Source organism: Hippichthys cyanospilos, chromosome 2 (genome assembly GCF_059441005.1).
Source record: "Hippichthys cyanospilos isolate Australia breed blue-spotted pipefish chromosome 2, RoL_Hcya_1.0, whole genome shotgun sequence".
NCBI lineage: Eukaryota > Metazoa > Chordata > Actinopteri > Syngnathiformes > Syngnathidae > Hippichthys > Hippichthys cyanospilos.
In genome coordinates, this window is record NC_142370.1 from 33,592,904 (window position 1) to 33,737,082 (window position 144,179).

The 144,179-nt window shown below is 39.1% G+C and overlaps 6 protein-coding genes across 8 annotated transcripts in view; 1 reads left to right on the forward strand and 5 right to left on the reverse strand.

Moving 5' to 3' along the window:
* zgpat (zinc finger, CCCH-type with G patch domain) overlaps positions 1–7,168 on the forward strand; it is a 9,582-nt gene extending 2,414 nt beyond the window's left edge. The window contains exons 2-7 of the mRNA XM_088435814.1: positions 1–155; positions 895–1,028; positions 2,273–2,431; positions 3,463–3,582; positions 4,813–5,230; positions 6,879–7,168. The exon at positions 1–155 is cut by the window's left edge and continues 496 nt beyond it. Of these exons, the coding sequence (XP_088291940.1) occupies positions 1–155; positions 895–1,028; positions 2,273–2,431; positions 3,463–3,582; positions 4,813–5,230; positions 6,879–7,017 (1,125 nt within the window). The 3' untranslated portion in view covers positions 7,018–7,168. The remainder of the gene's footprint in view (positions 156–894; positions 1,029–2,272; positions 2,432–3,462; positions 3,583–4,812; positions 5,231–6,878) is intronic.
* Positions 7,169–20,893: 13,725 nt separating this feature from the next.
* On the reverse strand, positions 20,894–36,803 carry chrna4b (cholinergic receptor, nicotinic, alpha 4b). The gene is made up of 6 exons (XM_088407613.1): positions 36,561–36,803; positions 28,993–29,144; positions 27,472–27,516; positions 27,284–27,393; positions 22,701–24,114; positions 20,894–21,866 (listed from the first exon to the last, which is right to left on the reverse strand). The coding sequence occupies exons 1-6, from the start codon at positions 36,640–36,642 to the stop codon at positions 21,741–21,743; spliced, it is 1,929 nt and encodes a 642-aa protein (XP_088263739.1). The 5' UTR covers positions 36,643–36,803; the 3' UTR covers positions 20,894–21,740.
* Positions 36,804–63,927: 27,124 nt separating this feature from the next.
* Positions 63,928–72,584, reverse strand: tm9sf4 (transmembrane 9 superfamily protein member 4). Its single transcript, XM_088406863.1, has 18 exons — positions 72,539–72,584; positions 70,403–70,513; positions 69,714–69,813; positions 69,475–69,631; positions 69,117–69,261; positions 68,519–68,642; positions 68,338–68,453; positions 67,346–67,457; positions 67,132–67,202; positions 66,903–67,035; positions 66,707–66,788; positions 66,533–66,608; positions 65,859–65,942; positions 65,581–65,756; positions 65,432–65,495; positions 65,184–65,303; positions 64,916–65,005; positions 63,928–64,290 (listed from the first exon to the last, which is right to left on the reverse strand). The coding sequence occupies exons 1-18, from the start codon at positions 72,554–72,556 to the stop codon at positions 64,141–64,143; spliced, it is 1,929 nt and encodes a 642-aa protein (XP_088262989.1). The 5' UTR covers positions 72,557–72,584; the 3' UTR covers positions 63,928–64,140.
* Positions 72,585–73,028: 444 nt separating this feature from the next.
* On the reverse strand, positions 73,029–87,193 carry hck (HCK proto-oncogene, Src family tyrosine kinase). Its single transcript, XM_088407390.1, has 13 exons — positions 86,977–87,193; positions 84,962–85,094; positions 82,307–82,340; positions 81,420–81,513; positions 81,246–81,341; positions 79,017–79,120; positions 77,424–77,573; positions 76,873–77,025; positions 76,620–76,802; positions 75,966–76,042; positions 74,862–75,015; positions 74,571–74,702; positions 73,029–74,233 (listed from the first exon to the last, which is right to left on the reverse strand). The coding sequence occupies exons 2-13, from the start codon at positions 85,076–85,078 to the stop codon at positions 74,031–74,033; spliced, it is 1,497 nt and encodes a 498-aa protein (XP_088263516.1). The 5' UTR covers positions 85,079–85,094; positions 86,977–87,193; the 3' UTR covers positions 73,029–74,030.
* Positions 87,194–91,431: 4,238 nt separating this feature from the next.
* rbbp8nl (RBBP8 N-terminal like) lies at positions 91,432–102,902 on the reverse strand. Of its 3 annotated transcripts, none has more exons than XM_088407931.1 (14): positions 102,788–102,902; positions 98,489–98,578; positions 98,353–98,395; positions 97,556–97,651; positions 97,198–97,310; positions 96,739–96,814; positions 96,513–96,670; positions 96,392–96,441; positions 95,724–95,788; positions 94,582–95,320; positions 94,408–94,507; positions 94,253–94,317; positions 92,760–92,952; positions 91,432–91,983 (listed from the first exon to the last, which is right to left on the reverse strand). In XM_088407931.1, exons 2-14 carry the CDS (start codon positions 98,565–98,567, stop codon positions 91,922–91,924), a joined length of 1,839 nt encoding a protein of 612 aa, XP_088264057.1. In that variant the 5' UTR covers positions 98,568–98,578; positions 102,788–102,902; the 3' UTR covers positions 91,432–91,921. The 3 variants fall into 3 exon arrangements, with proteins under 3 accessions (XP_088264057.1, XP_088264058.1, XP_088264056.1); XM_088407932.1 differs by having other exon boundaries at positions 94,253–94,314; positions 94,408–94,510; XM_088407930.1 differs by having other exon boundaries at positions 94,408–94,510.
* A 29,628-nt stretch (positions 102,903–132,530) lies between these two features.
* The window catches only part of gata5 (GATA binding protein 5), an 11,767-nt gene continuing 118 nt past the window's right edge, over positions 132,531–144,179 (reverse strand). Inside the window, exons 1-7 of the mRNA XM_088407803.1 lie at positions 144,082–144,179; positions 142,421–143,080; positions 139,701–139,870; positions 137,888–138,016; positions 135,965–136,049; positions 134,959–135,089; positions 132,531–133,442 (exon numbers count right to left, since the gene is read on the reverse strand). The exon at positions 144,082–144,179 is cut by the window's right edge and continues 118 nt beyond it. Coding sequence (XP_088263929.1) covers positions 133,320–133,442; positions 134,959–135,089; positions 135,965–136,049; positions 137,888–138,016; positions 139,701–139,870; positions 142,421–142,958 — 1,176 coding nt within the window. The 5' untranslated portion in view covers positions 142,959–143,080; positions 144,082–144,179 and the 3' untranslated portion in view covers positions 132,531–133,319. The remainder of the gene's footprint in view (positions 133,443–134,958; positions 135,090–135,964; positions 136,050–137,887; positions 138,017–139,700; positions 139,871–142,420; positions 143,081–144,081) is intronic.

Below are 144,179 nucleotides of genomic sequence, written 5' to 3' on the forward strand. Positions count from 1 at the left end.
ACCCTGGAGTATCACAATGCCATGGTGGTCGGGGCAGAGGAACCGGACGGAGAAGAGCCGCAAGTTCGAGTTTTGTACATTTACCCCACGCAGAAGTCCATGAAACCGTGTCCGTTCTATCTTGAGGACAAATGTCGCTTCCGGGATAACTGCAGGTGATGTTTTCTTTTATTGTCGTCACTGTGTTTTCGTGGATTTGAAAGCCACATTTATAGTGTGCTGAGGAAGCACTGAAAGGTCCAGATCCTGGTTTTATTTTATTTATTTTTTTTATCATTTGTTTCCTAATTTTTGTGCCGTATATATATATATATATATATATATATATATATATATATATATATATATATTCATTCATTCATTTATTTTTATTATTATTATTATTATTATTATTGAAGTCAGATTTTTGACATTTATGGTTCGAAATATGGCCCAGCAGGTGGCAGTAAAGCTATTTTGGCATAAAACTAGTTTGAGTGGCTGTACTATAATTTCAACTGTGGTTATTAATATTATTATGAAAAAATGAGAATAACAATTGGCCAAATAAGAAAATATTACAATGTTGGTATAATTTTATAGAAGTTAGGTTTCTATGAGCTCAAAATGTTAAATTATTACCCCAGAATCATGTTTATTTTGAATTGTATTTAACAGTGATTTATCTTTACAAAATTCTTTTCTATTTGCGTTTTTTCTATATGTGTTGTGTGTTTTGTCCTTAGTTTAACTTACCAAACATGGCTTCTTGCACGAGCTTTACTGTCATCCATCAAAATTGCATTTTTTTTTTTTTCTGAACAAGCATACATGGCGGTGAATTGAGCATTCTGCCCGCTTTATTTTTGACTGCGTTTATAGAATTTCTGCCTTGTTTGCTCACCTCTTGCAAAGGTTTTCCCACGGTCAAGTGGTGCACGTGTCGGAGCTCAGGGACTTCCTGGACTGCGACCTCAGCAACCTGGAGGAAGGCTCATCCTGCTTGACTCGCCACGAGGATGGCATCTGGTACCCAGCCAGAATCACAGGTGCTGGCCTCATTTGAGTGAAAACAAGTTCAACGTAAAGATGCACAAACCGTATGACGTCGGGAAAATCATGTTCGTTTTAGGTTGTCCGTACGGCACAATCGGCAAGATTCAGGTCGCTGTCAATCAATCAATCAAATTTTATTTGTATAGCCCTAAATCACCGAAGTCTCAAAGGGCTTCACAGATGAAAAGAAGTCATGTGGAGACTTCTTTCGAAAAAAAGAAGTCATACAGAGACATTTTTTTGGTGTAAGGTACACAACAGCATCTCCTGCCAAAGCTCCCAGAAGGGGAAGTAAAAACTCCAAAACCCCAATTTGGGGAAAATCAGAAACCTTCAGAAGGGACCACGGGTGGGAGGAGCCCCCTTCCAGGCCCACAGCTTGAAGTGGATGCTGCATGTGTAAGGTACGCAACAGCATCCCCTGTCAAAGCTCCCAGAAGGGCAAGGAAAAACTCCAAAACCCCATTTTGGGGAAAATCAGAAACCTTCAGAAGGGACCACAGGTGGGAGGAGCCCCCTTCCAGGCCCACAGCTTGAAGTGGATGCTGCATGTGTAAGGTATGCAACAACATCCCCTGTCAAAGCTCCCAGAAAGGCAAGGAAAAACTCAAAAACCCCAATTTGGGGAAAATCACAAACCTTCAGAAGGGACCAGGGGTGGGAGGAGTCCCCTTCCAGGCCCACAGCTTGAAGTGGATGCTGCATGTACCAAATACACACAAATAGATTCACATTACAGACAAATACAGGTAAACAATATCGATTTACTATGTTGCATGTCAAGCGCCACAGCAGCAAAACATAACATACCATCAACACGCTACAAGCCAACTTCAAAATTTACAAAGCAAATAATGCGACATAAGGATGATACGTACGGTGTATTCGTATGTTGCCGGACATTTCAAACTCATACGGAATAAATAATCGATGTACTATGCATGAACTATAATGATAATATTAACAATAATAACGTCCTTTTATTGTTGACCAAAAAACGCTGCCTCGGGTTCCTGAGATAAACCTATTCAAAATGCCCCTCAAAATTCGAAAATGTAAATAGGATGTAAATACAAAATATTGTCGTAAATGGAAAATATTGCTTGTTCAAGTTGAGTACCCGACGGAACAATCGATTTAAAAATATTCAATCGTGACGGCTTTGGAAGAAATGTAATGTTGTGCTTACAAAATAGAGAATTGATTTGAACGGATTTTTTTTCCACCTTCCATTTAGATGTGGACAACGGTTTCTACACGGTGAAGTTTGACTCCCTGCTGCTAAAAGATGCCGTCGTTGAGGCCGATTGCATCATCCCACCGCTGAGAGAAGAAGACCCGCTCTCCTCCGACTCGGACACGGGCGACGCTGACGATGATGCGGCTTACGCTAAAGGTAGTTTTCCATTTAGATTTTTACAACTGTTTTGCAAGTATAATTGAAATAGAAAAAAGGAATATTTACCGTATTTCACAGAGTACAACCGTTTTTTTACTTGAATTTGGGTGAAATTGACAAAAACGCGATTATAAGTCTACCCGACTTTAGTGGTTACATAGATCACGGCTGTCCAATTTTAACACAAGGTGTGTGTTATTAAAATGATGAAATTATGGTATTTTTAGACACATTTGATCATTGTATGTCAATAACATGCGGTTATGGGAAAACTGCGAAATGCTGAAACTAATGTTGCTATAAACTGATAATTTGAAGTTTCAATGCTTTATTTTTTGACACAGCTGAATATTATTTTTGTCAAAGTCGTAAAAGACATCATCGCTATCCGACATGCCAAATTTAACTCGCTGAGGTTCTTATCTTCCTCCTCTTTATTCGTTCAAACGTCCACGCTGCTGTTCCACGGGGAGTCATATTTGGACCCGTCCAATTTTTTGGAAATTGGAGGTCTTCGGAAATGACTTGCTGATCATCTTACTTGGGATGTTCTTTACCCAAGTGACGATTGTTGTGAGATCAGTGGAAGGTTGCCCTTCGCTGCTCCTCCCGCCCACCTGCCGACGTCCATGCCGGCTTGTTCAAACACACGTCAACGGTTAAAGGAGACAAAGTCAAGCCGTCTTTTCCTTTTCATAATGAGTCTAAGTCCGTTGAAAAAAAAGAGGCAATAAGGCGGCACTTGGCAAAAGTGTATTTTTATGACACTGTGCAAACACTCTAAAATGGATGCATAATATATTGATTTAGAGGGATATATAATAGTTTTAAGCCTTCGAATGTAATATTACTTATTTTGCATTTGAATAAAGGTTATTCAAACAAAGAAATGTGGAAAAAAAAAAGGTCTGTTTTGACTTCAGTCGATCGGCTTAATACGGAGGTTGAAATTGAAGGGGAAAAAAAAACTCAAACAACTAAAACCAACAATGAAACCTCAATGTCATATTTTGTGTCTTTTCTAACAGTTATGGAGTCTACTGGTGAATCGTCGGCAAACGATACTTCCGTTTTTGGAGGTTGGGAGGTTCACACCCGAGGCATCGGATCCAAGCTCATGCTTAAGATGGGCTACGAATACGGCAAAGGTAGGTGAAAATCAACCGTGGCTTTGTCTTCCCATAACCACGGCTATTTAAAACCGCATATGCTCCCTCCTTTCGTGTGAAAAAAAAAAATATATAGCTTCAGTTATTGAAAAATATCACTGCTACATAAATCTGCATAATACAGTTTTACAAGCATGCCAAGCCACTAGGGGGCAGTAGTCTCACCACCGTCTGGCTAATCAGAAAGAAATTGCATCTCCTAACATCACCGGCGTCATTGTCTTTGACAGGAAATAAAGTAGAGTGATGACGCCTACCTCACAAGCAGAGTTCATGGTTCAATTCCGGTTCTGTGTGGAGTTTGCATGTCCTCCCCGTACCCATGTGGGTTTTCTCCGGGTAGTCTGGTTTCCACCCACATTCTCCAAAACATGAGAAGTATTTTGGCCACTCAAAATTGCCCTTAGATGTGTTTAGGCGTTTGAATGGTTGTTTGTCTCTTTGTGCCCTGCGATTGGCTGGCAACCCGTTTAGATTGTGCCCCGCCTACTGCCTGAAGATTGCTGGGTTTCAGAGACCCGTGTGAGGATGAGTGACGAAGTAAATGGATGGATGGATGGATACTGATCCTTCCTGTGTAAAGTTTGCATGTTCTCCCCATGCCCATGTTTTTTTTTTCCCGAGTATTCTGGTTTCCTCCGGCATTCTCCAAAACATGAGTATTTTTTCCACTCCAAATTGCCCTTAGGTGTGTTTGGGAGTTTGGATGAACGTTTATGTGTGGTCCCTGCGATTGGCTGGGAACCAATTGCAGTTGTGCCCTGCCTACTGCCTGATTATAAGTAGGTTTGGGATCCCTGTGAGGATGAGTGACTGAGAAAACTGATGTATGGATACAGATCCAAATTGTTAGGTAACATTAGCAAGTACGCCATTCGAATGGGAAACGTGAATTACATGCCGCCGTTTGCGCAGGATGTTTCCACCTTGACGCTTCCATCGGGGCGAGCGATCAATTTGAAAGTGAAAAGAGAACATGACAGGGTCGGAGGTTTTGCGACGAGAGCCGGCTCTCTGTGATTTCTCTGTTCCCGGTGCCATTGTTATGCATTACCGCGTCGACCGGGGTTGCAACATATCAATCAAGGAGCCACGCCTAAAACCGTAGCCCGCTTTATCATCTAGCTCACTCCAAATGGAAACGCGATTTATGTTTGGGTGAATCCGGGGAGACGTGATTACAGAAGTCTGCACCTTGCGTTTTCTCAGGCTTAGGAAAAACGCAGGAGGGCCGAGTGGAGCCCGTCATGGCGGTGCTGTTGCCCAAAGGCAAATCGCTGGACCAGTGCGCCGAGTTAACCCTGAGAAGAGCTCGGGGCAAGCCGAACGACGGCGTGAAAGCCGGCCGTCCCAAGCGCCGGCGGAAGCCCAAGGCGGCCGCCGGAGAGCGCCCGACCGTCTTTGACTTTCTCAACCGCAAGCTCGGCGCCGAGGAGCGCCGCGCCGCCGAGGAGGGGGCGCTGACGGCCGCCGCCTCCTCCGCGCCCACCGGGGTGGAGGCCTACAAGGGGGGCAAGGGCACCAAGAGGAGCCTGAACGTGAAATTGTTCCAGGTCGCCGAGAAGGTGTCGCAAACGGAGCGGGAGATCCAGAACCTCACTCAGACGCTCAGCAGGCAAACGGGCAGGTCAGTAGCTAGTCATTTTCGAACCTTTATCCCATCGAGGGGCAATGGCAGTTCAGTTGAACGCATCTGAGGTTCGTTTGAGGTCGCCATAACTTCAACTCGTAATGGGAAAATGAGGCTTCACGAAGCACTTGTCTTTTTTGTTGTTTTTTTGCCTTTTTTAATTTATCTCCTCTAGATGGTAGTCCTCAGGTAAAGATGCAATGACAATTTAACGTCTTTCCATTGCACGAGCCTCAATTTTAAACCAATAGCACCATCTACAGGAGTAAAACATATCACACGTGGTTCCTCCACTCCTTAAGTGTTTTAACTTAAACTTGTGATAGGAAAACGAAGCCTCACGAGGCACTTGTGATTTTTTTTTTATAATTCCTCTAGATCGTACTAGTAGATTGTAACGTCTTTCCATTGCACGAGCCTCAATTTTAAACCAATAGCACCATCTAGCGTAAAAAAAAAAATACCACAAGTGCTTCACGAAGCTTCATTTGTCCATCACAGGGCTTGGTTCCCCGACTCCTTATATCGAGTAAGTATTGATATGATTGATAGGAAAATGAAGGCTCATGAAGCACTACTGATTTTTTTAATTTCCCCTAGATGGTATTTAAAAATGCTGTGGAAATGTATTGCATTTCCATTGCACTAGCCTTTATTTGTGATTTTTTTTTTCTCTCTTTTTGCTCCTCTCGATGAAATGGTACTCTTGGTTTAAAGCAGTGTTTCTCAACTATATTCTGCCAGGCCACCTCTAGAAAAGAGAAAACTTTTTGCGTCCCCCCCATTTGATGCACTGACTACAAATAAGATTATTATTGATGAAAATTGTTTCAGTATACCTACACATGTATCCTTTTTAATATTAACAGAAAAAACGCAATATAAATCAACTTTCAACAACTGTTAATTATCTTTATTGCCTTTACACACCTTACAGCTTAGTCTAAAACGGAAAAAAAAAGTGCACCAAAGTGCCTGAAACTAAAAGAAAATGAGGAAAATTATTACTTTATTGAAATTACATTCCGCATGACAAAAACAAAGCCTTTTTCCTGGGATCATCCATTGCCCCCCCCAGGGGGGGGCTGCCCCACTTTTTGAGAAGCACTGGTTTAAACCAATATCACCATATAGAGGAGTAAAAAAAACAAACAAACAAGTGCTTCATGAGGCTTCATTTTCCTATCACTAAAACAAGTCGATTATCCTAGCGGTTACCCTACCAAAAACAACAGGTGTTGTCGCCTGAACCTTGCGCAACCGTGATGTCATTTTCAGGCGACAACCAGTGCCAAAATGGCCGCCCCCAGAGTTGGTTCAAAACTGGGGGATTTTTCCGCTTTATTCATCCCTCGCAAATGCACAAATGAATCAGATTGCCCTGTTTAGACGAGTGGAACATATCACTGTAACGATAACGTTTGGGTCCACCGGCGCTTTCATTTAACGCATCGCACTTGCTATTTTGAAGCGATGATTCATTGGAATTCAGGGCTGCGGTAAACGTGAAAATGAGATGCGGAGATTCAAGGTGAGACTTGAAGTCTGCGGCCAAACTCATTGGGGAGAGTGCAGCCCGAAAAAACAGCGCGTCTCTCCCTACCTCCTAATTTGTTTGTTGTCTGTGTCATTAAAAAAAAAAAAGGGACGCATCAAGAGTGAAGCAGCTGGAACAGAAGCTGTCAGCGGCTCGTCACTTGCTGGCTCAGCAAAAGGCCCAGGAGCTGTCCATCCAGAGACAACAAAACAAGGCCGACACGCACAAGAAGATGACAGAGTTCTAAGCTGTCTTTAACCGATAGATTTTTTTTTTTTTTTTTTAAGTTCCAGTATTTGTATTTTAAATCCTCACACAGGAAACGTCAACAGGAGCGCTAGCTTGTTCGGAAATTCATTTTTGTTGACTTTCTCCAATAAAAACACAATTTGGGAGAATTTTTCTGCACGTGCGTTTTTCTCCACGCAAAGCAGTTGCTTTTCCTCTGGAATTTGACGAAAATGAAATGCTGTTGGCATGAAATCTAAATGTTTCATGCCTTATGCCTCCCAAGGTCAATTTGACAGTACGAGCGCAACGCAAGCTTTTATAAATAATTCCTTACAAAATGGAGCCTCCCTCACAAGCATCTGCTGTAGCTGTAACTCACATCTCCACAAAAAGTCATACATTTCTAAAAACGTAGAAAGATTTACCCATTTTGTTTTATAGCGTTCTCATTAGCATTAACTGTCAGGCTAATGTTATTTTGCAATAACCTACACTGACCCCACCCCCACAAAAGACGTGTGGCTGAGTGTATCTTAAACCAATTAAATTTTGTATGCAGTTTTTACACCGCCGCTGGATCTTTAAGTGCACAAAATCTGGACAATTATTAGACATTATGTTATTTAAAAGGTCATTTCGCGTCCGCTCGGCTCGGCTTGCACACCGAGCTACTTAATGAATCACCGGGGGATGAAAATGATCTGACATCTACGGGAACTTCACACTTGCCTCTAAAAAAAAGCCACTGTATCGTCACGGAAATAACAAACTGACAAAACTGATAATAGAACGAATAATTAATAATTAGTGTGGTCCAACAATAAAAGAATATACTTAGGGCTGAGTACCAACACTTTTTCGAAATTGATTCAACTCACCGATATATATATATATATATATATATATATATATATATATATATATATATATATATATATATTTTTTTTTTTTTTTTTTTTTTTAATTATATAATATTTTCAAGTGTTGGATTTTGGATGAATGACTAAATAATAACTTCTCTTCAAATGCCACAATAAAGTAAGTAATACCCACCGATTGTTTTTTTTTAATTGTTTTTCAGCCTTCTGCCACTTGCAAAGTCTCAATTTCACGACTGAGCTCATTATTAAATATCGTATTTTTGAAATGACCAATTCATCAAATTGATTCTATTTACTGGCCAGCCAAGTTGTCAGCCTATTTCTTTCTGAGGCTTGCATTTCTATTTCATAAAACCGGGTCGCAAACGAAGGCCATAGAACGGGATCTCGCCGGTTGCTGGTGAGTAATTAACAAGGAAATCGATCGAATTTATAACATCCAACTCACCCGTTTCAGAGAGCACCTGTCCCCTCTGCAGCCGAGGAAACGTCGATATCATGGATATGAGGCGGCAGCCAATTAGTTTCTCTATCTGGGGCCACATGGACAGCTGGGATTAAATCGCCACCCTTTTATGATCTGAGAACATACCTGTGGATAGGAACAAAAAATCCAAACTCAAACATAGTATTTTTGTAGTTAGCAATCCCTGCGGAACTAGGCGGAACTAGGGAGAGATCTTAGAAAAAAAAAGTACGCCAAAACAGTCTTTCTCTGCTCCCACATTAGCAGCGCACCGTCTGTCTGTGCACAGACAACCTGAGTCCTTGAAAAGTTTCAAAAGTTCGTTCAGGACCTAGTTTAATTCGTCCAAGGAAATCAGAGGCGAGTTCTTCGTCAACTGTAAAGTGACAACGAAAGAATTTCCTTCACGAAAACGATGCGCAGCCCAGACAGCCAGTAAAAAAAATGTCAACCCTCAATCAGACACACCTGTTTTGTCTGCTATCTGAGGACATGAGCGGCAAATCTTGCACTACTTTTAAATGTGCTTCAAGTCATGGCACATCTTAGAGCCACTTTCCAGGAAACAAAATGTTCAGCTCAGGCTCGGTTGTTGTCGTGGGTGAATGTTAGATTGGCAAGCAGATGCGCAAAGGGAAACATGCGACGTTATGTATCAGTGATTTCTGTCGCGCATCGTACCTGCGTACCATTTATGTGCATTAACAAAAGCAAAAAAAAATATTATATATATAAAAAAAATATATATAATTATATATTATATTATATATATTTCCTTTAAACAACTGATATCTACTTTTTTTTCTTTACAGCTTTTAAAGGTTGGTCTAAAACTGAAAAAAAAAAACAGTACATTAAACTGCCTAGGGGTAAAAAAAAAAGTAGAAAGTAAAAAAGTAAAAAATTCAAGGATTTGGTAAGCAAGTACTTGAGTAAATACACTCTAAAAACACCTGGTTAAAAATAACAATTTTGGGTTGGATCCAATGTTCCGGATTGCACAAAATGCCTCTCAAAATAAAGCTTTTTTTTAAGACAACCTAAAAAAACATGAGCCAAATATTGGGTCGGTTCTTTTTTGACCCATAATTGTTTTTTTTGTTTTTGCCCCTACTGATTTTCAAGTGTAACTACTAAAGTAAGTACTTTAGGTAATAAATAACTAAGGTCATCAATTCCGTATGTTTACATGCTAAAGTAATTTATTACTTTAGGTACTAAGGTTATCAATTACTTTAGTACTTATTTGATTAAGTACCATCCCATTTTTAGACCTTTCTTTAGCCAAATATTAAAAAGGAAAAAAAAAAAAAAAAGCTATTCGCTCATTATGTGATGAACGGGAAGCTACTTATTTTGGGATTTCTTGAAGACGGCTCATTTTGACCCCGGGGACACGGGGCGGACGGAAAATGAGGACGACAGGAGGGTTACCGAGGAGAGCAATATTTGGGATGTGGAAAGACTTTTCCAGACCACGCAAGGTGCGGCACAGTCCCCCTGATACAGTATCTAATGATACCCCAAGGGGGGCGGGCTCAGTGCACCATCAGCATGCTTTGAGTCATTCATGAGCCTCGTCTCTCCGAGGATTTGGCTTCCAAGCCGGATCGGCCCATCCGCGCGCGTCTGTATGCTCCGCACACCTGCTGCAGACATGCGGCCGGCATACGGATGGAGAGCGGCCCATTAGGTAAGGCTCGGCCGCCAATCAGCGTTTACGGACGCCCGGATTATGCGATTAAGGAGGTGTGATGGAGCGATCGATTTGGGGGCCACCTTGACAGATGTTTTACTTGGGAATTCACCAGAAGCTGTTGAGCCGAAAGGCGCCGGCGCCAAAAGGTTAGAATATGAACGCGTGCGACCGATTGAGCTATTTGTGTTATAAACCGGTGTGAATTACCCCCAGTGAAATTTTTCAGCTATGTACCCCATAACCAGTGCAAGGCATAAAAAAAGGCTTAAAACATGCCATCAGTGTTTGATTTATTACAATTTAAAACCCTTTAAATTTCATTCGTATTAGTCCATAAAAAAATAATCGACATAAACTGTGGTCTTTTGGATCATGGAAGAGATCCCTTATCAAAAAGAAATAACTCAATTATTCATAAATAGTTGCCCACAAAAAATAATCCACATAAAGTGGCAGGCCTGTTCTCAAAAAGAAAAAAAAATGAGAAATATTTGTCCAAAGAAAAATATTAAACATAAGGCATCATCTTTTGGGATTACGGTAGAAATCAGTTCACAGAAATAAATAAACTTAATTATGAACAAATATTTGTCCACAAAAAATAATCAACATAAAGTGTCAAACTTGTTCTTAATTAGAAATCATAATAAATAAATATTTGTCCGGAAAGATATTCGACGAGGTGTCCTCTATGAATGATTCAATTGACAGGTAACGAGAGGTGGCACGAAACAAGTTGGGCCCAACCATTCTAGTACGGTGGAGAATCTGGCTTTTAAAAATAAGGAAATAGAGTAACCTACTAAACATAAATTCCTTTATGAATTTATATTTTTTGAAACCTTTAATTAACTCAATAAATATTTTAAAAGAATTTTGTTTTATGTAAAATCTTGAATTGGAGGGTCACTTTACAGGGGCTGAAATCGCTGGCAATTTTTTTTGAAATGCAAAACAACAAAGCTATCTTTTTTTCATCTAAAAATATCAACAAAAGCCTTCAGAAAATAGGAATAAAGAAAGAATTGGGCTTATAATTTAGATGAACAAATTCTTTCTACTTTGTTACTTTCCAATTTTTTTTAATTATATTTTTTTTAGTTAATTGTTTTTGTAATTTGCAGTTGACACTAAAATACGATCATGCTTTTTTTTAATTTTTAAAGATGTCCTCCCTATTAGCTTCCAAGCGGCCTTGAAGCATGGGCTTGCCTGCTCGGGAAAAAAAAAAAATCTCTCTTTTGAGGTGAGAAATGATGCTCTACACTCCATCTTTCTCTTTAAATGATGATTAAAAAAAAAATTATTCACTGAGAATTTTTTGTGTCACCGCACCATAACATTGCCACATATTGCAATCAATAATTCATGGACACATGCATTTCTGCAGGGATACTCATATCCAAGCATAAACATGAACATTTATGACCAATCATACAATATTTACTGTTTTTCAGCAAAGAGAGGGGAAAAAAAAAGTTATGGAGGGTCTTCCCAAAGTTTTAATGCATGTGTAAAAAAAAAAAGCCTAACAAGGCACTTTCGCTTTATTCATTCAGTTAATTTGGTACTCTGATTTAAAAAAAAAAAAGATGCTGTTTAATAGTTTCACAGGCTATCATTAAGCATACTATAAATTATAGGGCAAAATCAATTAGGTAGGTGATGAAATCAATGAGGAAGTTTGCAGTGCTGCAAGTATCTCACCTTGTTAAGTGCTGTGTTTCCATATTTTTGCTTAATTGCCATTGTCGCCCGTCTGGATTTTCTCAAAAAAGAATCAATAGGTTCTCTGCTGAGCCGGCGGAAATACAATAGGACGGTTTGGCGGCCGAGGACGGCGGGAAGGTCACCGCGGCGGGCGTTCAAGTGTAAACGCCACATGCCGTTAAATAGAATCTGTTTCGGGGAGGCTTTCAAGTGAGCGGGAAATTAGCATGCTGCTGTGCGCGCTGGGAATTTCAACTATTTAAAGAGTTATTACCTGTAGTGTTTTCTTCATAACAGAGCCGGTCTTTGAACGGCTCATTCAATCCCAAAAGGCGCACCGTATTTTTCGGACTATAAGGCGCGACGTTTTCATCATGATTTGAGCCCTGCGGCTTATAGTCCAGTGCGAACTATCTGCTGGTTTTTCCCAGCGGTCAAGCAAATGTGTATTCAAGGAGTCAGTTTATGGAACAACTATGAAATAGATGATAGATATATAGAATCAATGGCTGAGTTTTACACACATATTATTAAAAATATTTTTAAAAAAAAGGTCTAAATTGAATATCTTGTATAAAAGTTTGTGACATGTAAATTTGATATACGGTATGCTGTATATATGATTGTATTTATAAATTTATGATTGCCTAAATTATTTAGGCTATTTGCAGTGTGTGCAATGCTCACTAAAATAATGTATCAATTGAACAACGGGAGACAGGATGCTATCCAAGTATTGATTTTGAGTTTCAACTATTTCACAGCAGTATTGTGAACTGCAGAGATCACCCTAGCTACATGGACAGAGATCACGCCAGCTAGATGGACAGAGATCATGCTAGCTAGATAGCTCGATGGACAGAGATCACGGCTAGCTAGATAGATAGAGATCACGCTAGCTGGATAGACAGAGATCACGCTAGCTGGATGGAGAGAGCTCACGCTAGCTAGATTGACAGAGATCATGCTAGCTAGATAGCTCAATGGACAGAGATCACGGCTAGCTAGATAGATAGAGATCACGCTAGCTGGATAGAGAGAGATCACGCGAGCTGGATGGCGAGAGCTCACGCTAGCTAGATTGACAGAGATCACGCTAGCTAGGTGGACAGAGATCACCTTAGCGACATAGACAAGAGATCAAGATAGCTAGATACTGTAGATAGCGATCCAGCTAGCTTGATAGATAGCAATATAGCTAGCTGGAGCGACGGACGGACGGACGGACGGACGGACGGACGGACGGACGGACGGACGGACGGACAGACAGACAGACAGACAGACAGACAGATAGATGGATAGATAGCAATCAAGCTAGTTATAGGGACATGGATAGATAGCAATCAAGCTAATTATATACAGCAATCAAGCTAGCAATAGATAGATAGATAGATAGATAGATAGATAGATAGATAGATAGATAGATAGATAGATAGATAGATAGATAGTTATAGGGACATGAATAGATAGCAATCAAGCTAATTACATACAGCAATCAAGCTAGCGACAGATATAGATAGATAGATAGAGATAGATAGATAGATAGATAGATAGATAGATAGATAGATAGATGGATGGATGGATGGATGGATGGATGGATGGATGGATGGATGGATGGATGGATGGATGGATGGATGGATGGATGGATGGATGGATGGATAGATAGATAGATAGATAGATAGATAGATAGATAGATAGATAGATAGATAGATAGATAGATAGATAGATAGATAGATAGATAGATAGATAGATAGATAGATAGATAGATAGATAGATAGATAGATAGATGGATGGATGGATGGATGGATGGATGGATGGATGGATGGATGGATGGATGGATAGAAATCAAGCTAATTATATACAGCAATCAAGCTAGCAATAGATAGATAGATAGATAGATAGATAGATAGATAGATAGATAGATAGATAGATAGATAGATAGATAGATAGATAGATAGATAGATAGATAGATAGATAGCAATCAAGCTAATTATATACAGCAATCAAGCTAGCAATAGATAGATAGATAGATAGATAGATAGATAGATAGATAGATAGATAGATAGATAGATAGATAGATAGATAGATAGATAGATAGATAGATAGATAGATAGATAGATAGATAGATAGATAGAAAGCTAATTATATACAGCAATCAAGCTAGCAATAGATAGATAGATAGATAGATAGATAGATAGATAGATAGATAGATAGATAGATAGATAGATAGATAGATAGATAGATAGATAGATAGATAGATAGATAGATAGATAGATAGATAGATAGCAATCAAGCTAATTATATACAGCAATCAAGCTAGCAATAGATAGATAGATAGATAGATAGATAGATAGATAGATAGATAGATAGATAGATAGATAGATAGATAGATAGATAGATAGATAGATAGATAGATAGATAGATAGATAGCAAGCTAATTATATACAGCAATCAAGCTAGCAATAGATAGATAGATAGATAGATAGATAGATAGATAGATAGATAGATAGATAGATAGATAGATAGATAGATAGATAGATAGATAGATAGATAGATAGATAGATAGATAGATAGATAGATAGAGAAAATATGTACTTACCTTTACTGTGACATCTGTCACAGGGGAGGTTAAGCGCGCGTGTCTTTTTTTTCCGGCCGTCCATCTACTTGTGCTCAGCAGCTAGCGATTGCGCTTCCCCACACCTGTGTCTTGTCACTCCTGATTACCTCATGCACATAACCTCATGTCTCCTTCCGTCTCGTCACCGGTTCATTGTACCTTTCACATTGTCGCATTTGCGTTCACGCTGTGGATGGGGCCCAGCTCTGAACCTGATTGTTTATTGACCTTGCCTTTTTGCCTCACTTATTTGATACGCTTGCAGTTGCCGACCCTCGTATTGAAAGCCAGCCGCTGATGAAACTGTGTTTTTGGAGCTCGAGTCTTGCATTTGTGCTCTTATACTTTCAAGTGTTCATGACGGAAAGTGCCGCTGTATTTATGCACAAATGCATCGACCTGAACAGAATTTTACTGACGCGAGTGACTCAAGTGAACCGTATCACTTTAGTGAGCGACCCCAGTCGATAAAATGAAGTGACTTCACCTCCGCAGAAAGCTTGACTGGATTCATTACATTGAGGAGGCAATTCATAAATACTGTTGTCATTTTTAAGTACTTTTTTTTAGGTCTTTTTGAGTCCATTTGTCAACCCTTGTGCAGTATTTTGATCATTTTATTTGTCATTCTTTTCCACATCATTGTCACAGTATTTTAGCTCGGGATGACACACTCCTACGAGTGTAATAAATAAGTGAGTGTGCCATGTTGAACTTTGACATGTTGTCACAACCTGGGTGAAATTTCAGCTCCCTGGTGTCTTCTTTCAAAGCTTTCCATTTGAGGTGAAATTACTTTGATGTAACGATCAAAGGATTGGACAAAATACCTCACAAGATCAAATAAAAATAAAATAGCACAGGTGTCAAACTCAAGGCCCGGGGGCCATTTCTGGCCCGCCACATCATTTTATGTGGCCAGCGAAATGCTGATTTGACTTCATGTTTTTGGCAAAAATACCAAACTTGCTAGTTGCCTTCAACTTTTACAACTTTTAGAGGAAGAAACAACAATTTTTTCCCCCAATTTCTATTTTGAACAGTTTTTACTGACCTCTGGTATGTTTTCTGGCATGTAAATGAAAAAAAAAATTAATTGGTCTTAATAGAAGTGTATTATACAGTAGAGAGTTTGATAAAATGTCTCATGAAATCAAGTGAAGAAATGATCCTGTGCCTCATCATCCCACACTTGATCTAAACGAGTTCTTGTGTTCAATTATATCGCTTTACTCAAAAGTAAAAATCATTCAAATAGCGGAATAATGTGATCAAAAAGGAAGTTAACTGACTGTGATCTTATCGTCAGAGTTGTGGAGCTTTCAATTATAAGAGCGCCCCAAAATTAATCAGTTTTCTGATAATACCTATAATAGCAGGTGGCCTTCTGACTAATGCATAATGCAATACTTTCAGCAGTCGCGCATTCATTCTTTTTTTTTTTTTTTTTAATTAGTATTTTCCATTTAAACCTGACATCTCGTGCAAAGCTAAAAAGCACCTGCGAAATTTCAATTGGGGTGAATTAGATCAGGGGCCACATGAGGAAAATCTACTCAAACTTTCCTTATTTTTCTTTCCAGTCAAAACTTAATAAAAGAAAAAAAATATCTTTTAATGTCCCCGTTTGACATTCTTACTTGCAAATCAAACTGGCGTAGATCGTGACTTTTTTTTTTTTTTGAAACTGACATTGAAAATACCAAAAGGTGCCATTCCGCGTGTGTGAAAGCGTGTAAAACTGAAGAGGGTTGAAGTGTGACTTGAGCCAGCACAACATTTGCAAGTATCTCCTTGACAAGACATTCATGTTCTGTCAAATTTTTGCGCATAGAACATTTCAATCAGTGAACACTCCATCGAGACTTCAGCATAATAGAAGCAACACTCCGGTCACGAGCCTGAGCTTTACTTCAGCGTTTCCCGCATTTTAGTGAGCCTTCTTAAGATAAATAAGAACATATTTTGTCCTTGGCTCTTCGCTAGACAGTTTTACAGTATTTTCCGCACTATATGGCGCTATAAAAGCCTTTTTAAAAAAAAAAAAAAAAAATCTGAGGGTGCGCCTTATAATCAGGTGCGCCTTATATATGGATCAATATTGAGATTGGGATTCGTAGACTCGGAATGAAGTGATGAAGTAAGCTTTACCTGTGTTTACAGTTGAACAAGGTTGCTCATATTGAGTTATTATCCTATTGAGAGTTTGGAGCTATTATTTGAGTTATTATTGTTATTACTTTGAGTATTACTAGATTGTGATTGAAAAAGTTCCAAAATATGTCATTAATTGAGGGTGCGCCTTATAATCTGGTGCCCCTTATACATGGAAAAAGTTGAAAAAAAATGTCATTAATTGAGGGTGCGCTTTATAATCTGGTGCGCCTTATATATGGAAAAAGTTTTCAAATATGAATAATCCTTATAATCCAGTGCGCCTTATAGTGCGGAAAATATGATATATTTGAAACAATCTTGACAAACTGTCAGCCCATGTTGAGTTATTAAAGCTGATATTTTTCATTTAGAGCAAACATGAAATCTCAGAACTGTTCTTCACACACAACGTTCTCATCCGGCGTAGCTTCAGACTGAAAAGAAAACGGCGTGATTGTTGTAAAGTCAGCAATCATCACAAGTGGAAGAACAAGTCATTCACATTTTTATTTCATCACATCTATAGTGCACTAGCGCGACATTCTTTCTTATTTACTGCAAGGTCTCAAATCAATTGAGAACGATCGAAACAAATCTTACAGACGTGTTAAGTCAACTGCGAACAATGCGGACCTGCGTCAATCTCACAAACACACACACACACACACACCGCCGTTCTAAATAAGACTTGTGCGAAACATTTTTGAGTAATCGGGGTACAAAGAAATAAGATGATTACATGAGTACAGGGTTGCTCAATGTGTCGACCGCGGTGGATCGGTGGACTTCCAAGGTCGTGGTGGTCGACCTCATGACATTCATCATTTTGAAGCGTTGACTGGTATTTTCACAGGATTTGGCTGTTTTACCATAATGGAGTGGATGAACGGATAGCGCTTTCTTCGTGTGAATTTAATTGTATTTTTGAGGTTATTAGCTTGCCATAGGTCATAAGGTCAACGGTAGATCGGGGGAGGAAGTAGATCTCAGGTCAAAAAGGTTTGTATTTTCTTAATTTTCCATTCACTTTTTTTTTTTTTTATAAAAGTGATTGGTTAGCGTAATGTTGCAGACTCGGGGTTATTTTAGTTTGCTTTTTGTTAGCTTTGCAAGTAGGGATGGGCATTAAAGTCCGTTTCCTTGAGCTAGCAAAATTGGCAAATAAATGAACATATCTCATAGTTTTTCACTCATTCAATGCCATGGATGAAAATTCTTGTCTTTTGAAATAGTAATAACAATAATAAATCAAAAAATCCTGGTCAAATACGTTTTTTTTATGTAGAAGAGCTGACACCCTTGATTAATGCTTACCTCATATAAGCCAATTGAATACTGTAGTAATAACTGTGACCTTTGGATGGCATTGTTTCCACACTTACAACACAGCTATTACCTACATCGATTCTAACTGAAGAATGGAAGTCAACCTTTCTGATCTGATATCACACGAGTTTACATAGACATCGCACACAATTTTCTGTTGGCCTTGAAAGGTGAGTGAAAACGCTAAATATAACCGCCGTCGAGAGGTTTCCTTTTCCTTGGAGTTAATAAGATGGTAAGTCCTTTTCTGAATGTTCTGAACAACGTTTTCCAATGCTGGTCTTGTATTTAGCAGAATTGGGGATAGAGGAGCTAGCATGTTCTTCTTCATGTTCTTCTCCACACTAGTTGAAGAACAGCGCCTCTTCTGGCAGCAGTCACGTAATGCACTCAGTTTGCCTCAACAGGCAAGTTGCACCTCTCAGGTGTGTGGTCCACCGTGGGTCAAGTCATTTTTTGGGTGCTACCAAAACGGATTCGAATAAATAAAGCTGTGTTCGGCCCATGTCAACCCCTGGAGAGGTAGCTTTTTTTTCTCACGTAGCTTATTTAAGTGTTTAATAATATTTGGCTGATGTGTGCACTGAGCGGAACAGAGGAGCGACACCAGGATGGAAAAAAGAGACTTCAATGCAGGATCTAAATGATGCGGTGCGGTGCGTCCTGTGTGAGTCAAAGCACATTTGAAGCAAGAGCTGTGCTTGCTTGGGAGATGTTGTGCTGACAGTACACACTGTGATCTAGTAGTTTCATGTTGCAATAATTATGAGGTATACTATGTGGACTAGCTAACCTTCTATTACAAAGTAGCTCAATTTGATATTTCAAAGGTGAGAGAGATGGTGCGCATTCCGAGGTGTAATTTAACATTTGTGTGGATTTCCTCGGGTCAGCTCGGGATAGGGCTGCACAATTATGTCCAGAAAAAAAAAAAAATCATGATAATTTTGGTCAAGATTGAAATCATGATTATTCATCGTGTTTGGTCAAACATGTCTATTTATTGCACTTTTTTTTAAACAAGCAGTATCTAAACAAGGCTTCCAGGATTGATAATAACAAATAATAATGAATAAATATAAATAAAGTAAATAATAATTATGGCAAAAACTTGGCACACAGGGCGACACATCTAACTTGCTTGCTGAAAAAATAGCCTACTTAGAACCAAGCACATATCACAACAACAGGCCTGCAACAACACCGGCAACAGTTTTTTGCAAGAAAAAAAAAAAACAGTACAAAAGTACCAGAATCACTCAAAGTGAGCATGGACTTAGCAGTCAAAAGGATATTTCAAACACAATTTATTTCAATTTTTGTCGGATTTTCCAAAACGGGTCTCATTTGATAGCTAGCAAGGTATATATTAGGAATGAGGTGAGAAACTCAAAGTCATTTCACTCTGGTGCTGATGGGAGTCTAATTGTAACAAAATGACTCCAAGTGAGTGTGGATTAAGCAGTTTAAATGTCATTTTTGGTCATTTCAACCCCTATTTATTCAATTTTTTTTTCGGATTTTCCAAAACGGGTCTCATTTGACAGCTAGCAAGGTATGTAATAGGAATGAGGTGAGAAACTCAAAGTTATTTCACTCTAGTGCTGATGGGAGTCTAATTGTAACAAAATGACTCCAAGTGAGTGTGGATTAAGCAGTTTAAATGTCATTTTTGGTCATTTCAACCCCTATTTATTCAATTTTTTTTTCGGGTTTTCTAAAACGGGTCTCATTTGACAGCTAGCAAGGTATATATTAGGAATGAGGTGAGAAACTCAAAGTCATTTCACTCTGGTGCTGATGGGAGTCTAATTGTAACAAAATAACTCCAAGTGAGTATGGACTTTGCAGTTTAAATGTCATTTTTGGTCATTTCAAGCCCTATTTATTCCAATTTTTTTCGGATTTTTCAAAACGGGTCTCATTTGACAGCTAGCAAGGTATATAATAGATTTCTGGTGCTGATGGGAGTCTAATAGTACCAAAATGACTCCAAGTGAGTATGGACTTTACAGTTTAAATGTCATTTTTGGTCATTTCAACCCCTAATTATTCAAAATTTTTTCGGATTTTTCAAAACGGGTCTCATTTGACAGCTGGCACATCATATTAAGGGGTGAGAGAAGCAGAGGCTTTTGTCATGTAAACATGAGGAAAACATTGCCATCTAAAGGACTTTAAGGTGGAATTGAAAGCTGAAATCTCAAAAGCGCGCCGGCGAAGCCAACTTCAGCGTCGTCATCGTTTCCCACTTTCTCAGTTGAGGCTACTGCTAATGCTGCTGCAGGATGGGCTCCATCGTTACTTCCCAAGCTTAATGAAGTGTTAACCTTAACTTTGCCCCCTGGTGGTAGGATGACTGAAAGTGTTTAATTTGACATGTACGGTAGCCGGCTTTTTCAATGTTAATATGGTAGAACATCAGCTTAGTTAATCGTGATTGTGATTCAAATTCGATTAATTGTGCAGCCCTAGCGCAGGACAAGGGGTCTTTTTCTAAAGCAATGTGGAACAGCCATCTGTAGGCTGGGAGTGATTGAACCACAAGGTCTGAGAGATAATTTGAGTATTCATGTGCATGAATTTCATTACAGGGGTTAAACATGGCACAAACCGCACCCGTCATTTTGTCACTTAAATCGTAATCCGTCATGGGCATTGTCGGCCTTGAAAGATGCCACAAAAAGCTCCAAAACAGCTGGCATTTTGGAGTAATTTTTTTTTTTTAAAACATACCATCAGTGTCGGATTTATTAAACTTTAGACCCTTTCAAGTGTCCTCTTTTGGATCATAGAAAAAACCTGTTATCAAAAAGAAATAACTTAATTCTTAGTAAATATTTTTACACAATAAATAATCAATATAAATTGTTGGACATGTTAAAAAAAATCTTAATTCTTAATTATAATTCTTAAAAAAATAATAAATAAATAAATAAATAAATAAATAAATATATATATATATATATATATATATATATATATATATATATATATATATATATATATATATATATATTGTCCTTAGGATAATATTAAACATAAAATGTCCTGTTTTGGGGTTACAGTAGAGATCCAAAAATAAATCATTAACTTAATTAAAAATAAATATTTGTACACAAAGAATTAATCACCATAAAGTGCCAGACCTGTTCTCAAAATGAAATAATTCTGAATAAATATTTGTCCGCAGAAAAATATTCAACTCAAATTGTACTCTTTTGGGATCAGAGTCGAGATGTGTTCACAAAAACGAATCATTAACTCGACAGGTAACGAGAGGCGGCACGAGACAAGCCAAGTCCAACCGTTCTAGTATGGGGGAGAATCTGGCTTTTTACAATAACGAAATTGAATAATCTACTGAACATAAAATTCGTTTTATGAACTTGCATTTTAATGAAACAATTAATTCAATAATTATTTTGGATTTTTGTTGTATTTAAAATCTCGAGTACCCCCTGAAGTTCCTCCATTTGAGAACCTCTGCTCTAAGGTGTTGCCTTTTCACATAACGCTTGGCACTGACAGAGTAAAGAGACCTGAAAGACAAATTTAGACATAAGGAGGAGTACGTCCATATTGTTGCGCAAATTTAGGGTTAGCTGTTCAAGTTTGGAGAAGAACCGCCCCCTACCGAGTCCCATTCAGGTTACAGAGGCAGTCATTACAGATCCAAAGCCCAATGTCAAAACGGAGACACACAAAGGGAAGTTTTCACTGGCCCCTAAAATATTTATGCGCTCCCAGGAATTGATTATATACTTCCCATCTTCTTCATAACCTTCATGTTAATCTGGGACAAAAGACTTGAAGCTCCTTCGGAAAAAAAAAAAAAAAATAGAAAAACAGGTCTTATCTTTTCTTGGGCCACGAGAGTTCAGATCATTCCAGCCAGCCAAGGAGGGAGAAAGAGTCCAACTGATCCCAGTATGCACACCAGTACAAACATCCAGAGGAATATCCTGTCGATCACCATGGCGACGTACTTCCAGTCCTCCTTCACCTAACGAAAAAAAAAAAAAAAACCTTGAACACGCATTCCAAGGCGACTACGTCCAAGTTAGTCAGCTGTCAGTTTTCACCCTCGAGTGATTCCTCACGAGTGGATGATTTTTTTCATTAGGCCGGCGAGCCCCTAAATGTCATTCAGCCTTGTCCTCTCTCGGAAAATTCAAGGTTGCTTCGCAGAGGTTCGGTTGTTTCGATAAAAGACCTTTGCGGCGAAAGTAACTCAAATTGTTTTCTTTTCGCGGCACTGAAAATACACTTTTTGAAAATTACTTGAAATACCAATATGACACTAAAAGATTAATGATCAATTTGGAGAGTGAATGAGTGTTTTTGAAGTTTCACAGATTTAATTGAAAGCAAAGTCGTTTTTCAGACTTTAAAGGTGTAAGATTTAGGCCGTTTTTCATCACGGACAGCAGGGGGTGCTGCAGGTGCCTCATTTCCCATTGTTCAAAGCTACAACAAACATGGCCGCCTCCAGAGACCTGCCACCCCCCATGTAATCTCATTTAACGAGACCTATGAGAATTTTTATACTATTGGTCTAGTTAGCATGAAATTTTATGACATGGGGGGTGGCACGTCTCCTGAGGCAGCCATGTTTGTTATAGTTAGGAACAATGGTAAATGCATCACCTGCAGCACCTCCTGCTGGCCGTGATGAAAAACTGTCTAAATCTTACACACTATCCACACACTACTATTTTAACCCTGTGACTGCATGTTAAAGAGAGCTTCGGGAAAGTCATTAAAAGACACTTTCCCAAAAAATATAGTACCGGAACTTTTTTTTTTTTTTACACGGGTAGCATTTCCAAGAACTCACCGAGAAGTCGTCATCCTCCGCCCTGAGATGATCGGCGATGTACTGAACTCCCTCGATTGCTCGATGCATTGCGGGAGACATGCGTTGAAGCACAGCTTCTTGTTGGATTCTTGGCTCTTTACCGGTCTCTGCTTTGAGGGTTTCTGTAAGGCAGTTGGTCGGTTCCTGTTGTCTGGTCCGCTCCGCGGTCCCAGTCCATTTCTCCGGCTCCCGGTTGTGCAGGCAGCAGTACTGGAAACCGCCCGAGTGACACCGTTGAGTAGCTCTGAGAGGAAGCTCCCTCTGCAGGTCAAACATTTGCTCGACGCTGAGCGAGCGGCCGTTTGAGGACAGTTTATTTGCGCCTTCCTTGGAACTGTTGCCAAGGGGTCCGAGAGGCAAATTTGGGGGTAGTGAAAGTTGAGAAGAAGACAAGATGGAGAGGTTTTGCCCTCGTTGGAGACCCGAATACTGTTTGGATGGCGACTGGTAGAAAATGTTTGCCTTAACTGGGGGATCTTCCTTGACCGGGGAGGAAGGCGGAGAAGGGGAACACACGCGAATGTTCGGGCTGTCCGACGGAGTTTTTGGGAGGCTCTTCTCCACCTGATCTATTTGGGTCAGTCCCGTCTCCAAACCCATCCAAAAGGTCCGGGAGTTGCCCGTGGCCGATATGACGGTCGGGCGGTGCATCATCTCAATCAGCTTCTTGCAGTGTTGCTTGGCCGTGCCCGGGGGCCGCTTCATGAAGAGAACCCTGGGCACCGTGTCCAGAAACACCCTTCGCACCCAATGGGGCATTCCGTGGGTTTGGGGCGACCGGTGGTGTACGTTCAAAACGAAGACGGTAATTATAATGGAAAGTGTGACAAAGACCATGGTGAACAGCAAGTATTCGCCAATGAGCGGGATTACCAAGGACGTGGATGGAATTATCTCCGTGATTAACAACAGGAATACGGTTAGGGACAATAGAACCGAAATACACAAGGTGATCTTCTCTCCGCATTGTGACGGTAAATAAAACACCAGCACGGTCAGACAGGAGATAAGCAGACAGGGGATGATAAGATTAATGGTGTAGAACAACGGGAGCCTTCGGATGATGAAGTAGTACGTGATGTCCGCGTAGATCTCGGTGCAGCACTCGTATTTTTTGGTGTTGTACTTGCCCACCGCGTTCATAATGACCCACTCGCCGCTCTCCCAGTAGTCCATCTGGTCCACGTCGCTGGCCATGCTGATAAGGTCGATCTTGGCTCGGTCGTAGGTCCACGAGCCAAATTTCATCTTGCAGCTTTGTTGGTCGAAGGGGAAGAAAGTCACGTCGATGCTGCATGAAGACTTGTAGATAGCTGGCGGCATCCACTTTATACGGCCGTCGTGGAATAGATGTGCTTTGGTTAGGTGGGTGACCGCAAAGTCGCCGTCGGCGCTGCGGATACGGTAAAAAGAACGGTAGATGGGTCAGAGCGGTCATTCGGTCGGTTGACACCCCCCAGCATGCACACGCACGGGGGGGTTTATATCGTAGTGGGGACGTTCCGTTGGCATAATGTATTTCCTGGCCCCTAACCATCAAAACGGATAGCCTGAGCCTTACCCTAGGGTAATTATACCAAAATGGTCCCCACAAGTGCAAACAAAGACGAAAAACCAGAAATTTGGTCCCACCCATGTAGGACAAACACCCACACTCACCATTTAGTCTGTCTTAGTGAGACGATCTGATAGACTTTTTTTTACACTTTCATAGTTAAATACGGTATATGCATAGAGATTACAATTGGCGCAATGACAATTTCTTTTTTTATTAAATATGAGTTTCATGGTGACATTTCTAACCAGGTTAGACGTCAAAATTAATGTTAAAATTGCTCCTCCTAAACTACGGAACTAAAACAAAAGTAGAAGACGTAGATAAGGTCGGTGCGTATTTACTCTCGCACGGGTGGTGTGCGGGCGGCGTAGAGGAGGTACGAAATGCTTCGGACGTCATAAGCTTATCATAAGTGATGTTTACCTGCTTGGGTGGGGCCGGTGTAAGAGTGCAGAGTAAGCGATAAAACTTTGGGGGTGTTTAGGGTGACAAATCAACATTTTAGCACGGTTAAAAGCACCAAAAAGTTGACTTTTCAGGATAGGGCTCCTTTAATGCATTTCTTATACACACTTATACACACACACACGTTCCCCAAAGAGACTGTGCTCCTGGCACCTCAGGGGACCTCTTTGCTCTTCACTGTCATTTTATCACTGGTCCATGTCGTGGTTTTATGTAGTATTCACACTTGAGCTGACGTGAACTGAACTCTTCCAGATTTTCGAGGAGATCAGGGTCCACCTCTTCATGTGGCTGCAGGTTGTGTTTACAATTCACACCTGTACTTCCATAACCTCTTCTGTTCTGGTCCAAAAATAATGAGGAAATAAAACGATAGTATGGACAGTGCACACAATTTGGTGCCAGGAGCTTAAGCTTTATGCACACACTTTACAAACTATACACATTGCATTTTTTTTTCCCTGATTTTGTAAAGGCTTTTAAAGGCGTAATCATTTGAGTTATTTGTGAATATTGTTCAGTGGCATCAGTTCTATCCATACATATGTAGGCTGAATTTATTAACCCCAGCAAAAAAATGACAAACAATAATCAATCATGTTTCACCTGTTAGTCATGTGATGTCCGTTAGCTGAACCGCGATCGATTGGTCGTGACCTAAACCTTCGGCCCGTGATGTCATTCTCAATCGAAAACGAGAGGAAAAAATTGTGTATTTGAGAGTATTAATTGTGTGTGAAAAAACATTTATTTTCCAATGATCTCATTCGATCCCAAAGACGTAATTTGACGTTTTTAAAAGTCCAGACATCCAATATTCTGCTAAAGGAGTGTCCAACAGTGGCGTGTATTAAAAGAGGTAATAATAGACATAATATTCACTTTTTATTGTGAAAAAAGGAGTGCCTAACAATGGTGTGTATTAAAACAGGTAAATATAGAAATAATATTCACTTTTCATTGTGAAAAATGGCTAAATAAGTAAACGATGCCTTTAAATAGCAAAATCAAGTAGTTAGTACCTAATATAAACAAACATATAGCGGAGTTTCAAATCATTGATTTTTAAAGCGACAAATTAATCAAATGAATTTGATTTATTGGCCAGCCCTAACTTCAATATGCATGACATATTAGGATGGTAAAAGCAAAATTTGTGGATAACCACAAAAGCAGCTCACATAGAAATATGCGAGTTCCTTTTTGATGTTATTGTGTTGCTGCCATATGTTTTCTGAGTACAGTTGGCCCTTTGCCTTGTCCTATTAGCTTCCTAGCCCGACGGCCATACAAGACAGCACAATGTACTTACTTTTGAATGACAAGTGGATTTTGTATCATGCCATGTCCAATAAATGTCATTGTTATGTCGCTCATTTAGCATTCCCTTCACTCATAATAACAGTCACACTGGATGCATTTGATCTAAGGCTCTTTGAAAGGCATTTAATTACGTTTTATCTCCTAACGTATTGTCTTGTGCGACGTATGAAATTTGTTTACGGCCATTCCCATTCAGGATGACCTTGTTTGCAGCCCAAAGTACTTTATGATGTTGGCGCAGGACGAGAAGAATTTTGGCAAGGGGGCGGGATTTTGTTTTGAGACTGTAATACCTTTTGCAGGAAATAAATCAGCAAATTCTGCACTTTCATGCTGATGTGATTACGCTGGGCTCAAGGATGGCAGCGTTCGCGTTGTGTGACTGCGTCAAAGAAACCTTTTACTATATTTGACCTACGGATGGCCATGACAAATTCATTTATAATGTCACATGGTTGTGAAGTGTTAAAATGACCGATTGAGTGGTTGTAAATACACGGGTATGTTGTGAATGGCGGTGGTCCCCAAGTGCCGGTCCGCGGCCCGGTACCGGTTCGTGGATCAACCGCTACCGCGTGGGCTGCAGCTGAAATAATGTTTGGGAACTGATACGGTTCAACAGTTCATTCATTTGTGCTTTGTTTGGCTTGATCTTTGTTTTTTGGCGCCGCCTCTGGCCACTGTCGATATTACATTTTGTAGTGAGAAGGATGGCGTGGTTTTGAGAACAGTCAGTCGGTGACGGTTGTTTTGAAGAGCTAACGTTTTATTAACTCTCAAAATATTATGAACATTTATTTTAATAATTTGATGCGTTCATTCCCGGGGGAATTTTGAAACTTCAAAAACGAGGGTCACCCCAAGGAGTAATTTGAAACTTTTGCGGTTTTCCTTTGGGTGAAACAGGACATGGGGACAGGAACGGCGGTCTTCTTATCGCCCTGCGGAATGAACATCTGGAGGATCCAGAGTCCACGGTGGTGACAGAACTTTGTTCCTCACTAATCTGAAGATGGCATTCTGATTCATTTAAGCAGAAAAATCCATCTGGGGAGGCGGCCATTTTAGATTTTGTGAACTGTTTTTGCTAATGGAACATTTGCTAGCACTAGGATTTTTGGCTAACCCGACCCCCCCGCCCCCTTTCGAAAGAGTCCAGTGTGTGTAGTCGAACGTTTCAGCAGTCCCAATGAATGCTATTAGAGGAGACCCTCACTTGTTGTAGAGGACGATGTCGGGCCTCCAGATAATCTCCGAGGGGATACGAATGGAGGTGACGTTCTCGTACTCCTCCGGGTTCCAGCGCAGCTTGTAATCGTTCCATTCCTGGAGGAGAAAATTCATCTTAGCCCAGTTACAATATTGCGGTTCCAAGTAGCCAATGGCCTCTCGTCGTTGACGTACTTGCTTGACCCAGACGTTTGTGGTCATCATCTGGTTCTTCTCATCCTTGATGGGTGGACACAGAAAGCAAATGCTTTTGAAACGCTTTTGATGATCATGTACATACGAAAAAAGTGAGCTGGTTATTATACTTTGCCACTATAAAATAAACGTGCAAATGCCTTATCATAAAACTAGTATGGAGCAAAGGAAATGATTTCAGGTTGCACGGCTGCAACGTTTGCCAAAATCCTCTCGGCGGCTGACACTTTCAACAAGGAGAAGACAATTTTGCCAAGAGCTGACTCATATCGACTCACATGTGGGGCAAGTGCTTTCCTTAATTGGGAGTAAAAACAATTCTCATGGTTTTGCTGGCTTTGCATTTTCTATCTTTGTGAAAAACATATATAAGTTCCCGAAACCAAATGTCAGGTTTTCCCATACTCACGAGAATTCCTCCAACTGGGCTTCTGTAAAGTATACAACATAGTGTGCTCTGGTGGAGCTGTTACTTCAAAGTAGGGCTGCACAATCAATGGAATTTTAATCACGATTAATTAAACTGATCCTCGGCGATATTAACATTTAAAAAGCAGACACTACCTGTCGAATCAAGCGATTTGTCATCCTACCACCAGGGGGCAATGTTTCCTAAATGTTTGCATGACAAAAGCCTCTTCTTTTCTCACCCTGATATTTTATTTACCAGTGTGAAATGGCTTAGAGTTTCTCTCAGGTTTGCACTCAGCAAATAAGTTAGCTGTGATGCCCTGTGTGCCATTTGTTTGAATTATTATTGACTTTATTTACTATGGTTTATTATGATTTGCAAGTATCAAGCCTTGAAGCCTTGTTTATAAAATGCTTGTTTAAAAAAAGGGCAATAAATAGACATGTTTGACCAAATATGATAAATAATTGTGATTAATAATCGGGATTTCAATATTGACCAAAATAATAAGGATTATTGTTTTGGCTATATGTTCATAAAAAATATCAGATATAAAATAAAGATAAAATTATATGTTGATAAAATCAACAAAAAGTGTTAGACCTATTCAAAAAGAAATGAATATAAATAAATATTTGCCCTCAGAAAATTTTCAACTGTGTCCTTTTTCGGGATCATAGTAGAGATGTGTTCACAAAAATAAATGAGTAACTCGACAGGTAACGAGAGGTGGCACGTGACAAGTTGGGTGAAACCATTCTAGTATGGGGGAGTGTCTGGGTTCTTAAAATAATTAAATTGAATAACTTACTGAACATAACATTTGTTTTGTCAACTTAAACATTTTATTAATTCACTAATTAGCTTTAAAGGATTTTTGCATGAAAATCGAGTACCCCCTGGAGTTCCTTCAAATACCCCCATGGGTATCCGTACCCCCATTTGAGAACCACTTGATAGAAAGAAATACATTGAGGTGGTGCTGACGTGATAAACGTGTGCATGTTCTTGTTTGTTCCACCAACAAACACGCAGAATTGCTCATGTAAACGGTGTGAAATTCCTAGACTCAAAGCCATTCTACTCACCACATCTATAAGCTGAGCGATGGAAAGACCAAAGTGTACCAGCACTGTGTCTGAAGAGTTTTCCACGGGCCTGGAGAGTTTGTTGTAACGCACAAACAGATCTTGGAGCAGCTTCTCCTCAGCGTGAGCCCGAGGTCCAGCATAGCAACACACTAAAGGTGATCACAAGAAAATACAAAATGTTGACTAAAATGCTATTTTCAAACGTTTTAGCGTGTTTTCCTTGCGTGTACATAGCACAGTATAGCTACTTTCTGGACAATTACTGTGCACGTAATTGTGATTGGTCGTCTTTCTTCCCTGAGATCGGGACAGGTTCCATTTCACCTGTGACTAGGGCTAAAAAGGGTTCCTCGAGTAAGCATGCTGGATACTTCAAAACAAACCTTCGTTTGCCAAATAATATATGTCGAGCACAGGGAACCCCAACCTTTTTATCACCACAGTCAACGTCAGTTTGTGGGTTCTTTTTAGCTGGGAAGTTGCGCTTGAAGTCCTTACTTCAAGAAATCTTTATTTCAAGTGGGAACTCCTGGTATTGCCTGTTAAAAGCTTGCTTCTTCTTCAAAGTTGTAGGCTCGTCACCTGTCTCTTCAACGGGCAGTTTCTCCTTCCCAAAGATGTTTTTTTTTTTACTTCTAGTTTTACTTCTCTGAGAGTGAAATTTTAGCGCTCGAGTGACCGAAACAAATTCAAGAGAAGTTTTTTTTCAAATTGAAGGATTTTCAAAAATAACCCAGATAATACATAAAACGAAATAGTTCATATTTTCGTGTGCAGCCCATGCGGCCTGGGAGCAGTTGATCCACGGTACCCAGCCGCGGACTGGTGGTCGGGGACCCCTGCCTTAGAACACTTTTAGTTTGAAATTGTTCATGTCACAGTGTAACAACTTGACGAGTCTTTTTACTGAAACTGTTGCACCTGGCTTCGATACAAACAAAACAACATTGTTCCACGTTCAATCCTCAAATCAGGTTACAAACATTTTATATACGCTGACATTGGCATACAGCACCTGTTACCGGTGTTTACCGGTGGCTCAGGCTTCGTTATAGCTGCGTCTAGAATAAATTAGCCGCTAGCTATGGAAATGACTCCACACACAGCCTGACAGTTGCCTTTCCTACTGGTTACTTTCACAAATAGTTGCTTCTTTGGAGTACCTGCCCATCTAGGAGAAAAATGAAACAGTCAAATAAAGACTTCATTTTTGTCCTGTTGTCTGTTGATTTAAGCCATTTTGCAGGTCCACTCCACTGTCATATAACATTGGAGCCAATTCAGTGCTGCACTTTATCATTTTGAAGCGAAAAAGGAAAGCAGCGCTGAATTTTTGTTTGATGCACAGATATGCACTAATTATGGCCAAAATAATAATCAGGATTATTTTGGTCAGTAGTGAAATCACCATTACTCATCATGATTATTCATCATGTTTGGTCAAACATGTCTATTTATTGCCCTTTTTAAAAAACAACAACAAAAACAAGCGGTGTATAAACAAGGCCTCAAGGCAAATAATACTATTTACAAATAATAATAATGAACTAAAATAAATAAAGTAGATAACAATTAAAGGCAAAAACTTGGCACACAGGACAACACAGCTAACTTAATTGCTGAGTGCAAACCAATGAAAATAATGAAACTTAGAACCATGCACATTATTTACTTATGAGCTAATTTTTATCATTGAACAGTCAAAATGTTATTTCAAACCAAATTGATTCCAATTTTTTGCCAAATGGATTTTTTTTAAATGGTCTCAATTGACAGCTAGCACTGTATATAATAGGAATCAGGTGAGAAACTCAATGCCATTTCACACTGGTAAATAATATATTAGGTTGAGAAAAACTTTTGTCATGCAAACGTGGGAAACATTGCCCCCTGGTGGTAGGATGTCAAACTTCTTGATTTGACCTGTAATCAATAAGTGCTTAACTTTTTAAATGTTAACATCGTAGACGATCAGGTTAATTAATCATCGCAGACGATATCGTGATTGCGATTAAAATTCGATTAATTGTGCAGCCATAATTGATGAGATGATATGGTTAATCGCCACATACGCACATTGCGTTGTATGAAATTCTAACCCAATGAGAGAAAATCCAATTATTATTTTGGAGTGTTTAGTTGTGTTATGCAGAAGCTTCCCGCTTGTTTGTTGCCGTTCCTACTGATCACTTTTTAACAAACCACAATGACTCCAATGTGCTGTTTCAGCTGGGAAATTCTTTACTTTGATCAAAATTTATGGGGAAAGTTGGTCTCAAATTTAATCTTTCCAAAGAGGAAAGCGGTGTGTTGCTAGAAATTTAAGTAAGAAGAAAAAGACCACTTAAAATGCACATTCGTAATGAATGAAAATGTGTTCTTGGGTCATCTTTATCGGAATACTCAATTTAAATGATCAGTACGTTATCCAAATACTAAAAACTTGATAGCTGCAGCCCTGACTGTGACTCTACTGAGAATAAGCGGTATTAAAAACCCAATGGCTGGAAATCTGCTGTAACAATTTCACAAACATTCTCAGACTTTAATTGCATGCATTTCGAATAGCTTGTTTTGCGTTCCGGAGATGAATATTTCATACGCTATTCACTACCTGTCTGGATCGGTTTTAGTCCGCGCGATAAAGAGGACGCATTTTGTTTCGACGAAAACAGAAGGCGACCTCTGCTAGACCCAGCTGGCGTCATGGTTACACGAGACAGCGGGGAACAGCAAAAGGAAGGATGAATGCGGATCAGAGGACGCGTCGTGCCTGTAAAGGCTTCGTCACCAAATCCTCGCGCCGTACTCCCACCTGTGCGCCCGTGTCCCTCTAATGGAGCGCCCCCCTACCCCTACCCCTTTAGAAGCAACTCGCATTACACAGAAGACGACCTCGCCGGGTCCCAGAACAATTAGAGATCCGTCCCGAGGCTTGCGGCGCATTGCCGATCTGTATACGCAGCAATTTTTTTTTTTTTCCTCATATTGAGTTGAGGCTTTCGTTTGTTTGAGCCATTCATCATCATGGAGTGATTCATATAAGTGACTTCAATTACTGCTCCGGTTCTGCTGCATTTTTTTTAGTATGTCTTATGTGATTTATTCATCCATCAGGCGATCTATCAGTTTACTATCCTTTAGTATTTTTCATTTCGTTTGACCTTAGTCAAGTCGGAGTTTATTTATAAAGCACGTTTCAAAACAACCTCAAAGAATTGACTAAAGTGCAGTACAGCTGACTAAAAACTGAAATTATAAAGCACAAATTAGCAAAACAGCGGTAAAAATCAAAGTAGAAAAAAAGTGGACAATACCTTAGGTGTATATATATTTTTTTTCCTTATTGTAAATGATGACAAAAAAATGTTGGATTTTCCTAATTGGAAAACTGCTGTGAAATTTCTGTACAGGTAAGTTTTGTTGATTTAGTTTTGTTATATAGTCATTACTGTTTTAATATACAGTACGATATGTATTGGACAGAAAAAAAGTTGACAGAAATTTAAAACATTATAATTCCTGCACAGACGAGCTTATCGGGTGCGCCGCTGCACCACCTGGTGCCATAGATGTGCAATTACACTTCACATGGCAAAAGCAAAGACAGTTCCCCAAATGGAAAAAAAAAAACAGTGCAAGAAACTTTATTCCTTAGTATCAGTTTATATATGATAATATGATTATAATTACACATACACACACGTGTTTACATGCTGCACTTTGCTATTATTTAGACGCAAAAAAAATAATCAACATAATGGAATCCGCTCACTGTTGCTAGAGCAAAAATTTGGGTTTAAGGTATGATTCCGTCATGCTTTGATTTGAAGGATTTTGCTGAAATCATATCACAGACCCGAAAACTGTCTTGGAAAAATCAGAATCGCTGTGCTGCATTACTGACGACAACCAGAAGAGGCGCTGTTGATTCAGGCTATACCAGTTAAAGCGATCCACCTACTTGATGGTAAAAGGGAGACGCAGATGTTGCTGTTGTCCTCCTACACATTCAATCAAAGCTGATGCGCTGTCTTTTACTTGCCTGAAAACAGGCATCCTCAAATTTTAAAGGCCCGGAATCAATATCTGCCCACGTCTTGTCATACTTTTTTTATGCTGAAATATGTGTGCAGGTGCCCATCAACCGAGCGGCAACGAAGCACAGAAGCCTACACAGGAACCTTTGCTTCATTAGCCCGCTTCGGCCCTCAAATGCATCTCATACAAAAAGCTTTGAGCCAAAGCCTTGACGATTATTGTAAAAACCATGCATTCATTTTCTAGAGCCACTTTTCCTCACAAAGGTCGCAAGGCTGCTGGTGCCTATCCCAGCTGACAGCAGGCAGGGGACGCCCTGAACTGGTTGCCAGCCAATTGCAGGGCATACAAAGATGAACAACCATTCACGCACCCGATCACACCTAAGAACAATTTAGTATGTCCAATCCACCTGCTGTGCATGTTTTTGAGGTGTGGGCTCGGGGAGGACATGCAAACTCCACACAGGGCCAGACCGAGCTGGATTTGAACTCTGGTCCCTGAACTGTGAGGTGGATGTGCTAATATATATATATATATATATATATATATATATATATATATATATATATATATATATATATATATATATATATATATATATATATTGCAGAGCAGTTTTGTGAATCAACTTAATTTGATATTTTTGATTCATCTCAGAGGCCGATTTCGGAATAAACAGTAATTATTATTGTTATTATTATGGCTATTTTTACTAAAGTTATCAAGGTTTAATGCAATGATGGCCTTTTATTCAGTGTGGGTTTGAAATGTCTGACTACATTTGAATGCTTCATACGTCTCATCCTCACGTCAACGGAAACGTGGACGTGTCAAGCCTATTGGAATGCAAGTAGCACGCTGAGGAAAAACTTCAAAATAAAAGACTGATAAAGCTATAGTATTGATTTTCATGTGTTTTTTGTGTGTTTATTTTGAAGTTGGAGGCAGATTACGTTATATTGCACTGGCACTTGACTACTTCTTTCACATCCTCGCGAAATTTGAAAATACCTGCCACTTTTCGACACAAATGCAAAACAGGAAGTGCAGTGGTAACTGAACATGACGACATATTCTTCGACAGTTAAGCAAACTCAAAACACTGTGTCCGATGTACCCTTTACTGTAACTTCAATCTAACCGGATCAGGCAGATGCAGAAACTGAAAAATGAATTGAAAAGGTCCAAAAATGACGTATTTTGTATAATGGACATAATATTGCTCTGCTGCCTTCCCATACGCGGTTCTTCTTACTCCATCAATATTGAAAGTGTGTAATGTCATGCACACACTTAATAACGAAACTCTGTCTTTCAATGGCGTTAAATCACATCATATATTTCCAGCGTAACATCTAAAATTAAAATCGGCTATAACAAAAGGCAAAAGCCTGGACTTAAATATCTTAACTGGATCTGGAATGTATATGGGGAAAATGAGGTCAAGTCAAGAAACACTGCTGAATATTTTCTATTGAACACACAAAAGATTTATATTTAAGCCTGCAATAAATTAACATCACATAAAATAATTTCGATTTAAGATGTGGATGATGAATTTTCCAGTATTGTGTTCATTTACCATACTTGTTCCGAATACTGCAATTTTTGTTTCATAAACAAGTTTTGGGCAAAATATTTTTTGTATGTTACACATGTACTGCATTTCGTTAACGTACATTTGCGCAGGACATGACCTGTCATTTCCCACATTCGGAAATTTGTTATAAAAAGATCGGACAACGCAAATATGATTTCTTACTGGAGAATACGTGGCGTACGTCTGTTTTGTTGAACTCACTGATCTGTCAAGGTCGTCTCATTCTAGTTACACAGAGTGTTCTCATGTTAAGTGAAAAGGTTTTTATTCAAAACAAAACAGGTGGTCAGTAGACGAGAAAATGTTATTCTAAAACCGGCTGAAAACTTCATTTTCTATTACATCACACTTTGGGTGAAATTTCAGCTCCCTAGCGTCTTTTCTCAATGCTTTCCCTTCTGATGCGAGATGCCTTTGGTGTGATGATCAAAGTGCAGTGGATCCCCGGGTTACGACATCCACAGCTTACGTTTTTTCACGCTACAAAGTGGGACATTTTTTCGTCTCCTTGTTGCAGCATTTTTCCCGCCTTACGGCATCAAGAACAATTACAAAATTCAAGCTTGGCGGTCAGTGTGCGTGCTATGTGTCGCCGGATACGTCACTAAGATGCTGGTCTGCTATTGGTTGACTTACGGCATCACTAAAGTACGGGTCTGCTATTGGTCGGCGTCAAGAAGTCCCTGCTTCTGCTATTGGTCGGCGTCACCAAGATGCTGGTCTGCTATTGGTCGGCGTCACCAAGATGCTGGTCTGCTATTGGTCGGCGTCACCAAGATGCTGGTCTGCTATTGGTGGGCGTCCCCGTGTCACTAAGATAGCGACATGCTAAAGACTCGATCTCGTGTTTATTGTGCATTTTAGTGCTTAATTCAAACTTTAATTTGTTAGCCACGGGTACGAAGCTTGCTAGTGATGTTAAAGGTAGACGGAGATGATTAGTATGGAAACGAAGCTGGAGATAATCAAGAAGGCGTCACGTCACTCCAAAGGTAAATATCATTTCGTTTTTCCTTTATATATTTTTACTCATGATGTTATTTAATTATATACATGTAGTACTTACTATACTGTTTTGTTACACGTTATTATTATGTATACAACAATTTGATGTTTTTACCTGGGGTTTTATACGCATTTTAATTAATTTGGCGGGGGTCCACTGGATTAGACAAAATACGGCACAAGGACTGATTTAGGAACTCCAGTTCATCTTAGATTTATTATTTCTCCAAGGATAAGGTGTATTTTTAAATTCTGAATGAATATTTTGTCCGTCTTTGTCTCAAACTGTGGCTGGCACCGAGCTATGTTATTCCATCTTGTAAAACAAATCAATTTCAAGCTATGCTAAATAGATGATCAGACCGAGTTTTCCACTTCCAGTAAAGTAACGTAGATTTAGTCAGTGGTATGACGCACAAGCAAAACTGGTCCAGGTTAGTTAGGCGGCTGCTTTTCCGGACCCAGTTCTGTCCTCATTTGATCAATGCGCTCTGCGAGGCCAATAGTGCACAAGCAGCAAATATTCCAGAGCGGTTGTTTGCGCACATTTTTTTTTAGCAGGTCACCGAAGCAGCAGAGGTCTTGCTCCTCATCCGATGGAAACTCAGGGGAAATTACGCATCATTTCGTTTTATAATTGTTAATTACACCTCGTCCGAATTGATTCAGGAAGAAAAGCAGCGGAGGAGGGTATGAAACAAATGAAATTGTATACAAAAGAGCAAAGAAAGGCGAACAAAAAAACGCACATTGAAAACAATGAGAAATCACAATGCATTTCCATGATATTCATGGAAACATGAAGGCACCATTTGGAAACACCTCCACACACCCTACTTTCATTTTCACTTTCAGCTGAAAATATTTTCAAAGTTTTGCAGGGATGCGCAAAACAACTATGCAAATATATTGATACCTTGTGCGGCGAGAGTCAGCAAAAGTAATCCGAAAGATTTGTTTACACCCATGGTCCTCCTCAAGCCGCAGGACGTCGCCATAGAAACAAGTGCGCCGCTGGCTTCAGATGATCTAACTAAAGAGGCAAATATTGAATGAGTCAATGTCAGCCTGCCGCCGCTCGCCCTCGTCCATCTGTCCTCCCCCGTCACTCCGCCGTCCGCTTGGAGGGACGCGCGTCCGCCGGCGTCGGTCGCGAGCCGGTGCCTCCTCGCTCTGGTGGAATCTTGGGATCACATGAGTTGGCTTGCCTGCTCCTCTACATGCATGACTCCCTCGCTGTGACTCGCATCCCTCACCCTCCTCCCTCCTTTTCTCACTCTCTCTCTCTTTCCTCCTTACTTGAGCTCTCCCATAGTTCTCTGGAGCCACTGAGGATGAGCGAAATGTATTCAGAAACTCATTCACTCCCAAAGACGCGTTTCTACGTTTGTAGTTGTTTTTGTTTTGGGCAAAAAGAGGATCTAAAAATGGCTGGTACTAAATGACTTAGGTCTTAAAGTAATCAATTACTTTATTGCTAAAGTACTTCAAGGGACAATGTGTCACATTTAGAGTGTTTTTTTTTTTAATTGAAAAGGAATAAATTAAACGATTGTAAATTTAAAAAACTTGCTAATGAATGTGTTCTTAATGACCAACAATATGTTTTAAATATGATCATAGGTCTAGCTATCGTTAAATTATATTACGGGGAGGGGGGGGGCTTCTCCGGAGGCGGCCATGTTTGGTATAGCTACAGACAACGGGAAATGCAGCAGCTGCAGCACCCCCTGCTGGCCGTAATGAAAAACGATGTGACATTCTAAGCCACAAGTGTCAAACTCCAGTCCTGGAGGGCCGGTATCCTACATGTTTTCAAACCTTTTCCCTCCAAAACACCTGATTCAAATGATTGGGATCATTTTGAAGCTCCTGCAATTCTTGCTAATGAGCTCATCATTTGAATCAGGTGTGTTGGGGAAAGAAAACCGGAAAACATGCAGGATGCCGGCCCTCGAGGACTGGAGTTCGACACCTATGTTCTAAGCAATATTTTAGCCTCCTATTTTTTTCGTATGCTTTTAATCACACATTAAAAACATCGAAAAGCCCGAGTCGGGTCAAAATTTCCCCCAGGGGTTAATGTATGTCTTCAATCTTGATATATTTTGACTGAAGCGTGGTACAGCCATGTTATTAAGGCACCATTTGAACAACTTCAAAATGTGCATGAATCTTATCTCCCTCTCACGCACACAATACCACAGTTACGCATATCATCAGTTAAATGACGTTGACCTTGAGCGCAATCGGAAGCAGTAAAAGTGGATGTTAAAGGTCACGTGGTAAAGCTCTCCCTTTCTTATATTCTCAGCCTCCCACCGATTGTCTTTTCTCTCCAACCCAGTTGTCTCTTTTTGCCCGCCCGTGTGTTGCAATGTACCTTCCAGCGTATACTGTACGCAAAAAATATAAACAGCCAAGCAAGTATGTATGAATGCAGCGAAGAACTGTCAAAGTCCCGGCGGCTCAAAAGACCGCCGTGCATAAAATAACACATTGAATATAGTCTTCAGGCTGAACCCAATTTCAAGCCCTTATTTGTTGCACCCTGACCATCCCTGCCAGCAGACATTCCTCTTTGCACCCACTTAGAGATGTTTGTGTCAGGCGGGACCTACCTGGAGATAAAGGTGTCGTTATTGGCCCAGATTGCATATGTGAGCCTGTTCTAGGAAGGTGGTGTGTAATCTATTCAGACTAAAACTCTTGAAGAGAACTCGATAAAACCGCGGTGCTTTGACGCTCCGCAATTATTAGTCATTAATTGATCTATTTCATCTTTTTAATACCTCAAAACTATTCCGAGAAAAACACTCAACCGTTTTTTAAAATTTAGAACATTGTGGTCATGTGGTCGATCAAAATATGGGGGAACTACAATAACGTAAAATTGGCTTCAGTTATTTATTTACTTTAACAGACAATAACAGGCGTAGTTTTAACGATTCACCTTGTGCTGCATTTTAGACTAATCCCAAATGCTACGTTAGTGTCCTAGTGTCCCCGTGGCTGAATTTGCACCTGAGTGCTTTGCATTGATGTGGTAAGCTAAACTCATACTTTCTCAAAGGTACCACCGGGGTCTTTTTTTGTATTGAAAGTAAAATTTATCATTCTGTTTTCATCCATTTGATGAACACTTATATTTTGCAGGGGAATTGTCTATCTATCTATCTATCTATCTATCTATCTATCTATCCATCTATCCATCTGTCTGTCTGTCTGTCTGTCCATATGTCGCTCCAGCTAGCTATATTGCTATCTATCAAGCTAGCTTGGTCGCTATCTACAGTATTTAGCTATCTTGATCTCTGTCTATGTCACTAAGGTGATCTCTGTCCACCTATTGTGTGAATAAAGTGGGAATTTGAGACAACTTGTGGACCTCCTGGATTCGTCTGAAGAGACTAGAGGCAAAAGTGCAGTGTTGAAGTTATTAATGAGCTCATTTCCACCCACTGGGGCGACCGACCGCTGAGTTCCGTCTCTAATAGACTCCTACTTGAATCCTATCGCCTATCAACACACAATCAGCCAAAGATAGTGTGCAAGTTGTGTACCCCGGAGTTGGCATGGGGGTTAGCGGTGCACTTCATCTTGGTCACGTCAATGTTTAGTCATGACCGGATCAAGTGAATTGTGTCTTTGATTAGAGAAATATCGATGTGTACGCTGCGGAGGCTCGGCTGTGGGCGCATAGAAAACGTGAGGAAGATGTTGAACAGCAGCAAATATAAATATTACTCTGTTACACTTGGTTCCGTTTCACTTCGGTATATATATATATATTATATATATATATTTTATATATATATATATATATATATATATTTTATATATATATATATATATATATATATATATATATATATATATATATATATATATATATATATATATATATATAGCTTAAACCCAGGGTATTTTTTCAAATAAACAATAATAATTTGACATTTTATTATGACGGTTAATGCTTATCTGACTTTTATTTCTTTTTCATTTGGAATGTCAGAGTGCATTTGAATGCACCATATGACAATAAATCTCTTGAATCTATTCTTGGAGTTCGTCTCATCAGTTTGCTACTGTTTAGTATCCATTTTGTGTTTTCTTCAGTTGTGAGTTTATTTCCTGAGTTTCTTTGAACTCGCTTTTGTTCATTTAATATTATGGGAATCCCACGCAGCTTGCTTGACTTTTTGTTCTTTCATGAATAAATAATTTGGGAGATTCCATTGTCTGCTCCCGTGCAAAAACTTTCATGTTGGACATCTTGTGTAGAATTTGATCCCCCTGTGATTATGTGGGTTTTCTCCAAGTACCCGGGCTTCCTCCCACAACCCCAAATTATGCGTGTTAGGTTCACTGACAGCTCAACATGTCCCAGAACTCCGGATGTGTTGCAAATGACTGTTTGTCTTTGTACCTTGCAATTGGCCGGCTACCGTTTCAGGGTGATCGCCCAATTCCTGATGGGATAAGCTCCAGCTCACCCGTCAGCCTGGTGAGAATAAACAGGACCAAAAATGAATGGTTGGAAGCATATCAGCTGACAGATGCTTAAATGAGAAGGGGAAAAAATAAACACTAACATCAAATTGAAACCCACTCTATCTGTCTCGACAGATTGAAATATTTTTCTGTCTTCAGACTATTGGGACATGACAAGCTACGGTGATTATTAGCAGCATAAAAATGTGAGGTGGGGAGGGGGGGGCGGCAATGGCGAGCTGCATTTGAAGAAGCCTTCAAATTGGCGCAGTATTTACAGTATGATGTCTGCCTTTTTATTGTAACCTTGAATGATCCCAGATGAATTTAGACAGAGGGGAGATTGGTGGCGTTATGAGGCTGGTTCATTTTCACGCCTTAAAACAGTGGGGGGTTCCATCCGAGCAGCTCGGTGCTTCTCAATTATTTTTTGCAAAGCCCCCCATTCTAGAAAAAGAGAGCACCCCCTCAACTTGCTGCAGTGACTATAAATTCATCATTATCTATAAACAGGGGTGCGCATAATTTTTTTCGTGGGTGACTCACAAGAGTAACCCTTTCTTTAATCAAATACCGTCTTCTTCTCAGTGTCGCTCCCACATTAGCAGCGCACTGTCTGTGTGTGCACACAGCCAGCCTGCATCCTTGAAAAGTTTCAGAACATTTGTTCGGGCCCCAGTTTAATTAGTCCAAGGAAGTCAGAAGTAAATTCTCCATCAATTGTCAAGCAACAATGTATCTCCTTCACACTTTCACGAGAATGATACACAGTCCCTGCATCCCTGTCTATAAAATGCATGCGCACAGTGATCCCTAGCTGCTTCGCGCCTCACCTATCAGCCCTCAGTACATTGTGGATTAAAAAATAAACTATATTGCGGAGAGACGCGCTGTGAATGTTTCCTGCATGGCAAACAGACGAGTTATAAATGAATTTAACACAGGCATTTCTCAGACGTCCGACCCCTGCAGTGCACATAGTTCCTTAAATCTTAAATTATTAAACCTTATACACTAACTGTACTGTTATCCCTTCCCATACGTTGTAGTCTCCCGGAGAGCCGCTGTTATATTATCGGCACCCGGAAGTCTAACTAAGATGAAGCCTGTACCTGACCAAACATGATAACAGTTAGAGATTACACTTGAAATTCAAATTTATTGCAGAAGAAATCGGTGATGCTTTGCAGGTGCTACATTCGTGTCTCCCTGTAAGCGCGTGTGACTTTGAGGAAGCGCAGCTCTCGGCCACGCCTACAAGACACGCGATTGGCACGTGTGTAGACTACAACTCTTTCCCTCATTGATCGATGGCAGGAGGGCTAATATAACCGTGGCTCTCCATTAGACCGCAGCCAAAGGAAATGGGAACGGGAAGGGACAACAGTACAGTTTCTGTACAAGGTTTAATAATTTAAGATTGAAGTAAATATGTGTACTGCAATAATATTTGTCATGAATATGTAAAGTATAAATACTGTTCACTTCTAAAAAAAATTAGGTGCCTACATACACATGGATGAAAAGGGAGGGAATTGTATCCTTTCTTAACATTAACAAATCAACTTTCAACTTTTTGCAGGGTTTATACAAAATAGTCAAACCCTCTCGAAACTAGAAATATTCTCAACCAACGGGACTGTTTGATGCTGAAAAAAGTATGAAATCAATCAATAATAATGGAAGTAAATTGATCTTGAACAGGCACCAATATCCTTAACATTTTGAACACGTAGGAAAAGGAATAAAACCGTATTGTTGTTTTTTTTCCAAATGACGTAACGATTTCACATATGATTATAAACGAACGCTGGCAGCAATTGAAACATTTTCCAACTCCCGCAGACTTTGAGAAGGAGCGTTCAGTTGTCAGACACGTCCTCGTAAAATGAAGAATTAAGATGGAAGGCTTACGAAGGTCTCTGGCCCAACCTCTTATGGATGAAAGGATTCCTTGAAAAAGAAGTAGTTTGCTCGGTGGTGTATTGTGATTGGCCATTAATATCAACAACAAGAGTGGGAGTGTGTGACTATAGATTTAATGATAATCTCGCAGCGGTCAGTAAGTCCCGAGGGAATGAATCATACGTGACAAGAGTTGAATTATTGATGAATGTCCCGCGAAGAAACTTTTTCATTGATCACAAACTTAAAAAGGACGCCGTCCCACTGAAGTGGAATCTGTGTGCGGACAGTTGGCAAGGAACCGCCTGGGGGAAATGACATCACTGCGATGGGTCAGCTAGCTGGATATAGTGCTCAGCAATGCATGTTTTTTTTCTGCCTTTGTGATTCCTACCTACTGTTTTCTTTGTATCTTTTTTTTATTTGTACACACACACACAAAGACGGATACAAGGTATGCATGCATAAACACCGTCACCCACAACCACCGCTGAGATCACCTGCCAATCACGGCTTTAAAATAAACCCCGCCGCGCACTTTCGCAGATTTACGGGCCCAACGCAAGAAGGTGTTTGCTTCCGACGATGAATGTTAAGTAGTAATACGTATGACGGGATATCGGGCTCGGAGAATTTAATTGGGCTTAAGCGTATTTACCTAAGCTGATATATGGCACTCGATGAACTTTTCAAAACATGGAGGTGGAATTAGATTTTGTTGTAACGAGAGAGTAGTATTTCTTTTGACGTCGTCAGTGTGCGGCTCGCCTTTCGGTCTAGATGATAATTGCGTTGGCCTGTTGGGCAGTTACGTTAAGTCCGATCATAAATGATACCTCGTAAAAAAAAGGGCTTCACCTCCATCCGTGTGACGTGAAAAGACTACTGTAGTGACACTGGGTATGGCGGGGGGGGGGGGGGGGGGGTGGGCTTGGGCCGGCTCATCTGGATCCTTCTTTCTTTCTTTTTACCTACATGTCTGTCTTTTCTTTCTTTCTTTCTTTCTTCATGTCTGTCTTTTCTTTCTTTCTGTCTTCCTTTCTTTCCCTTCCTTCCTTCTCTACTTTTCATCCTTCCTTTTTCTTTCTTTTTGTCTATTTTTCTTTCTTTCCTTTCTTTCTTCCTCTTTTTGTTTATTGCTTTCTTTATTTCTTAATTCTTTCCCTCTGTTCCTAGCTCCCTCTTTCTTTTTCCTTCCTTCCTCTTTCTTTCTTCTTTCTTTCTTTCCATTCCTTCCTTCTTTCTTTTTCTTTATGTCTGTCTTTCTTTCTTTCTCCATGTCTTTCTTTCTTTCCATTCCTTCCTTCTTTCTTTCTTTTTCTTTATGTCTCTTTCTTTCTTCCTCCATGTCTTTCTTTCTTTTTCTTTCTTTCTTTCTTTTCCTTCTTTCCTGTTTCTTTCTTTTTGTCTATTTTTCTTTCCTTCATTTCTTCCTTCCTCTTTTCATTTATTGCTTTCTTTATTTCTTACTTCTTTCCCTCTGTTCCTACCTCGCTTTCTTTATACTTCCCTTCCTTCCTCTTTCCTTAGTTCTTCATTCTTTTGCATACCATACTTCCTCACTTTATTTCTTTCGTTCTTTTGCATTCCTTGCATTCTTGCTCTTTAATTTTTGTTTCTTTCCTTCCTTCATTCCTGTTTCTTTCTTTTTGTCTATTTTTCTTTCTTTCCTTTCTTCCCTCCTCTTTTTATATGTTGCTTTCTTTATTTCTTAATTCTTTCTCTCTGTTCCTACCTCCCTCTTTCTTTTTACTTCCTTTCCTTCCTCACTTGATTTCTTTCATTCTTTTTCATTCCTTGCTTTCTTGCTCTTTCTTTTTTCTTTCCTTCCTTCCTTCCTTCCTTCCTTCCCTTCCTCTAATTGTAATTTGGCCACTAGGTAGTACATCAACACAAAAAATAGAGCCGGTCTTTGCATACAGGTATTTTCTTTTTATCGTAACTGATCCAAAACCTTTGAAATCCTCCGTTTTTGGGGTTGTCTGTTTCCCGTGCCGTCAATGCAACACTGTGAGTGTCTTTAGGAAAGGTTTGAGTATAAAACAGTGGTTCTGGCGGAGCATTGAGGTGGATATTATCAGTCGACTTATTTTTAATGTTGACTACCTGAGTTGCTTGACTTTTTCCCCTAGATCTCCAAATATTACTGTTATGATTATACTTACAAATTTGGCATTGTTGAAGATAAAATTGACTTAAAACAACAACAACAGAAAGCAGGCTACCGTTTTGCCGGTGTGTTGTTCAATGTTATTATATTTTTTATAGTTATTGACTGGGAGAAATAACATGCTACTGCTCTGGCCTCATGAGTAACATGGGTCAAATCTCATCACCCACTTGATGTGACTAATACATTAGGTTTCCCGTAGTAAATTCCCGTCATCATTCAATGCGGACACGGAAGCGTTCATGCATGCTGAGAACTAAACTAAATATTGACGTAGCTGGCTACAACTGAGAGGAGCCGACATGGCCGGTAAACAGGTACCGGCAAAGGACATGGAACCACGGACCATGTCCTATATATTTATCTTTTTGCACTGATTTTTTTTTTACGGTATTTATTAATTTGATAGAGCGGTGCCTGCTGTGAAATCACAGATAAATGCTTTAAATTCCACTCGTTGTAATTATAAGGACAGATAGCTTTGGACTTAGATGTTTGGAATCGATATTATTTGGATTCGGTTTTGGGGAGGGTTCAATAAACGAAAACAGCATCAAGCTAAATGATGCTACATCCATGTGCGCCCTCATTACCGTGTCTTTGTGTTCTGCTCTATTGATTGGTGATTTTATCTGGGTGACATGTTATCACAGGACCTCAAAAATATCATTAGTTGATGTCACATGTTTGCAAAGGTAATTACGGATACAATAGAAGAACAATTTGCCCAATATTGATTTTAGGGACACATATTACAGCTAATCTAGTTGACACCAACTCAACACTTTGTCGGTTTAAGGCATCCTGTTCAAACCATTTGTCTAAATCATGACGTACAAATAATTCGTAATAATTCATGATAAAGATAGGCAATAAGGTGAAAAAAAATAAAATTATATATATATATATATATATATATATATATATATATATTTTTTTTTTTTTAATTCTACACTTCCGATTTTAATCCTCGAAAAAAACACATATATTTAAAGTTAATTAATTAATTTAGGAAAAAAAAACTCTGGAAAATATTCACACAGATACAATGAATACCGATTTAAAATCACTTTGAATGTAAACTGAACATTCATAACTTAAAGGGACAGTCCACGTATTTCGCAACTTGGCTGTATTTTGCTGTTTGGCAGTTGGCTTGTGTTAGCTGAGCTTGTTAACTGCATTATTTTCAATAAAAGAAGCGAGCAGACCGAACCACCGTCCGAGTCCACCCTTGGTCACACGCAGGTGATATTACTAACTGCATCAGCGTTACAATGTTGAGGCGTTTACTGAGTGGCAAGTGTGGGAAATCTGAAACACACTTAACACGCAACAAACATATAACTTGCAGATGTAAAACCAGAAACTAAGAAGAGTTTAGGAAGATGAGATTTCTTCTGTTTTGCTATAATTTTGACATTGTTGTCATGGTGTTAGTTTGTCTTATAAACGGTAACAAAGAAAATTCCAGAAATTGACCCCAAATTTAAGGGTGCGTCCTATACATGGGTGTGTCTTATATTTGGGGAATTAACTGTGTGCATTTGGTAGCAGAACTGACACATTTTAGCCTTTAAAACATTTACAATGTACATAGCTATGGTTATTTATGTCTGTGGTTCTCAATCTTTTTTACAGTGATGTACACCTTGTAAAATGTTTTTATCCAGGTACCCCTTAACCAGTGCAAAGCATTTTCGGCTTGATTAAAAATAAAACTTAAACCATACCATCAGTGTTTGACTTATTAAACTTTAGAACCCTTCAAACGTGTCCTCTTTTGGATCATAGAATTTGTAACCAGACTGGAAGGAGCTTTCGCAAGGTTCCTGTCTGCTCTCCTCGCGAGAAAGTTTGTTGTCTTCCCTCTGGTTGTTGCTTATTAAATGTTCTAGGTTACTTGAACCTAACACCTGTCATAATGATATTACTAAAATATGCAAACAATAAACAAAAAAGCCTGTTCAAATCGGGTAATTTTCCACCCACGTGCGCTGTACGGCAAAGCTTCATTTTGATGTAAATATGGATAGATAGGTTTATTTTAATTTTGACTGCAGAAGGAGTTCCAGAAGAGGGAACACTCTAAAAAGCATGACGGCAAGTCTAACACACTCTAGGTAGAACCGAGGAATGTCATTTTGCACAAGCAACTCAAGGCAAGGCGACACAGACAGCGAGAGGGGTCGTATCAGCAGAAGCTTTCAAAAGCAATTCCGAACCAGGGCAAAACCGGTTGGTCGATGCAGACGATGCATCACGAGACATTTTTCTCAGGTGGCATATTGAGGACACACACTGCGAACATTTTGGGCCCATGGCTGTGGTAGTTTCAGGATTCCGCAAAAACAGATTCCATCAAATGAGACTAAATTGACAATTCTTAAAAAACGGGAGGCGGGCTTAAAACCCATTTCTTCAGGAGAACTACTGAATTGTCATTTGAGGACACTGTCTTATACAGCACAAGGCTCTAAATAAGCGTTGCCGTTTGATGTGTAACTGTGAACTTTGCGCCTTATGTAAACTCATGGATTCGCTTAACTGGGAATCAAGCGCCTGCTGACGCTGCTGATGGTTTTTCAATAACATTTCATTTGTTTTCAAGAGCGCCAGGTTTTGTGAGACTCAATCCGTGATCCGTACGGAACAATCGCCACGTTTCGGCCAATTTGCCAGCCACGCAGAGACAATCGACCATTCGCGCACCCAATCGCAACTAAGGACAATTTAAAGTGTCCAAAAGATGTACCATGCATGTTTTTGGAATGTGGGAGGAAGCCGGAGTGCCCGGGCAGAATCCGCAAGGGCTCGGGGAGAACATGCAAACTCCACACAGGAAGGCCAGAGCGAGGTGGATTTGAACTCGGGTCCCTGAACTGCGAGGCGGACGCGCTAACCGAGCTGAACATCACATATGGAAGTCAATGCAATCCCCTTATGAGGCTTTTATTTTGAAGTTTTTCCTCGGAGCACTGGTTGCATTCTGATTTGCTTGACCAGACGTATGGTGCATTCAAATGCAGTCAGACATTTCAAATCCACACTGAATAAAAGACCATCGATGAACCAAACATTATTAACAATAATGATAATGTTTTAAATTATTATCACAATTACACAATAATAATAATAATAATAATAATAATAACAATAATAATAATACTATGTTGCTCAGGTCTCGAGTAAATCTGAGTAAAAAAAAAAAGCTCCATAAAGCCTCAAATTAAGTCAATGATTGTGTGAAAATATATATTTTAAATCTTGTAAAATATGAAATAATCACACTTTCAAAGAAGCATTACCTCAAATAACTGGTTTGTCTGTGGGCAGTATCTATACGAACAGATTACATGAGGTATACACCAGCAAAAAACAAACTACAAATTTAATTCCATCTTAATTGCTGTACACAAACCTGATAATCCTCTACAGTCCTTTTTTTTTTTTTTGCTTGCAGGTATGCGCAATTAATTACTGCCAAAATGCACACCGCTTAGAGTGTGTTCCTGACAGCAGTGGGATTTTATTTCAGAAAGGCTATTATAAAGCCGCTCATCCGTTTTCTATAACGCTTATCCTGTTCAGAGTCGAAGGGGAGCCGGGCTCAGTCCCGGCTGACATCAGGTGAAATGTGGACTACACTTTGGATCCACCAACTGATAGAGGACAGATTTGGCAGGAGAAAACAAAAAACGGATACATTTTTGTCACCTATCAATAGAAAACGGAAGTTAATGGAGAAACCGAAGCGGCAAACATTGGCTTGGTGAAGAGCCGTTGGTGAACTTCTACCTACTCTACCTACTACCTACTACTCGTTTTCTCTTTCCAGGGCATTATTTTCCATATTTTCCATATTTAACGTCAAAGCCCGTGCCTTCTAAAGTTCCCGAAATTCTACTGGATATCCCGTATTTAATTTCTTCCACTTAGGTTCACGGATACCCAGATGAAGCTCCGACGGAGAAAAGCAATACTTTTTCGCATACATGTTTCCGATATAGAGACACTTTTCATCCTCTTTTATTGCTTTCTAATGTAATAAAATATCACATTAGCCAGCAATATACATAAGCAGCAGCCAGATTCCAATTTTGCGCACATTGTAAATCACAATGAGAAGTGTTTCTGCCAAGTCTCCTCTCAATGATATTGCTGCAGAGGATGATACCGTATCCCAATTGTTATACTGAGGAGATGTTAAACATCGTGTCAGCGAAATATCAGAAAGAACGAAGCAGAGGAGGCTTCTTGGTGTTAGATGCAAATGTCCGTAACCTTCGTGGAAATGACATTCTACTTTTATGAAGAGCCATAAATCCAGTTTACTTCTGGAGTCTATCCTGGCTGGCTTGAGCTAAAAGGCGGACGACACCTTGGCTTGCTTGCTAATCAATTACAGACTGCGAATGAGGCGAGTGGAAACGTATGTATATATATATATATATATATATATATATATATATATATATATATATATATATATATATATGAGCTAATCACGTATCTTGTAGGAGTGCCCACGTCTTTTTGGACAGTCAGGTGAGAACTGTACTACAGCTGAAAGGGATCAGGGAAGAAATGAAGAATGAATTGGACATATTAAATTGTCCATAGGTGTGATTGGGTGCTTGTTCGTCTCTGTGTGCCTTGCAATTGGCTGGGAACCATTTCAGGATGTACCCTAGCAAGCCTGCGACCCTTGCGAGGATAAGCGTCTTTACAAAATGGATGAATGGATGTATATGGATGTATAATGTATATATTAAGGCTGTCAAAGTTAAGGACTTCACTTGGGAGATTTATATTTATTTAATAGAACAATAAAATAAATAAATAGTGAATAAATATATAAATAGTTAATATTATGCTGTACCGGTGGCCTAATGAAGTTTCATGAAGCACTTGTGATACTTCTTCACACCTCTAGAGGGCACTCTTGCATACAAGAGACAGAAGAAATTCAATCCATTTCCACTGGAGTAGCATTTATCTGTATACCAAGAGCACCATCTAGAGGAGTCCAAAAATATCACGAGTGCTTCATGAAGCTTCATTTCCAAACTTTATAGTATGCAGTTAGAAAACAATCACAGCACACCAACAAACAAAATCAGCCTAAAAACGTAAACACCGAAATCATAATGATCTCATCTTAATGTATTCCCAAACGTATTCCAAAGGTCATTTCCATGCGCTAAATATTTTAAATTAAATTGGCGACTCAGGATTGTGTCTTTCGAGATTCACGGGAGACGTTTCAGAATTAACAAGGCGTTTGGAAAATGTCAAGTGAATTAGGCCAAATCTCCAGCGCATATTAAAAGTCACTTGTCTGGCCTAAAGGGAGCCATCCAAATGACAGTCCGAGCAGGCTGCGATGTTTGCGGCGTGTTACGAGAGGCGCTCTCATCCGTCACCGGTTATAGGTGGCAGCGCGCCCGTGCGCCTGCATCTCGCCGCCTGATCTCTCCTCCTCGCATATCTCCCAAGCACCCCCCCCCCCCCCCCCCCAATTCTCATCCATCAATGACATCATTAGTACATGTAACGTTTCATCACGCTGCCCCGTTTATCAGGCAGGATATAAAAAGAGGGGATTGGGGAAAACAAAAGAGTATTTTAATAAATCACCCTTTTTGTTTGATGAAACACGGATTAAGCAGACTTTTTATATGGATGATTACATACCGACAAGAATTTTGTGGTTTTGTTTATATTAGGGATGGGATAAGACACAAATTCTACAAGACGAGAAATCTCATGGAATTGAGTCCAAGAAAACGAGATGGGACACGGTTTTGGTATTTAGAATGTACACTAATACTTGGGGTAAATTTTCCAGTTCTCAAAGTATTCTTTTTATTGAGGAGACCGTAAGAAAATACAAAAGCTAGCATGTAAAAGTCAAAATCAAAATGAGAAGCACTTTTAAGACTGAACGAGTTTAACAAAATCCACACGGCTCATGTTAGCATTGGCGTAATTTTTTGCACTGTTTACAAACTGTGTCATCTCCTTACTATACCGTTTAACATCAGTAGCAATCTTGGCTAACCATTTCAACTTTTAATTTAGGACTAAAAATGCACAATAAATACGATACCAGCATATATATATATATATATATATATATATATATATATATATATATATATATATATATATATATATATATATATATATATATATCAAGTCTTCAGCATATTGACATCTTGGTGACACCGACCAATAGCAAACTAGCATCTTATTGTTAATCTTAGTGCAGTGTTTGTGTTAGCCAAGATTGTTACCGTCTTAAGGAAAGAATTAGCAGACAAACCCAAAGTTTGAGTCCAATGTCGTTCACGAGCAGAGCCATTAAGATGACGTTTATCTTGTGTTACGCATTCTTCAATCGCTTTATTTTTTAATTTTCTGTTATATCTTACATTGAAAACGTGTGCTTTTAATCTGAAAGGCCGCACTATATTTCCGTCTCATTTTTTTGTCCTTCCTGAAATTTATTGGCTGTCTCGCATTATGTTTAGGCCTTGTCTATATGTCCGGGATTCTTGCTAACGGGCAGTAAATGTCTCCATTTTGTGACCGGGCTTTTTTTTTTTCCATCAAAATCGAATGTTTCAAAACCTCCGGCCAAAGTGGAGATTTGCCCAATCCATTTGCCCAATCATGTCGCTACTCTCTTTCCCGCCGAAGACGCGGATACGTCCGTAGCCAAAGTTCTTTCTGATTGGAAACAGAGGCGGAAGTTCTTTCTGATTGGACAGAATTTGCGACATTACATGCTTTTACACGAATTTGAAACGGCACTATGCGGTTTCACGTAGACGCGACTTTTTTCGTAAAGAAAAAAACGACGACTGCAATTCAAATGCGTTGCTTAATATACCGTCTACGTAATCGATCTGAACCAAGCATTTTTTTTCGCCAAACCATGCAGAGCATCAACATAAGGAAGAAAACCCCCCTAGTTAGCGCAAAAATCAGACAAACACAATTAAAAAGATGTTTTGACGATGACTGATTAAATGATCACAAGTAAGCTGTGAACGTGACACCTGTAATAATATTGCAGATTAAAAAACATTCTGTCTACTTCAACCTAGCAGTTTTCCTTCGCGTTCCATGGCTTCGATTTGGGGTGTCAGGCCGTCTGTCCTTCCTTTCTTTTTCTTTTAATTTAAAGTTACAAAGCGAGTTAAACTTTTGTTTCCTCTTTTCATCCATCTCTCATCCTTTCAAAATCCATCCATCACAATCTGTCAGCCTGAAAGCACCTGCTGTTGTTCTCATGGCGACAAGGGTCAGGGGTGCATCTGAGCATGTGTGCGCGTCCATGTGTGTGTGTGTGTGTGTGTGTGTGTCGGCGTGCACGTGGCCTATTTTTAACAATGTGCTGAAGACAACAACTGACAACCTCACCATCTGCAAACCGTATCTGTAGACCGTGTCAAAAAGTTTCCTTGCTGGTAAAAGTAAACTTGGAAGCGCATACGTTCCTTCGAAATCCATCCATCCATTTTCCACTGTGCTTTGCCTCATTCGGATTGGACGAAATCAAGCCTGTACACTAAACCGGGGGTCCTCAACCAACGGTCGTGACCCGATACCGGTCCATGGATCAACAGATACCGGGCCACCTAGACCGCATCCATTTTATATATGATCTAAGTCTGAGAGACATTTTATTTTGAAAACTGACCAGATTCGCCAAAATTTCACCAAAAAAGGCCCAGTGAAAAGATAGGAGAAGAGGATTTTGAATTTGAGTTTTGACACACAGATGTGCATTTGTATATCTGCCGTATTCTTACCTACAATGATTACAATAACAGGATGTGCAAGAGTTTGGACGTTAGTTTGCTCTTAGCAACAAGTGCCTGTTTTAGCTAATTGCAGTTCATGTTAGCTGAGGTTGTTATTGTGAATTATTTTCAATAAAGAAGTGAACAGACTGAACCAGCGTCCGAGTCCATCCTTGTTCAAACTCAGTTATTCTTTATGCCATGGTTTTTACAGTACTTTTAAAGTGTTGGTGCGTCTTATGCACGGTACCATAGTACCGTGTACAGTACTATAATATCAGAATTTGATGCCCAAATTAGGGGGGGTGACTTACGATTACAGAATTACTGTGCTTGACATAATGATTTATCGCGATGAGGAGTTTAAGCGCTACTTTTTGATGGCAAATGATGACGGCCTTGAATGTATGTTTGAGATTTCCCACATCCTATCTGTGTGAAGCGGGGTTTTCTGCAATGAAAAAATGACAACACGACTGGATAAGGAACATCCATAACCCTGCGTGCCACATTTACATCAAATGGAAATTCATCTTTTTGGAGCTTTTAAACATGTTACAAAAATTCACCCTTGTGCAGTATTTTGAGCATTTTGGGTCATTGTCTTCCACGTCATTCCCAAAGTATTTTAGTCAAGTGGTAGCACACTCCTGCTAGCGTGATGTGCCATAATGAACTTTGACATTATATCACCATTGGAGTGAAATTTCAGCTCCCCAATGTCTTCTTTAAATGCTTTAAAATGCCTTTGGTGTAAAGATGAAAGGATTGTAGCCCTTGTACAGTATTTTGACCAATTTTGGGTCATTTTCTTCACATCATTCTCGCAGTATTTTAGCCAAGTGATGGCACACTCCTGCTAATGTGATTATTAAGTGGTCGTGTCATATTTAAACTTGACACGTTTTCACCTTTTAGGGGGAAATTTAAGCTCCCGAGTGACTTTTTCAATGCTTTCCGGACAAAATACCACACGAGGGTTGAACGCCACCAAAGTGGTATTTTCCTTCCTTGAGCCATTTCTAAAACTTTTTTGCTTGTTCGAAACTCTCAAAAACAGGGCGAGCAGATAAAAGAAGTGTTTGCGAGGGACACAATGACGGCAGAGTGAGGAGGAAGGCCGCCGTACCGCCTCTTCACCACCTTTGTACCTCCCGTGCAGCGTCGAAACACAACCACATTATCCGAGCAGCCCTGTCTATTTTTATTTCCGGTTTTACAACGGTGATTTTTTTTTCCCCCGTTGAACATGACAAAGTGGTGAAAATGTGTGTTGGGTAGCGCAAGGCCAGACAACCGGCAGGCATTTGTGCTCGTCATCATTTCAGGGAGGATTAAACGGTTAACCTTGGCCCGTACAAGACCGGATTTGCCGTCAAATTATCAACAAAATCTGGAGTACCGTATTTTCCGCACTATAAGGCGCACCTAAAAGCCTTAATTTTTTTTTTTAAAAAGCTGATGGTGCGCCTTATAATCAGGTGCGCCTTATATATGAATCAATATTAAGCTTGGGATTCATAGATGGTGACTGAAGTGATAAAGTAAGATTTACCTGTTTGTTTTGTGTGTTTACAGTTCCACAAGGTTGCTCGTATTGACATTGAGTTATTATGCTATTGAGAGTTAGTATTTGAGTTATTATTGTTATTACTTTGAGTATTAATATATTGTGATTGAAAAAGTTTGAAAATATGTCATTAATTGATGGTGCGCCTTATAATGTGGTGCGTCTTATACATGGAAAAAGTTGAAAAAATGTCATTAATTGAGGTTGCGCCTTATAATCCGGTGCGCCTTATAGTGCAGAAAATATGGTAATTTCCACAATGACGGAGAGGCCATCGCTTCAATATTCTTGACAATATAGACTCACAGTTGCACATACAATTTTACGCAGATGTTTTTGTTATTGTTTTGCGGCCGATTGGCTTTTAGTACGATGTCATGAAGGGGGCGCGGCAGTCATGCGGTGAGAGGCCCGTACATACAATACAATACAATACAATCCAGTTTTTTCTATAAGCACCATCAGAATGAAATCCCACAAAGATTTCAAATGAAAGGAACTAAAAGACATCCGGACAAGATTCTGCGACCTGATGGGTTGAACCCTTTGGCTTCAATTTGAAACGGCACGTGTGGGGGAAGAAAAAAAAAAAGAAAAATCAAGCTCTGCTTATCACCTGCTCTGCTGCCAACACATAATGGAAGATCCGCCCTGCCGCTGCTGTACAATGACAATTGCCACCATTTTAACTTGAATTGCATTCCTTAATTTTCCGAGGGGGGATCAACTGTGTTTATTTTGTCAAGAGGGATTTGAGGGACCTGATTGCTTCAACTGTGCTTTGCGCATCTTAATTGGCAATGGTGACGTCAAAGGCCGTTTTTAGTAGTTTATGGAATGTTGCTGGGGGTAGCTGTAAGGCGCTGAATTCAGTGCTTGGATTGTTGGTGGTTGAAAAGCACACCATGAAGCGATCATTGATTGGCTGTCATTTGGTTTGGCCTAACCTGATAGGCTCCTCTTGAAGGTGGGAGGGCAAGTTCAGGGGCAGACGGAAGCCGTGAAAATGGAAGAGCATGTCAGAGTTGTTGTGAGTAAATTTAAAAACATGCTGGGATGGCAACAGTGATGTACATTCTTTTAAAGAAGAAGCTTGCTTCCCACAACTTTAGATGAACACATCAATGTAAAGCACCTAGCCACATCTAATGATAGCAACAAAGATGCTAATATAACAAGCCACAACTTTGCCACAACTAAACTGGGCAACACCCCAATTTTGAGCAGACGAGATGGCTGCTGTTTTATTTTAAGGTGAATTTCTAATTATTTGGCAAATGACAAAAAAAAAAAATCTCCTTCTGCACTTTTGGCGAGGGAAGCACTTTTGGGCCTAGGCTTAAATACAGCAACAAATATTAATGTTAAATTCTGGGAAAGAAAATAAATGAATTAAACCACTTTTTTTGTTGCATGTAAGTCTTTCCATATGTCACAATAACACAATCCAACTGAGTGTTTTTCTCAGAACATTTTTGGTGATATTAAAATAAAAATTAATCAATCACAGATCTAAACCTTTCCATTTTTAATCTCTTGACAGCACTACTAGTCACTGCATTATGTTCACTACCATCAACATTAGCATTACAACAAAAATCAAAAATCATATATAAGATGTCATATTTTTTTAATATCAGAACAGTGTATTATATTCCATAATAAATTGTAATATACAGACACAGTACGTTTTACTAATTATTTCATGATTATTTAAAATGTAAACAATGCTAATGCGAGCCAATCAAAGTAAAATGAACCAAGAAATCGGACTATTCATTCATGTGCTACTTGCCAACAAACATATTTCCACCAAGCAGAGTGATGGAACACGTAGCAAACGCTAGTGACATCATGCACGGCACGCTGCCATCGTAAGATTCCAATTTGCGCATCCCGGTGCCTGCAAATTAGTCAGCGGAGAGCGGAGACTGTTTTAATGTTCGTCTCCAAGAAAATAAAACTTTAGCACCCTCCTGAATGCAAAATGTCAATATGCAGGAAGCTCTTAAGTTTTAATAAAGTTCAGTTGAGTTTTGGATTTAAAGCAGGAGTTTGGAATCGATATGTTCATATAGCCTACCACGTGAGTCTAAAACTGCAGTATGGTATATTTTTGGGGGGAATAATCACGTCGGTATATAAAACACAGCAGCAAAAATTGAGCAAAACAACTACAAAAAAGCCCAAATTTGTTGTCGGGTTAAGCTGCACTGGACTATAAGCCGCAGGGCTCAAATCATGAGAAAAAAGTTGTAGCTTATAGGGTGGAAAATACGGTACCACGTTTTCCGCAATCTAAACTGCAACAAATTATTAAGTTGCACCTTCAATGAATGGCCTATTTTAAAGCTGTTTTCATATATCGGGCGCACCACATTATAAGGTGCATAGAATAAAAACTACAGTAGTGGCTGGGGTTACGTTATGCATCCACTAGATGGAGCTGCGCTAAATGGAATGTCAACAAAACTAATACGTCAGTCAGACTTTGTTAATAGAACATAAAACACCAATCACAACTGTGTTCACTCCCAAGATGAATAAACAGCTGTTATATATTTTAAAAAATACCTCTTGGTTACATTAAAAGACTGTTTATATCATAGGTGTCAAAGTCCAGTCCTGGAGGGCCGGTATCCTGCATGTTTTTCAAACCTTCTTTCTGAAACACACCTGATTCAAATGATTAGGATTTGCTAATAAGCAAATCATTCAAATCAGGTGTTTTGGGGGGAGAAAACCGCAAAACAAGCAGGATACCGGCCCTCCAGGACTCAAGTTCATCGCCTGGTTTTAGATCAATGCCAAGACAAATTCATAGTTTAAAAGAATATAATTATGATTCAATTATATATTAAACGTTTTTCTCATCAAATTGCAACCAAAACCTTAAAATATATTGTTTTGTTGAATTAAAGGCAGTTTCTGGATTTATTTGATAATATAACGCTTTCTTTTACTAAAACCTGCAGTTTTTGCATCTTGTCTCCATACAAATTGCATCATTTTAGAGTAGACGCGGTAACAAAATTTCAAACAGGGTGTTATAAAAACTGTAAATGTAAAAACTATATTTATAACTGAAACGCAGAGGTAAAAATTGAAGAATTTACGAGGTGATTTTATTTTTTTTATCCCCTCAAAATGAAAACTTGCTGTTAACGTGCCGTATAAGGTGCATCGGATTGTAAAGCGGTCTGAGAATAGAAAAAAATAGAAAGCTTTTCGGTGTGCCTTATAAACATTTGAATTGTAACATACATTCATAACTGAAACGCAGAGGTAAAAATTGAAGAATTTACAATTTAAATTATTGTATTTTCTCTGTATAAGGCGAATCGGATTCTAATTACTATTCAGTCGTCTTTTGAGAAAATCGAAGGCTTTTAGGTGCGTCTTACAGTACGAGATATACTGTACATATAACTGTTATACAAAGCCCCAAAATAAGCGTTCACAATAAAAAAAAAAAAAAACATCATTCCATACTTCCCCTTCTATTGAGTTCCCCATCCGCGATTTAGGTAAGAAGGAAGGAGTTTAACTTACCGACTCGGTGCCAACAGCTTTAGATTAGATTCCGCGAAACCCATTTCATTTCCCCGCTGCAAAAAGAAACGTCCTTGTCGATTATCAAAGCGGTGTGCCCAAGCAAGTCAAAGAGTATTTTTTTTTTTCAACGGGGTGTACAGTCTATTTCAATGTCAAACACCCACCTGGCTTTCACTTGTGGGTTCTCTGTCAAGGCTGATCTCACTCAATAGAGCCACATGAATAGAGCTGCAGTCGTTGACATTTCACTGGAAATTCAATAAAAATATAGGCTTCAAAAAAAAAAAAAAAAAATTCTACTTTTTCTTTCCCCCAAACTTGACTGCCAAGGACATTATTAAGACGCCGTTTTGACTTATGACTCACCGCTATGGACCAGACTGAAGCATCTATTCAACTCAAACATTTGTGGCTGTGCAATTCGCCAAAAGTTGAAAATAAAATGATAAAAAGGCAAAAAGGAAGCACTTCCACTAACCAAAGCTACTTATGTGACAGAAGGGTAATAATTAAAGTTGTTTATAGATACTTTTTTTCCCTCAATCACTCAAACTGTTTAGTGGCATCAGTTCTATCTATACATATGTAGATTAAATCTATTAACACCTACAAAAAAAAAAAAAAGTGATGACACTTGAAGACATAGCCATTAACTGGTTCTCTACTGCCACCTACTGTCTTGAGGTGAAACACAAGTCAACAAAGAATTTTCTGTTTGCTGCTGCTCAACGGAATGTTGCAAAAATGGCAGGAAAATCAATGTCATGAATACTATTAAAATCCATCTAAAAAATTGTCATTATAATGGTTTTATGTGGTCCAAAATTAGACAATAATTTCTCTACAAAAAAATTCAAATTTGGCGGTCAGGGTGCATGCGTATGACTGTGCGCGTCGCACCACGCTCACATGTCACTATATGGGTCACTACATAAGTCACTAAGATGCTGGTCTGCTATTGGTCGCTGTCAAGGCTTCTCTGAGAGGCTCGTCCGCTATTGGTCAGCGTCGCTAAGATGCTGGTTTGTTATTGGTCGGCGTCACGGCGTCACTATGATGCCGATATGCTAAAGACTTGATCTCATGCGAGTGCTTATGATATTATATTTATTGTGCATTTAAGTGCTTAATCGAAACTTGAATTGGTTAGCCATGGGTCACAAGATTGCTAGTGATGTTAAAGGGAGTTACCTGGGCTTTAGCACGCATTGGCTAATTTCTATTGTCTGCCTTATGACGATTTCGCCTTACGCTACCAACTCCAGAACGGATTAATGTCATAAACCTTGTGTGAACAAGGATGGACTTTGGACTTTGGTTCAGTCCGCTCGCTTCTTTTATTGATGACGTAACAATCTCAGCTAACACGAGATGCTAACAACCAAAAGACGTGAGCCCTCTAGCTCATCCTGTTACCGTAATTCTTGTAAGTAAGAATACGCCTAATATTGTCAAAAAAATGTTGACAATGATGACAATTAAACATTTCCTCACCCCTGCAGACTTTGACAATGAGAGCGCCACAGCACCACCTGGTGCCGCGGATGTGCAATTACACTTAACAGCGCAAAAAAGCAAAGAGTGAGCAAAATGAGAAAGACTGACGACTATTACAATGGATAAACATATCCCTCTGAACATGTTGGCTCTTTTCCTAAAAGACAGACATGATTTCAAAGAAATGAGTCATACGGCTCTTTGTATCAATACAATTGATGTGTGACGACTTTGAGACGAATCGCTTCAGGCCAAAGCCACGAGGGGAAATGAGATCAATCCATTTTGATAATTGTCTGATGATAAATGAACCGCTTTGCACACTCAATTAGGTTCGGTCCTCAAAAGCCATTAAGTGGAATGCCTACCATATGTTAAATAACGGGCACATTTCTATTTCTCCAACCAACTGCCTCTCGCCGTCACAACCTTTTTTTTTTTGTTAACAGTTAAAGAGTTTTCATTACAGCTAATGTGAAAAAAGTCGAGTTGATGGCGCAAAGTACATAAAAACTGTTGCCAGTAAGATGACAAAATGGTGAAAGTATGATAAAGATCCACCAATAAGGTGCAAACTTTTTAATCGTGATGTTGAAAGGGATGGTCCACTTATTTGGCTATTTTTACCAGTAAAAATGTATGAAAATGTGTAATAAAATGAAAATATTTGGTTAAAAAATGTCAATAAGTACAATAGATTGAATGTGTGGACTCTTAAAAAAAAACGTAAAATAACGTCTCTGGGATTGAACGAGTTAATTTGAGGAATACTGTACATTTTTTTTCTTTGCCATTTTTAATGTAATATTTTGTCTATAATGAACTCTAATAGTACTACCCAATTTTAGGGGGGGACTCTTTTAGCCTAACACATGAAAATAATTGGAAAAAATTTTCAGTAGTTAACAAGGATTGATTGTCTGGACTATTAAAACACATAAAATAACATCTTTGGGACTGAATGAGATAATTTGATGACTGATGACTTCATTTTTACCAGTAAAAATGTTATGTCTTGTCCGCATTATAAGGCACACAGAATAGAACCCACAGTAGTGGCTGGCATTGCGTTATGCATCCACTAGATGGAGCTACACTAAAGGGAATGTCAATAAAACGATCACATAAGTCAGCCAAAGACATTAATGATGAGCACAATCAGTTATTAAGAATAAAGATAATTTGTGGAAAGCAAGATCTGAAGAATGGGAAAATATCCCTCTTGATTACATTAAAAGACTGTTTAGATTAGTACCAAGAGTTTAAAAGAATATAAGTATGATACCTTAAAATCTTGAAACCTTAAAATATCTTTTGTTGGTTTTAAAAACAGATTCCTGTTATAAAATTATGCTTTATTTTTGCGCCTTGTCCCCATAGAAATTGCTTCAAAATTGGGGCAAATATAGCATATCAAAACTTCAAAGTGTGTTATTAAAAATGTTATTGTAAAAAAATACTGAAATATAGAGGTGAAAATGGAAGAATCTACATGGTTATTTTACTTTTTTGCCTTACTTACTTACTTTTTTTCCCCCCCAAAAAAGAAAACTTGAGACTTATGCGCTGTATAAGGCACACCTGATTATAAGGCGCACTGTCCGCTTCTGAGAAAACTGAATACTTTTAGGTGCGCCTTATAGTGCGGAAAATACCGTGGTTAAAATCGTAATTATCCAGAACGATTGAAGAAATTTGAGATTTGATTTTTGCCCCATTTCCCCCGGAGCCATCCAGATGTGTATGTATTATCCATATTTTTTGCGACGGCGGAAACCCGCTTATGCGCGCTGCAATAAAATAATAAACAAGGCTCCACGTCTGTAAATCAACACAGCTCGTCCTTGTCACAAAGACACTAAAGCCCTCCACTAGTGTGCCATAAAAGTAAATGATGACGTATATCCAGCAATATTATTTATACGAGTGTTTAAATCCGACCCCCTGTCGTCATTATCTCCGTATAAGGAAAATCTGGTTTGTTTTCCTTCACTGGGACTTGTTTATTTCAGGTAAGCAACATCATAAAATGTTTACGAAGACGACAAGGGTATCAGGCGAGCGCATGTGGCGCCAAGGACGAAAAGGTCATCCTGGCCTCAGCTGTGATTGAGCGCAAGAATTTTAATAGGACGGGATGGCTAATTTACATTGATGGCAAAAAAAAACGTCTGAAGGATACGCTTGAAGTATACAATCAAGCTGGGTATTTATCGCGGAGCATGTCAGCTCACGTAGCGTGAGGCCCGCTCCATCTGTTGGTGGAGGTCCCCGTTTGGACAAGGAAGAGTTGCGTCACTAACGCTTTCATTGATCACAGGGCCTTTTCATTCATCACCGAAGGGTCATTACGCCGCCTCCGTCTAATGACATTGTTTAAACGTTAATCTCTCATGTCTGAACAAATAAGCTGCGGCACTTTGCGCGAGCGCTCCGTGCATTATCAGAGACGCGGCAAAAAAAATGAGTCACGTTTGCGTTTGACTCGAAACGCGTGCCCCGGTACTAATGAGACGGGCCCCAGAATTAAGCGCTTGGGATTTTTTATTTGATTTTAGTCCTCTAGAGGGTGCTCTTGGTTTAAAGATAAAGCCTACTGAAACGGAAATTTATTGTATATTTCCACTGCATATTAAAAAAAAAAAAAGTGTCATCTATAGACCAGTGGTTCTCAAATGGGGGTACGGGTACCGCCGGGGGTACTGGAAGGATTTCCAGGGGGTACTCGAGATGTTAAACAGAGCAAACAAGCATGCAAAATTCCTTTTAAAAAGCCAGATTCTCGCTTATACTACTGTGGAATGGTTCGACCCAACTTGCCACCGCTCGTTACCTGTCAAGTTAATTATTTATTTTTGGGAACGGATCTTATCTATGATCCCAAAAGAGGACACTTTAAGTAAATATTTTTCTATGGACAAATATTTATTTGTAATTGTTTCTTTTTGAGAACAGGTCTAACACTTTTTGTTGATGATTTTTTTAAGGACAAATATTTATTGAATATTATTTTAATATTATTAAATATAAAATATTATTTTATTATTAGTTAATGATTTCTTTTTGTGAACAGATCTCTACTGTGATCCAAAAAGGACACCAGGTTAAGCAACCAGGTTTCATGTGGGTTACAGATAAACAATGTATCTAATTTATATATTATGTATCCAAAATAAACAAAAATATTCTAACCCATAAACCCATGTTTTCTCAACTGTTGTAAAGAGGTGCATCTCATTTTGTAAAAAAAATAAATAAATAAGGAAAAGGAAAACGTTTCGTTCCCCTCTATCCTTTTTAATATTAAGAAAACCTTTTTTTTTTAAATGACTTTTTTCAGGGTTTATAGGTTAGTCTGAAACAGAAAAAAATAACTTGAAGTGCATCAAAGTACCAAAATTAAAGAAAACAACAGTTTGATTCTGAAAAGTATACATAAGTATACATAAGTATACATAAGTAACATAGGAGCGCCAATATCGTAAATATTTTAGCCTGAAGAAAAATCAGATTTTTTTTTTTTTTCTAAATCAAACTAATCATGCTTTGAGTATGAGAGCGCCACTTGCGCCGCCTGGTGGCGTGGATGTGCAATTCCGCATCTGACGTCAAACGCGAAGCTTGTTGAATGGGGTCGGATGGGGCGCGCCTCACTATTTGAGAACTGTTGCGAAGACACAAACTGTACGCAAATGAACATCTCATAGAAGAGACAAAAGTAGATCAACGATTCAATGTCGTTCTCCTTGCACTACTTAACAAATTGGCATGCGGAGGGCTGAGCATGTGGGGTGCACACACTCCTCTCCTGTTGTGCTCAGAGCTGCTGTTCAAAAGGTTGTTAGCGCAAATGTATCAGGGAAAAATATAATAAATTCATCTTTTTATTATGATGAACAATACAAATGGGATGGCTGGGTTTAATTCCACAAGAGGGTGCGGGAAACATCTGCCAGCATGCTCTCGCTTTTAAATCAAATCTCTTGATTGCCATCTAGTGGTAAAAGACGTCTATTGCATCATGTGTCAATGCGCCTCCTGCTGTTTGGTAGCGTCACCACATCTCGCGGATTTATTGCAGCCGTTCTTGAATTAATTTGGTCACCCACCACCAAAGAAAAAAAAAGCTTACCGCCATTATGGCCAACATTAAAATACTGTACAACAAACATTCCTTTTTGTTCTATGGCACAGCAGTTGAAACAGTATTACTGTGATATTTATACAAATGGTTAAATCATTGTGGAGAATTACAAACATCAGGGCTTTCACATGGATAAATATCACTAATTAATGATTATAAATTAATTTAACAAATTAATGTTCTTAACTGATTGGTTTAAGAATTTCCCCTGCCTCTTTGAACCAAGAGTGCCATCTAGAGGAATGAAAAAAGAATCACAAGTGCTTCATGAAGCTTCATTTGTCCATCACTAGTTATGTGCCTCGGCTCAAACTCAAAGGCATTTCAATAGTGGTCAGGACAAGTATCTTATTCACAAATTTTTACGAGATTATTCATTAAAGATTATTATTTCAAATAAAATATGATAAACTGCCAGCAACTGTCGGAAAACGTGTAGCTTTATTTAAACCCAGAACAACGGGGAAGTAAAACAAAAAGGTTTCTGGATTAAAAATACTGCATCTATCATTTAATGAGCATAAAAGTGATTTTTCAAGTCACATGTGGGATGCTTGGAATATATCCTAAACACAATCTCGGTATGCGTTTTGAATAAATCTCAAACCACTGCTTTCACAACATGTCATCAATCATCACAACAACCTATTTGGTACAATGAAACGCGCTCGAGGGAATAGATGCTTTTGCTACACTTGTGATTTAAGTGGTCAACACAGAAAATATACGGAACCGCCATTCATAAAAAAAGCATTTAATATGCCGTACGCATTCTGTCGATCAGTTCAACGTAAGACACAAAACCGCAATGAGTTCACCTCTCTTTCGGCAAAAGTCTCTCCGGGGAACCCGAGGTGACCATGAAGAAACTGGCAATATTTGGATGAAAGCACATTGGAGGCCGACGGAGAATCATTCCAAGATGGTAGCGATAGCTGAACTGAAAACATTGATAAATAACACACAAGAGAAAAAACAAATGTGCAGAAAAAACCTTGTTTGGCCCACTGTGTGTCGTGCGCAAGGCGAACCATCTGAAAACGAAAACAGTTCCATCAGAGTAAACCTTCTCTGAGTCTCCATATCAACCCCCCAACCCCCCCCCCCCCCCCCCCCCCAAAAAAAAAAAAAAAAGCTGGGGTGGCAAGAAAGGAGACCGCCTTTTACCCAATCTTGCCAGTGGGTGGAGCTGTTATACTGAGGGGGTAAAAAATAAAGCAATTCATTTGCTTCCCTGCCTCAACACACAAGTCAGTGCTTGTTGGACAATAAAAAATACTTGTATAAAAAAAAAGTAAAATGAGACCAAAAAAAAAGACGAGGACAGCAGCAGCAGCAACAACCGATTCAGTCGATCTTGACGGCGGCGTAGATCTTCCTGATGAACATGTAAGCGGCGTAAAAGCCGATTGTGCCCGTTAGCAGCCAGAAGGAAAGAACCATCAGGGCGGTGTAGCCAAAGTACAAGAGCGACGGGATGAACTCCACAATGTCCAGCTGTGGAAGCAACCAACACGGCGCAAGATGTCATATTTCATGTCTGTCTCCCAGCGCATGCAAGAAGGAATTCTGACCAATCAGGGTTAGTCTTGCAAGGATGTTTCAAGAACAATCAATTCTGCTCATTTTTTGGACTTTAGTCGCGGTGATGAAAACTTTTTGGAGGCATTAATGCGAGGGAATTCACATCAACATCAACTGTGAAGTGATCGTTACTTATTTTCCTGCTGTTTGATGAATCGATCGTTTCCGCAGTCAACGCTTTTTGGGCTATATCAAAACATAACAGGGCCATGCGGCTTCTAATCGGTTTATCCCGGGGACATTAAACAATTTTATTTCGTATATTAACGCATTATTTTTTATTGATGTTTAATGCATCAATGGCTTTTTATTCTGAGCTTGAAAAAAACAACTGCATTTGAATGTACCATAGGTCTGGTCCTCAATTCAGCAGCTAGGTGGGTCAAGCTAATGGGAATGCAACTGTTGCTCCGAGGAAAAACATCACAATAAAAGCCTGATGATGCTATTGCATAAACATCCATGTATTACTTGGAGTGGAGCAACTATTATTGAGTCACAAAAATAGCCCATTGACAGTAAAGTGTGAACTTTTTACCTTGTTGACAAAGTAGAAGATGGCGTACACGAGGACGTAGAACGCCGAGCCGCCTGAAACCAGGAAGGTTCTCCACCACCACCGGTAGTCCTTTTTCGAACGTTGAGAGAAACACAAAACACACTGTAAAAAAATGTGTACGCCAAGAGCAAGATGTGCCCTTTGACAATCCCTGGATAATCCCGCAAACAAACACTAATACTGTATGTACATATGAATATTTAAATCATTATTTGGGAAGGGGAAAAAAAAAAAAAAAAAAACATACCTCTGCACACAGCTGGAAATAAACCATGACAATGCTGATCTGAGAGCAGGAGACCACCAATATGATGAAGACCAGAAACAGGAAGCCAAAAAGGTAATAGAACTGATTCTCCCAGATGGCCTAAGAATGGCAAAGTCACACGTGGACGTTAACGCGCATCCTTGCGAACATTGTGAGGAATGAACACGGTCGAATGTAGATGTCAGCAAGGAGACAGACAAACCTTTCGCAAGAGTAATCACACTTACGCTGAAAATGAAGAAGAGCTCGATGAACATGGCACCGAATGGTAAGATCCCAGCCATTAGGATTCTAATCAAAGAAAGAGAAAATACACGGAGAGGCCTTCAATCAGTCAGCGGGCCAAACGAGATGATTGGAGGTGTCCAACACTCACCCCACAAACTTGTTCATGTACCAGCGCTGCTCTGGGACCTGACGAGGGATCTGGTTGGTGCGCACGGGGTTGTCATACGGTTGCTTGCGGAAACCAAAGTAGTAGCCCAGGTAGACCAAGGGCATGGAGATACCGAACCACATACACAGCAGAGCCAGCATGGTCGTGAAGGGCACCTGATGCCGCGCCGACAAAAATTAGGGCTCGACAAACAATGTCACGGTCGCGACCGATAAAGACAATGCTGTCAGAAGCCGATAAACACTTTGGCCACTCACCGCCCCGGAGGAGTGCTCTCCCCAGATGAAACAGTTGAGGACGAAGCAGATTCCAAACACCACAGCTGGATACAGAGTTGCCGTCTGTGGGATTGAACGCAAACCTTCTCAGCAGACGGCTCACAAATAACAAGCGATCATACATCTGGTTAGTTCTTAGACATGCTAATGCGGTCAATCTTGGAGCGGCGCCTCAATGGTCAGGAAAAATGTTCGGAAATATACGTTGAGTGGAGGCAGAATTGTTTACAAACCTGCAAACACTTTTGTTAAAAGTCCAGGCTTTTGTAAAGCATATATACATTTTACGAGGGGCCCTATCAAGAAAAGTCAACATATTGGAGCTTTAACCATGTTAAAACATTGATTTTTCTTCATTGACACATTTCTAAGCATTTTTTGTTGTTTATATTTTAAAAATGTATTTTTTCCATTTTATCTCAGTCATCATGCAGAAAAACGTGAGGCCACCAGCATTTGACACTTCATGCCACCATCACTCGTGAGTTATTTGCAATAATTAAATTTAAAATGTACTTGACAATATTTCTTTTTTTTTTTCAAGACATTAACAGGCAACCTGTTACAACGTAAATATTGGATAAGGCCCCGGTGCCACTTTTGAAAGGTGAAGTTCAAAAAGGTGCCCCTGTGATAAGAAGCTAAACACTCACGCAAAATGCTCCTTTCCTCCACCGGTGGCCTTTCAGTGTGCGGTACAGTCTTCCGGCAAAGTAGCCTCCAAACACACTACCCCCCAAAAAAAAAAAAAAAAAAAAAAAACATTAAAACAACAAGCTGATTTCTGGCACCTTCTCGGTGAGGATTCATGAGTCAGTGGCTCTCACCCCATAAACATGAAGAGAAAGCATGCAGTGGTCATCAAAGCGCCTCTACTCGAAGGAGATAACATGCCCAACATGGCAACAACTATACAAAGACATTCATACATTCATTATTAATGAATATTTGTTATCCAAATAGCAAAGCCTTCAACATTTTGTTATGTAGAGTATGCTTCCAGATAATGAAAGAAATACTCACAGATGACAATAAGGATCATGCAAAAGAGTTGGATTCCCGAACCGAGAAGTGAGCTGAGAATCATGGGATACTGGGGTGGCCTGAAGACATCGCCATGGACGTTCTTCCATCCCGACTCTTCCATTGTGTCTTCCTGATTTGTGCCAGACGGAAAAAAATATATCAAGATGGCTAATAGTATCCTGCTTTTGGTGAGCTGAGCATCATTCCCATTTCACCAGAAACGTACTATATCATCCTCTCTGTTGTAATTGGCAATGTCCTTCCTTAAGGTTCTGATGATGATCATACTCAAGATACCTGAGAAAAGACGTGCAGCACAGTCACACAAAGATTTATAGTTGTAAAATATTTTAGGAGTAATTGAACCAAATGAGAAAAAAGGTTACATTTAACGAGTAAGAGATGTACCATACTAGGGGTTGCTGACTGAAAAACCATACCAGACAAGAAGAAGACCACCACCACGGAGTTGACGATTGAGAACCAGTGTATCTGCACATCGCTCATGGTAAGGTAGGTGTCCCATCGGGAAGCCCATTTCACCTCACTTTCCTGCAAAGGTCATAAGACACTGATGTTCTTATCTTGTTTCGATCTTAATTCGTCACGCAGAATTTAAGTAAAATTTAAATTTAAAGGAGTCCTTCGGAAGAAGACACAAAAAGTACACTCATTTTGCTGACCTTTTGCCACTTCTAGCTTAATATCTTGATGTACTACTTCAATAACTTGAAGTTACGCCCTATAGTTTTTGTCTGAATATTTTTTCAAATAATAACAAGTATGTTGGGTTTATTTCTTCCGATAAAATCAATCAAAAATCGAATGGTTCAAGAAAATTGAGATTGTAATTGAGGCTCATACCTAATTTGTATTCACTTTTCACTTATAATGCTCGTGTAGTAAGAAGTAACAACGATACCTCTGGAAACGGCCTCATGAAAATTCTGCAAAACAATTGAAGCAAATGAAGTAGTTCTTCATTTAAGGGGCGGAGTCCCAAATCTCACTGGCTGATGTACGACATGAGAGCTTTGGTAAATGCTTAAAATTTTGCAGCGAGATTGATGGGGGGAGAAAAAAAAAGCCCTCAGGTAGTGGCTCCTTTCAAAATGTGTGCTTTGAAGCGGTGCGGTCGGCTCGGTTTGCATAACGATATGAGTTGTACACTAGATTTTGGAAAGTGTCACTAGCTTTTAAATGAGTTTGGAGAGGTAAGACAGCAATATCTTGCATTGCGCAAGTGTACGTTGGTCAAAATACGTTTCTCGGAATCCTCATTTAACAAGAAAAAAAAAAGTCCTGGCTGCTGCTGGACCAGCTCGACAGGCTTTTCCACCCAGCAGTTGTACGCGAGTATCAAGTTGGGGGCACAGATCTAAGCTAAACAAATGTGTTCTGGTTTCAGAGAAACCTCACAAGACTCACTGACCTTCCAGTGTACAGAGTACGTGAAGAGGACCTCGTTCTCCTTGGCGGGGTCGATCTCCAGCGCAGCAGAACCGCTGGGCTCCGGCAAGGTGCAAGTCTTCTCATTTTGCATCAGATCTGGGAACACATACAGGCCAGGTTCTTATGTGGATTCAGACAAAAGCCAATCAAGAAGTGCTGACCTTCTACTTTTACACTCTGGGGTACGACCTCAAATCGCACCACTCTGTAGTTGTGCTCTTCCCCCTCTTCCAGCTTCTCCTTATGGAAGTAGAGGATGAAGGAAAGGTGGTTGTGCAGATAAACCTGCCAGGGAGGGAAGAAAAGCCACAAAATTAGTATGTAAAATGCGCTGGTAAAAACAAAAATAGAATTGGTATAACTGCTGTACAATGGCAATAAAGGCATTCTATTGTATTGTATTCTATTCTACTCTGAACAAAACAAAAGATGCTGAGAATAATGAGTGTTAGAGGCTGATATTTAGAGAATTTGGACCATTTTAAGTTAAACAATGGCTGGAAATGATTAGTATGTACTTAAAAAGTTGTCAATTAATTTGATAATGGATTCGTTGTCGATTGATCAATTTGGACACCTCTAGAGCGGACAGTGCAGACTTTGGACAAGGCAGCGTTTCCACAATTCTTTTAGCTGTAAGACACGTATGCATTATTAAGTATACACCATCATTTATATTATAGAAGACACCAGTCAAAAGAAGCAAAAACATCTAACAACATACAACGCTCGACTTTCCAAAAGGCAGACAATATCTACCTTGTTGTTGTCCACAAAGCCCAGCCTGTAGCCATGTTCGAACTGGACATCTTTAATCATGTCCTTCTTAAGCTCCTCTTCTGCTCCCGGTTCTCTGTTGAGATACACCTCCAAGCGGGTGGCTACTGGCAGATTATCTGCAATACTAAAGGAGGAGAGGAAAGTTATGGGGTTTGGTCTGCTTAGTGGAAAACATCTCCAGGTCCAGGGAAATGTCTGACATTTCAAAAATCATGTTCAGATCCCGGAAATCAATCGCGTCCCGAACGAATTAATGTAATGCAATGCAGTGTACAGCAGTCATTGAGTTTGCACCGGGAGTTGTCGGCTCTGTTAACAAAGCGTGAGAAATACTCACAGGTGAACGTAATATTCCTCCTGAATTCTTTCCGCAAACAACTTGCTCTCTTCTTTGCTGAGTGTTTTCTTGTCGCACACCACCTCGCACTTCTTGTCTTTGTTCATTTCCACATTGAAGGGAGTGTTCACGATTCGGTCGCCGCGCAGCACCTCGCCTGTAAAAGAAAAATGACTTGTCAGACTTGCAACGATTACACGTCATCGCTTGAGACTGGCGTGGCGCTGGCCAAAACTCACCGAGGTTCTCTCCTTTGTAGACAACAGATTGAGGCTTACAGTACGGCAGGGAGTAGTATTCAAAAGGAAGCTGGGTATGAGAGCTTGTCATCTTCACAGCCTGACAAAAAAATGAGAACAAACCAAACCAAGTCAAGCACAGAACCAGTTTTCTCTTTACATTCTTGTGTGGAGCCGCGCGAGTCCTCGGGACTTGTCTAAACGTCTTATATAAACTCGCATAATCTCCCCCTCGTTGTTGTTTCTTTATTTAACAAAATCGTGTCTATACGAATTCAGCAGTGTGGTTTCAATCACTTATAAGCATGCCAAGTCCTTAGGTGGCAGTAGTGTCCCCAAATTCTGTCCAATCAGAAAGAACCTCCGCCTTCGACATGTCCAATCAGAAAGATTCAAACTATTATTATCCACTATTATTTTTACGTTTTGTTCCAACCTGCTTCCACCTTTTTGAGTGCAGAAGTGTGACGCGTGTTACACGTTTGTTACATCCGAGTTGGTTTCATACGACCTGGCTTTTCAGACGGAATCATATTTAGCACCACACAATCTGTGTCGTTCACACTGCCATCAAAAGATCCGATACAGGTCGGATAGTGACGATAAAATCGGACTTGTGTCACTTCCGGCTGCAGTGTGAACCTTGCCTAAGACTCAAATTCCGACTAAGAGGTCGAGCGTATTCTTACCTTAATATCTACAACATCCCCTTCGTGGAAATCCCGAGGAGCAACACCGGGAACATAGAAAGACAACGCTACAGGCAACAAGGATAAAAGCAGCAAGGCCCACCACGTCTCCTGCATCAGACACATGAAAAATGCTGTGAGAAATCACTTAAAACTAATCTATCAGTGTAGAATACAAAAAAAGGATTGCGGAGAAGACTAGGAGAAATATACAAATCAGTGATGTAAAGGGAAACGCAGTTAAAAATGAATACTGAAGACCCTTGGAATCTGATAAGGCAGTTGATTGGACAATGCACGAAACAAACAACTCCATGACAAAGGTTCAAGATCCAAGGCCCTTTTCACAATTATCCAATCGATTAATTGATCATTTACTGGACGAAAACTCCGACCAAACTTGTCATTTGATTGTGGAGTAGTATGAATTTCTTTGCTGTATATTCACAGTGTGGAAAAGCTTAATTTAACCTGCCTGTTGACCAAAGGTCAAAATGACCCACCACTGTGTTTAAAAAAAAATTTTAAAAAAATCAATTAGTTTGGGGAAATACATTTTCAAAATTGTTGATTTAAAATTAATGATGGGTTGGGGCCAACGTTCTGGGTTCTCTGTTATGCACATTGACGACCCAGAAAAATAGGGCGTTTTGTACAAGACAACCTAAAATTGTTGCTTTCTTCTTTTTTTAAACCCACAATTGGGCTATTTTTGCCCCAAATGATTTTAGAGTCTGAAGTAGTAAAGCACTATGGGCAATTAATTACCAATATGATCAATTTTATATATTTACGTGCTAAAGTGACTGATTAATTTAAGTACTAAGGTAATCAATTACTTTGAGTAAATACACTCTAAAAACACCTGAGTAGAAATCGTTTAAATCTCGACTGAAAACAAATTTTCTACACTCAAGCATTTGGTTTCTGGGTCTGTCTGCCGCAGCCTCCTCCTTCTCCTTCGCCTGGTTTGGAGAGGGGGTTACACGGTGAGAGATGCTTTGAATGCTGTCATCGACTGATGCAGGTTTTGTTAGGGTGGACCCACCCGGCCAGATTGTGAGGAGGATCTTAACCGATCGCCTGCCGTCAAAGCATCTTTGCACGGGACACTTACTGCTTAATACGGTACAATGTGTTATTTTTAGCACTCGGCATCTAATGCATCATGTTGACTCTGGAAATGGGGCTCCTTGCACCTGTGGCCCCTTCTGGAGGTTTCTCATTTTCCCCAGATGGGGTTTTTGAGTTTTTCCTTCCTCTTCTGGGAATTTTGTTTACGAGATGCTGTTGTGTATTTGTGAAGCTTTGTATGATTTCCTCTTCATCCGTGAAACCCTTTGGGACTGTGGTGATTCGGTGCTATACAAATGAACTTGACTCTAAAAACACTTGGGTTTTTTGTAATGAACGAAACAACCCATTAAGTGCCACCCATTTTTAGCCAAATACTAAGGAGGAAAAAAATAAATGTATGGACTCTAAAAAAAATGATTGAATAAGTCTTTGAGAGTGAAGATGTAGAAATCCAAATAAAGAGGGAAAACTCAAGTATTGACACATTTTGTGATGAATGACAGGTTGTTTCAATGAGACACGTTGTTTCATATTGACCCCAGGACACACGGAAAATGAGGACAACGGGAAACAGGAAAGTTAGCTCGATTCATTTCCAAGTAGCTTGGCCAACATTGGTTTGTTGTTACCATCTTTCGTTAGCAAGGGCTGCACCGTCAGCGATATGAGTGATGCAGCCTGGGATGATAACAGCTAAGATGGGAGCCCAAGTCCGGTTATTTTTTTGTATTTACAGAAAACGCCGATGAATGACAGTTTAATCAAATCGTCCCTGGTCTCCGCTACTTTGGCAGGACAGTCCAAAGCACCTGACAAATACGCGAAGATCGATTTTAGCAGCCACGATCAGCGAAGCTAAGTGACGTTAGCTAACTACCAGGAAGTTAGCAAGCGAGTCAACAGCAAACAAGAATCGCATCGTTATTCGTTTTTAAACTGTTACCTGACGAGTGACATTAATACATAGGTGAACAATCGGAATATTGCGCTTGTCTTGACATTTGGAAAGACATTCGAGAATTTCTGGTTAGAGGAAAAACTACTTACTACTGCACTTACCATAGCCGCGGCCGCCATTTTGAATACGTGTCAGAGATGACGTCACCACAACGTCTTCCCCCCCACGCCCCCCTCTTTTTTAACCTCCTATGTCTATGTCCGCTTCCGGACTTGAAAAATAAATAACAATTATATTTTAAGATATAGGCAAAACGCCCATAAAAAAAATCTCGATTTTCTCCTCTAATTCTGGAGAATTAAATCAATTTTCAATTACTATGCCCAACAAATATTTATTTAGGTTTGATTTATTTAAAAAGTTCACAATGATGTGAACTGATTTTTCAATTAAATTGCATTTAGTAACTATAGTAAACTTGTCTGCAGCCTGACACTTTTACAAAACGTCAATTCCATGATTTAGTCAAGTCGATTTTTAAAATGATTAATTAATCCGAGTAATTAGATGTATTGTCAGTATATGAATAAACAACGTCCATTCACAATTTCTTGTTTTCATGGAAATGCAAAGCTGGTATATAAACAAATGTTTAACTATTAAAATATTTTATTTGAGTCTTCAGGACAATGATACACCACTACAAAAATAAGCAAAGGGATTTCACTTTGGAAAAAAAAGGGCTCTTAATTCTAGGTATAGACTCAACATATTTATATATGTTTATGACCCAGTCATCATTTCTTAATCCCTAAAAGACAATTGAAAAGTCAAATTCTTTAGTACTTTATTAATGTGACCAATTACCTCCGGTAAAAATGTAAGTTATTTTTCCAACGAGCAAAATGAAGGCTAATATGTATGACTGAGATTATTTTTCTTTTCCAAATTGAAGACAAATTATTAATTGAAAAAAAAAACATAAATGGATACAACATACTGATATCGCAAGTAAAAGAAAGCAAAATATATTTAAACACAGCAAAGGCACGTAGAAAAAGAAATGTTGAAAATCACAACTTACTCAAAAAAAGCCACAACATAAATTGATTTACTTTTTACTTTGTTCACCAATATGCAATGAAACCCTTTGTTTTTGATGAACAGTATTAAGAGCTATTCATTTAAAAATACATTTATTGAGTGGCACATTGCTTTAAATGATTTTTCATGTTTTTTATTTGAATGGTGCGGTGTTTTCATTTTGTTATAGCGACTAATGATGTGTGTATCAAAGTGCCTATTGTTGTAAAGGTAAATTCTTTTCCAAATTTGGAATTAGTTAGCAGTCCTTCATTTTTTACCGCATTATTTCCCAATTCATATTCCCAAATACATTTTAATCCATTGTGCAAATTGCGATTACTGGCGATACTTAATACTTTGCCCTCTGACCACAACATCTCGGAAAAACAATCGTTTATCATTCACAATTAAAAGTGGCGCTTTTCAAAGACATTTTGTCCACAGCCTGCTGAGACATCACATTATTGAAAGTTACAGATGGATGGACAGGGGACACAGGAAAATATTATCAAGTTTTTGTACAAATACTACATCATGAAAGGAGATAAAAAAAAAAGATGTCGTAAATCATGGTTGCTGCTGGTACTGGCTCTCTGTGGCAGTATAGAAATCCTCCAGGACACTCTGCAGGTAATCAAAAGTCGGGCGGTCATCGGGTTTATTCTTCCAACACTGGAGCATGATGTCATAGAGTTCCTTGGGACAACTGTCCTGACGCTGCATTCGGTAGCCTTTCTCCAGAGAACGGATCACCTCCGGGTTTGTCATCCCTGAAAAGAACATTTTTTCTTGAACGTCAAACGGACAATTTCCTCAATTTCCTGATGGATTTATCTCAGATGTCAAATATTTTATGATCACAGGAAAATCAAGCCAGTTCCTATCTTGGTTATGTTCAACCATCAACCATCAACCATCAACCATCAGGGCTGGCTATTGGTGATGGGAAAACGATGCCTCTTGAATTTTGCTATTTTTTGTTCCTCTGGATCAGTCCATCACTGGAAAAAGGCTGAGAGCTGCAATGCATTCTATGACAAATAAATGCGGCTGGAAGGACGAATGGCGAGATCGCAAAGTATACCGCCTCAACATTCAAACGGTTACCTGGGTACGGCGTGCGTCCATAACTGATGATCTCAGTCAGCAAAATACCGAAAGACCAGACGTCCGACTTAATAGTGAAACAGCCGTAGTTGATGGCTTCGGGGGCCGTCCACTTGATGGGAAATCTTGCTCCTGGAGAACCATTGAAATAGGATCCAATGGAATCAACCTCAAATTCAGTTTCGGTTATTTGACAGATGACTTTAAAATGTAAGATGCCAGCTGCTGCTGGACGGTCGGCGAACCATCTGCAGCGCCGTAAAGTTAAAAAAATACCGTCGAATGTCTCACCTTCCCTCGCTGTATATTCATTGTCTTCAATGATGCGGGCGAGACCAAAGTCAGCAATTTTGCAAACTAGAGACTTGTTGACCAGGATGTTGGCGGCCCTCAAGTCTCGGTGGATGTAGTTTCTCTGTTCGATGAAGGCCATACCCTCTGCTATCTGGGAAAAGACACGTCACGGTACAAGAGTAAGCGCACAATTGTTAGCGGTTGAATTTAGAAGCGAGTTAAATAAATCAATTGGATTTTTTTCAAATAAATCAAATCTTTAAATAAAGATTGATGTTCATTTCTTCCATTGAAATTGATTAAAATTGTAGACATCCAAAATGTTTGAAGAAAATAAGATGTACCGTATTTTCCTCACTATAAGGCGCACCGGATTATAAGGCGCACCCTCAATTAATGACGTATTTTCAAACTTTTTCCATATATAAGGCGTACCCCATTATAAGGCGCAACTGTGGAAGCAGTCAAACTTTATTAGTAGATTCCAAAGCAGCTTTCTAACAAATCCATTCACTCCCAAAATGAATAAACAACTGTCTTATGTTTTATTTTATTGGTATTTCCGTGACAGTTTATCTTTTAACAGCAAAGTATAACATGCAGTGCAACATTTATATCGGGGAACTTTTCGTCCAGTGCAATCACAATATAGTAATACTCAAAGTAATAATAATAACTCAAATCATAACTCTAAACTCTCAATAGTATAATAACTCAATAGAGCAACCTTGTTTAACTGTAAACACACAAAAGAAACAGGTAAAATTTACTTTATCAATTCACTCCCCATCGACCAATCCCGATCTCAACATTGATCCATATATAAGGCGCACCTGATTATAAGGCGCACTATCATATTTTTAAACAAAATCAAGACTTTTAGGTGCGCCTTATAGTACAGAAAATACGGTATTTATTTTTGGGCCATATCACACAGCCCTACTTTGAACTATTATTATTTTTTCTCTCTTGGTACAAACACAAGCTGTTTATTGTGGTTTCACTACGAGCATGGTTCAATTAATTCATTCATATGCACATTGCAACATTACCCAAGATATTGTAATTATACGGCTGACGCTCTTAATGAGGGACTCTTACCTGAGCACAGAAGTCAATGAGTTTGGGAAGTGGGATGCGATTGCCTTCATCACTCTTGAGGAAGTCTAATAAACTACCTGCATGCGTAAGCACAGGAAAACAATATTAGTAAAAAGGATGTCAACTTATTTTGTCAGGCAATGTTTTCCCAATTTATGTTTTGGGAATTTATTTTTCACCATTGGTTTAAGCCTGCTGCAAAATTGTAGTGTTCCAGCGGTATTTGAGGGGGGGGCTGAAGACCCTCTGAAATTCCCGCTAAATGTTTTGATTGCAAAGCCTCGAGTCCAGTGACGAATCGGTGAAATATTTGAACCTAACGCGACTAAAACAAAGCCACTCGAGGTCAGACACTTTCATATAACTTATGTTATTGATGTCTGATAGCATTATTTTTCTTCAATCATTTAGGCACACATGTATGAAAATCTAATCTTTGTAGATAGTTTTGGATAAATGTTTATTTTTGGATGGTTCATGCTACAAATGCATTTACTGCTCTTGTGTATCAGATTAAAAAACTGACAGATATAACACTACAAACTCCTGTATAATCCGTTTGAGTATTCGAAAGATGGTACGTGATGATTATTTCACGAAAAGTCGCAATGAAACGTCATGATTTTGATTTAGTACAACGAGACGTATGCTAACCTTTTTCCATTAATTCCGTGATGATATAAATGGGCTCCTCCTTGGTGACCACGGCGTGGAGTCGCACCAGCTTGTCGTGCTGTAAAGTCTTCATCAGGTTGGCCTCAGCCATGAAGGCTTCCACCGACATGCTCCCGGGTTTCATGGTCTTCACCGCTACCTTGGTGTGTTTGTTGTATGTCGCTAAAAACAAACGTTCAAACGGTAAGGTAACGGACGGCAGGAGTGCAGCAAATGCCGGATTGCGTCGTACCCAGCCAGACTTCTCCGAATTGACCGGCGCCAAGCCTCTTCTCCAGTTTAAGCGATGATCTCGGGATTTCCCAGGCGTCTTTCTCCCAGGGCTTCTCTGGTTTAGGACTCAGGCAAGAGCTGGTCAGGGTTTGACAAAGGCCATCGCCTTGCTCTGGAGCCAATAAGAAATGGATTCGTATGATAAGTTGCGGTCCACAAGCTGCGTAGTTTTTTGCCGTGTGAAATGCACTTGCAATAAAACAAAGGATTTGCATCCGTTTTTCTTTATTTCAGGCACTTTGAAGCACTTAGTTGGGTTTTTTTCAGTTTTAGACTAACCTGTAACCTGTATGAACACTGTAAAAAAAAGAGTTGATTTATATTGCTTATGTATTTTGTTAAAATAGATAGTTTTCGGTATACAAACATTTTTTATATTTAATCTAATTTATAATCAGGCGCAAAAGGCTTTCTCTTTGCAAAACATCATCGAGAAGCGCCGAAGAACCCGTATATGAATGCTGTCGTATCAATAAACCGAATCGACCGTACCGCTAAAGTCGTACTCACTCTTGTAATGCTTGACCAAGTCCTGCAGGGTGCTGAAGGTGATCCGTGGAGAGATGTAAAATCCTCCGTTGTCCAGCATACGGATCTTATAATGTTTAACCGTATCACCGGATGGGCCGTCGCTGTCTCGAACAGACAGGGAGAAACTTCCTGTGGTCAAAGATTGAGAAGGAAAAAATACAAAACAGGATTTTTCCTCTGACTATTTATATGAGCAGGTAATTTATAAAACAAATTTGGCTACTTTAAAAAGGAATCAAATATATTCATGTTTATTGTTGTTTTTATATACCGTATGTTTTGACTCGATTCCAAACCAAATACCACAGAGTCATGGATTTTACACAATGAAATTCACAAACAATAACTTTTGCTGTCTTCGTACATCTAGAGCAGATTTGAAATAAAATACTCAAAATTCGTTTTCAGACAAAAAGATTTTTCATGAATGACATGCAGCTTTTTCTTATATAACAAGAAAGAAGTACCAGTGCTAGCAAACGTTAATGCTCTACTTTTATGACGGTCACATTTCTTTTGTTTGCACTCAAAATATGAAGCATTTATTTACTTCCTCATTTGTTTGCATGCTAAAATGACAGTTTTTAAATATTTGTATGATACAACTATACATAGATTTGCAACACTCTGAGCATTTAATCAAACATGTATTCAGTTGCTTTTATACAACATGTGTATGAACAAGTAACTATATATATATATATATATATATATATATATATATATATATATATATATATATATATATATATATATATATATATATATATATATAATTTTTTCGCTCAGCACTTTTGTAAATCATTGCCTTAATTTGAAGAACAATTTCACAATTTTGTGAAACTTTTTGTTTTTTGCAGTTTTCCCTTCAGGGACCTGAAGCAACAATTTATTGCAAACAATAAAATACAGCATAATACTTACAATACAACAAGTATAATTATTAATATTATTAATACAGTTATTCATGTTTAATGCATGCCTGCGACCTTTGTGAGGATAATGGATGGGATGGATATTTAATCATGCATCAATGGCCTTTTATTCCATACGAGATTGAAATTTCCGACTGCATTTGAATATGTCATACGTCTCATCCTCAAACCAGCAATTTAGCGGACACTTGGCGGTGTCAAGCTGAAAAGAACGGAAGCAGCGTTCTGAGAAAAAACCTTCAAAATAAAAGTTTGATAATGCGACTGCATTGTCGTCTATGTATTATTCGGTGTGTTAATTTTGAAGGTCGGCATGTTAAGTCATGCTGTTGCGCCACTTGACATAACTTTTCCTTCCGTGGTTCCAAACGAATCACGGATAAAATAGAACGAAAAAACAATGAAGCGTCAATCAAAAACCATTCTGGATCGCCGCTTCTTGATTCTCAGTTTAGCGTAAAGTCCAAATTTTACACGGCAAACATTAATGCCAAAACGTGAGAAAAAAAAGCCTCTGTTAATGGCAAATTGTAAGCATGTGCAGAAGTTGGTTGCTCCAACAATAATCATATGATTTCGTTTTGATTGAGGTTCTACAAAGTTTTTGAATTTACAGTATGCACCATACTTGACTCACCCTTATTTGTCTCACTGTCGCGGATCATAAACGATCCTACTTTGTTCCCAGGGGCCAGCAGCTGCCTCTCGGCGTCTCTCCTGCTCACGCCTTTAAAGAACCACCTGATCAACAGGAAACAGCCATGAGAGCACAAACCGCATATCGGTCCTGCCTTTACTTTCAAAGTTCCGCTTCTATTTGACTTTACTTCCCTGGCAAAGGAATTTATTGAAATAACATTGAGCTCCGGTCTTGTAAAATCCATCCATCCGTTTTCTAGAGCTGCTTATCCTCAAAATATGTGATATAATAAAAGAATACAGTAATGTAATGATAGAAAATAAGAAAATCGTTTATTTTTTTAGACCCATGAATATTTGAACATGTGTAATATTGGTGATTGGTGTTGGTTGTAAACTGTGGATTTATCATGAAGGCATCTTAAGATATTACATCGCAGGCCAAATCTGTCATTTTTGAAAACAGGGATGTGAAAATGATTTTCCACGTCATAGTTATGGTATCTCTCTGAGGGCCCAATTGAATGCATCAATAAATCATCATCTCCTTACATTATTACATATACACAACAAATTCATTGACAACCCATTTTGAAATCAGAAGCCAGAAAAAAAAACTGTCAAAAAATCTGTTTAGTTATTTTAATGGCGGATTTGTTGTTTTTTAACAAATAAAAGTTTGCAATAGCTTATCTCTCACCGATGTAAAAAGTGACGAAAAATGCTAGAAATATGACACACAGTTTGCCTTTGTGGGACAAAAAAAATATGTTATGGGCAAAATCTGACACTTATCACGATATCAAAGTATGAAACCGTCTCAGGCTTAAATGAAGTTTTAGTACATTTTTTTTCTTTACTACAGAGGATAAAAAAAGCTCATAAAATATGAATATGGAATAGTCAGGGGAATCTCATTTTGTTGTTGTTCTGCAACACCTGTTTGGAAAGCGTAAATAACATTTGTGTAAATGTGCATGAGCAGTGGTTAAGTGAAAAAGATGCCGTCAAAACCTAAATGAAGTCAATCCATTAAAATAGAAAATAGAGAAGTGAAAGAAAACAAACTCTTGGTGATGTTAGTGTCAACACTAGCTTTTAATCATAGGATGTTTCCGCTAATTTTTATCGACTACATGACAACAAGAGGCACTTTTCTCCTCATTACACGCCAGCGTACGATTTTTAGGTTTTTATTTGAAGGTCTCATTTAGGGATGCGTAATTAATCGAATGTTATTCGCGATTAGGAGATTGGCTGACATGGATAATTAAGCTGATCCTTGGCGATATTAATGTATAAAAAGTCAAGCTTTTTTTATTATTATTATTTTTTTATTCGAAGTCAAATCAGGAACTTTGCCATTTTATCACAAGGGGGCAGTGTTTCCCACATGTCTGACTCCTAATACATAAATACAGTGCTAGCTGTCGATTGAGACTGGAATAAATTCAGTTTGAAATGACGACAAGGACATTTTGTCTAATTTTGTCTCGTCGATTAAAATTTGCTTCAAAGTTAATAATGTACTTGGTTCTAAGTAAGCTTATTTTTTGCATTGGTTTGCACTCGGCAAGTACGTTAGCTGTGTTGCCCCGTGTGCCAAGTTTTTGCCATTAATTATTATTTACTTCATTTTAGTTTATTTTTCTTTGCAAGCATCAAACCTTGAAGCCTTGTTTATATACTGCTTGTTTTAAAAAAAAAAAATAGACATGTTTGAGCAAACGTGATGAATAATGGTGATTATTTTGCCCATAATCGTCTTGTGTTAATCTACTTACTCCTCAGCCTCCAGCGTATCTTTTGCAACATAATTGCTGAAAATCAGGTTTTTATTTGAAGGTCTCATTTAGGGATGCGTAATTAATCGAATTTTAATCGCGATTAGGATATTGGCTGCCATGGATAATTAAGCTGATTCTCATCGATTAAAATTTGCTTCAAAGTTAATAATGTACTTGGTTCTAAGCACGCTTATTTTTTGCATAGGTTTGCACTCGGCAAGTACGTTAGCTGTGTTGCCCCGTGTGCCAAGTTTTTGCCATTAATTATTATTTACTTCATTTTAGTTTATTTTTCTATGCAAGCATCAAACCTTGAAGCCTTTTTGATATATTGCTTGTTTAAAAAAAACTAAATACTAAACAAAATAGACATGTTTGAGCAAACGTGATGAATAACGGTGATTATTTTGCCCATAATCGTCTTGTGTTAGTCTACTTACTCCTCAGCCTCCAGCGTATCTTTTGCAACATAATTGCTGGGGATGAAGCCTTCTCGACCTGAACTGATGGACATCGCTCGCCACCACTCGCCCGATCTATACAAAGAGACAACCACGGAATTTTATTGAGTGAAAAAAAAAATAAAGATGTAGCACTGGTGACTTTCTACTTACTCCTCCAAAATTCGAAGTTTGTCTCCCTTCTTGAAGCCAAGGTCTCCATCGTGAATGGCATCATAATCGTAGAGCGCTATAGCAATGTTGTCTCCTGCGTCAACATGGGAGAAGAAAAATTCTCTTATGTATGTTTCAGTGCTCCTGGATGAAAAGCAACTTGTGTCAAGCGTTTCATGTGTAACTTCTTGTTAATCATAAATGAAAAGGGAACATGTGCAATCTTTTTTTGGGACATTATATTTTAGATGTAGCCCAGAAAACAAGGAAGTTTGAAATTTCAGCTTTCCAGGAAGAAAAATGCTGCCTGAAACCTCTGGTATCACCACGCATTTTCCTTGTTAGCAAGGAAATAATTGTTGTTTTTGTGTTTAATAATTTTCTTACCTTTTGCTATGTTAAATACTGTTTACATTTACTTTTGACTTTCATGATGTTGTAAATCCCAACTGGGGACATAAATTTGGATTTCTTTGTTATTGTTTCGTAGCTGGTAGCTTGGATGTCATGAAGGGGGCGTGGCAGCCACGAAATGTCAATACCAAAAAAAGAAATTAAATGACCAATGCCCCAAAAGTAAGACTTCAACATTTATATGGAATAATTTTAAAACATAGGTCCTTATAAATACGACATGAATCGCAATCTGTCACTAATTACAGTGTTTATTTTAAGAGTAAAATATTGATGTTTTAAAATAAACGGTTTGTGAATGAATGGGTTCCAGGAAAGCCCAAAATTTTGCCCTCCCAAACTCCTTACACTGTGTATAAATATGATTATTATCTTTAAAAATGATATAAGTATACATAAGAAGTATCCTTTTTAACATTAACGAAAGAAAAAATCAATATAAAGTATAAATATGTAAAGAGGGTGGTACCAACCATTTGTTAAATTTGCATTGGATGGCGTCTTGCTCTGTGAAAAACAAAGTACGAGACAGACAAATCAAAATGTGAGTTTCAACATTACACATGACATTTGAGTACCGTATTTTCCGCACTATAAGGCGCATTGAATTATAAAGAGCACCTTCTTTGAATGGCCTATTTTAAAACTGTTTTTATATATAAGGTGCACTGCGGTATAAGGCACATAGAATAGAAGCTACAGTAGTTGCCAGGATTGCGATATGCATCCACTAGATGGAGCAGCGCTAAAGGGAGTGTCAACAAAACAATCAGATGAGCCTGTCAAACTTTATTAAGAGACGATCAGAAAATAAGATTTGTGGAAAGTATCCACTGAAGATTGGGGGAAAAAAACTCTTGATTAAATTAAAAGACTTTAGAGATCAAGGTCAAGACAAATTAAAAGTTTAAAAGAATATGAATATGATTCAATGTTAATATTAACTTTCAATATTAATACTAAATTGATGAATGAAATTGCAACCAAAAACATTCAAGTTTTGTTTAAAAACTGTTTCTGGATTCATTGTAAAAAATCGTTTTTGTTCCCATATAAATCGCTTCATAATTGACACATATCATAAAGCATAAAGCTTATAACATTTTCAAAAAGGGTAGAATGAAAATTTTAACTGCAAAAAAATACATGTAGAGGTAAAAATTGAAGAATTTTCATGCCGATTAATTTTTTTTTTCCCATCCCCCTAAAACACAGGTGTGGAACTCCAGTCCTGGAGGGCCGGTATCCTACATATTTTCAAACCTTTTCCCTCAAAAACACCTGATTCAAATGATTGGGATCATTTCAAAGCTCCCGCAGAGCTTGCTAATGAGCTAATTATTTGAATCAGGTGTGTTGGGGAAAGAAAACCGGAAAACATGCAGGATGCCGGCCCTCCAGGATTGGAGTTTGACACCTATGCCCTAAAAAGTGAAAACTCTTGTTTTTTGTCAGCTTTTTCAAAAAAAGTGAAGGCTTTTAGGTGCTCCTTATTCTTCTGAAAACATGATAAATAACCAAACGTTTTGCAATCGTTTATCTGACAGACATCAGAACATCCGAGTCCCGGCCGTTGCTACTTTTTCACTTGCTAAGTTTCTAAAAAGCAAGCAGGAAGTAAAAGTGGCTGCATGTGCTATCACGCCGCGTTTCCAGCTTGACTGATCTTAGCTGTTGCTTAACAGTGAGGTTTTAATCACGCATCTCCGGCCTCCTCCGCGCTCCGCTTCTGCTTTCGTCAATTCTTCTTTCTACACTTTTGGTGAAAGACAGGAAGCATCGTCCGGAGGAAACAAACTTGTTTGATAGCGCCAATGCAACCGCTAGCCATGTGACACGCGTCAAAGTCCTTTAATGTCCAAATTCCCTGAACGTAAATAAAGACGGCGAGCAATTAATACGATTGATTGATTGAATGTGAAAAGGTGAGCGTTGGAAGGGTGGTTGTGGGTTCAAATCCGGCCACTGGCCTCCTCGTGTGGCGTTCACGTGTTTTCCTCGTGCTTTTGTGGGTTTTCTTGCTTTTTTCCAAAACATGCAAGTTAGGTTAGTTGAAGACTAAATTGCGTGAATGCTCATTTGTCTACATGTGCCCTGTGATTGGCTGTTCAGGGTGTACCCCATCTTTTGCCTCTCAGTTCACCCTAGTGGAGATATTAAGCGTTTGATACCTGTTTCTCAGACCGATACCAGTTTGGGTATTCAATCATTGAGTATTGATGCACTAGTACTGTTAATTTTGTAAAAAAATTCAATCAATTTCAATACATTGACAAAGATCGTGTGTATAGTTGGTATAGTTGGTGTATAGTTCTTTTATGATTCGGCAAATGTGTCAAGATTTCGCACTATACAATATTTAGATTTTAGTATCTACAGTTAGTATCGACAGGATCCATGAAAACCCGATACTTTAAGATAAAATCACCTAACTCATAAATAATAGAGGTGGGAATCTTCGCTTGTCTCGCAACTTATATCGCAACAATATTTATTATTATATATTACATGTTACATATATTGTAAATAATGTAATAATATTATTATATATAATGTTATTTGCATTATTTTATTTTGAAAGTTTCCAAACGTTTTTAACAATGATTTTTTTTTTTTTTTTTTTTTTTTTAATGGCGGAGTTGCCAAAAGGAGCAAAAGATAAATTGTTAAGTAAAGCTAGTTGGTTGCAACCACTGCTGTGAAAGCCAACTTCAAAATAAAAGTGAACGATGGCCGTTGACGTCCATGTGTTATTTGGTGCGTTTATTTTGAAGTTGGCGTGTGATGCGATGTTTTCCTTTCATTGTGCAGTGCGTGACAAGAAGCAGATTTGTTTGAATTGATAAAATCGATTTGGGGACATTTTATATTGATTCTGAATTGTGGTAAATGAGTTGTTGTTTTCACTATCAAGCAGAAAAGCGAAAGGGTTGATCGATTATGAAAAATTCCCCATTTTAATAGCTTAACCTAGTATACATATTAGCAAATGTAATTTGGTAGCGTGTTTCTGAAATGCCACTTCCACAAGTGAAAATATTATCAATACGTTTGCTATCTTTAGCAGGTGGAATCGGGGTTAAATTTTCTCAGTGAAAAACTACATTTCCATCAAAGTGATCGCTTACTGCATTCGATGTTCCTGCTGTGGGATCTTTAACATAGTGGGTTGTCTGCGCGCTTTTCTGCACATCACTGTCTCCTTTCTGAAGATGTTCTCGCTCCTTTGAGCCCACGCAGCCCATCGTGATGTCCTTGTGCCTGAGGAAAACAGAAAGGACAAAAACTTAAGAATTCCTTGTACAATTGTACAATTTACAGTGTGTATATATATATATATATATATATATATATATATATATATATATATATATATATATATATATATATATATATATATATATATATATATATATATGTATATATATATATATATATACAGGTATATTCTTATAAAATGGAAGGGGGAAAAAAATGGGTTTAAGATGAGCCTGACCAAGGAACAGGAACCGGGAAATCGATACAAGAGGACATTCAGGTGAAGGAGGAAAAAAAAAAGGAAGAACACCAGACAGAAGTTAAATGAACTTCAAATGAACCTACAGGGGTGACACACAGAGATCTACCCCCTTTCTCAAGTTAACCTGAAGTCCTAAAGTTAACCTTGTATTGAGCTATTGTTGTTTTCTATCTCTTATTCAATCAAGGAAAAATAATTGGGCTGCTTATGATATGTATTCACTCAATTAATAATATGTATATATATATAAATATATATATATATATATATATATATATATATATATATATATATATATATATATATATATATATATATATATATATATATATATATATATATATATATATATATTAGGGCTACACAATTAATTGAATTTTAATCGTGATTAATTAACCTGATCAACATTTTTTTTTTTTTATTAAAAATCAAATCAAGCACTTTGCCATACTACTACCGGGGGACTTTTTTTTTTTTTTTTGCTGAGTAAGGCCCCACACAAAACCTTTCCGTCTTTCTATTTACTTCCTGTTTTGATTCCTCCTGCATCCCATACACGGGATGCTGGATTTAAATTGAACCCTCTGCTGATAGGAAATTTCACTGACATTGAGACGCCTTTTCTCAACCCTGCAACTGGAAAACATAATCCCACAGATAAGGATTGTTCGTGCTTGTTTTATTCTTAAACTACATCATAGTTATGCTTTTTTTTTGCATTAATGCCATCAAAACATTTTAATAAACACAATATTCAGTCAATACCTTCCTATATTTCATGGTTATACTGTACATATTGTTAAATCTGAATTTGAATTCATGTGATGAAACACAAATATACAACTATTCTTTTTTAGATCAGATATACATTGTTTGTTGAATTCATGTTAAAAATAATGTAGAATTCCTTGTAACATCTGTTAAAAATGAATAAAATCTGCAGTTCCTGTAACGATATTCTGCCAACATAAAAAAAGTAAGAAAAAGAATATATAAAGGCCAAACGGTTTAGTTATGTGACAGGTCTGATATAATCATTTTTTAAATTTTAAAATTTAGCATGAATGGCCCATAACAAATATAGTTTACGTTTTCATTTGTTTTTGGGTTACTAAGGTAAATTGTCTGGAATATTGTTATTTTCAAATAAAGAATTAAACATAAAGGGTCATGGTATGAAGTAATTTTTGCATTTTTAAAAATAGAGTTACAAATAGGGGTGGATTTATCCCAAGTTAAATAAATATAAAACACGTGTCATACATATTTTCAAAAATTAATCCTCCGAGGATTAAAGCAGTTCCGCGAGAGATAGTGTATTTATGATGACTAAACATGGAAACAGTGTTTAAAAAAAAAAAAAAAAAAAAAACTCAAACTCTTGAGCGGAACAAAATGTTGATTGTGTTCTTCGATAATGACGGATAACTTTCGCCAAATTGAAAATTGTTTAAAATACTTGACCCCACGTCTTGTTGATTGAAACTCCAAATCATAAATTCTCTTAGAGTTATCAGTCACTCTAAATGACTCAAAATTTATAAAAGTTGATGTTTGAGGGTATTTTTTGTTTTTTTGGAGGGGACCTTACCGTGACGTCACAACGCTTTCAAAAAGACTCACCGCCGCTTTAACTGCACACCCCTAAAACGACGAACGTAAGAAGATAGCGATTCTTCTGCCAGTCCCGTGGCCGAAATTATTCCTCATTTCGTTGTAGCTTCCATTTTTTGCCAGCTTTTAAGATGCGGAGCACCGCAGAGCAACTGCGACTTGGACTAGGAAGTTGAGGGAGTGTGCCGTTAAGCTTGAACGAGCCGACCAAAAGGGGAACCAGCTCGCAGAAATTTCCACCTTTACATTTCTTTCTCCTTTTTCGCCCTTTTTTATTTTTTAAAGCGCGTATTTTAATCCTAGAATGCAATTTTACTGGATACGATTTTTTTCACCCAAAAATGAGGCCACACGAGCGCTTTCATTTAACCATCTTAAATCTTTTAGTTTGACCTCTAGAGGTCGCCAGAGAGCGGCATCTTTTTCTACGTAATCATCCACCCACTGTTTTTTGCATCCCCCACTCAAACATTAACTGCCCTCCTTCTTACCCTCACCAAGATTCATCAGTCAACAACAATTTCTTCAGCCTGTTTCTCTTATTTTTTTGTTTTTTTTTCTATATGTTGCTATGTTGCAGCCTCAAATACACAGTATATAAAAGTTCATTCAAATTTCATACAAAAGATTCCTTAAAATGAGAGTGATGCACCACCTGTGATATATATTTTTAACCAAGTACCCCTTAAGCAGTGCAAAGCATTTTCGGGCTAAAAAAAATAAATACAAAGAAATCGCGAGAGCGAGAGAGCGAGAGAGAGAGAGAGAGAGAGAGAGAGAGGGCAATATTAAAAATAAATTAATTAAAAATATATTTATATAAAAATTACATTTAAATAAATAAATAATAAATAAATCATTACCTTGACAGGTAACGAGAGGTGGCACAGGACAAGTTGGGTGGAACCATTCCAATACGGGGAGAATCTGGCTTTTTACAATAATGAATTCAACATTAAATTTGTTTTATGAACTGATATCTTCCTGAAACAAGTAATTTATTCATAAGTTTTGAAAGGATTTTTGCATGTTTGTTTCTTTGTTTTATTTCAAATCTAGAATACCCCTGAAGTTCCTTGAAGTACCCCGGGAGGTACTAATACCCCCATTTGAAAACTACTGCCTTAGACCATAAACACTGAAATTGTTGATGATGTACAAAAAAAGACAAAGAAAGACACGGTCAGAACTGATAAGATTAAAGATTTTGATATGCATTTGCACTGTAGAGATGTACAGCGACATTTTACATGAGCTTCTATTTTAAATTGTCTTTTATGAATTATGAGTTTAAACTTTTGAATTGAGTATATGCTGAATATCTGTTTGTTTGATTTTTCATTCCCCAAATGTTGCTTGGCATCTCTCTCTAGGGTCAGGCGGCCATGTGTGTGTGTGTGTGTGTGTGTGTGTGTTGCATGTGAATGGTGCAATGGGATAACAGCAGCTCGCCAATGGCACACAAGAGAAAAGCATCAGCTCTGGAGCATAATCCTTAATCAGGAGCCGGGATTAGAAGTTCCCCTGAAACCTCGCGGGGGGGATGAGGATGCAAATACGGGCGAAGGGAGGATGAGGATACAAATTAAATGAGATGAGAGTAACGGAAAGAGACATGGAAAACAGTGAAAGGTAGAATGTACGACTTTTAGAATTGTTGAAAGATCATGGAAGATGAGTCAAGGGGATAAAGAATGGTGACCCTGCAGCTGTCCTCATGTTCCCTCAACCACAATGAGCCTGAATGAGTCAGTGTTGATCTGAGGATAATGACTGCTGTCAAAAACACAACAATTGAGTACCTTATTTTCCGGACTGTAAAACGCACACCGGTATTGCTATCTATCTATCTATCTATCTATCTATCTATCTATCTATCTATCTATCTATCTATCTATCTATCTATCTATCTATCTATCTATCTATCTATCTATCTATCTATCTATCTATCTATCTATCGCTAGCTTGATTGCTGTCTCTAGCTAGCTTGGTGGCTATTTCTCTTGCTACCTTGAGCTTATCTATCTATCTATCTATCTATCTATCTATCTATCTATCTATCTATCTATCTATCTATCTATCTATCTATCTATCTATCTATCTATCTATCTATCTATCTATCTATCTATCTATCTATCTATCTATCTATCTATCTATCTATCTATCGCTAGCTTGATTGCTATCTATAGCTAGCTTGGTGGATATTTCTCTTGCTAGCTTGAGCTTATCTATCTATCTATCTATCTATCTATCTATCTATCTATCTATCTATCTATCTATCTATCTATCTATCTATCTATCTATCTATCTATCTATCTATCTATCTATCTATCTATCTTTCTATCTATCTATCTATCTATCTATCTATCTATCTATCTATCTATCTATCTATCTATCTATCTATCTATCTATCTATCTATCTATCTATCTATCTATCTATCTATCGCTAGCTTGATTGCTATCTATAGCTAGCTTGGTGGATATTTCTCTTGCTAGCTTGAGCTTATCTATCTATCTATCTATCTATCTATCTATCTATCTATCTATCTATCTATCTGTCTGTCTGTCTGTCTATCTATCTATCTATCTATCTATCTATCTATCTATCTATCTATCTATCATCCATCCATCCATCCATCCATCCATCTTTGTGTGTGTGTGTGTGTGTGTGTGTGTGTGTGTGTGTGTGTGTGTGTGTGTGTGTGTGTGTGTGTGTGTGTGTGTGTGTGTGAAAGATCACAGTGATGATCTTCATTCAGCAACTTTGAACGGTTGATAAACTTGATGATCTAAGATCACCACACCACACGACTTTGCATAATTCCCTTCCCCAAATATGATTCGAACTTTTTTTTACTTCTGCTAGTGGATTATAATTCCCATAGTCTGCATTATGTTGCTTTTGACGTGCCACACATTTCCGCACATTTAAAGCGTCCAGTATATTAAAGTTGCAAATGACTGTTGGCAGGAAAACCAAGAGTAATTCTGTAATATATCTTTAATTAACGGAACCAAAACAGGAAAACGTTGACTACTTATCAGCATCTCAAAGACTAAAACGAAGTGCGCGCACATATAAAAAAAACAACTGAAAAGTGCAAATGTTAAAGAGAACAGATATAATAACTGCCTTTATGGAAAAACAAATGACACAGCAAATAAAATGAGCGCTGGCGAGGCGCACGAGAACCACAGTGACTTTGCAGCAGTCTATAATTAAACCGACATTGTAAGTGTAGTTTTATCACACGCGCCCTTCCGCAAGAACAGATGCTGTCACAGCTGTAAGTGGAAACTTAGAAGTTGCAAAATATGTGCATTTTGAAAATGAAAAAGAGGAAGAGGAAATTGTTCGATTTTCCCTTTGTTGGGCCACTGAAGCCTTCAGAGGCGAGAGGAAGGGGACTTTATAAATCTTATAAATATCTCAGCGCTGACACCGATGTCAGGAAAGTGAAGTTACAAACATGTTTCATAAACAGGATGACAGTAAAAGCTGATACGATGCAACGCTCACAGAGCTAGCGATGGGAAAATGAAGCCTCGTGAAACACTTGTGATATTGTTCCGTCCTCTAGATGGCGCTCTTGCTTTGAAGATGCAGTGTGAATTTGATACAATTCTATTACGGTAGCCTTATTTGTTAAACCAGGAGCCCCATCTAGAGGAGTAAAAAAATATCGCAAGTGCTTCATGAGGCTTCGTTTTCCACTCACTTGTCAAAGCATTTTGGATAAATTGTTATTAAAAGAGCGCAATGCATGAGAAATTTACCATTTAAGTTCTTATAACTCATTCAATTCCAAACATTTTTGCTTTTTTTTTTTTGATGTCTCGAGACATTCAATCTAGGTACTTGTTAAAATTTGTGTATATATTTTCTGAATTTTTTTGTTCTTTTGTTTGGCTCAATGAGGCTATAAAAATGTCTGGAACAAAATTAAGTACTAAAGTAATCAATATTTTAGGTAACTGAATACTAAAGTAATTGATAACTTTGGTGACTAATCTAATTACATACTTACATAATCGATTACATTATTTTTAATTGTACTTTATGTACTTTGTCATGAAATGGATTGCTTTAGTACTTAATTAGATACTTGATTACTTTAGTACTTAGTATGAGCCATTTTGATTGATTAATGGATTGATTGATTGATTTAAGATGTAAACGCAAATTTCATTGACATTAACAAAATCTAAATAAAGAATCAACACATTAATAACTATAAATACAGTTATATGTTCAAAAGAGAAGGAAAACATTTTTTATTTATAGAAGACAAGGAAGTTTTCAATAAAAAATAAAAACATCTTTTATTTGTATAAAACAAGGTGGTTTTATATATATATATATATATATATATATATATATATATATATATATATATATATATATATATATATATATATATATATATATATATATATATATATATATATATTATTGATGGTTTCAGAACTTCTAGGTATTACTATCTGGACTATTAGATGAAAAAAAAAAACCTACATAAATATGTATTTGGAATTGAATGAGTTATTAGACAACAATTCTCGACTGTGTGAAAACAATATAATACTTATCCATGGGAATGATTACTGTTGTGTTCCTTACAGCCGCTCAAGTCACAGTGAAAGTTTCTTTGTCGTTATGGTTTCATAAATGACATGGCTGGTGTCATAAGTGTTTCGGGGCATTGAGAAAACAAGCCACAGAAAGTCACATGGTAACAATTTGCAAGCATTTCCATCGAGCTTGAGACACTTTGGGATTGCCATGTTGTGTTGTCATCGGCAATACTGCTTGGATTCACTTGGGGGGGATATTTGCGTCACAGTTCTCTTTTTTTGTAATTTTAGCAGAGTGAGAAACTCTTTCAGCACTTACATGCAATTAAAGGGACACTTTGCAGGTAATGTTTTTTTTTGGGGGGGGGGGTGGAATAGCTCAGCTGGAGGTCTTCTCCTGAGCTCTCACTGTGATCTTGACCTTCTTTGATTTTGCCATGACTGTGAAGAAAACAGAAGAGAATTTAAAAGCGGAAGGCCACCTTAAAGGGACAATGTGCAAGATTTAGACCGTTTTTCATCAGAAAGTAATAAATTAAATGATTATAAATTTCAAAAACTTGCAAATTCTTAATGACCAACAGTGTGTTTTAAATCTAATCTCAGGTCTAGTTATCATGAAATTATATTACGTGGGGGGTGGCACCCCTCCTGTTATCGCTACGGGCAATGGTAAATGCATTACCTCCAGCACCTCCTGCTGTCCGTAATGAAAAACAGATTTAGACCGTTTTTCGCTAAAAAAGAATAAATTGATTATAAATTTCAAAAACTTGCAAATAAATGTCTTCTTAACGACCAACAGTATGTTTTAAAAATAATTATAAACCTAGCTCTCATGAAATGATATTACATGGGGGGGTGGCACCCCTCCGGAGGCTGCCATGTCTCTTATAGCTACGGAGAACAGTAAATGCAGCACATCCTGCTGTCCGTAATGAAAAAACGATCTAAATCTTACACATTGTCCCTTTAAAGATTTTTTTATTTTTCGCGACAATTGGTTCGATGTAACCCTATTGAGCTAAACACAATATTCTGTTTAATATTGCAACTGTGGAGTATAAATAACACAGGCGACAGCCATTTTAGCCCTTTCTGTCAACTGATGATTATATCACAGGTGATCAGGAACCAATTAAGGTTTAGGCTTGTGAATGTCACATGACCAAATTAAGAAAACAGACGCTTACTCAAAATATCAAATTGATGCTTACCGTCCGTGTCTGAGTGTCGCTCCATTTCCGTGTCCACGAATAAGTTCTTCCTCTTGTAGCTGTGATTGGTCTCCTGGTCTGATACGTTTTCCTCCTGCTCCTCTTCCTCCTCCGCCGGTTCTTCACCCTCCCCTTCCTCCCCCTCTTCCACGTGCTCCTCTGAAGTTCCCGGTTCGATTGTTGGTGGTGATGACTATGTAAAAGAGATATGATCATTTTCCTTATTAAAATAGTTCTGAAATATGTTGCTTTTGGCAAATATTTCCACAATAAAAACAAGATTAACGACACATCACAATCAATCTTTGTCGCCTAACAGATCACAAACGGTGCTTACGTAAATATGGGTCGCAAAATGAAATAAGGTGAACTCTCCTTATCAGCCCATCAACTTATTTCACTATAAAAATGATGACTGAAGGGATTAATAAAGTAGATGAGCCATACAACGAAAAATAGTTGAAGCTAAGGCATAAGTGAGCATTTGTGAGCTGCATTATGGTTTCATGCCAAAAACGGGAGCACTACAGATGCAGGTTTTGTCAATTTGAAGAAAATCCGGTGAGGAACTGTAAAATTGACAGAGGAGTTTGAAATGTTGGTGGGATGCATCAGGGATCAACTCTAAGCCCCTTCTTGTTTGCCATGGTGATGGACAGGCCAACAGATGAAGTTAGACAGGAATGTCCATGGACTATGATGTTTTCAGATGATGTAATCTCTAGTTAGGAACAGGTGGAGGAGAAGCTAGAGCCATGGTGGTTCGCCCCGGGAAAAAAATAAATGAAGGTTAGCTGCAGCAAGACAGACTATGTATGTGTGAATGCGTGAGACCTCAAAGGACGAGTGAAGATACAAGGAGAAGAGATAAAGAAGTTGGAGGATTATACATACCGTATTTTCTATAAGGCACACCCTCAACTAATGACATATTTGAAAACGTTTCCACATATAAGGCGCACCGGATTATAAGGCGCACCCTCAATTAATGACATATTTGAAAACTTTTTCAATCATAATATAGTAATACTCAAAGTAATAACAATAATAACTCAAATAGTAACTCTAAACTCTCAATAGCATAATAACTCAATGTCAATATGAGCAACCTTGTTCAACTGTAAACACACAAACGAAACAGGTAAAGCTTACTTTATCACTTCATTCCCCATCTACCAATCCCAATATTAATCCATATATAAGGCGCACCTGATTATAAGGCGCACCATCGGCTTAAAAAAAATAGGCTTTTAGGTGCGCCTTATAGTGCGGAAAATTTGCTATTTAGGGTTAATATTTCAGATGAATGGAGAGGCTGGAGAAGAGGTGAAGAAGCATGTGCACACAGGCAGGCACAACATGTGACAAGCGGCAAAAACAACAGCATATATAACTGCATATGACATTTTATCCTACATTTTCATGTTTTGATAGACATCCATGATGGAGACGGAGAACTTTAATCCCTGTGACTGGTCTCAGCATCATCTTACCTTGCCGTTAGATGCTAAGGTGCCTTGGTTTTGAAGAGCAGAATTCATACTCTCCAGCACAACTACTATTCCAAAAACAAGACATATCCGAGTTAAACGCAGCTTGACTTGGTGAAGGTATGAATTCCGAGACACTTTGTCAAATTTACGATTACCTGGACGTAGTGATATAGTGAGGGCGGGAACCTTTTTTCCATTGCTTTGCTCTAGCTTTCCACTGGCCTCTCTTTTCTGCTCCATGTTCTCCTTTTCCACCTGCTGGGATAAAACCACGATATGACAGACCAGATGACGTCCCCGTGTTCAATGTTCTTGCTCCAGGTACCTACTTTGTGTTTTTGTTGCGTGGTTTCTTCTTGTTGCGCGAGCAGAGGTAACGGCGTTGCCAAAGATCGAGACACGGGAGGCGATGATGCTTGACCATATCCGGGAAGACTCTGCATCAATTCATTTTCAATTCTCTTGTTCCGATCCTCTTGTTCGTGTGAGGGTGGAGAAAGTTCTTGTCTGGTTTTTTGGCTCGGTTTTAACTTTCCCCTATCGGACAGATCGAGAGGACCGTCGCAGAGATCTCTGAGCCCGTCCCCGGAAACCTTTTCCGCGCTGGATGGCTGCACGTGCTTCTTCTCCTGAGACCTACTCGGTGTCCCTGTGTGTTCTGATAGATTCTTCAACCTAAATACCACGGTTGGTTCTTTCACGGGGCCTTGGAAGCGGTTATGCTTCTGCCATTGAGACCCGTATATATGGTCTTGAATGCTCGAAATGCCGGCGTGCTGGCTTGGCGGGGTCAAGTTTGGAAATCGAGGAAGATTGGGTTTGGGATAAGGTGGGCTCACCATGTTGGTGCCCGAAGAGGACCTGTTGGACCAAGCAGAAGTATCAGGTATGGACCAAGGAAAGGGCACAGGACTGCTTTTGATGGGTTGGGGACGACAGGGGACGGGGGTTTTGATTGTATGTCTGGCTGGATCCACATCAGCGTTGAGTGAGGACGAGGACGTTCTCAGGAGGAGAGCTTGAGGGGGTACAAGGTGAGTCTGGTCCAGGGATCCCGCTATGTGACATCTAGGGGGGGGAAAAAGTGAGCAAATAATCAAACAGGAAATCTTATTCAAGACTCGAAATAAGTCGGTTCACGTTCCTGTTTGCGACATGAATTTAGGAATTTTTGTACCGGGCCGCATGGCCCACACCTAAAATAATGATGTTTTGGAACCAAGTTTGTTCATCCTTTTAACAGTTTATTAATTTATGCTTTGGTTGGTTTGATGTTTGTTTTTTGGCGCCATCTCTGGCCGCTTTTGATATTACATTTTGTAGAAAGGAAGGGTTACTATCAATAACACCACCGTTGTTCTGTCTCTGTGTGAAATCTGACCCATGAAGGTGCTTCTAGAACTGCTCCACATGCAGCTATTTCAGTCGTGAATCAGCGGCACTTAAATAAAATCGAATTGAAATAAGTTACCTCCTCTCGCCATGAGCTGCGCTGTTTTCTGTCTTCCAGGACGGCGACGTGAATGTTGCTAGAGACTTAAGGAAAGGCAAAATGGACAATTACTACATACTCAGCTCATGAGATTCCTGGTCAATATAGGACAAAGCAACGGATATGTCTTTTTGTTGTCTTTGTAATAAGCTTGATAAATGTAAACAATACAGATGTCACAATCACCATTTGCCAGTATTGCCAGTATTGAGCACAAGGCTTTAAAATCATTTTTGTTAAACAAAGCTGTATCATTTCCACCACGTCAAAACGTCAACTTGCACACACTGCAAGTCATTGTTGCACTGTTCCCACTTGTCACGTGAAAATGCTTCCATATTCACCAGCATTTTCACTATTGAATTAGACAAGATTGAAATTAGCTTCCAGTGGCTGTGCTGTGTTATGATGAATGTCGGAAATGTGCCTGTGGATTATATTGTACATTGTAGCACTTTAAAATGAATAAATAAACAAGCCCGATCTTTTCCAACGATTCTGATTAGCAGAAAATGATGCGTTCACGCCCGATTCGCGATCACGTAATTGGGAACGGAACATCCTTCGTAAATAATGACATTTTCCCAGCATCCCTCTTCCAGTGTGTGTGGAACTTCACAAAGATAAAAACAAAGGAACGAACTTACAAAATGACTCTTGCTTATTGCTTGCAGCTGTCTATGCTCTGACTGAGGTTCTGTGAAGTGAAAAAAGAAGCAGCCAATAATTTAGAACGTGAAGTAAAAACTGGGTAGTTTTCGACCTCACCTTCAGCCATTTGGTTTGTGTCCGTTTTCAAAGCAACATTGCCATCTAGTGGTTGGTCGGCGGTGGTTCTGCCAGTCGCCATGGTGATAAGAGACTCGGGTCCCGATGAAGGTGAAAGGTCAGGGGAGGTGTTTGCTCTAGTCTCCAAAGGGGTGTGGCTGTATGATGAGAGGTCATTGGTTGCACGTACTTTAAATCAGCTTTCGCCGTGTCATCATGTACTTACTTAAGTGCTTCTCTTAGATGAGCAATCTCGTCTTGAAGTCTTCTGTTTTCCTTTTTGAGACTATTTATCTCTCCGGCTAATAGACAACACAGAAGGAATGCAATGATGAATACTAGATGAACACAAAAGATTTTCAAAACTCACATTTTTTAATACTGGTCCTGCGACTTTTTACCGCACTAAAATGTGCACTGGATTACAAGGTGCACCTTCGATCAATGGCCCATTTTAAAACTGTTTTCATGTATGGAGCGATGCCACATTATAAGGCGCAGAGAATAGAAGCTAAAGTAGTGGCTGGGGTTGCATTATGCATCCACTAGATGGAGCTACGCTAAAGGGAATCAAAACAAAACAATCAGATAAGTCAGTCAAACTTTTTAACAGAAATCAAGACTAAGGATGACATTTTAAACTGTAAAAAAATACATTTATAGCTGATATGCAATATCTATTTACCTAGCAGGGTTATGTGCTGGATGGTCTGCATCTGAGAGACTTCAAACTCCTGCTGTCTTCTTTTGGCCACTTCCTGAGAGACTGTACATCGATCACACAGGCCTGCTCTCAGCCTGTGAGTTGCACCGCACAAGAGCATAAAAAAAAAAAATACATACATACATATATATATATATATATATATATATATATATATATATATATATATATATATATATATATATATATATATATATATATAAATGAGCCAATCACGTGTCTTGTAGGAGTGCACGCGTCTTTTTGCATATATAATACACACACATACATGCACATATTTGATATTTTACATTTGCAATAGAATTAAAGGAGTAAATACCTGTTCTCAAGGGTCTTGATGTTTTCAGTGAGTAATCGCTGCTGCTCCTTCATCTGCTGGTTCTTTGTGAACAGCTCTTCCATTCGTTTTGAATCACTAAAAACACAAATCAGTATGAGTCTTCTCATTGTACTCAAATATGTATGTATGCTGTTTTCTTGGACAGTACAAGAGTTTTGGAAAAATCCGTGTTCGAACTCTCCTGGAATCAAAGCGCTAAATTTGGGTATTGATTTACAGCAATTCTCAATTATTTTTTGCAAAGTCCCCACGAAGAAAAAGAAAACATTTTACGACCCCCCCCACACTTGCGACTATAGATAAGAACATTATCTATAAAAAAAAAAATGTATGATCATACTTAACACTGCATCCTTTTTCACAATAACGAAACAAAAAAATACCAATCAATTTTCACAAATGATACATTTTTACTGGGGTTTTATACAGCTTACCGGTTAGTCTGAAACTGAAAAAAATAACGTAAAGTGCATATCAATGCCTGAAATCCCAAACCCTCATAAATCGCATGAAGCGTGATTGCGATTTGCAAAACAAATGCTGTTGACAACCATTTACAAAGTAAAACTCTAGCAGACTCAGACAATGAGAGTGCACCACCTGGTGGCATGTATCTGCAATTACACTTCATTCAACAAACGCAAAGTCCCCACACGTCACAATTGAGAACTACCTTAATATTAAACATAGACGTTACAAATGCATTGCAAAGTGACTGCTTGTCTTGAATATAATAAATGTAGAAATAACAACCAAAACTGTAACATTTCACTCACCAACCCTTCTTGTTGGACAATTCTTGCACCTTCATCTGCCAACCTGAAAGTCAAACACAGCGCAATCACCAGTGTGGTATTCGAACCACCGATTATGCATCTTTAAAAAAAATCAAATCTGTGTGTTTGCTCTTACCCTCAAGCTCTCGCTCGTGCACCTCCCTGAGTTTAAAAAGCAGCTCACTGAAGCTCTCCATCACTCTCAAATTGGACATGGATTGACAGGCTGGAGGGAGAATTTGTATTTTTACAGATTTATAGCAGATGCACATTTTTGGATGTTGCGTCAGAGTATTCCTGCTGAAGCGTTACTATTATTTCTAAAATACAGCAGCAAAAGCAGGATGGTATTTAGCCAACATAGTACACTAATCAAGAAAAAAAACAATCATGAAATCCTAAAAATCTACAAATATTTTTGTGTAAAAACAAGGATGATTTTCTTTGGGTTGGTTTTGCTGTCAATTTTCTCTATTGCCCAAAATTTCAATTCTATTTAAGAAATACAAGAACATCATAATAATATAAATATAAACAATTAGCAAAACACATAGAAGATAAATATGATAATACAGAGAAAAGGAATCCAAAGGAATAAAAATAACAAATTTTAAAATAAAATACCAATAAAAAAGATAAAAGAAAAATAGAAATATTCGAGGGGTACAAACATTTATACAAATAAGTTTAACTTATTCCAAATCCCAATTGTTTTTTCAAATGAATTGTATTGAAATGAGTAGCATTTATAATTCGGTTATATGATTGATTTAATCGATTAATCATAATTTTTTAACATTTTGAGGCGGCAGCAAGCTACAGGCTCAAATGAGTTTGTCGTTATTGGTGAGCTCATATTTAATGTGCACTTCGCCGTTCGCTTTTTTATTAACGTTTTTATCTGGGGCCACATTACTCTTCTCTTCTCAGATTGTCGCAAAAAGTGTTATGATCACAGAGATGTCGAAATAACATTATTAATGTCATACATAATCAAATATTAACAGCCCTTTTTGGGATCTTGACCAGGAAATATGTCAATATTAACGCCACACATAACCAAGTATTAACATCTTTTTTTCGTGAACTTAACAGGGGAAAAAATAAAATAACATTTATAATAATAATGGTGTTACAAATCACCAAATATTAATACCCCTTTATGAGATCTTGACATGGAAAAAAAATGCGTAATCTGAAAGGAAAAAAAACAAAAAAACAATGTGTCTCCAATATTCTTTCTGGGACCGGGCAAAATGCGGAAGCGGGCCGGATTCGGCCCGCGGGTCATAGTTTGGGAATCACTGATCTAAGTTAATAATAGCTCTAATGCAATCTGATCATTCCAAATAAATAGAGCTTTGTAGCAGAAGGCACGCAACTTTCTCACACTTTTCTTAAAGGGACAATGTGTAAAATTTAGAGCATTTTTCATTTAAAAGGAATAAATTAAATGATTATGCATTTAAAATGTGTTCTTAACAACCAACAGTATGTTTTAAATGTAATCATAGGTCTTGTTATCATGAAATGATATTACATAGGGGGGTGGCACCCCTCCGGTAGCCGCCATGTCTTTTATAGCTTCGAACAATTGTAAATGCAGCACCGCCTGCTGTCTGTAATGAAAAACAGTCCAAATCTTACATTGTCTCCTAGCAAAGCGCTTGAATGCTAATTGCTTAAAAAGGAAGCTGCCACGCACCTGCGTGAAAGCGCCGCACCACATTTTGCTTGTCAAATTTGGTTGTCATATTGACAATGATTACAACTGGCTGAACTGGTCCAGCCAGGCCCGAGGAAGGCGACATGAACTCTGTGTGTCAAGTACACAAAACAGTTTGGTTTTTTTTCCAGAATGCGCATATGTCTGCAGAAGTATGCGGGTGGGACATCATTTACAGAATTTGCCGAAAGTTGTGACCTTTGCCGAGATCAGGCCGTTTACAAATGTGTAACCGCCAACAATCGCCCTTGAGGCCAAACGCAAGGACGTTTTGGCAAATGTTTGTTTGATTGAGTAAATACTACTTTGAAGACAAAATGTATTTGCGTTATTATTTTTGCTGTCACATTGTGCATTTTATTACCGTATTTTTCGTACTATAGGCCGCAATTTTTTTCTCATGATTTGAGCCCTGTGGTTTATAGCTAAATGAGGCTTATCTGCTTTTTTTTTTTTTTGCAAGCCACCAGGAGGCAGTCCACTAGTCAAACAAATGTGTACATTCATCTGTCATTTTGTGCATATATTATGAAATATAACTGAAAACATATGAATCAGTGGCTGTATTCAAAAAGAGTTTTAAAGTACAGTACTGTATAGTCTTGAAAAGATAAAAAAAACATGTATAAAATGAATGAATAAAAGTTTGTGACGTGTAATTCGATATATACATATGTGATTGTATATGTATGATTATATTTATGAATTATGTGCAATTTGTATGTTGACACTGTTGCAGGAAGGGGAGAATTAAAACAATGGTTTTGAATAAAAAAATAAAAAAAGGTATAAAAGCTCCATATTCCATCTTTCTGTGTAAATATCCGATTTTACGACCTGCGGCTTATAGTGCGATGTGGTTTAACCGAGAAAAAAATGTTTTTCTGCTTTTTTTGGTGGTGCCGCTAAAATACCAGTGTGGGTTTAAGTCTGAAAAATAAGGTCATTAAAATTATTATTGAACTTTCTTACTTTCTTTGGCCCAAAAAAGGCTAATAATCATTAAAAAAAAAAACATAATGGTATATAAATACAAATTGTGTAAAAATTGAAACAATAATTCATCATACAACATCATAAAATCATTGAAAATTCTACAAAAAAGTGAACTAAATTGGAGTCGATACTCTACTTCAAAAACAATTTCTTTCTCTTTCTCCTTATTATGTTTAGTGGAACCGATGCCACATTAAAACCTACGAACAATTTAAAGTGTTCATTTTGGTTGTAATTGCATTGCAACAACTCTGCTTTGACATGATATTGAAGCGCACAATGTTAAGGAAAATGGCTCATTTCCAGTCCGACACTCTTCGTGTGCCAGCGCAAGAATGTTGCCGGTCTACAAAAATGGAACGCTCTCTCTCTTTCACAGCCTCTCTCTCTTAATACTGTGTATATATATATATATATATATATATTAGGAGCAATTTGGCCAATTCTTGACTCAAATTGGGTTGCTTGTCTTGTTAAACTACCGTATTTTCTGCACTATAAGGCGCACCGCATTATAAGGCGCACCCTCAATTATTTACATATTTTTAAACTTTTTCAATAGTAAATTCAAAGCAACAACAATAATAACTCTAAACTCTCAATAGCATAATAACTCAATGTGAATATGAGCAACCTTGTTCAAGTGTAAACACACAAAAGAAAGAGGTAAAGCTTACTTTATCACTTCATTCCCCATCTACCAATCCCAATCTCATATATAAAGCGCACCTGATTATAAGGCGCACCATCAGCTTTTTCAAAAAATGAAGGCTTTTAGATGCGCCTTATAGTGCGGAAAATACGGAACATGATCAGATTGCGTGTAGACATCCATTTTCTAGAGCCGCTTATCCTCACAAGGGTCGCAGGCTTGCTAGCGGCTATCCCAGCCGGCTAGGGGAAAGGGTAACACTCTGATCTGGTTGCCGGCCAATCGCGCCCAATCGCACCTAAGGACAATTAATTTAGTATGTCCAATACACCTGCCGTGCTTATTCATGGAGAGCGGGTGGAAGCCGGAGTGCCCACACGGGCACGGGGATAACATGCAAACTCCACACAGGAACGAGGTGAACTTGAACTTGGGTGGCGTTCGTTTCAAAATGAATCCATTTCAACGGGTTGAATCTCATTCATATTTTCAGGCCATAACCGTAAGCTTTTAATGTTCGTCTCGATTTAGAACTGGAGCTTCAAACGCCTTCCACAACAAGTCAGGATATGCCGGGCGAAGGCTGGTCTTTGTGGTGCAAGAGAAGACCTGTCTGTCTTTCTGATGAGCCAACACAAAGACACGCACGGACGCACGCGTACTACACATCAGATGACGCTCAAGCCATATCATTAAAAACAATTAAAAAGCATTTCAGCGTTTGATATAAATTCAATAGTTTTCATTTAGGCAAAAATTGACCTCCTGATCCCAGCTTTACTTTTCAAACCTTTGATACTGTGACCTAACTCACCTCTGATGCATTGTGGGTGAAGGGGAATAAAAATGACCACCAAAAATGAATCAAATTGACCAACATTAGGAACACATCAAACGCATTCATTCCACGCACGCACGCATGCTAATGAGCACGTATGCTAATACCTATCTAGCCCATGAAGATTTCCTGTCCTCGCACCACCACCGCCGCCTGTGCCCCACTCGCGTCGGCAAAGTCGTACCCCCTAAAAGGTGAACCGCGGCAGGACCCCCAAACTCACCTCACACAATAAGGCCACTCTGCGGACTCCCCTTCTTTTTTCCCTCTTTTCTCTCTACGGATGGACTGAGTGATACGGACACACCGAGAAAAAAGTATGGCGAGCGAGATTGTCTTACACCCTCCCATCCTTCATCTCCCCACCCCAGGAAACCGGTCCGAGCGGTTGTTCACTTGAGGAACACAAACACTGAGGCCTGGGCAAGTTCTCCCTTGATATTCCAGTTCTGCTGAAATCTCACATAACCGGCCAAACCGGTCCCATAAAGCCCTGTGGGGATAGAGGGACGGGACCGATTGGGTAAGTGTCGCAGGCCAATACACATCCCTATTGTAGTATATTACGCAGTATGATATCAGTTTATACACTGCAAGAAATGCGCGTTTAACAAAGTATTCTCCGATGGAAAATGATAAGCAAACATATTTTTTATACGGCGCCACAAACCGGAAGAGGCTACGTTAGATTTCTGATTCTAAAATCAGGGGTCGCCCTGGAGATTTATTCATTCATAGATAATCGTAAGCCGAATTCGCTGTATCCAAACCTTAATTCGCTAATGCATGTAAAAGCCCAGGTAAAAACATCAAAATTGTATATACATATTAAAAATTGGTGTCAAAATAGTATAGTAAGTGCTACGTATACGCACATAATATACATGTATATGGTTAAACATCATAAATAAAAATGTAGAAAGGACTTATTTACCTTTATGTGACGAGCTTGTTCTTGCCACATTTCCCAGTAAGGTTAGCCTAGGCTAGGCTAGCTTTGTATTTCTTTATTATCTCCGGTTTCATTTCCATATAAAATCATCTTCTTTCTGCTCTCTTCAACATCACAAGCAATCTTGGGACCCATGGCTAACGCTTTCCAGTTTGAATTAGTAGTAAAATGCACAATAAATAGTTATTTTAAGCACTCAGAAGATATAGAGATCCAGTCCGTAGCATGCCGCCATTTTGACCGTGATGCCGACCAATAGCAGACCAGTATCTTAGGGAGTCGTGATGCAGACCAATAGCAGACCAGCATCTGAGTGAGCGTTGCAGCACAGGCAGTATGACGGAACCAGAAAATAAGAGCAATTACCTAAAAAAGTCTGCAGATGGAGTCAAAACAACACAAATAGTCAACCCCTAGGGTCATGGCAGTTGTTTTTGTGGTAAAGCGGGAAAAATACCGTAAAGAGGAGACAAAAAAATGTTGCATGACACATTGTAACCTGAAAAAAAAAAACGTAAGGCGGGGACGTCGTAGACCGGGGGTCTACTGTATTTGTATTAAAAGAAGCAAGCAGACCGAACCAACATCTGAAAGTGTTCACAAAAAGGGGCATTAAGATGAAATTTATTCTGCGTTAAGCATTCTTCAAGCACTCCAGTTTGTATTGTTTACTTTTTTATTGTTTTATCTTAATTTGAAATATCTGCTTTTAATCTGGAAGGTCGCGCTGGATTTTCTGTTTACGTTCTCCCTTCGTCATTTAGCCCTTGCCGCTGTTCCTGTTAACAAAGTTGTTACTAACTTATTAACTATTTTTCTGTAGACAAATATTAATTTTTATTATTTCTTTTTGAGAACAGGTCTGGCACTTTATGTTTATCGGAGACAGACAGATAGATAGCACGGAATCAAGCTAGCTAGCTAGATAGCATGGGATCAAGCTAGCTAGCTAGCTACACTTTAGGTTGATAATTTTTTTTGTGGCCCAACATAAATGAAGTTTGAAAGAGTGTAAAGTTTAATAAGACAGACGCTGATGGCATGTTTTAAGTTTTTTTTTTTTAACCCAAATACGCTTTAGTTAAGGGGTACTTGGCTGAAAAAAAATATTTCGCAGGGGGTACATCACTGAAAAAAGGTGGGGAACCATTGCCCTCGATCATCAAATAGGTTCCATGGATGGTTTTGGTTCAAGGTTGCATGTTTGATCAGTGAACACGCCGTTAAAATTACTTTTAAAATTTACTTTTAAATTTCACTTAGAGCACACATGTCAGTGTCGCCAAAGTGAAAGCTTTTCAAGGTCAATGATTAGTTGGCGTGGTGATAAAATTGATAGGGCTATCCTTCCACATGTTGTAATTTCCCCTTTTTTTCACTAGAGGGCCTCGTTACCTTCCAAAAATACAGGATATCTATCGACTGAATTGATTCGTCCTCTGTTTTAAAGGCAAGTTAAAGCTTTTTTTTTTCTTCATTTTTGAGATCAAGGTGGATGTGCAAGTTTGCAGGGGGACACCAGGATGAAAAGTCAAGTCTGTAATTCATCGCCAAGCAGTAATTCTTCCCATCTCCCCACCTAGTAAAGCGGATTGCCGTGAAAAACAATTTATAACTAGAAAAAGGCAAAGTCAACATATAGGTTTCGCTAATGGACTGGCAACACATTATCGTTAATGGTGTCGTTTTGCTTGTGTATTGGATATTCAGTTTTTTCCCTTCCCCGACCGATAGTCATTAAATTGTTTGAGAAATGTAGATGAAACAATGTAAACAAAAGGAACAAGAGCTAACGCTTTGCAAATGCATTGCTAAAATTTGGAATTAATTCGAATAGTTCGTCATTTTAAGAATCAAAGATTTGAACATTAGCGAAATCGTTCAATAAAGATTTTGCAAAATTAGTTTTTTAATTGTAGCAATTAAAGGGATAGAGGACTTTTTTTTACCCATTTTCACTCGTAAAAAGTAAAAAAAAAATAGGGCCAGTCATTTATAAACACGACTTTATCCAACACTTGAAATTTTTTGAAAAAAAAAAAAAATACTTGTGATTGAATATTTGGACACTTAAAAACATAAAATTATCAAGTCTTAATTGTTGGTGAAAAAATAATTTAGCGATCAAATTAATCATAGCGTAAATAATAGACTAATAATATAGTGCTGTAACAAGGGTATGTATTCAAATGTTTGCAAAGAAAGGTCAATAGAAGCTGATTAATTAGTCGAATTTTGATTCAGTAATAATACGTTCATTTTTCTTTTTCCTGGTTTTTATATTGCTGAAAAACGAACGGGTAGTACAGTATTAGAATTTCATCAATTACGTTACAAATTGAGCTTCTCGTAGGGTCTTAACTGCCCCCTAGTGGTTATGTTGAATATCTCACAAGTCATTCACCTCATTAAAAACAGTATTGGCATGATGATTAGAAAATAGTTTATACAAACCATGGCAAAAATGATGGCATCACAAATCCCGGAGGGTGTTCGTATAGTTGTTTAATTTTCTGGAAAAAAAAGTTCATGTTTATGACAACAGTCTTTATTTAGGCCCATTATAATGCCCCTGCAGAGCTCACTATTGAGCTAATCATTTGAATCAGGTGCGTTGCAAAGAAAAACTTGGAAAACATGCAGGATACACGCCCTTGTGGACTGGAGTCTGATGGTTCAGGACTAAGACGGTTTTAATAAACACTAACATAAAAAAAAAATATGTCTGTAAATTTTTTAGACCAAACAGAAGGGAAAAAAATTGAATTACTCAAGTCTGACGGGGGAAAAAAATGATGGACTCGCCCTGTGAAATTTAATCCCCAAAGTAACGCTAGCATCAGAAGTCCTCGTTAGTCTGCTAGTGATCACACTTTGGGGAGCTGTTGCACCAAGTGGACCACCAGGAACCACCGCATCAAACAAGAGTAAATACACACGTTTGACCAAACATGATGAATAATCGTGATTTTCATTTAGACCAAAATAGTCGTGATTATTATTTTGGCCATAATCGTGCAGCTCCAATTTCCACGCTAGAAGCACTTTAACGCCAGACAGTTGCCGTTTGAAATAACTTTAGTTTCGTTTCATGCCTGTATTCTGCGTTTTTCCTCCTACAAAACATACGACTTCATAAATATCCTCCGATTGTATAATTTTTGCAGGGAGCGTAGTTGCTTACACTTTCTTTTGGATTTTCCAGCATTCTGGATGCTCGGTGGCACAATGCTGCCTCCCACAGGTCGGCTTTGGTATTACAACTGATCGGGGCAAGGATTCTCCCTTTTCGTATGGTGTTATCTCAAGTAAGTACAGTGCTTCTTCTCATTTATTTTTTGCAAAGCCCCCCCATGAGAGAGACCCCCCCCCCCCCAACACACACTTACCACGGTGACTGTAAATAAGATCATTCTCGATTTAAAAATTGTACAAGTTTAAGTTTAAGGCTTAAACTCTCAATAAAACCTAAATGTTATCCCCCCCCCCCCCCCCCCCCCCACACACACACACACACACACATCCACCATTTGAGGACGTAATAACAATGAAGCATAATATGCTAAATCAGCTGTTGATCATCCGAAAGGATTGTTCAGCCTCCAGAAATCTATTTTGTCATTTATTTGTTATAAAACCGCTATGATTTTCCATCATTATTCACAATAAAAGCCAAACTTTCACATTTGTACAACATGTTATTGTACCAATATAAATGTGCTATCAGGTTGTGAAAAGTAAAGACAATGCACTTCACACGCCAGAATGTGTACACAAGGTCTTCATTCTACTGGCGCGTGATTTAGATGACAGTTTATTTCATAAAGCATGCAGAAAAAGGAGAGGAAGAGATCATTGAGAACCGCGGCCTCGCAAAAACGTTCGGTAAGTTACGACACTCACGGCTTGAAGGAATTTGAACTTGTACACTTGTTATGATGTCCATGCGGCCTCTCTTTGTCGCCCTCCTCTCCTGCGCCTCTTATTTATGATCATTACCTTGACCCGCTCCAACCCGAACATGCTTGTAAATCACCGCCGTCCTTCCCTCTGGCTCTCCTGCTTACATAAACAACATTTAACACATCTTATGAGCAGGTTGCACGCCTGAGTTGAGGGCTCCCATCCGAAAGACGTCAACATTTGCTTTGCGAGCGAAAGAACGTTTTAAACGCTTAGAGGTGGTTTCCTGTTTTCTGTTGAATGATGGATATGTCTTTTCAAATTTTTCTATTTATGTGTAAATAGTCTTATATACGTAAATACATAAAATTCTATGTCAATTAGATTTAATATTATTTAACATTACATTATCCTTATTAACATTACCAACATTATTTTATATTCATTAAATAACTAATATTACTTAGGTTGCTGAGAGTTTGTTCTCATGACTGGTTTGGTGTATCATGTAGTATATGTTGAATAATAAATCAACAATCTTAAAGTCAGTAAACTAACATATAAACACTTGCCGAACTAATCTATGAATTTACTGTATTTTTAGCCGACATTAGCGGGTAATTTAAACAGAAATATAAACAGAAAAAACACCCATCGCTTTCTAAGCATAGGCAGTAGGGTGCGTTATCAACATAAATGAAAATAAACTATAAATATGAGCTTACGTTGTCATTCACTACGTCGCAGTAACGAGCCGAATGACGCAAGGGAACGTAAAACAGGAAACGGAAATGTATTGCGACCCGAGAAATTAAAAGCATTAATTTCAAAACAAGATAACAAACGTCACGAACTAACGCTTGAAGAATTCTTAACATAGTTATCAACTAATATTACTTAGTTATTTACTGTATAAGGTACTTTTTTTTGCTTTTTTTCAATTTGTTTTCCATTTTTGCGCATTGTTTAAATTTTTTTATTTTTAAATATTTTTATTTTTTCCTGGAAAACCCGCGAAGTAGGAGGGATCACTGTTTTATAATTATATATATATATATATATATATATATATATATTGTGTGGCGGACACTAGGACCATGTCTCTCACCCAGTAGGCATGTCTCTATGATCCTTTGATGCTTTGAACCTGTTGGCTTTGTCTTTGCTGTTTTGGACTTTGTTGTATCAGTTTTGTGATGGCATGCGAAGAGTAAAGATCTCCACTAGCACAGCAACGTGTGGTTTCTTCGCCTCGCCACATTGGTGGCGGACACTAGGACCATGTCTCTCACCCAGTAGGCATGTCTCTATGATCCTTTGATGCTTTGAACCTGTTGGCTTTGTCTTTGCTGTTTTGGACTTTGTTGTATCAGTTTTGTGATGGCATGCGAAGAGTAAAGATCTCCACTAACACCACCAATGTGGCGAGGCGAAGAAACCACACGTTGCTGTGCTAGTGGAGATCTTTACTCTTCGCATGCCATCACAAAACTGATACAACAAAGTCCAAAACAGCAAAGACAAAGCCAACAGGTTCAAAGCATCAAAGGATCATAGAGACATGCCTACTGGGTGAGAGACATGGTCCTAGTGTCCGCCACAATATATATATATATATATATATATATATATATATTTTTTTTTTTTTCCTCCATTTTCCCTGGATGGGAGGTAGGGTACCAAGTTGAATCATGGGGCCAAGTAGTATATATATGTACAAAGTTGGCACTGCAAATCAGGTAAGACTTAAGCTTCCTTGTGAATTTATATTTTGACCTCACATCCTGGCACAATAGCATCCTTGTTCTACCCCTATGCATCACACCTTAAATCACAGAAGAACTGTGCGCAGGATGCCGGCTGCATTATATATTACACACAATGAATTATGGAAGGAGGATAGTTACTTACAGGCCCTGCAAAAATCTGTGAGAGCCACGTTGATTTAATAGGAAGTAATATGTGCCGTGGTTAAGTATAATTTGAACTTTTGCAGAGAACGGCCATAATACGGCCAACGCGCGGCTGCCAATGGCACACATGTATACACGCCAGCAGATAAGGCATCAAAGCGGCAAGCAGATTTACAAGACACTACGGAGGGCCTTTAAAAATTACTGCTGCGTAAATGTTTATGCAGCTCTAAGCATGTCAGGCACAACGGGGAGGAAAGCATGGCTGTGCTGTGAACAGCCAGACACTTTTGCCAATTAACAGCCCGAAATCAGACGTTTGCATCTCCGCCCAGGAGAAATGATCGCGGCTTTAAACGGCTTTAAATCTCCCGTGCTTAGAAAGTTCTGGAGGCTTTGACGTGTGGATTCTATAGAGGGCACTTTGGACTGAGAAGTGCCAACTGGGGTAGTCAAGCAAGAAGTGAGCGGGGAGCCATTACCGAATAAAAAGTACTTTTATGGCAAAAGCGGCATGTATGAGTCCACTGTTTCTATAATACAGCACTATGTCTAAGATATGTGTACATAGAATGACATGTCAAACATTAAGACTCGACAGTTGTGCCGCAAATCAACTAAATACTTCTTCCTTAAGTGGAAATGACACACTCCCCCAAAACTCACATCATATAGAGGTGAAAACACAGCAAGAACTTTAAGGAAACTCATCGGTCTCCAATAGACGTTAAAAAGTGGTTATTCAGACACACCTCAGTTCATTTTATTTTACTGGGATCCAGCATACTGTAACATACTCTCATGTAGCGAAGGTTTTAACAGTCTTCTTAATGGTGTGGTAGTAGTACCAGTAGTACGATGAGCGGGGTTCTGGGTAATTTTCTATCTCAAACAATGCTGATTAGCGTTGTAGGGGATTGAACAAAGATCAATCACACCCTAATCTGGACAATGATTGGCTGTCATTGTGTTTGGCATAACAGTATAGGCTCCTGTTGTGTGTGGGAAAGGATTTTCAGAGCTGAGGGAAGATGTTAAAATTGAGGAGCTGATACATTCTACCTGTCTGTCTGACTATATTGCTATCTATCTAGCTTGAGTGCTATTTGCCTGTCCAGCTAGCTATGCAATATTGCTATCTATCTATCTAGCTTGAGTGCTATTTGCCTGTCCAGCCAGCTATGCAATATTGCTATCTATCTATCTATCTATCTATCTATCTATCTATCTATCTATCTATCTATCTATCTATCTATCTATCTATCTATCTATCTATCTATCTATCTATCTAGCTATGCTAGCTATGCTATGCTATCTATACTAGCAATGCTATGCTATCTATGCTATCTAGCAAGCCAGCTTAATTCCGTGCCATCCAGCTTGATTCTGTGCTATCTAGCTATCTAGCGTGATTCTGTGCTATCTGTCTAGCTAGCTTGATTCGGTGCTATCTAGCTCGCTAGCTTGATTCTATGCTATCTATCTCGCTAGCTTGATTCCGTGCTATCTATCTGTCTGGCTGTCTGTCTCCGAATAACATTATTTATGTATATTATACATCTACCACTATAGTAATGATCTGGATTGTTTTGAGCTTCCTGACGAGCTGATCATTATAATCAGGTGCATCAGAGGAGGCTTGCTCTAAAAACATGCTGGTTAGGTGCCCTCAAAGACTGGAGCTGGTGAACCCTACTCTACAGAATAATAAATATGATCAAATTTCATTTTGAGTATATGTTGCAGGCCGCTTAAAATGGCCCCCGGGCCCTAATTTGGACGTAAACTGCTCCTATTGGAGAATTCAAATCCCAAGTGCTTTTTCACAATTTGTGCACATCCCACGGGAAATCTCGCTAACTGCAAGAAAGAACCTTCTTTTCATAGCATTTTTCCCAAGCGTTATCAGCCTCGGCCGATCCCGTCACATTCTGGCCGCTTGTATGCACGTAGCCCAGACACAGAGTCCCCTTTCTCTTGATTTGTTTGTTTATCAGGAGTTTACAATCATGAAAAAGTTGCCTACGTTGTTGTGCGACTCCTGCCGACTTCCTGCCTATGCCAGTCTGTTTCCTGTGCGCTTCCGCCACCAGGACGTCAGCGGACTTCCTGCTTGGGATTACAGTAATGTGCGACTGCTGATAAAAGCAACGCGGCGCTCCGTTTTTCCCCGTCGCTTTTTTCTTTTGCCCCCTCATGCGCGTCATCACACGATACTCCCTTATTTCGCTGCACCCTTTCAGTGAGGAAACGGTGAAACGGATGACCGGTGAGCGTATCCGATGTCCGCATCCATCTTCATTCCGCGTAATAGAGATGGACTGATGGCCTTTGGGAGACGGCGTACGTAACTCTCGAGGACGCGTGCGGCTTTCCGGCCGGCCGGATGATGGACCGAAGACGAGCCGAGAGAGGTGGCTAACAAATGGCTTTCTGATGGTCAATATTAGGCACGTCTCATAAGGTTACCTGCACCCCCATCACCTTCCAGTCCGCCTGCGCAGACAGATTGCTTAGCCTTGGCCGGGGTGAACATGCTCAAGTCAAGGGAGTGTGGCTGGAGGGAGAAGCCCTTGTTGAACCCTTCTGCACTATTTTGATCATTTTGGGTCATTTTTTTCCACATCATTTTGGTAGTACTTTAGCCAAGATATGGAGCACCCCTACTTTGACATGTCGGGTGAAATTTCAGCTCCTCATTTCAATGCTTTTCCTTTGATGAGGATGGCCTATGACATCAAGATAAAAGGATTGGACCCCTATGCAGCATTTTGACCATTTTTGGGTCATTTTCTTCCACGTTATTCTGGCATTATTTTAGCCAAGCTATGGAGCACCCCTGCTAGTGTGATAAGTGGTCGAGCCATGTTGAACTTTGACATGTCGGGTGAAATTTCAGCTCCTCTTATTTCAATGCTTTTTCTTTGATGTGGAAGGCCTTAAACGTCAAGATAAAAGGATTGGACCCCTATGCAGTATTTTGACAATTTTTGGGTCATTTTCTTCCACATTATTCTGGCCTTATTTTAGCCAATGTTTATTTTAGCCTATGTTAAACTTTGACATGGGTGAAATTTCAGCTCCTTTGAAACTGCAATATGCAGTTTCATAAGACGCGACTTTTTTTTAAATAAACAATAATGGGGGGAGGGAGACTATGCAGATTGTTACATGTGGGCGAGGCCTAAGTGCTCATGCCATGTTAGAAATGTTGGGTGATATTTTAACTCCAAAGTGTCCCTTTCCCTTTGAGGTGAAATACCTTTGACGGAAAGGTCAAAGGATTGGGCAAAATATCGCGTAAGGTTTAAATATTGTTTCTAGCTTATGCACTTTTATTACTCTTGGCAAAATATCGAAATTCATCTCAATGTCGATGAACTTTCATTCTTGCCGTTATTGCTAGAAATAAGTCGACATACTCATCTCTTTTCACAATGGAGAAAACGACAAATTTACTTTATCACGATCAGGGGTGCCCCAAAAATCTACTTTTCTAGCAGTCAGCAAGGTACTTTAACTACTTTAAGATATTTTTAACAACTAATGTTGTAATTTCATATCCCAACATATGTTTGGTACAGTGTTTGCAAATATAGCGATAAAATTAACATGCACATTGCGATCTAGCGATACAACCTTTGCATTCAACTTGTCCCCGTGTCCAATGCCGTGACCTTCTGGGAAACGCTGTTTTATCGGTATTATTATTGATACTATGAAAATATCACCCCTGTTGTAAGCCCGACAGAACAGGAAATGCAACATACTGCTTTCGGATTTATATTTCATTATTCACATTTGTTCCAAGCACCCACTTGCTCTGTTTTAGTCCCATTGGCTGTCTTCACAGCCGTTTGTCCTGAAAGCGGCCAATGAGCAACGATGTCTAAAATAAGCCAATCAAACGGCATGAGAGAGCGACACTGTGGGAGATTCTGGGAATATGCGGTCTGTGTTTAGAGGCTCCTGCCGCTCTGACACAAAGCAGAACCCCGGACGGGAGGGGGGGGGGAAAAAGCAATTAGTCAATTACACCATAGAGTCCTATAAGGATCCTACATCACCCTGTTTTCATAGACTCTCCACGGGCCGATAAGGGAGCGCCACTGCCTTGGTTGCGGGCCGGGACGGCAAGAAATGCAGGATATAAGAGGCCGGGAGAAAGGCAAAAGAGGGAAAAGCGACGGTCAAAGAGGAGAAAGTTTGGAATTTTTTGGAGTTATGTGGCAGCAGAAATAAATTGCATGTCTGAGTGGCTTGAATTGGTTAAAGTGTTTTCAGGTGACTCAGTGAAAAGTCCACGGTTGACTTTGATAAGCAATTCCTGGCAACTTCACTGCACCTGTGCTAACATTGAATACACACAGTTTTTGACCATGGCGTGCACTACTTTGGGCCAAAAATGCAAACAAATTTCAAACAAATGCAGGAGTTTCTACAAAGGCGAGCACATTTGCGCTGATCGCAATTACAGCTGTTTCTATTTCATAAAAGACGGTCGTCCGATTCTGTCCACCGACGGATTCCTGGATTCTAGGGCATCGGTGTCAAACATATGGCCGGCGGGCCAGAACCGGCCAGCAAGGAGCTTTAATCTGGCATGTTAGATGAGTTTGTGAAGCGGTCCGAAATTTTGTCTGCTGTCCAAAATCATTAGAGAATATTTTGTGCGAAATTTGCTGATTGCTTCAGTGACAGAAAGTGGGACACTTCACCAGCATTTACATTAGGATTAGCATCCGGCTTCAGCGTAGATTAAATCCTTTGTTTGCCCTAAAGACAGTCTGGCCCATTACCAAAAATTTGGCTTTGGTCAGCGTTGTATTATAAACGATGAGTATTCTTTATTTAAAGCTTAGCTGTTAGCATACAGCGCTTCTGTATTTCCCGTAATATAAGGACTTTCTTTGGAGGGTTCAATACCTGTCATGTAGGACAATATGTGGGTGCCCCCCGGTGTCCAAAAAAACGACACTACAGCAGCAATTGTTATTGTTTGATTTTCGTTGCACTTCACTGTACTCCTTGAAAAGCAGTTCTGCAAACACATATTTTGATCGGAGTACTTTCCATCTATTGGATAATTGTGTTGCATTCTGTTTATTTATTTACATATGTATTTATTGGTCGTTCATCTTTTTGTGTTTTCTATTAGAATATATATATATATATATATATATATATATATATATATATATATATATATATATATATATATATATATATATATATATATATATATATAAGAATGTTATATTGGGTAATATTGGGGGAAAAAAGGCAGTTTCTTTTCATTCTATTTATTTTTTGTCACCAATATACTTACACTTAACCGCTGCTATTCATGGGAAATTTGAGACCATTTATGCATTGCAAAAATCTACATATAATTAACATTTGTTTTTAGTATACATATTTACCATGATTTTACCAGTCCGGCCCACTTGAGACTAGATTTTCCTCCAAGTGGCTCCTGTGTTAAAACAAGTTTGATACCGCTGGTGAACAGTATCCTATCCCTTTAAAAGGTACAAAAATGTTCCTTAAAACAAAACAAAAACCAAAGCAATACATGTAGTACAATGAGGTATATTTAAATTGGTTTACTGCGGATGTTTACCAGAATGAAGGCATGTCACGTTTATAGTCCACTCACATTCCAGGTGAATGATGCCGAGTCAGAGGATCAAAGCGAGCTTGACGATTCAACCATAGGAATCGATTTTTCCGCTGCTAGCGAGGAGCACACTTGGGTGGTCCACAAGCACCCATCACTCCTTCTCTCCTATTATTTCTCCTTTCCTCTCTATTATTCCCTCCCACGTGTCTATCCGGCTTGTCAAAGCATGTCTTCGCAAACATTGCAGTGCAGCATCACAATTCGGACAGAAGCCATAAACACGGTCTTTCAAAATTCCTTCATTCAATGTCTTTGGTCCTCTCCTCCGCATCCCATCATTTGACTCAGCGTTTCAAAGGCAAACTTTCTCCCTCTTTGGCAAGAAATATGAGGTCCGCAAAGAGCATCTCGATCGTAATAAACAATTGTCAAAAGAGAGGGAAAGCAGAGCGGGAGCATGGGCCACTTTGAAAGCACATCAAAGGCTCGATGCGACGCGCTCGTACATGAGTCGACGCGCACTCGTGCGTGCGCACGCGTGCGCTTGAAGTCAGCTCCAAAAATAACTTCAGAGACTTTGCGAGATTATCATAATAGTTTATGTTTAACTTTGTCGCTCTTTAATGTGATCCCACTGCAAACCCGTCGTCATGCAGTCCTTTATTCTGCGTGCGTTACTTTTGCACATATGCTACAGATTGGAGTATACTGTAGCTACAGCATACCGTGAACCTCAGTCAGTTCAGGAGATATTCTAAAATGGTGGGATTTCATGATTACATTTCAGGATTACATTTTTTGCTATATCGATTTGCATCCCGATGTTTTCTCATAGTATGGCATATATCTTTCTTCACTGTTGACATACCCTTGTGGTACTATTTGAATTGCGACAGGGGTTGCAGAACCCAAATGTCAAACCATCTTTATAAGGCAGTGATGAAGCCTCATGAAGCCTCGTGAAGCACTTCTGGCATTTTTTTGGTCCTTTAGAGTCACCACGGACCAGGCAACGGCTTAGATTTATATTGCGGACCGGGGGGGGGGGGGGGGGGGGGGGGGGGGGCTGGCTGCTCGAAAAACCACAACATCCTTCTCACAACAGCGGCCAGAGGCGGGGCCAAAAAAACTTGAGATCAAGCACAAACGTATGAACTGTTAAACTAAATCATCTCCTAAACATTTTTTGGGGTGCAGCCCACTCGGCCAGGTACCAGTTGATCCACGGACCGGCACCGGTCCACGGACCGGGGGTTGGGGACCAGTCTTTAGAGGGCTCTCTTGGTTTCAAGATACAGTGTAAACGTCATACTTTTCTATTGGAGTAGGTTTGGTCTTTTAACCAACAGCCCCATCTAGAGGATTAAACAAAATACCAAAAGTGCTTCACGATGCTTCATTTTTCCAACACTATTGTGCGGTATCTGGAAATGACCATGACAGCATATGATGTACCACTTGCAGCTCCTTAATCCATTCCCCAGTCTGCTCCTGGCTATAAACTTCAGATAATTCCCAAGACAGGTGAATGCCCAGTCTCGGAACCCCCATCACACCTCCGCCGGTGTGCTCGACCCCACCCACGTGTTTCCTCCCCGTTGGAGGAGCCAGGCTGGCTGAGGAGGAGGGATCCATCCCAGCGTAGGGCCAACGCCGAGGAGGGAGATAAGTAGACTTCACAGCCAGTGACGTAAATCACATCAGACATGACAGTGGGACACTGAGCAGGACCGCTGATAAACCTCAGCAGGGAGGCGGACGGAGTGCGAGCGCTGCTGAGGACAGAAGAAGAACAAGGAGGTGGTGGAGAGATGCTCTCTCGCGGTATTATTACTCCAACAAACTTGGAGAGGGGCTCAGTGAGTGGGTGGCATTTTTCTGCTGCTGACAACCTAGTCATGTCGTCTGTACAGTGAATCCATGTTCCGGTGTGTAAAAAGGTGGTTGGCGGAAAGTAAATATTTCACATTTCGGTCATTCATTTTCCAAATGGCTTTTCCTCATTAGGGTGGGCTATAACAGCGATACTTCATTATTGGGGGCAATTATTTGGATTTTGATGCCGTAAAGAGAGAAAAATGCGGTAAAGAAGGGACGAAAAAATTAGTATTCCACTTACTAACATTAAAAAAAATTGTAAGCCAGGGACGCTGTAACCTAGGGGTCACTGTATGTTTTAGTTTATTATTAACATTCTATGGTTGTATTTCTTTAGTTTTTCTTTGTTTTCCCTGTTCCACATGTTTTATAGCACAATTGTTTAACCTCTGACCTCCAATAGAATTCATGGATAGGCTTCAACCTACCATAGCAGAGAGAATTTGTGGTATTGGTACACATCGGTTAAATCTAGCTTTTGAGAGATTTCACATTGTAAACAACCCAAATGAACTAATTTGTACTGGAAACATGACTAGTGCTAGTTTAATGTTGCCATTCTCTCTTTCGGTGTGTGTGTGTGTGTGTGTGTGTGTGTGTGTGTGTGTGTGCGTGGTGGGATTTTTCATGCCTGTCTCATTGTCCATGGGCCCTGTAAGACAAAGGGTTAAGTAAATGTTTGGGAAAGATAAGACCACTCAGCTTGACAGGCAGCAGGCCCCACAGCAAAGCGGGACCAACACACACACACACACACACACGCGCACACACTGGTCACATGGATAATTTCCATTCTGCCCAGCTCACAGTTCTCTCATCCCTCATCCCAAATGGACATAGATCAGTCATCATGGTGTCGAGTAATTAAATTACCTTGGTGGGTGGATGCTGGTGCAAATAGTTTGCTGGACGCCCCATCGTGTTCCGAATGTGGTGTTTCATAAAATGTCCATGTTTGAAGCAACATCCAAACCATTAGGGGGCAGTAATTTGCAGATCAGGTCTCATCGGAAACTATTAGGAAATTCTAGTGTCGAACTGTGACCATATTTGAACAATGACAAATGACGGCACGGGGGCCACATACGACCCCCTCCACGGTCCCCCACGGGCCCTCACAGTGACCACGAATTCAAAGCGAAACCGTTTTGAAAGTTGTTCTTTTTATGTGCATACATGTGGGTGCAAGTACAAGCCAGGTAGCGTGAAAGCTATGATACGATTTTGCTACTCCGTTGCTTGAACGCTGAATATGACTAGAGTGGGTGTGTTGTTACCAAAATTCTTACGGTATTTCCTCCATGGTGCAGGGAAGAGGGACAAAAAATGCATAAATAAATAAACAGAGTTACGTTCTGGATGGTTGTTAGCTAAATTTGTTCGTACGTTTTGATTAATAAAAATCAGTCGGCAAGAAAACGATGGAAAAACCAGGAAGCGACGTCAAAGGCAGTAAAACAGTGTCGGTTCATTTTCCACGCTGCTCTCCACCAAATTCAGTTTTGAAGCATGAAATACAAAATGTAAGTAAATATTACTCTGTAAAAGTTTGTAGAGAACAAATACACGATTTGGACCTCAGCTTTTTGGCAATTTGCTTTCTTTATGTACAACAAACAACAAGAATCACACAAAAAAGAAAACTTCACCAAATGGTCCCATCCTATTGGCCCATGGGCAAATATTCATTCATTCAAATGTGCTAGTGACATATTTTTTGTGTCAACCATCAACTGCAGTCAGGCCATTTTGTTGAATTGCTGCCTCTTGTTCTGGATGAGCTGACTGGAACTATTTATTTCTTCTTTACGTTTGGCTGCTGTAAAGACCCTTATCTGTATGTTTAGCTGCTGTATTGAAGGAATGCAGCAACTAACCTTTGTTTCTGTCCGCGTATTAGTAGCGGGATGCGCAATGTCAGTACAGAAGTAGAGAGTGTAATGGTGCAAAATGCCTCTTTTATGATAAAGTAATGCAGTAAAAGTAATGCACTTTTTCCACGAAAACAAAGGAGAAGTTAACCCTGACCCCAAAACAAAGTCTACTGATCCTTTAGTGTTTTTATGGTCCAACCACTAACGAGACGGTCTTTTATTTCAACAATCAACCGTGTATATCGGTGGGTAGTCATATTGGATCCAGTCAAGAGGTCCACATGAGATTTGGACCATGTCCTTCTTGACTACTCTGAGTGGGAACTGAACATGGTGTTTACTGTTAACAGCATGGGCTGATAATTGATTCTAACAGTCTGATAAACATGCGCAATAATCAAACGATGTCACGGTATCACAATATTATAATTACAGCTCCATGTTTTTCCATTGAACACAATCTAATTTATTTTTCAGTAAATAGCCTTGTTGTCTCAACTCTGCAAGCACTAGCGATACCATATCACCGCACTTTCATTAAAGTCCACTGTGAAGCACATTAGCCTTAAAAAAAACTCTAAAATATTGTGACATAATGTATTAGCAAAATAACTTTGAATGACTGTATATCACTTGTAACCTGTAATGATATGCTTTACATTCCCAGCCACTATGTGGCACTGTAGCCTGTATGAGAGGCACATCTACTACTTTTCTTGTATTGTGGGGGTGGGGGGTATTTATACAGAAAGCAAGTTCATTTGACAAGCATGATCATAGCATTTGTTTCTGGTCAAAAGTCGTACCTTGATTTTGATTGGTAAAGCTTCTTCCAATTATCTTCCGGAAGTGGGCGACGTCTTAAAAATTCTGCATATTTATTGGTTTAGACATGCAAGCATATCATGCTGCTTGGATCCGAACGGGTTAAGGCAAAGATGACCCCCTCATCCTCATGCATGCCGAGAAGGTTATTAAACAAACAAATGAAAGGGTAATTGCCATGCGATTACTTTTAAAGAGGCCGCCTGTTGAGTCAACTCTTCAAGCAGCTTCTGCCAAGCTTAATTGTTCCCTCTATAAGATTAAGCAAAAAAGAAAAGCGTTCTTTACCGTTGATGGACAGTATTGGCGGTTATTGAAACCTTGACGTTTTAACACTGAAGTTAATTGTCAACCCATGACTTTTTCTGGAACAGTCTTCATCAAAGTATTGAGCTACATAAAAAAAAATCTTGTGTCTTCTGAATCCCAGCTAACTCTTAAACTACACCTCGAATTGTTTCACTCCATCCCTTATAAAGGTTTTCAACTGTATCCCATTACCGTTTATCTTTCTGTGGAGTGTGGCGTATGAGGTGCTAGCTGGCCTTCAAAGATGCTAATAGCACCTTTACAGATCAGACCCATGAACATTCCTCAGGTTCTTAAATCAACATGTCCTCACCACCGCAGAGATGTTTTTTTTTTTTCTCCTAAAAGCCCTCAGATACATTCCTGTGAGCTCTTGAAATGGAAGATGGAGAAACAGAAGCGAATGAGTCAAAGACCAAAATTTCCCACGCTATGCTATCAACCCCAACATGACTCAGAATATATATAAGAAAAAAAAAAAAAAGTCCCGTCAGCGCTATTTGGCTAAATCCGCTGTAGCCGGTCAGTCTTTGGTCTGCGCATTCTTCCCCTCAGAAAATGCAGTGAAACAAATAGGGTGCATCTCAGCACAGGAAACATTGGGGAGGTTACGCAGAGGGTTATCCAGAGTGCACATCCAGAAGCCCAGACAGAAACAGATGAGGCTAAGAAACAAGAGGCAGAGAAATGAGGGAGACGGATGGAGATGACTGCCAAAGGCCGGCAAAGAAATAAATGGATGAACATTAGGGGAATGGGGATAGCTGGAGGAAAGACAAGGAGCACGGACTCAGCGTGCAACATAACATCTGCGACTGGACCGCGCCATATTTTCAGTGTTTTCGCCGCTTGCGATTCGGGATGGGATGAAATCTCGCAAGATTAGAACGCCGTGAGGTTTCTCGTCCCCGCAAGGCATGATATTTTTTTTCTCTTGCTGTTTTTTCGCAACGGCAATACTAAATGACAATAAAACACGTAAACAAATGCGGTGATACTTCAACAAAATAAAAGTCAGAAAAGCTCATTTGATATTTCGATATCAAGGCTTTTATTTTGAAGTTGTTCCCGGAAGCGTTTCACAAAAACGGCTGGCTAAATCAGTGTCAAATATACGCCCGCAAATGGGTGTAATCCACCCAAGAGACGGTTTTGTTTTGTAAAGTATAAAAATGAGCTGTAGTTCTTTTAAATAAATGAAAAACTTGAAGCGTTTTATAATTAATATAATTTCTTTACGATTATTAGTGATGTGTGTACTATTTTGGACAATATTAAAAAAGAAGAATAAATCTGTTTTTGTTTTAAAGCAATATAAATTCATACTGTTATTTTAATGGTCAGGCCCATTTGGGAATAGATTTTCTTCAATGCGCCCGCAAGCTAAAACGAGTTTGACACCCATGCTTTAAATTGCGATGTTTAATCCAATTTTTTGATCTTTACACCAAAGGCTTTTCACATCAAAGGGAAAGCATTGAAAGAGTACACCAGGGAGCTGAAATTTCACCCAACGTGTTCAACGTGGAATGACCACTTACTAATTATCACCCTTACCAGTAGTCTGCTATCCCTTGGCGAAAATGTGGTGCGAATGATGTGGAAGAAAACGACCCAAAAATGGTCCAAATAGTGCACAAGTGTTATGACGCGCAACCTGTTGCTGCTGGACTCACGATTCGCAAGTTAATACAAACAATACAAATTCGGTCCATAACCACAGTCAACCGAAGTAACAACGCTGCCATTTTATTGAAGCGGCCATCAGAAAACAGCAATGGAGCGCTCAATATCGGCCGGCGAGCGCAATTTGGATTATCTTTCAAAGGCAGTTTGGAGACGAAAATGACTCTCTCTTTGATGCTGACAGCTTGATAGTTACCATTCGTACAATCCAAGCCGACAAGGATATGTGTTCTGTCGTTCTGACGTCTCTTATCCGTGCCCATCTCAGTCTGCATTTAATCCCAAAAGGATTTCATATATATCCGTGTGTGTGTGTAAAACGTTTCATTAATACCCAAAGTCTACAGGAAAATTACAGGGTGCCAAATCCTGTGTTCCCCAGTGGTTTGCCAAGAAATAAGAAAACTTTTTGAAAATTGGAAAATATCACGTCCAATTATTTTATCCGACACATTTTGCCGCGTTCTAGTGGACTCAATCTCGCGTCATGGAATTTGCGATTCGTCCCATCCTCGCATGCAAAATTACCATCCAGAATCAATTCAGCATTCCGTCTATCAAAATGATAATCAATTTTCCATAGATCTTGTTGTGATGATGAAAAGTTTACTGCAGCCATGGAAATCTTTTTGTTTACGGGGCCTCATCATATCTGAAGGAAGAAAATACAGAGAGGAGGCCTGGAGAGGAACTGATGGGGGAGATAATACGGAGAGATGAGACTTTACGGCGGCCGTAATGATGATTATTTAGTGCGGTGCTCAGGCACATGCAAGCGATGACTGCAGCTCCGTCAGAAGATCAAACGACGCTTGTGGAGCGGCTCAGATCCCCCGACCTCACTCCGCTGCATCTTCAAAGCTTTAGCGCATCACTGAATACACACCAGGTAGCAAAACTGCGTTTTCCCTCCTCGGGCAGCTGTCAAAAAAGCTGCAGTTGGACACATGTGGACTGTTGCGAAGAATGGTTTTAAAATGTATTAAAACAGTCATTAAAAAGGACTAATTTGAATAGAAAAGTGCAAAGTTCCTGCTCATTAAAGGGCCTAGATCGGTAAATCTATGAATTACATTTGGCACATTGGTGATTTATTTTCTTATTACCGTATTTTACGCACTATAAGGCGCACCGGATTATAAGGCACACCATCAATTAATGACATATTCTAAAACTTTTTCCATATATAAGGCGCACTGCATTATAAGGCGCAACAACAGAAGCAGTCAAACTTTATTAGTAGATTCCAAAGCAGCTTTCTGACAACTCCATTCACTCCCAAAATGAATAAACAACTGTCTTATTTTTTATTTTATTTGTATTTCCGGGACAGTTTATCTTTTAACAGCAAGGTGTAACATGTAGTGCAACATTTATGTCGGGAACTTTTCCCCCAGTGCAATCACAATATAGTAATACTCAAAGTAATAATAATGATAACTCAAATAATAACTCTAAACAATAGCATAATAGTTCAATGTCAATATGACCAATTTTGTTCAACTGTAAACACACGAACGAATCACAATCTCAATATTGATCCATAAATAAGGCGCACCGGATTATAGGGCGCACCATCGATGCTTTAAAAAAAAAAAGGCTTTTAGGTGCGCCTTCTAGTGCGGAAAATACGGTAGCATGAGGTTTGTGGTTCCAGTAACAACCAGGAAGTGAAAGGCCTCGTTTACTGAAGCCGCACCTCTCACTCCGTGTCTGCGTCTCCCACTTCATGACGTCATTCAATACGAGCCTGTTACGAAACATCCATTCATCGTTTTGACCGTTTATCCTCACGAGGGTCGTGGGTCGCTAGAGACTACCCCAGCGTATTGAATAAAGTAGCCAGAATAGGCGTTTTGCTCACATTAAAATGCAAAAAGTGTCAATAAGCCACAGTCACTAAGCAACACACATTTTTTCCTATCAAATCGCTCCCATGGGAAACCAGTACTCATAAGTCCCGCCTCCCTGTGAATTATTTACTACTCCTGATTTAACAAAGAGTGTGTGACTGTATGTGTTTGTGTATTTCTGTAAAATACCTGCAGACCTTTGGAACAGGTCATTGTGGACACCACCCTGAGATAACTGAGCTAGTGCTCTCACTGAACGATGTGATTGAAAGCAAGACCCTGGCTCACATCACTCTACACCTCTCTTTTGTTTTTTTCTCTCTAGCATGCTAGTTATGGAGCTAGCTAGCTCGCTTATTTAACTCGCTAGCTCTATGTCTACGGTCAGTCTATGTTGATAGCTAGCTAGCTCTATGGTCCATGCCTATGGTCGGTCATTGTAGCTACGTATGTAGCTGGCTAATTATGTAGCTAGCTAGCTAATTAACCATCGTCCATTGCTCTTTTCTTTCTGCACACATTTATTTATTTAAGAAGTGAAAATTGCCCCCCCAAAAAAAGGTCTTCATGGGGATCTCATTATCACATTGCCCACACAGATACCTTCGTTCCTTGCAGGGACCGAGTACCAAGCGATTGGAATAGCCAAAGCTAGCGACGCTAAGCGCTATTCTCATTCACAGCCAGCTAATTCAGTCCCAACTGTGCTCTCATTTCTCTTTTCTTCTTTTCTCCTCCTCTCATCAGCTCTTCTTTTGACCCGTTCGGCACCTCCTCCCCCACTTTGTAAAATCGACTAGTTCTCCTCCCTCCTTGGCCCTTCATCCTTCATGCGAGGGTGATGGAGAGAGGGGAGGAAGAGGAGGGAGGAGCGCCTGTGGGGGTTGAGTAAGCCTGGACTTGACCCCTGCTTTCTGGGCTCCGGGTAGTCTCCTCTCCACCCGGGCCAATGACTGATGGAGAGACAACCAGGCACGACACACACACCAACACACGCGCGCGTACTCGTGCTCACACAGGATTTCTTAGTGCAAGTAGGATGCATGAAACTATGGGATCCACCAAGAAATGCAACACCGCATTCGTGTGTGCTGGATGTATGTTTGCTCGACTCAAGTACAAATGTTTTTAGAAACATGGCTCAGCATAAATTAAAGTCTTTTCACAATTTTTGATCATGAAATTTAAAAAAAAAAAAAAGGTCTTGTGAACACAAGAAATAAGGTTTAGTTCATTATCAATGAATGCGGATGTCATTCACAGTGCAGCCCAGATTTTTTTATTCATTATTAGCGGAGATACAGATTTTGGAAATATGTCAACTTTGGGATGCGTACAAGACCAACCAGCCAAAATTTCAAATTGTAAGTTTCGTACATTCAAACTGCTGTAATCTCAGCAATATTTGAGCTACCTCTGCGCATTATGTTGCCTTTAATAAAGAATTAGGTGAGCTAAAGGCTTGCTTTTGTGAAAACACATTTATTAATCCCCACATAAATAGGACTGACTGGACTGACTGGAAAACCTCACACTGCAAAGATCACAGCTCCGATCTTCCTGTGTGGAGTTTGCATGTTCTCCCCGTGCCTGCATGTGTTTTCTCCAGGTATTCTGGCTTCCCCCCACATTGCAAAAACATGAAACTTGTATGGATAAGCAGTTACAAACTATTCTTATTATTGTTGTTATTTTTAATAGATTGGATATGCGTATGTGCGTACGTGTGTATATGCCCTGTGTGTGATGTGCTGGTGTGTGCATTTGTGTGTGTTTTGGGATCCAGAGGAAGGACATGAATCTTGCTCACTCGCACTTTCACTTTACCTCCCTCAAGGCTGACGCTGTCAATATAACTTGAGGTGTCTTGGAGGTAATAAGGAGGCGAGGTGTGAGGTAGATATTTGTGAGGGGTGATTCATCTCCTGCGTCAGAGCGCTAGCAAGAGTTGAAACCGCTACAAGGGCAAAAGAGATCCACGTAAATTGGCGCAACAGTGGCGTCGGAAATTATTCGCTGGCATGCCGAATTCACTGGAGTGGGAAAGTGTCGGAAAGTGCACTTTCACTATATATAGGGCTGGACAATAAATGAAATTACTGTATTTTCCGGACTATAAGACGCACCCAAAAGCCTTATAATTTTTGAAAAGCTGATGGTGCGCCTTATAATCAGGTGCGCCTTATATATGGTTCAATATTGAGGTTGGGATTGGTAGATGGGGAATGAAGTGATAAAGTAAGCTTTACCTGTTTCTTTTCTGTGTTTACACTTGAACAAGGTTGCTCATATTGACGTTGACTTATTATGGTACTGAGAGTTTAGAGTTATTATTTGCGACATCATTGTTATTAATTTGAGTATTACTAAAGTGTGATTGAAAGTTTTAAAATATGTTATTAATTGAGGGTGCGCCTTATAATCCGGTGCGCCTTATATATGGAAAAAGTTTTGAAATGTCATTAATTGAGGGTGCGCCTTATAGTGCGGAAAATACAGTAATTGATCATTTTAAAAATCGAATCTTTGAAAATGAGCAAAATCATGAAATTGAGTGTTTGCAGAAGTGGCAGAATGCTGATTGGCTGCTTTATAAATTGTGGCATTTAATGGGATAGTCCACTTATTTAGCCATTTTTTTTGCAGTAACAAGTATTTTGTCTGGAATTAACTTTTTGTAACAGCCATTTTTAAACACTCCTTTAGCACTTGGAAATGTTTGAAAAAAGTATCAACATGTACATGGGATTGAATGTCTGGACAATTAAACACATAAAATTACAGCATGGGATTGGATGAGTCAATTTGAAAACTATTTTGCTAATTTCGATAAAAATGTTGACAACTATTTTTCACAGACAATTACTACTTCGAATAACACATTTTCTTTCACTTGCTGCTGACTGAAAACAACATGTGCTGAAAGCTCAGTTAATGACCAATCTTTCACGGTTCAAGTTTATGAACATGACCAACAGTTTATTCTTGTGCACAGGTGATGCCAGTTTAGTCGACAAGAAGTAGAAAAAAATTGATTTTTTTAAGGTATTACTTGTACGTAATACCTAATACACGATTATAATAACTTAGTAAGATTTTAGATATCAAATTTAGACCAAAGATTAATTTGCTAAAAATGGCAAAATAACTATTCTATGCACAAGCTATGAATGTTAAATTTACGTTAAAGCTGTTTTTATATCAGTAATCATGATATTATTCTGAATATTTTCCACAGGATTTATTTTTTTCCAATAAGTCAAACCTTTAAGAAAATGTTGATCAGGTTTATTTCTTCCATTAAAGGGACAGTGTGTAATATTTAGACCGTTTTTCATTCAAAGGGAATCAATTAAATGATTGTAAATGACAAAAACTTGCAAATGAATGTGTTCTTAATGACCACCAGTATGTTTTAAAAATACTCATAGGTCTAGTTATCGTTAAATGATATTACATGGGGGGTGGCACCCCTCCGGAGGCGGCCATGTTTGTTATAGCTACAGACAATGGTAAATGCAGTACCTGCAGCACCTCCTGTTGTCCGTAATGAAAAAGTGTCTAAGTCTTACACACTATCCCTTTAAGATTGATTAAAATCATAAACTAGAATGTTTTTTGGGTCATATCTTCCACCCGATGCTGAATATAATCTTTCCTCGGAGTGGAGTTCCTCAATCGGTCCCTTCTCTCAACCATAGTTTACATCCCTCCCTTCCCTTGTAGATTTTTTTTTCTTCCTCAAGGAAACAATCAAACTCACAGACACGGAAGTCATCGTTCAGCATTGTCACCGAGCAATTTATCATCCCGCTTTTTTTAGGTCCCTCTCAGTCATTCATAATAGCAGTCCAAGTCCAGGGCTAATTATATCAAGGGCTTTGTGATTCATGGTCTTCGCAGAAAGAGTAAAAAAAAAACAACTGCGTGTTTGGAGCTGAGAAAATGGCGCAAGCGCATCGGTTAGCGTGTTAGCTTTGTGCTGTATTGCCGCCGTCCAGGTTGACTATTGTTGACTCAACCTGATAAAAGAGTGAAGGATCACATGAGTTCACTGCGCCCCGAAAACAACCTCTTAAAGAGGCTTGACTGGGCTGGGTTTTGGCTTGCAACTTGTCCCAAAACTGTGATTTTGGCTCTTGATTTGCGTTTGTTGTTTTACTCCCACAAAGGAGGTGATATTTTCATTGGCGTGTTTCCATTCGCGCAAAAGATATTACTCAATCGAATATATGGAACAAAACACATTTCTTTAGAGTCAATATTTCTCCAACCCCTCTGTGTCAATTTCCACCCGATTTGGGCCACTCGTCGAGCAAAAAGCATTATAAAAAGGGGACACCAGGTGGATAAAATATGCAAAAGATCGTCAAAACAGGTAGATGTTCAAAACAGCTTCATGCGTTCATTCCTGAATGATTGCAAATGGGATTTATTTAATTGCAAAGCTTACACTCGGGACAAGTATGACAATCAACACAAAGGACTTAAAGTTGCATAAAAAATTACTTGAATGCATCTCATTCAAACCCGGAAATCCCAATTATTATTATCATTATTTTCAATCTTTACTCACCTGTTCTTTGCATCAAAATGACTGGCTGCTAGGTTTAAAATAAATAAATGAATATATATATATATATATATATATATATATATATATATATATATATATATATATATATATATATATATATATATTGTCCTTTTCTTTGAAGATATTAAAATATGTGAAGAGAAAACTCTTAATGTATTTAGACAGATTGTGGTGGATGACAAATAATTTCTTCAATTTCTTCAATGAATTTATTCAAAGTGCAAAATCACCATGGTGCATTCTCACTATCGTCCTTAACACATAATACAGTTAAAACACTTCATAGAAGAATCAAAATCTAGAAAAAAAAAAGACGCAAGTGAAAAAAACCAAAACAAAACAACAAAAACATGAAAAAAGATGCATGAAAAAATGGGGTTGTTTCTGCCTAAAAAGATATGTTTTAAGACAGTGGAGGAAGCTTCCCTAACATTGGATGGAAGCCCATTCCATTAAAAAGAGGCACAATAGATCGTAGGAATAGTGGAGGACTATGTGGAGTATGTAGATCATTTAACATCTTAAAAGTCAGAAGGTTGGGTCATTTTGACCTGGAGGTTTGAGTATATAAGAAAATGAGGACAACAAGAGTTTAACATAGACTAAAAAGTATTCTTCGCAGAGGGTAAATGAGTAGGAGGGATTAATTAGAAGGTGAAGAATGAGGAGCATCCAGGTGAATATTCCTGAGACAATGGTGACGAATCAGACGCATTCATGACCCCAAAACAAAAGGTCATCGGGGTACCATAAATACCAAAACATCAGCTCTTTTGTTGAAGTGAATATAAAGGCCTTTAATGGTTTTATGCTTTTATCTGTAGCGACAGAATTAAGTTATACAAACAGTAGCGCGATTGTGTATTTTTTCCCAATTTCCTTAGCGCTTTGGTTTCTACTTTAGTTGCTAACAACCTTTGCCCTAATTGTTTGGGGAACGTTAGTGTGCGTGAGAGCGGTCGCTGGGAAACAAAACGTGAATTAAAACATTGCAATTCAATTATCAAGACCAATTACTGATTATTCATCATGTCAGAATTTACAAAGTGGCTCCTTGGAAATACTGTGGTACCCCGCCATGCAAAATTAATCCGATACGGAGTTGGTATTGTAAGGCGAAATCGTCACATGGCGGCCAATAGAAAGCTACGCTAATTAGCTGATGCGTATTATACCCCAGATAAAAACATGGACATTTTATATACATATTCAAAACTGATAACAAAATAGTATAGTATGTGCTACTTACTATATATATAGTATACCTGTGTAGAATTAAATATCATAAACTATATATATATATATATATATATATATATATATATATATATATATGTTTTACCTTTGGGTGGTGTTTACTTGAGCTATTTACAGAGATAATCCCTAGCAAGCGTAGCCTAGCCTAGCCTAGCCTTCTTCATATTTCTTGATTCTCTCCATCTTCGTTCCTAATCATCCTCTTAGTTCTCCCTTTGACACCTCTAGTAATCTCGGGACCCATGGCTAACCAACTACAGGTTGAATTATGCACTAAAATGCACAATAAATACGATATCGTAAGCACTCACACGAGAAGTCTTTAGCATATCGGCATCTTAGTGACACACAGCAGACCAGCATTTTAGTGATGTATGCAGTGTGACTCGCAGTCATTCGCACAAACATCGACGGTCAAATTTGAATTTTGTAATGGCTGTTGACGTCGTAAAGCGGGGAAAATGCTGTAAAAAGGGGACGACAAAACTTTGTAATCCACTTCATAACGTGAAAAAATGTGAACCAGGTCCGTCGTAACCCGGGGTTCCACTGTATCTCAATTCAGTGAACCAAGAGAGAAATACATCTTAGAATCATCCAGTGTCAGTCAGGGACACATCGACCACGGTCTACAGGTTGACCGACAAGATAGACCGCATTACATCGCACTACGTTATATTGGGCGACCAATCGATTTTTCTGACCTTTAGGTCATGCACATGTCCAAACAAGGGGGCCGAACTAATTGCAACTGCAGTATAAGAATATATATATATCGTACGACATGTATATAATTGCGTATTGGTGTGGTTTGCGTCTTAAAATATACCCCGTTTGGGCTTTGTTAATATTTTGACTGCACACACTGAGATACAGTTTGTCACTTGGGCCTTGACATCTGGTCAACTCCCAACCTTGCTTTCAGGGCCAAACTCGGTTCAGGGTTTATTTGTCTAAAGAAACAAACCGAAGACACCTCTTTATTGGTAGAGTTGACAAAGTAAGGGTAAATATCTTAACCATATGCATATGTAACAACAGATATCATAATAAATGTAGGGACTTCAACGGGTTCAACTTGAGCAGTGGTATAACCGCATCTGCGATATTGAGATGAATACCCGTTCCGCGGGTGGAATCGTAAAGCGAATTCGCCGCATGGCGGGAAATCCAAACCGATGTTGAATAGCAAGTGCATGTAAAACCCCAGCAAAAAAATCTAAATTGTATATAGGCTACATATTAAAAATTTGTATCAGAGTTGTGTAGTGTGTGCTACTTATAAATAATATACATGTATACAATTAAATAACATCATAAATAAAAGATATAGAAAGGATTTGATTATCTTATTTACCTTTTTTACCTCCATGGTTGGGGAAGCCTAGCCTAGCTTAGCTTTGTTTATATTTCTTGATTATCTCCATCTTGGTTTCCGTATAAATCATCTTCTTACTTCTCTCTTTAACATCACTAACAATCCCATGGCTGACCTATTTAAGTTTGAATTAAGCACTAAAATGTTCTGTAAATACGTTTTTGTAAGCACTCACAGGCCAACAAAGCATTCCACCATTTTGAAAACCGTGACGCCGACCAATAGCAGATTAGCATCTTATGCTTCTGTGACGCCGTCCAAAAGTAGACCAGTATCTTTGGGAATCGTCACGCTGATCAATAGCAGATCAGCATTCTAGTGGTGTAAGCGGTGACGCGAGTATACCGACCACCATGTCTGAGGAGGCGTCTTTGTCGTAACGTGAAAAAAATGGTGTAAAGAGGGGACAAAAACCAAGGTGAACAAAACGCAAGCCAGGGACGTTGTGAATCACGAGTCCACTGTATTCTGATGGAGGGACAACGACTCTCGCTCGCTCGGAGCGACCTCACGAAAAAAATCCCATTTCATCAAAAATTCGTAATCGAGCATTCCGCCCTGCAGTGTTAACCTAGCCTTAATTTCTTACCCTTTGCTTGTTGACGTCTGGCGCACCTGATTAAGGCCTCTCCCAAGAATAGCGAGGATGTAACATGTCGCCTCGCGCCATAAAGCTGGGCGGCGTCGTTGTCGAAACGGTGCCTGCAAGTCGCGGCGGCGGCAGTAAAGTAACCTTGTTGCTGACTGCAACGCGTTCTCCACCTCAGAATGGATTGATGCCATAAAGCGCCGTTGGAACACAACCTTTGGACGACCACTTGGCACAAACACGCGCGCTCTTTTCTCACCGAATGAAGTCATACGGGCGTGTATGAGGCTGCGATTGTTATGTGTAAGCGCAGATCTTGCTGAATGTGCAGGCAACTCCAGTGAAGGGCTGTTCAATATTAATACGAGTCAAAGCAGTGAGAACACGGTCATTTCTAACACGTTTACACTTGACATTATTTAGAGATCTGCAGGTCGCTATTTTACGCCATTAACAAATCAACAGTAATCGCTCATGTGTGTGCCGTTGTGTTGAAATAATTATATTGTCAGTTTTGTCCTAGATATACTCGAAATAGACACTTGTATAGCTGAAAACAAAAATTATATATTGGCAGGGAACCATGACGTATTTAGTGGTATGAATGGTATAATTGTTAGTAATTTACGGAAGTTATCTACTCCTATTGCCACAATATGCAACAAAACACATAGAAAAATGACATCAGAATAATTAAAATAGAACAAGTAACAAAATAAAACAAAGCATGCCTCATTTTTGGGTCAAATTATTCACAAAATCCACACAAAATGTAACGTATTTATATATATATATATATATATATATATATATATATATATATATATATATATATATATATATATATATATATATATATTGGGATAATGCACAGAACAGACTTTTGTAATCTATAGGAGTCATTGTTACAAATATTTTTAATGTAAGCTAAGGCATTCCAAATGCAGATAGTATGCTCTCGGACTATGAATATATTAAAAAATATATATAATATAATATAATATAATATAATATAATATAATACTGTATAATATAAAAATATAAAATTATAAAATAATATAATATAAAATATTATATATATATATATATATATATATATATATATATAAATGTAAAATATATACATATAAAATGCATACATACATACATACTATATAATAGTATATAATAGGCTATATTTTGGATTGATTGGATTGATTTCTGCCTGACTCATAATAAATATTTGAAGGCCTTTATTAGTAAATGGGGTTTTTCATCTGCTCTCACATAAATAAATACTCATTTCCAAGGTGTGGAATAAACAACGACGGAACAGACTGATTTGAAATGATGAGCTCTTACATGCAGTGAGGCTTCTCTTTTATTACATCCATTCTTTTCCCATCAATCAAATTAATAAATAAAATCAGTTCAAGATGAACAGATTCCACATGACTTTGATAAAAGAGGAAACACAAGGTGAGATATTCTTTCAAATATTACAGCCACAAACAGCTTCCATTACCGACAAACATTTACACCGTTTATAATTATTTCAATTTGCTGTTTTCAACCGAGCCATTGCACTTTTACGGCCAATCAAACCTCTCGCGTGTACTCTCAACACCTGAACACCAACAATCGGGGATTCCGCCATTTTTTCTAACCGCCATATGTCTCAAACAAATGACTCGCATGCGTGGAGGTGGCGCAACATGGCCGACCGGCGGAGTCAAGCGCAGTCAAGCCGTATCGTCCGCGCTGACTTTTAACTGCCCTTATCTCAACATAAATAATGCGTCTATAAAAGTCAATCATCTACGCGCTGCTGATGAGTTGTGTTGAGCAGCCGTAAAAAAAAAAAAAAAAAAGAAAGATTTTCTGTCCGTTTTATTTCTGCGGCGACGGTAACATTTGTTAAAGGAAACGCAAGAACTTCAACGAAAATCACTGTACATTTTTGGATCTTTACAGGTCGTATTGTCTTATGTTCTTGCTCCACGATAGGTAGTTGCTCCGGAAGTCCCGGTACCCTGCGTCCTTCATCTCCAAGCTTTTTTTCCCGCTCATTTATGTCTTCAAGTAACCGACGGTCCCCGGCCGGTAAGACGTTGAGATCGGATGACGGCGTTTTAGGGCTCACGCTTGCGATAGAGCGCACCAGGAGTTCTGCGGCGCCATCGATGTTGGAACGAAGGCGTAGTCCTCATATTTAATGTCCATGTGTGCTGATGACGCTGTCGTGTTCAACTGGGGAGCCGTCTGCAGCGGGAGAACAAGGTCAAGCGTCAAGCGTGCAGGACGCTTTGTTAGAATGTTTTGAAAGGCTGAGGGAATGGCTATATATAATATAATATATATATATATATATATATATATTAGTATACTATATATAATATAGTTTACCATATAGAATATAGTTTATTAGACAGGTGTCAAACTGAAGGCACGGGGGCCAGATCCGGCCCCCCGCATCACTTTATGGGGCCCGTGAAATGCTTTGAGTTTATGGTTAAAATACCGAATTTGCAATGTGTCTTGAGGGAGAAAAATAAGAGGCATTTTTTTGTTGCCAATCTCTTTTGAACACTTTTTCTCAGCCTCCGATTTCAAAATTAGTTGGAAGTGTGACGAATACACAAAAAAATGTATTTGATTTCGCTGTTTGACAGAAACTATAATGACAATATGGTCTGCTAGAAAGATGAGTTTGGCACCGCTGCTGAGTATAAGATAAAGCTGGGCCAAAAAAAAAAAAATCTCATATTTTTTCAATCATTTGGAGCATTACGATTTTAATTCGATTTAATGGAAGAAATATACCCAACAAGCATAATTCATTAAAAAGAAAATTCTCTTGAAAATAACAAGCATGATTCATTAAAAAGAAAATCCAACAAGCATGATTCATTAAAAAGAAAATTCTGTTCAAAATATCTGGACAAAAATAATCACTCCAGATTTTAAATCAGTTTTAACTTAACTGTGACATTCAAAGCTTGTGCATAACTTGCTGAAAAATGATTTATTTTATATGTTTTTTTTGTTATTTTAGCAATTCATATTTTGGCTATAATTAACTTGTTAACTAAATTAAATGATTTAGCTAAATAAAATAATTTAGTTAACATATTATTTAACTGAATTAAACGTTTTTTTCTAAATTAAATAATTTAATCAACTCATTAATTTGTTAACTGAATTAAATTATTTAGGTGAATTAAAGAAATTGTTGACATATCAATTAATTATTTTTTTCTCAATTAAATAATTTACTTAACAAATTAATTATGGTCAAATTATTGTAACTGCTAAAAAAAAAAAGATAAAATAAATCCCTTTTAAATAAATAAATAATTAAATCCCCACAAGCGATGAAAGTTACAGTTACCTTACAACTGATTCATGTCAATTAATACCTTTTAAAAACGGATTTTTCTACTGGTGGTCGAATGCAAACGACAGTACCCAAAGACTTGGGTAACAACCAGCGATGTCACATCTCTTGGTCATGTGACATCCATAAAACGAACCGTGTTTTTAAATAATCGTGCATAAAAAATCATTTAGCAATCAAACATTTTCTAGTGTTTGGCTCAAGGAGTGTATAAAACCAGCTGGTAGTAAAAGTTAATTACAAACAATATATCACCTTTTTTACTGCTAAAATGGCTAAATCAGGGGGTGTCAAACTCGTCTAAGCTTGTGGCGCAAAATCTATTCCAAAGTGGGCTGGACCAATAAATTTATATAAGTTTCAAAGAACAAACAAGCTTACTTGCGAGGTCGATGTGATTGTTTGCCCGGCGTAAGGTGAGGAGGTCATGCTGGCTTCACTTTTGATAGTCGAGGCGTGCTCGGGCACCGGCAGTGACGATGGCGAGCTGCTGTCAGAGGTGACTGGTGCGCCTAAAGAATAACAGCCTTTTTTATTCATATTCAAGGTAAAGGAATTTACATTTGATTTACATCTGACTGAAGAAGTACCGTATTTTCCGCACTATAAGGCGCACCGGATTATAAGGCGCATCCTCAATTAATGACATATTTTAAAACGTTTTCCATATATAAGGCGCACCGGATTATAAGGCGCACCCTCAACTAATAACATATTTTACAACTTTCACAATATAGTAATACTCAAAGCAATAATAATAATAACTCTAATAATAACTCTAAACTCTCAATAGCATAATAACTCAATGTCAACTGTAAACACACAAAAGAAAGAGGTAAAGCTTACTTTATCACTTCATTCCCCATCTACGAATCCCAATCTCAATATTGATCCGTATATAAGGCGCACCTGATTATAAGGCGCGCCATCAGCCTTATTAAAAAAATTAAGGCTTTTAGGTTTAGTTATCATGAAATGATATTACATGGGCTGGCACTTCTCTGGGGGCGGCCATGTTTGTTATAGCTTCGGACAATGGTAAATGCACCACCTGCAGCACCTAGTGAAAAACGGTCAAAATTTATACATAATACACAGAGGTGTTGCTGCATTTACCATTGTTTGTAGCTATAAGAGACATGGCAGACTACAGAGGGGTGCCACCCCCCATGTAATACCGTTTCAGGATAACAAGACCTTTGATTATATTTAAAACTTACTATTGGTTATTAAGAAGACATTCATTTGCAAGTTCTTGAAATGTACAATGTTTTGTAGAAATCCCCAATATTTCCATTTTCATCAACTCAAAACTAATCGAAACAGAAGCCTTCTTTTATGAAAACTCATCACGATGACATTTTTTTTTTGTGCAACTTTGTTCCACCTGTGTGTAACTTGTTCTTGGGCATCTTAGGTTTGCGCTTCCTCGTCTGTATACTCTCTTTCTTCATGGCCAGAGGTCGGGGCACCTTTCGGGAGGAGAAAAGCAGTCATTAGGTGACTCACTATTACAACAGAGGCCACGTTGCCATGACAACCCGCACGAGCTCCACTCCTGTACCGCGGGCTCTGATAACCGCCCGTGGCGACGACGTGGCCGTACGCTATACAAATATCAGCCGCTCGGCACCGTAAAGCCACGCTAGTTTAGTTCAGGTCAGGGTTTAGTTCAGGTCACAACAGTACGGTTTGGAATCTGGCTTTTGTAGGCGGTGAGTCACTAAGTAACGTGACATCATCGCACAATTAGAAGCCGCCGATAAATTCAACAAAGATGAATGTGACATGGCCAAGGGCTTTGAGTCCTCTCGTTTGAAATGGAAAAACGACGTGTTTGCAACTAGACGGGGTCCAATTGTCTTTGATTCGGCTTTTTAGGATTCATTTGGCGGTTTTCGGTCGGGTTGTATACCAGACAATTAACTGTTATTATAATCATGGATATTCGTCCGTTCGTGGCCGATGCAGCTCGTCCTCATCGAGGTCACAGGGAAGCTGTAGTCCATAGGTGTCAAACTCCAGTCCTCGAGGGCCGGCATCCTGCATGTTTTCCGGTTTTCTTTTCCCAACACACCTGATTCAAACAATTAGCTCATTAGCAAGCTCCGCATGAGCTTCAAAATGATCCCAATCATTTGAATCAGGTGTTTTTGAGGGAACAGGTTTGAAAACATGTAGGATACCGGCCCTCGAGGACTGGAGTTCCACACCTGTGCTGCAGTCGATCCTAGCTGGCTTCGGAAAAGGGGCGGGGTCTACCCTGGACCCGCCCCCAGCCAATCACAGGGCATGTGCCGCTAAGACAAACGACGATTAGCATTCACATTTACGCTAAGGGGCAGTAAAATTTAGATTCAAAATTTAGGATGTTGGAGAAGAGCCATGTGAGTTTCATTTCTTCAATTTTATTTTTGAGTTTTACCTAGAGTGCTGGTTGTATTTTGTTTAGCTTGACAAGGTCTTGCGACTTCTTTATCCCAGATTGTTGTCACCACATTACGTAGTTACAAACATCGATACACATAAATGAAAAAAATCATATTTAGTCGTCGATCAAGGACACTAAGAAACTGCTCGTCGGTCTAACTGTTCATCTAAAAGTCTAAAGTATAACTGCTAAACATCAGGACGAGACGTATGGTGCATTCAAATCGATTCAGTCTGACAATTCAAACTCATTCAGAAAAAAGGTCATTGATGCATTAAACATTAATAACAGTAGCAACAATAATGATACAGATTAATAATGCCATGAAATTATTGTTTAAAGGGACAGTGTGTAAGATTTAGAGCATTTTTCATGACGGACAGGAGGAGGTGCTGCACATGCTGCATTTGCTATGACAAACATGGCCGCCTCCGGAGGGGTGCCACCCCCATGTAATATCATTTCATGATAACACCTATGATTATATTTAAAACATACTATTAGTCATTAAGAACACAAATTGTGTTATACATAAAATGTATTCCTTTTTATTGAAAAAAAAGCCTATATCCTACACACTGTCCCTTTAATAATAACCCTTGTCAGGTTCCAAGGATTATCTGTCAAAGAAATCAATACTCCGCAAAATTTGGAAATTGCTTCTCAAAAGAAATCAGTGTAGCTAGATCAGTAGATAGCAAGATCAGATGATAGGTAAAACAGAGTTAAAATATGGCACGGTTTTCAGTTTTGTGGCACCTTTTGTCACCTTTTTGGCCTACCAGTTTTACCAAACCGAAATATAGTTTCACGTAGGCTAATTTGTAGCAGATTTACAACTTCTACACTACACTTCTGCACTTGTAGACGGTAACGTACCCCGTGCAGCTTCATGTAGAGTCCGCAGGCGTTACACACTGGCTCTCCCTCGGCGTTACGTCTCCACAGCGTCGTGGTGCTGGTGCGACAGTTGGTGCAGCACAGGCCAGCTCGGCGAGATGTGCTTTGCTGGAGGCCGAGGCAAAAATAAAGCGTCAATTTTGGATTTTCCCGCTTTGGCCCAGACCCAAAACGGCGTTCCCCCCGGACTTCATTTTAAATCAAACCGTTCCCTGAAAAAAAAGAATCACAGGATGCCGGCCTGGGACTCGCAACATACGACAGCGATGAATTATTGCGGCTCCAATGTGAAAATAACTCGTGAGTCATTAGTTGGGCAGCCGTTTAACAGGCACTTAGATAAAAATGACTTTAGCGTATAAAAGCAATCGTCTTGTTTTTTGTTTGTATTTTGCGCTGGAAATTTCGCAAACACCTCAACCAAGGGCAAGGTCATCGCGGGATAGAGGCATGTTGCCGGGCGCCAACCGCAGCTGCTCGACAACAGCTCGCAAGCTTGTGGGAAAAAGCCAGCCGTGAAGCCTTGCACAATAGTACCGCAGCTATCAAGTACAGTGGGCCCCCGTGTTACGAGATGAATCCGTTCCGCCGTTGGGCTCGTAAGGCGAAATCACAGTATGGCGAACCCCAGGCAAAACATCATAATTGTACATACGTATTCAAAATTGGTACAAAAATAGTGTAGTAAGTGCTACGTATGGCAGACCAGCATCTCCGTGAGGAGACACTGACCAATAGCAGACCGGCATTGTGTAGTGACGCGTTGCATGGAGTCTGTTCGGCAACAGAACAGAAAATAAGTGCAATTACCTAAAAACACCTGCAGATGGCGACAAAACACAAATACAGCCAACCCCCTAGGGTCATGACAGTTTTTTCTTTGTTTTTTGTCGCAAAAGCGGGGAAAATATCGCGAAGAGGGGACAATAATACTCAGTATTCCATATCGCGAGATGAAAAAAATATAAGACAGGGATGCTGTAACTCAAATTGTGCTTAATAACCCTCCAAATCTCTCACCAATAATTTTTGGTCTGATAGGAATTTGCCATCTTAAACAGCCTGCGCGATTTGTTAAAACGTGATCGGTACGAACGGCAACCGTCGGTCTGTTAGCATATCAGTGTGAACAGTCATTTAGGCCTTCCACATCAGCGAGCGGCGCTAGCTAGCAGTTAATTAATACTAGCCCTAGCTATAACAGAGCCCAAGACTCTTGAAAAGACAACGTCAGTGTAACTACGTCGCTTGCTAGCGACCTGATTTGACGATTGAACGGGATTTCGACTATACTTTTAAATGGATCCCGTCCTTTTTACAAGACTTACAAATTAAGCAGTATGCCACAAGAGAGAATGAGGTTGTAATAAATAATGTTTTTGAAGCTAAGTCACGGGTTTAGCCATCATTTTTCCAAGGTAATATTAAACCTTTGCAAATATGTTATTTTATCAATGGAATAGAGAAATGATAATAATTGGTAAGATTGGCTGACGTTTGAAGACTTGGACAATTTTAAGTTAAACAATTGAACGATTACACTATTTACATGATTAAAATATTTTTGTGTTGTATTAGCTCGCTGCCAAGAACAATATTTCACTTTTTTCTTTAACCATTTAATTATTAGCAACTTATGCTTACTCTCATTGCGTTTTAACTCCCGATTAATCTGCCCCATTTCATTCGTCATCATTTTTTAAACAAAAAAAATATATCAATATATCAAGCCACTCTTCCAATAAGTCAAATGCATTTGTGTGCACTTGCCGCACACCTTCAGCTTTCTTACCAGTCGTTTTTGCGGTTTGATGAGTGGCCTGTTGATGCCGTTCATCTTGTGGTAGAGACCACAGGCGTTGCATAGATAGTGTCCCGTGCCATCTCTGCGCCACAGTGGCGTTGAGATGGAGCCGCAGTTGACGCATTCCCTGCCCTCCGTAGCCAAGTCCTCCACCAGATCTGATGGAGCACATTCAATTAAAACTCGGCGTCGGGAAATGTAATCATCTGACCCTTTTTGATTCTAAGAAACGCCTGTATGCCTCATTCCACCTGTGGTGACAAAAATCAAACCACAGGACAATCAAAAGTGTTGTTTTCAAGATATACATCCTAAATCTACCGTACGTGATATTTTGACCATTTTTGGATTGTTTTCACCCGCATCATTCTCATAGTATTTTAGCCAAAGAATGGCACACGTCTGGTAGAGTGATAACTAAGTGTTCGTGTCATTTTGACATGTTGTCACCATCCGGGTGAAATTTCAGCTCCCGAGTGTCTTGATTCAACGCGTTCCCTTTGATGTAAAGATCGGAGCATTGAATCCTAAGTATAAAAAGTATATTCGACTCAATAGGATTTTAACGCGCAACTAGTGGGGGTCTGCTTTTTTAACAAATCGCTGTAGAGGAATTTCAAATAGCGCCACTCTCATTTAGTGAGCCATGTGATGGAGACAGACTAATGGAAGAAATGGGGAGGTGGGGCTGTTATCAGTCCACAATGATCCAGGGGTCCTTTCTATCCATCACAGCTCTGACACACAACGGACTCCTGGCATAAATTGGCCAAGAATCACAATTACTCATCCAATAGAGCAGGAGTGCAAAGTTTTTTTTTTTTGTTTGTTTTTTTGTTTTTTAGCTCAGGGGTTGTGTTCAAGTTTAACACACTGAATGGCAATTAAATGTATATTTTTGCTATGGCCACTGGCCTGTTCCCAATTCATGTGAAAAGTGGGGGTCAACTGTAAATATATTTTTGAAAAGCCAAAAAATGACTAAATAAGTAGATTAGGATGAAGCAAAAATAATTAACTTCCTTTTGGTCCCCTATGTATCTCAAATTGCATTTTCCATAAATTTAATTAAAAGAATTGAAATTTTCTATGATCGTTTTTGCATTCCTTCATAAAATACCTTCCACCTTCCCAAACATGCGGACTACCTTATGTGGTATCAACACAATGCGCAGCTTCTCCTATTTCAAAATTCGTTGGAATTAAGTTGTTAGAGCAAAAGTCTCGGGCGTTATGATGATTTGAAAAATGTCACATGGGCCAGGTTAAACCTCTTTGTTGGCCATATTCGGCCCGCGGGCCTTATGTTTGACACCCAATGCAATAGAGACCATTTCTGGATTTGTTTGAAAATCAACTTTTAAGCCTATAAACGATGTTATTTAATATCATATTCCAATATTAACGCAATGGGCATCCCCCAAATGACAGTAATTGTAGTAAAAACGAGGGACACAGATCCGCAGGCCAAAGAGCAGCATATTTTGGGGTTGTACTTTCAAACAATTTCTTTTTATGATTCTTATCGAATTATTCATGTATTAATAATGTGTCTCATGAGACGATTTAACGATTGTTCGTTGTTTATCAGTTTTGAGAGCGTTTCAATTTATTGATACTTCTAAAATAAATATCAGGTGGGAGCTTTGTTTCGTGTACTTTTAAACGATCAATCGTGTGAATGAAAAATGTTGAGTGTCAAATAGTGACATTTGGAGTGTTTTCGATCGCACTTTTTGTGATGGTGGAGGTGATAAGTGCTGCTGATGGCCCGGGACAATGAGCTGTTGTGTCAGTGTGTATTGAGCGCGAAAATCAAAAGAGTGCACCTTTGCTCGGGGATTAGATTAACATTTTAATCGATTGTTTTTATTTAGCCTTTCTGTAGAAGAATGTGGATTGTCTCGGTCCAATTTGGGGGGATATTTGAAAAGACTGATTCAATCAATTCCTCTCATCATTCGGCCACATATCGGCTCATAATTTATTATAGAGAAATTAACAGAAAATTGAGAAGGGGCAGGCAAATTTTTTGCATTAATATAATTATTAATATGATGTAATAATATAGAAAGAATTAGAAGAAAATTTAAAGAATATAATCGTGAAATATTGGCCAAATTTGTAAACGGAAAATAACATTGTTAATAACTACACCAATATTACAAATACTATAACATCATTTAAGTACATTCATGTTTTTTTCTATAGTTTTTGCATTTAACAACTACCTGTGACAGTGTAACATCTGTTCACGTGATATATTAATTTCATATGCATGCAGAGCTCCAATTTTCTTTGCATACGATGACAATAAAGTCATTCTATTTTATACCGTTCCACAATATGAGGAAGGTTATTCTTATTATTTATCGTAAAAGTTCCATTCGTGGAAAAGTGTATTAAAGGATGATGTTTGGAAATTTTCTAACTAAGCTTTTTCATCTTCAGATGGACATGAATATTAGACAGGCACGATCTCCATATTTTCATATTTCATATTTTCCTCTTTTCGGGAGTTTGTAACAAAATATATTCATGCGGAACAAAAATATTCGCGTATGATTTTTATGACAGCAGAAGTTATTGAATCGAAATGTAGTAAATAGTAATGCAATGTGTGCTTGTTTTCGATCTCAATCTTTCCAAAATGACCAGATTTAAACGAGAGATTTTAGCGCAGATGAGCAAGGACGGTCGAGGCCTACCCAGACTGGAGCGCCGAGTGGTCGTTCCTCCTTGGCGGCCCTGCAGGCTCATCACCCCGCTCTCGAAGGGCCCCGGCGTCCACGACGACGTGGCCATCTCCGGGCTCATGTAGGCGTAGGGGCCGGCGTAAGAGCCCCCCACGGGACGCACCAAAGCCCCGCCGAGCTGCTCGGCCCGGCCCCCGTTTCCGAGCACCAGCGGGCTCTGGCCGGCGCCGGTGCTCAGCGGCGGGCTGTGCGAGTAGGAGAAGCCGTGAGCCGGGTGAGGGCTGCCGGGCGCGAACGACGAGCCGTCCGCGGTGCCCTGGGGCCAGCCGTGGTGCGGGTGGTGGTGGTGGTGGTGGTGATGGTGGGGGGCCCCCAGGCCGTGGGACTGGTGAGGCGGCTCGCAGCTCTGCAGGTAGGGCAAAGTGGGCAGCATGGCCGGGACTCTGCTGGTGGGGACGTAAACGGGCGAGTTGGTGGAAGGGTGCATGTAATTCCCGGTGTCGTGCGTGTAAGCCGACTGGTTGGACGACAGGGTCAGACTTTGATACATTTTCCCTCTCCGCTTTTCGGGCCGCCTATTGGAAAGAAAAAACAAATCGACCGAGGGATCGACTCAGTCCTTGGGGCGCGGGAGACCCGCTTGTGCGCGCTCCAGGGTTCCTTGCAACGCAACTGCAAAAAGAGCAGAAGAAACACCAACGTGCATTTGTTGATTACAAAAAATGTAATTGGGGCTTTAAATTCGTTTTATTTCACGTGGAAATTGCTCTTGAGCGGCCATGTTTAGTCTTGCCCCTCGACATAAATCCGATTTTTCAGAAAATTATTTTGAAAGACCCTCCTTGTCCACACGTTTGCTTTATCGGATACACGTTAAAAAAAAGCTAAACTACGGTGTGGTGGCCACCTGTGCCACGCCATTCCTTTTTTCTGCTGCCCATGGCATGTAATCAAAACAACATTGGAAATGGCCGGCAAAACGATCGAAAAAAAACATCTAAAGTAGAGGAGCGAGTTAAAAGAATATATGCCACTGTTTCTAGTAAATTCATGTACATACTATGAAGTTTAAAAACAATTTACAATCAAAACACTGCTGTAAATAAAGATAATTCAGCTGTAGAAGCAAAAACAAAAAAATACGTTCTGCGCTGTCAAATTTTGGCTTACGAAAATATAAAAATGATGCTCAAATAATTGTTTTTAAGACGTTCAGCCGACTGGAGTTTTGTAAAACATTTTCATAATAAACACACACATGCATATTTCAGTATATATTATTTATTAAAGCGTGCTTGATGAACTAAAGCCATTTTAAATTGTCCGTTTCTTCCTTCCGTTTTTCTGTATATGCGAGCCTCCAACAAAAAAGTTTGGACACCCCCGTTTTAAAGCGTAGTAATATGCTTTGAATTACGAGCCGTTGGCATCTAAACAAAAAGTTACAAAAAAAGCTCAAAAGAAAGCTGCGCTAAAATCATCCTCGGCCATTCCGTCTCTGTCACCCTGTTGATTTATACGCATGCTAATTGACCCTCCAAGGCATTGAAGTCATCACCCAAAAAATTGAATCGGAACACGCGTACGCACACACAACAATGACGATAACGCGCGGAAGGATACACGAGGAACATTATTTGCTTCCAAGGGCTCTCTGCAGTATATTATCTTACCTGATAAGGCCAACCAGGTGATAAAAAAGAAACAAATCAGTCCATTCGTGGAGGGGTCCAAATGCCACCCAAAAGACCTCACCCGAGATGCACGCAAA

What these genes read in the sequence shown, in the direction of transcription:
- hck (XM_088407390.1), bottom strand. Translation starts at nt 85,078, where the DNA reads ATGGGCTGCGTGGGCTCAAAGGAGCGAGAACATCTTCAGAAAGGAGAC. An exon ending in ATTCGGAGAAGTCTGGCTGG is followed by an intron (nt 76,803 to 76,872) that starts GTACGACGCAAT and finishes GTTTGTTTTTAG; the next exon opens with CGACATACAACAAACACACC. An exon ending in CACGGAATTAATGGAAAAAG is followed by an intron (nt 76,043 to 76,619) that starts GTTAGCATACGT and finishes TTACGCATGCAG; the next exon opens with GTAGTTTATTAGACTTCCTC.
- rbbp8nl (XM_088407930.1), bottom strand. Translation starts at nt 98,567, where the DNA reads ATGTCCAATTTGAGAGTGATGGAGAGCTTCAGTGAGCTGCTTTTTAAA. An exon ending in ATCAAGACCCTTGAGAACAG is followed by an intron (nt 97,311 to 97,555) that starts GTATTTACTCCT and finishes TGCAACTCACAG; the next exon opens with GCTGAGAGCAGGCCTGTGTG. An exon ending in CCACGCAACAAAAACACAAA is followed by an intron (nt 94,511 to 94,581) that starts GTAGGTACCTGG and finishes GTTTTATCCCAG; the next exon opens with CAGGTGGAAAAGGAGAACAT.
- tm9sf4 (XM_088406863.1), bottom strand. An exon ending in GGAGGAAAGGAGCATTTTGC is followed by an intron (nt 65,943 to 66,532) that starts GTGAGTGTTTAG and finishes TCAATCCCACAG; the next exon opens with ACGGCAACTCTGTATCCAGC. An exon ending in GAGAGCACTCCTCCGGGGCG is followed by an intron (nt 65,757 to 65,858) that starts GTGAGTGGCCAA and finishes GCGCGGCATCAG; the next exon opens with GTGCCCTTCACGACCATGCT.
- chrna4b (XM_088407613.1), bottom strand. Translation starts at nt 36,642, where the DNA reads ATGGCGACGTCCTGCGGCTTGAGGAGGACCATGGGTGTAAACAAATCT. An exon ending in GACATCGTCCTCTACAACAA is followed by an intron (nt 24,115 to 27,283) that starts GTGAGGGTCTCC and finishes CCGTATCCGCAG; the next exon opens with CGCCGACGGCGACTTTGCGG. An exon ending in CGGAGGATGACGACTTCTCG is followed by an intron (nt 21,867 to 22,700) that starts GTGAGTTCTTGG and finishes TTTTTTCGTTAG; the next exon opens with GTGAAGGAGGACTGGAAGTA.